The following is a 144,179-nucleotide window of genomic DNA, read 5'->3' on the forward strand; positions in this document are numbered from 1 at the left end:
ATTGAAAAAAAGGGGGCTATCCCTATAAAATGTATTAATTGCTTTTATTAACACATACATTGTTTTCCATGAAAACATAATTAGAAAACGTGGTCTTCGGTTGTGAGGCCGGTTGGACGTACTGCCAAATTCTCTAAAACGACGTTGGAGGCAGCTTATGGTAAATAACATTAAATTCTCTGGCAACAGCTCTGGTCGACATTCTTGCAGTCAGCATGCCAATTTCATGCTCCCTCAAAACTTGAGACATCTGTGGCATTGTATTGTGTGACAAAACTGCACATGTTAGAGTGGCCTTTTATTGTCCCCAGCACAAGGTGCACCTGTGTAATGATCATGCTGTTTAATCAGCTTCTTGATATGCCACACCTGTCTGTTGGATGGATTATCTTGGCGAAGGAGAAATGCTCAGTAACAGGGATGTAAACGAATTTGTGCACAAAGTTGGAGAGAAATAAGCTTTTTGTGCATATGGATTCTGGGTTCTGGGATTTCTGTGATCCTAAATTTCAGCTCATGAAAAATGGGACCAACACTTTACATGTTGCGTTTATATTTTTCTTCAGTGTAGAAGTGTAAGTTACACAGTGTGCGGCTGCTGTAGAATGAATGAGCTCCATCACAGGATGTGTTTAACTTTATTACCCAAAACTGACAACTGTTCAACTGTTCCCCTGCTCCCCTCTCTCTCTCTCTCTCTCTCTCTCTCTCTCTCTCCCTCTCCCTCTCTCTCTCTGTCTGTCTGTCTCTCTCTTTCTTTCTCTGTCTGTCTGTCTGTCTCTCTCTCTCTCTCGCTCTCTCTCTCAATTCAACTCAATTCAAAGAGCTTTATTGGTATGGGAAACATATGGTCTCTGTCTCTCTCTCTCTCTTTCGCTCTCTCTCTCTTTCGCTCTCTCTCTCTCTCTCTTCTGCCACTGGTCCAGGGTGTTGTTTGTATGTGTGTATGTGGCTGTGTGTGTCTGTGTGAGGGAGTTCAAGTGTGTTTAGGTGTGGGGGTGTGATTGTTTGTATTTGTTTGTGTTGGTTCTTGTTTCCAACACTTAACATACCTAGTGGTTAGTAGAAGTTTGTGTGTGTGGCGTGTGTGCACCAGACCATGTATACTGGAGCGTTTGCCTATCTGTAGACGTGTTGGTCTTTCTGAGTGTTGGTATTCGTGTGTGTATGTGTGTGTGTGTGTGTGTGTGTGTGTGTGTGTGTGTGTGTGTGTGTGTGTGTGTGTGTGTGTGTGTGTGTGTGTGTGTGCGCGCGTGTGCGTGTGCATGCCTGTCGTTCTCGGCGTGCCTCTCAGAGCTTCACATGACATCAATCTGAGAGAAAGCGGGATAGTGATCTCATTACCAACGGCCTGCTGCTGATTAAAACCTGCCGTCTACACCCCTCCCCTCCCTCTCCTCCCTCTCCTCCCTCACCCCTTCTTTCTTCTCTCTCCACTCCCCCCTCCCTACCTCGCTCCGTCTTTCCAGCCTAGGGCTCACACCATTCTGCGGTTTCTCCGCTGCTTGCGTCCAAATGGGGCCCCATTTTAAGTTCTCCAAAATGTCACTCTCTTTCGACTGCCTCTTTTCCAGTTCACTCTCAGCTTCTTCTTCTTGTTTCTCTGCTGTTTTCCTTTTCCTGGAGCAAGCAACAGCTGTAATGCCTTTCACCTTCCTTTTACATTATCCGGGCCCTCCCACTATTCTTCTCTCATTCCATCCTCACCCGATCCCAGCTTTGTTTTACATTTGAGTCATTTAGCAGACACTCTTATCCAGAGGGCATATCGACAGATTCTTTACCTAGTCGGCTAGGGGATTTAAGCCAGCAACCTTTCATTTCACTCTTAACCGCTAGGCTAACTACCTGCCATTCCTCTCTTTCTCCCACAGCCTTTAGCACAGCGTTTCCCAAACTATGGGTTGCCACCCCATTTGTAAATGGGGTAGCTAGAGAAACTCTGAAATAAAATCAATTCAATCGCGCTTGGTTCATAGAACCGGGATTATGTCAGTAACCTCCAGTAGCCGCTAGATTAGGTTTTAATGAACAGTGGTTTATGTTTCTTCCTACAAATGTGGCTCTATCTTTTGAACCGTTTAAACTACAAAATATTATGACCCCATCACTGAAAGATAAGAATGTTTCCCTCTACAATCCCCACAAGCCGCGTAGGACTCATTAGAACAAAGTGGACCAGACCAGGCACTAAATCACACTGGGGGAAATAGATCATCAATGATGATGTTCTTTTCTGCACAGAAGATCATACAAAATGATTGCCTGGTGATCTTCTGTACTTCCCAATACCTTTCTTATGCATTTCAGTCACTTCAAACCGTACTTCTTTCAGATTGAAATACTATCAAAAGTACTATCAGGCTGATTTGTAATAGACTCAAATGGCCGTTGATTACATCACTTTTTTTACATGGTGGGGGTCACACATTTTTTTAAACATCGAAATGGAGTCGAGGGCCAAAAAAGTTGGGAACCCCTGCTGTAGCAGATGTACATAATGCACTTAGGTTCATAATTATTAGATTTTTTATTTTGAACTCTATTTGGCTGTTACTTTGGCAACAGCTGCTCTTGCTGTGGCTCACACAAAGTACAAAATACAGTACAACACAACCATACACATAGACAGAAACTATCCTGACCAAGAAAACTGTAACCACTACCCAGAGTGTGGGTGCAAGCCAACGGGGAAAGGGGATAGGAAATAGAGAGTAGGCACTCTTATCTGCCTTCAATACCTCATTCTGACTGCACACACCCACACACTCACACACTCACACACACTCAAACCATAAATCTACTCCCCCTCGTCTTCACACACTTCACTGACACTGAAACACAAACGCTACTAACCTTTAACCTCCCTGATGCTACTGCCCCACAGACAGTAATATGCTCACAATATTAGGCAGGTGTTCTTAATGTTTTGTACACTCAGTGGTATGTGCGCACACAGACTCTATCTATTGCATGGTGAGACCCTTTCTTACATCTCTACTGAGGGTAACGTCCATCGGATACAGTCTTCATTTGATTTGCTTGTCTGTTACCAGCCATCTTACAGTCGGCTAGAGTTAGTTTCAGTCTGTTCAACCTGTTTCAGCCTGGTTGACTGTATGTAAGACTGGTAGTCTGGTAAACTGTTTCCCTCAGACATTACGAGACAGACGAGAGTTCATTCATCTCCTGCGTGTACAGGCAGGGAAGCAAGCAGACAGACAGACAGACAGACAGACAGACAGACAGACAGACAGACAGACAGACAGACAGACAGACAGACAGACAGACAGACAGACAGACAGACAGACAGACAGACAGACAGACAGACAGACATGAGGCGGGAAGACAGGCAGAAAGACAAACAGATAGGCAGTCAGAGAGACAGACAGAAAGACAGACAGTCAGACAGGCAAGCAGGCAGATGGGCATTTAGACAGGCACGCAGGCTTGGATCCTGTGGGGTAGGGCTTTATATAATAACTGATTAATTGTACCTCCATCAAATGCTTCCTTACCAGAAAACCACACAGCTGATTTGCCTAGGAAAATCCTAGAGGAGGAACAGAACAGGCGTCTTCTGAAACAGAGCAGAGAATGAACCCATTGTACTTTACATGTCAAGGTGTGTTAAGTATGTGTGTGTGTGTGTTTCTGGAGTTGCGTGTGCTAACACATGTGTGCCTGTGTGTTTGCGTGTGTGTGTGTGATTCAGGCTGAAAGGGGATAGCAGGGTAATTGGCTAAGGTAGGAGTGAGGCTGAGGGGAGGTTAGGGGGTAAGTGGTTCTGTGACTCGTCCCTGCTCATTAATTAACCCGGGGTATAAGCTCCTGTGAGACTGAAAACGTTTGACGAAAGCACAGTTAGAACAACTATTTACTGTACAAACAGGCTGGACGTAAACACTGAACGTTAGTGCAAAGGACACATTGCATATGATATATTTTTGTTCTTGTAAAAACCTGGATAATTCTCACATCATTTAGCAGATGCTCTTATCCAGATCAACCTACAGTAGGTAGTGCATACATTTTCATACTGGTCAACAGCAAGTTCTATGCTCAACCAAGTGAGCCACAGTCAACGAAAGTGACTGAAGAAGATCAAAAAGGGAAGAAAGTATTCTCATTCACCGCACCTGGCAGAAGGACAATGACTGCGGTATGAAATACCCCCCCCCCCCAACCGGCAAACCGACGTTCATTCCGTGTTCCGTCTAAGCTATTGATTGACAGTGCTCAAACAGTGGTTCATTCCAAAAGACAGTTTGACTACTGACTGGGGCAATTCCATAGTAACAGAATGATGCTGAGACTCAGATCTTTCTCACATTTACATTTTAGTCATTTAGCAGACACTCTTATCCAAAGCATCTTACAGTAGTGAATGCATACATTTCAATTCAAACATTTTTTTTTCTTCTTTTCTTTTTTTCTTCCCATACTGGCCCCCCGTGGGAATCAAACCCACAACCCTGGCATTGCAAACACCATGCTCTACCAACTGAGCCACAGGGAGTTCTCTTTAAAATGTGAGCCAAACAAACATTTAGGATTGCAAAGTTAACAAACCATACGACTTAATGCGCAAGGATGACTTTCAACAATTTCCACAGAAAATGTTACAAACATACTTTTACTTGAAGAACAGTGCAGATCCAACGTTTGGTAACAGAATGACGTTTTGTGCTGTGTGTACCGTCCTTCTGTTACCAAACTTTGCATCTGCACTGTTCTTCAAGTAAATGTAAATCAGAGTCTCAGCATCGTTCTGTTATCGTGGAATTGCCCATTAGTGTTTATTATCACATAATGTGTTAGTTAAGAGTTTCCCAGACTGATGCATTTTAAGAGTTATTACTGAAAAGGTTGTTGGTTATTCCTTAGCAAATAGATTTGTAGGACTTTTATGAGAAATACTTTTCACTCTTCAATTTGTAGATTCACGTGCCAGACTTATCAATCAATCAAATGTATTCATAAAGCCCTTCTTACATCAGCTGATGTCACAAAGTGCTGTACAGAAACCCAGCCTAAAACCCCAAACAGCAAGCAATGCAGGTGTAGAGGCGCGTTGGCTAGGAAAAACTCCCTGGAAAGGTTGGAACCTAGGAAGAAACCTAGAGAGGAACCAGGCTATGAGGGGTGACCAGTCCTCTTCTGGCTGTGCCGGGTGGAGATTATAACAGAACATGGCCAAGATGTTATATCTTTGTTATTCTTGTTAAATTATTATTATTCATTGTTTAATATATATTGAACTGGTATTATTGTTGTTGTCACTAGGTAAATGACCTGTGCTATTGAGTCAGATTGAGTGTATTCAGTGTGACTGTGGAGATTTAGTCACAATAGTGTGTTCAGTGTGACTGTGGAGATTTAGTCACAATAGTGTGTTCAGTGGTCCGTGGCTCAGGCCCCTCTTGGGCTCCCAGATCCTTGGCCCCAGTCCCACAGTTCAGGCATTGTAAACATTAAGGATTCATACTGATATCCCCAAAGGTGCACAGCCTTCTGCTGCATGTGTGTTTGTGTATGTCTGCTAGGTAATGACTATTTCAGAGCCTGTGTGTGTGTGTATGTGTGTGTGTGTGACTTTAAATGAAAAGAGAATCTAGGACCATAGAACATGAGCGCATGTTAGGACTGAGAAGAAAAACAAACGAATTGGCATTTATGCCCCCCCTCCCCCTTCCCCCTCTGACACACATGCGCACACACACATGCGAAGTTGGGTGGGCAGTTGTTTGTTTTTAAAGGAAGAGGAATATGCATAAAGGGAGATATGGGAATAGTCAAGGAAATGAAACATCCAAGAACAGTAAAGTGACAGACCAAAGGTTTGGGACGAAGAGTGAAGGGAGAGAGTGAGAGACAAAGAAAGAGAGAGAGAGAGAGAGAGAGAGAGAGAGAGAGAGAGAGAGAGAGAGCGAGAGAGAGAGAGGGAGAAGGAAAGAGAGAGGAGGGGGGCTGAGAAGCTGAAACCTAAGCTTTCTGGACTCTATTTTCCATTCCTTCAGGCATTCTGTGGCTTGTAAAAAATGCACTGTATATTTGAAGTGTTGGATCACGTGACAGGGAGGGTTTGTAAATCAAAGCGCATAATGATTTCAGTAGGGTAGAGAGAGGGAGCAAGAAGAGAGTGAGTGAGCAATCAAGGGAGAGAGAGAGAGAGAGAGAGAGAGAGAGAGAGAGAGCGAGAGCGAGAGCGAGAGCGAGAGAGAGAGAGAGAGAGAGAGAGAGAGAGAGAGAGAGAGCGAGAGAGAGAGAGAGAGAGAGAGAGAGAGAGAGAGAGAGAGAGAAAAGGGAGAGGAAGGCAGAATGCAACAGGCTGTGCTTTATCTTCGCTCTGAGAGGGACTTCTGACTGATGAACTGAACTCTACTACACATATCTCAATCTACTCTCTTCCTTCATTCGTCCATCTGTGTTCCAGACCCACTGCAGAGCTGGTGAGTTTGTGTTTCGGATTGAACTTTACAGACCGTCTCTCTTTTTCCTGTTTTTTCTTTCTTTCTGAGTCTTTCTGTGGAGTGAGAGAGAAAGAAAGAGAAAGAGAACATGTCAGAGCAGGACTGAGACAAGAGTGTGTGTGTGTGGTGTGTGTGTGTGTGGTGTGTGTGTGTGTGTGTGTGGTGTGTGTGTGTGTGGTGTGGTGTGGTGTGTGTGTGTGTGTGTGTGTGTGTGTGGTGTGTGTGTGTGTGGTGTGTGTGTGTGTGTGTGTGTGGTGTGTGTGTGTGTGGTGTGGTGTGGTGTGTGTGGTGTGTGTGTGTGCATGTGTGAGTGTGTGTGTGTGGATGGGGAGATGATTGAAACAGAGAGTGCTTGTGTGTGTTTGGGGAGGAATGGGACTCTACAAGGGGAGAGTTTGAGTTTCCTGAGGACAGCTTTAATTGAGAACAGATTTAAAGAGAGAGGGAGGAAAACTAGTGAGAAATACAGAGATGGCCTCTTTCTTGTGCTTGACCGTTGTTACAAGTGTGAGTAGATGTGTAGTATTGTATGCATGAGGGTGTGATATGTTTTTTATAGTGTTCTTGTGTGTGTTTGCTGATTGTATGACAGCTTTATAGTTTCCTAATCAAACGCTTAAATTCCCAATGTGACATACTGGCATGACATGAGCACTGTGTTTCCTACGCGTTGCATGACATGACATGTGAAAAACCATTCATGTATGCACAAACTGTTGTCTCAGTAGTGATCAAAGTGATTCCTCATTCCGTTTTGATATTCTCACATATTATTATATTCTCGCACTAATGTCATGTTATAGGGACGTGCACTGCATGTCAGTGTAATGCACCTTCATAATGCACTTTCTTCCTCATGTCATGATATATGTGTACATATACACTGAGTATACAAAACATTAAGGACACCTGCTCTTTCCATGAGACTGACCAGGTGAATCCAGGTGAAAGCTATCATAGCTTATTGTTGTCACTTGTTAAATCCACTTCAATCAGTGTAGATGAAGGGGAGGAGACAGGTTAAAGAAGGATTTTTAAGCCGTGAGACAAGGACTGTGTATGTGTGCCATTCAGAGCATGAATGGGCAATAACAAAATACTGAAGTGCTTTTAAACAGGTATGGTTGTAGGGGACAGGTTCGTGTCAAGAAATGCAACGCTGCTGGGTTTTTCACGCTCATTAGTTTCCCGTGTGTATCAAGAATGGTCCACCACCCAAAGGACATCCAGCCAACTTGACACAACTTTGGGAAGCATTGGAGTCAACATGGACCAGCATCCCTGTGGAACGCTTTCGACACCTTGTGGAGTCCATGCCCCAACAAACTGAGGGCAAAAGGGGGATCTGCATCTCAATATTAGGAAGGTGTTCTTAATGTTTGGCATACTCAGTGTATGTCAGTGTAATTCCATCTCAATGTCTTTTATAGTATGTGTCCTTATATGTCAGTATATTTCCTCACATGTTATGGTCACACCCAGCATGAAGTAGCACAGACCTATTAAGCAGTGACTATGCTAGGATTAGACAGGGCCTCTACTTTGCCCACAGGCTGCTCAATCATATTGTGAATTGTCACTCTTGACGGATGCTTCATCAGTCATGCAAATGGCTGGAGCTGAGCTGGTCTGGTGTGTGTGTGTGTGCGTGTGTGTGTGTGTGTGTGTGTGTGTGCGTTTATGTGTGTGTGTGTTTGTGTGTGTGTGTGTGTGTGTGTGTGTGTGTGTGTGCATGTGTGTGTGTGTGTGTGTGTGTGTGTGTGTGTGTGTGTGTGTGTGTGTGTGTGTGTGTGTGTGTGTGTGTGTGTGTGTGTGTGCGTTTATGTGTGTGTGTGTGTGTGTGTGTGTGTGTGTGTGTGTGTGTGTGTGTGTGTGTGTGTGTGTGTGTGTGTGCGTTTATGTGTGTGTGTGTGTGTGTGTGTGTGTGTGTGTGTGTGTGTGTGTGTGTGCGTGTGTGTGTGTGTGTGTGTGTGTGCACCGTGCAGTAGTACAGTCACATAACACATAAGGTTATGTAAACAGGTTACGGAGGTGCAATTATACAAGCGACGTGGAAACATTGAAACGACGTGATTTGAATATCGGGAGATGACTCTGAGAGCCGTGTGCGTCTGATCGCTGTTTCCTTGTGGCGTGCAGTGTGTGTGTGCAGTGTGTGTGTGAAAGAAAAAACAAACTCTTTGACCCCATGTAGTAAACCTTCAGTACATGGTGTTACATGTACTTCCATCCTCTCTCAGCAACAACCTGCAGCCGTTTGAGGATCCTCAGTTTGGGTTTATTTTACAGGAAAAGTGAAACAAAGTGTTTTACACACATTTGTGAGTCACTTATATAGTGGGGATACGCACAATTCTTGTCAAAAACAACATGTACCCATCAATTTTGTTCTAAATAGACTAAGTTATAATATTGAATCTAATTTGTTTAGATTACATTTTTACTATCTCTTACTTTGTTTACAAAGCTGTGGTTTAACTGTTGTGTTCCATCTTGCTGTGATATAATGCTGATTAGTAACACTCAGCAGCTCAGTGTGCTGACCTCAGTGTGCTGATCTATGGAGTACAGCTCTATACAATGCTTATCCTGCCCTTTGCCAATGTAGCGGATGCCCGACAAATCTATTCCAGATTCATTTTCCTAATGTCTGGTGGAATGTTAGTCAGCACATCTAGTAACTAACTTGGCATGGAGAGACGAGGAGGAGGAGGAGGAGGAAGAAGAGGCAGCAAACAGAGCACAGACAGGGCACAAAGGTTTAATGTTTTATTTATTTATTTTAATTCACCTTTATTTAACCAGGTAGGCTAGTTGACACACTAATAAAAACACACATTCACTCTAGTAACACACTCTCTCTCCCTTATCTACATGAACACCAACAAGCTCTCACAGTCTCACTGCAGAATTAGACGTTTATCCCACTTTTCTCCAAATGTCGCATTTTGAACTTGCTCTAAACGTCAAATTTAGAAGGTTAAGGTTTTGGATAGAGTTAAAACATTAAGTTTAGGCACTCATTCTGAATGGTTAAGGTAAGGGTTAAGGTTTGGGGTAGGGTTAAAGCAACAACAACAAAAACAACGTCGACTTCAAATTTCGAAGTCAAGCTTAAGCGACCTGCCTAATGAACAAACACACACACACACAGACACACACACACACACACACACACACACACACACACACACACACACACACACACACACACACACACACACACACACACACACACACACACATTTCCCTAAGAGATCAACACAACACACTAGTGTGTCCCACCAGAGCGAGACTAGCCAGTTCCAGTAAAAGCATTGTGTGTACAGATGTAGGATCTTAATTTGATCACTCTTTGTTGCTGAGAATGCAAACTTGTAGTGTATTTTTATGGGGAAAAAAATACAAAAAATACACTTTCAAATTTCAGACTTGATTTTCCGTAACAAAAAATGTATAAACCCCTACAAAAATGACAATTTATTATAATCCACATAATAATGAATATTTCCTGTTGCTGCAGCATAATTTTTCTGCTGTAGCAAACTGGCTCAAATTAAGATCCCGTCTGTGAAGTGTTTGGCAGACAGCATGGTCGGAGTGTGTCTAAATATACTCCACGGAGAGTCCCTTTCTTTTATTCTCTATCACCACAACTCTCTGTATCAGACTGGATGTCTCTCTCTCTGTGTGAGTGAAGTCAGTGGACTTTTACCAGAGCCATTCCTCACTGTATGTGATGTGTCTGAGTGAGTACTCATGTCTTTGTGTGCTAGTGATCCTGGTATTTATGAGAATGTGTCTATGAACTGGCAATCTTGTGTATAGTCACTGTGAATTGCACCATTCAGTGTAAAAGTGGTTAGCTCTGTTATGTGTGTTTTTGCGTGTGTATTGTGTGTGCGTGTCTGGGGGTATAGATGTAGGATCTTAATTTGAGCCAGTTTGCTACAGTAGGAAAATAATCCAGGAAATGCATCCTGCAACAGGGTGATTAAATTAAGGTCCTACATCTCTATAAATTTGAAGTCAGAGATCCAAACACTTGGAGTGGTTTTCATCACCCTGTAATTTTCTCAGACCAAAGATATCTGGAAAGAGTGTCAACTAATCGCCCTGAGCAACAATACTCTCAATCCCACCAAACCTTCAGGTCACCCACTAGCAACCAACAGGAAGGCACAGGTCTAGGATCAGTTTACACTCTCTAAACCCTAACCTTAACCATCAGGGTGGGCTAAACTGACTAACTATGCCAATGACTGACATCTCTATAATGGCCACTTTGTTAGCCACATTCCCTGATTCATATACTGTATGGGGGTTAGTTTGGTTGGTTAGAATATACAATACATAATGTATACTGTACATATGTGTATGGACCTCTGAAGTCTGGAAATGTAATAAGTCGTGTAGCCCAATTTATTTCAAATAATGTATGCTGTTGTAAAACTTGTTTTGATAGCATTCGTTTATGACTAAATGTGTTTATTTTGTGTGTGTTTTATGATCAAACTCACCTTACCTGACAGACTGACGTTTCTTGTCCTGTCTGCCCATACACTTTAGATACATTCCCAGCAAACACACATTTATAGAAATGTATGCACGTGTGTCTACGTAATATTCTCTCGCACATCTTTCACACGCACACAAACAAAGAGAGATTCATGACGCATCTGCAGTGTTTGTGCACAGGTTATTACTGCCTGACTCCTTTAACTGCTTTGCAATCTCTGTGTCTTTGTTCCCTTCGCTTTTCAAGACAGGGCCCACAGTAGGAGAATGTTGTCTGTCTCCTCTCTTTCTTCTTTCTCTCTCTCTGTTTCATGGTCTCCACTCGTCTGTCAACACAAAGCATTTCTCATTACCTCTCTCTCTATATTTCCCTCTCGCCCCCCACCCGCCTGTCTGTCCATACAAACCCACTTTCAAACTCTCCTCTTTTGAGGTGCTGAATAGAACAAATAGTAGACTTTATTTTATTTTTTTATTTCACCTTTATTTAACCAGGTAGGCAAGTTGAGAACAAGTTCTCATTTACAATTGCGACCTGGCCAAGATAAAGCAAAGCAGTTCGACACATACAACAACACAGAGTTACACATGGAGTAAGAACAAATATACAGTCAATAATACAGTAGAAAAATAAGTCTATATACAATGTGAGCAAATGAGGTGAGATAAGGGAGGTAAAGGCAAAAAAGGCCATGGTGGCAAAGTAAATACAGTACAGCAAGTAAAACACTGGAATGGTAGATTTATAGTGGAAGAAAGTGCTAAGTAGAAATAGAAATAATGGGGTGCAAAGGAGCAAAATAAATAAATAAATACAGTAGGGGAAGAGGTAGTTGTTTGGGCTAAATTATAGATGGCCTATGTACAGGTGCAGTGATCTGTGAGCTGCTCTGACAGTTGGTGCTTAAAGCTAGTGAGGGAGATAAGTGTTTCCAGTTTCAGAGATTTTTGTAGTTCGTTCCAGTCATTGGCAGCAGAGAACTGGAAGGAGAGACGGCAAAAGGAGGAATTGGCTTTGGGGGTGACCAGAGAGATATACCTGCTGGAGCGCGTGCTACAGGTGGGTGCTGCTATGGTGACCAGTGAGCGGAGATAAGGGGGGACTTTACCTAGCAGGGTCTTGTAGATGACCTGGAGCCAGTGGGTCTGGCGACGAGTATAAAGCGAGGGCCAGCCAACGAGAGCGTACAGGTCGCAGTGGTGGGTAGTATATGGGGCTTTGGTGACAAAACGGATGGCACTGTGATAGACTGCATCCAGTTTATTGAGTAGGGTATTGGAGGCTATTTTGTAAATGACATCGCCGAAGTCGAGGATCGGTAGGATGGTCAGTTTTACGAGGGTATGTTTGGCAGCATGAGTGAAGGATGCTTTGTTGCAATTCTAGATTTAACTTTGGATTGGAGATGTTTGGTGTGAGTCTGGAAGGAGAGCTTACAGTCTAACCAGACACCTAGGTATTTGTAGTTGTCCACATATTCTAAGTAAAAACCGTCCATGGTGGCAAATATAATTTTCCATACAGTATCTGACAATAAACATGTTTAAATAATTAGTGTCCAACAGCAGGTTGTGAGAATGTTGAGAAATACAGTATGTCATCACCAGAAATAGGGGAATTGTAAATCAGTTGGATATTGTAAAAAAAAATGATACAACGGGTGGATCTAATCCTGAATGCTGATTGGTTAAAAGCACATTCCAGCCAGTGTCTATTCCACAAGTTACCACTGGCTAAATCTATCATGTTAAAATGCCTATTTACTCTGTTCCATCTGACTGTGCAATCCACTGTCTCATCAGGCCACTTAGGCAAGTTATAAACTTGATCTCCACTTTTAAAAGGAGTCGGGATGAGACAGATAGACAGGTAGGCAGTGTTTCTCAGCCAGTTAAAATCTTGAATTAGGTGGTATCATTTTTATGGATATAGTTCTCAGTCTTTCCAGCTTCAGTTTGAAGTGATTGTGTTAACTGTGTTGTTGGCTAGCTCCTCTGAACAACAGTGTCCTGATGAGAGAGCACATTTTCTATGTCAGGTGAAATCGTGCCTCATTAGCTCATTGTTATGGATGTATCCAAATAAATGTCACTAGAAAACAGCTTAAACAAATGCAAATGCAGCTACTGTTGTTATTCTGTCTGCACTGTTTGACGTGACCGTAAGTTAGCCGTAGTTAGCTAGTGAGCAAACAAGGGATAAGAATGTTGCCAGCCAATATGGCAATGGAACATTTAGAATGAACGCCTGTGTCCATAGACACAGAACAAAAAGACTGAACGACTGGGTCGTGTTCATAGATACAGAACGACTGGGTCGCGTCTCAGGCAACCGAACCGATAGAACGAACAACCAACCGGCTTGGGTAGCAACCCTAGATCTGTGTCTTGTGGAAGGATGAAATAGTATGAATAAATTCATAAAAATTATGTTTTTAATGAAAATATGTCAATCATTATTTGAATATGTTGGTAACCTGTTGTATAAAAGTGATAATGCCCCTGAAGCCGGTGTTTGGAGGATATATTGGCACAGGTGTTGTTAGGCCCGAGACAAAGTCAGCTTCTCTGGCATTATCACTTAAACGTAGCAGTGTTATACACCTTTCATTGTGCATTTATTTAGTTTTTAGACATCTTTTACCACATCACCATTAATCAAAATATACATTTACTGTGAAATATAATGAGTACATTGGTTTAATCACCAAAACACAGCATAACCATGTCACGATCGTCGTAGGAATTGGACCAAAACGCAGCGGGAATGTGTATGCTCATCTTCTTTAATACGAAGAAAACCAAAACAAACACTTAATACAAAACAACGACGAAAAACAGTCCTGTGAGGCACACAGCTACACACGGAACAACTACCTACAAATCCCATGGACAAAACACCCCTATTAAATAGGACCTTCAATTAGAGGCAACGAGAAACAGCTGCCTCCAATTGAAGGTCAAACCAATAAACTAAGCATAGAAATATACTAACTAGACACAGACATAGAAATAGACTAACATAGAACATTGCCCAACAAACCCCGAAACACACTAAACAAACACCCCCTGCCACGCCCTGACCAAACTACAATAACAAACAACCCCTTTTACTGGTCAGGATGTGACACATCATATCTTCTCAATTTAGTTATTTTAACAACCAGTTAATCCAATAGCAAAGAATGTAAGATACATGTTTCAAAATTGCCCTTTGAATTAAGAGCTGTGAAATGAAGTAATAGTAGTAATAGTGTCTGGGAAAGGCAATGATACACTTTTAATGAACATGTGTCGCAATGTGAAACATGTATTTGTAGATGAAACACTGATTACATTTGTTGAAAAAGTGATGGTATGATTTTGTGTGTTGTACTTAGTCAATTGAAAATGTGCGTAGACTTTTGAAACATCTGCCTGTTTGATGATCTATTTAGAGTATTGTACTAATAAGAGTTGTGAAAAAGTACCACATACTTGTGAAAATAGCACAAAAGCAATTTAAAACAAAGTAGGCACTACATCATTTTAGTTCAGTAGTTATCAGTTTTCATCAGTTTGATTAAGTGATAGTTAATTGTATTGTTAACAAATTACAAGAAAATCATATCAAAAGTACTGTTAATATTGCATTTTGAATATGTATTCAAATTGAAATTGATTTGGTGCAGTGAACAATTCACTTTGTGAATTTGTTTGTTGTACACAGTCAATTAAAAATGTGCTTAGAGTTTTGAAACATGAGCCATTTTTTGTGTTTAGAGTTGTGAAAATATACCACATACTTGTGAAAATTGCACCAAAGTGATTGATTTTATTTTCATTTGAGGGAACAATAGGTACCAGCAATAGTTGAGCTTTACTTGCTCAAAATGTCTGTTCTTCTCGTTTCCTCTTGTGTGCCAGTATAGGTACAATGGTGTACGGAGTAAATTGTGCCTATTTGAGAGTTGTTGCTCTTTTGTTGACCTTTCAGTTTTTTTCTATGAATTTCAATGGAAATTTCATTAAATTATATATTCCCAGAATTGTATTTTCTTGTTTTCCAGCCTGGACGAAACAAACATATTTTTGTTCTGTAACGATGACGTATTTTCTTTGGTGTTACATAAAGGACTCTTAATGGAAAACATGCAGGAGTGTGGTTCTGCTTTAAGTGTTGAGTTGGAGTACTTGTTCACTTCTGATACAGGCTATTTAACAGCTCGTCTGTTCTGCATTGTTTAAGAACAACTCTCTTGTGTGTGGCTACTCATGACATTTCACTCTTTCCAAATCAACATTTTCCTCCAAGTAGGACTGTTCTTCTTCATGTTTTAAAAAAATGCTTTGTTTATGCTTCACTTTTATTGGTGCACTGCTATTTAGTTGAAAATATATGTCTCATAAGGTACCGTGTTTGGCACTTTAACACGGTGTTTAAGTCTGGTGAATAGTGGTCATTGTCATCGGGTCAGGTTGTATCATCTGGCCACCTGGTGTACCAGTGAAGCTGTCCTCTGTCTGTGTGTTACTTTAATCACAGCCTCAGGCCTGTCTTCAGATCAACATCCACTAGTCCTTTAAACACAGCAGGTCACCTCTAGTCCTCCCTCTGTGGCGGAACGCAACCCTCGACCCCCGAGAGAGAGAGAGAGAGAGAGAGAGAGAGAGAGAGGGAGAGAGAGAGGGAGAGAGAGAGCAAAAGAGAAGAGATAGAGAGAGGGTAACTCCAGCACTAGGGTAGACTGACACAGACCCATGAGCACAGAGCTAAAAGGTGCCTACCAAATGCCACGATTAAGAATGACCCCTGACCCCTATCTGTAGCCTGGAGCGACATGAGGTGACCTCAGTCGCGACCTGGCAACCCCAGAGTCAGCCGGAGGGGTTGGGCTCCGCATAACGGCACCATTGTGCGTTTGATTTAAACATTATTATCATCATTACCTTCATTAGTGCTGTAATTGCAGCCACTATTGTGATTAGGCCTACCATTAAGAGAGTAACAGTATTATAGTCACTGGCAAATCTGTAATTACCATTATTTATGGTTAGTAAGTTATTGTAAAGGTTAAGACAGTGATTGTAACAGTAACAGTGGTATTATTACAAAGAATGCAAGTCACTTTTATGTTATTTTTATGTTACATTGATATTAGGGGCGACAGGGTAGCCTAGTGGTTCGGGCGTTGCACTAGTAACCGAAAGGTTGCAAGTTCGCAACCCCGAGCTGACAAGGTACAAATCTGTCGTTCCACCCTGAACAAAGCAGTTAACCCACTGTTCCTAGGCCGTCATTGAAAATAAGAATTTGTTCTTAACTGACTTGCCTAGTTAAATAAAGGTAAAATAAATGACATTAAATTATCAAATCCCATGTTTCTTGACCATCTGTCTGCCTGACAGTGAGAGATACAATGAGATGGCTGTGGCTAGAGAAGACAGGAACTGTGGTGAGAATTTAGATTCAATGCTTACATAGAAACAAAACAACCATAATGAATGAGAGTTTCCACAATCGGAAATAAAATGTTCACATGAAGTTAAACATTTCATTCACACGACAGTGTTTGTGTTAGTACAAGAGTCTAGTTTGCGTCAAAGAAGTTAACAGTTGTAAAAAGGGCATTGTCCTTTTTTAACTTACCATCTTGGTCATAAATAGTATCTTAATATCTGGCTAATAAAGGATATGTATATGCATAGTTATGCAAAAAAAAATAGCTAAGCCAACAATATAATAGCTTTCATAAATTATGGTTATTGTTCGCAAGCCTGGACCACAATCGTAAAAATATTTAGGTTTTACGAGACCGATGGTAGCATGTGTTTTAGAGAGCCAGCTGTATTTCAGCTATACGTCAACATAGCTCATATACTATGGCCTTTTATTTAGTCTGGGAAGACAGAACATTTCATTGAATTTTGTATTTTTTGTGGGCAAATATATTTTGTGTGTGTGTGCGTGCGGGTGTGTGCGGGCGTGTGTGTGTGAGTTTATCTGCATGTCTGTCTGTGCGATTGGCCGTGTGTGTGTGTGTGTGTGTGTGTGTGTGTGTGTGTGTGTGTGTGTGTGTGTGTGTGTGTGTGTGTGTGTGTGTGTGTGTGTGTGTGTGTGTGTGTGTACCATGTGAAACTTGCCATGCGGACCGTTTGACCCTGTGCTAACTCAGACACAGCAGACAACACTTCTGCAGAGAGAGAGAAACACACACACACACACACACAAATACACAGTTTAATACTTTTTTTGTATTTTGACTACATACATTAACTCCACTTAACAAATAAGCCCATGTTTTAAAGTAAAGACTGCATGATTTTACACATTTCTCATTTATCCTGCTTGGGTCGATTTGAGAGGATTGGAGTTTGGGACTTTTTCAGTTTGTTTCCTGCTGCGATTTGAAATTGTCCATCCCTCAGTCTTACTGCGACGACTGTATGTAGTAGCTGAATAACCTGGCAGTTTTGACAACTGGTAACATATTCTAGCCAGTTCTAATACCAGCTCTAATCCCATGTCGGGAAAATATATTAGATCAGAACGTGTTGTTCTATAGAACATTTATGGATTAAATGCTGGATAGTTGAGCTGCATGAGGTTTTACACAAACTGCTTTAGATAGCTGTGAATGCTCCTCAAATCTACATCACTTACACACAGTGGTGGTCCGTCTCTGAATTAAGTCAATTAACTTGTATTGTTTCAGTAAAAATATCCAACTGTACACATGGAGGTTAAAACCTTAAGCCAGTCGGTGAAACATGTCTGGCAGGCAGAGGCGATTTAATAAGTCATTAAAGAAAGCCTTGGGGTCACACAATGCACTTTTTATGAGTTTGATTAAAGCTCTCTCTGCATGCCCACCTCAGTAATGACCTGGTGTGTGTCTGTGTGTTTAAGTCAGTAGTTAGAGGCATATTAAACCGCGCCTCCATATTACTCAGTGGGTTGCATTCGCCACATGAAAGCCGGATACTTAAAATCACCCAGAGAAGTGTACGCTTCGCCTCACAAACAAGCTGTTGTGTGGGTTTAACTCAGTTGGAAAAACACAATTTACACTGAACATGGTCCCTGAAGAACAAGAGGCAGGTGCAGTTGGTAACACTGGAGGACAGCTTTTACTTGTAATTAACTTCAGACAGGCTTTTATTGTTTGTTTTATTTGTAAAGGAAATTAGAAGTAGGTTTATAAAAATACCCAATGGTCATAGTTATATATCCAGTGGCTGGTGTAGGTTATATGTAACCTTTATTTAACTACGCAAGTCAGTTAAGAACAAATTCTTATTTACAATGACGGCCTACACCGGCAAAACCCGGATAACACTGGGCCAATCATGCACCACCCTATGGGACTTCCAATCACGGCTGGTTGTGATACAGCCTGGATTTGAACCAGGGTCTCTGTAGTGATGTGTCTAAGCTCTGAGATGAAGTGCCTTAGACCACTGTGCCACTCGGGAGCCCAATATCAAGCCTATGCTATACAGTATAAATATATGTATACATTTTATATGTCTAGCCGTTCGACCAATGTCAAGTAATACTGTAAAATCAAAAATGTCCTGAGAACCAGTGTGAAGAGAGGCAAGAATGTTTTTTGTTTGGTGTGTGTTGAGGTCTGCTCTTCAGTTAAAGGCCTTTTTGGAAAAGAGATGGTGGAATGGAAAACCACCGACAGACACACACACACACACCAAAACTGCTTTTAATTCCTCTGCATTCGGAAAGGGGGGCGTCAGTTACCTGTGCACCCCTCGGGTGTGTGTGTGTGTGTGTGTGTGTGTGTGTGTGTGTGTGTGTGTGTGTGTGTGTGTGTGAAGAGTGGCAGGTTGAGTCAGGTCGGGACTTGGGGTGATGGACTTGGGGGTGATGGTGGGCGATGAGATCACTGAGACAACACCCCTTCGCCTCCTCCACACACCGCGTGTGTACATGTGTGTGCCTCAGTGTCTCAGCAGGGCCAGACGGCCCAGCGCGGCCTCATAAAGGCAGCATTGAGGCCTGGAAGCCCAGAAACACACAGCACCGCTTTTGTTGCCCTGCCCAAGGTGTGTTACTTCTGGAGGGAGAGAGAGAGAGGCTCCCCTGGCTGGTGTGACTCATTAGAGAAAACGCAACAGTTCTCTGGATTGGAGGCTCATTATTTTGTGTGTTTATTGGGGGAAATAAAACCATTTCTTTATTTTTATGTACGTTTTTCATCAGCCAGTTCGCTCCCCCCATATTTGCTCCCTCCCTCTTTCTTCACTAAAGTTTCTTTCTCTTCTTAATCCAGCTCCCAATGTGGGAGTAATTAATGAAACGCTACGCACCTCTTACGAATGGAGAAACGGTTCAGTGCCTTCCAGATGCCTGAAACAAACTCTTTCTTTCTTTCTTTCTTTCTTTCTCTCTCTCTCTCTCTCTCTCTTTCTCTCTTTCTCTCTTTCCTTCTGTTTTCTATCATCTTTCGCTTTCACCACTTTCTTTTTTCCTTCCCTGCTTTTCTTTCTTTCCTTCTTTTTCTCTCTCTTTCACAGTACTAGAGAGACTCTCTTTCACAGTACTAGAGACACTTGGGTCTCATATTGGGATCAGTAAGGGAGCCCATTGGAAGTGAAGCAACGCCAGGGCTGTCTGCGGTGTGGTTCCTCTCAACAGATCCCGTATTAACTTCATCTCTCCTCCATACTTCCCCTCTTCAGGGTCAATTTGAGATAGCAATGGAGCTTCCGACTGACCCTGGTTCCCACCAAACACTTCCCCATAAGGATGCTTAAAGTCAATGACTGTGTGTCCGTGCGGGAGTGAGTTTGTGTGTCTGAAGGGATGTCTTTGCACCACTTACTTTCATTTGTATATTGGACACCCGTCTATATCACTCATACAATCCCACCTACTCAATTGTTTTTTTTTTGTTGCCCATACTTCTTACTATAAGTGATTCTTTGTCTCTGGAGCACAAAAGCCTTTTTCTCTCTCAGTGAAAATATTTGGAGGAGAAAGCCCACATTGGCCCTCACAGAGAAGTGCTGAAACCCCTGAATATCCAAACGTTTAAAGAAAATATGTCAATAAGAGAATTTATGGCTTGAAAAACAATATTGAGATAGTTCATGCTTTTGTTTGCGTGTACATGCATGTGTGGGATTGCGGAATAATGAGTAATGAGTTACAAGGCATGGTTATTCAGAACAGAACACAACAAGACAAAAGCAAGCAAAACAAGAACACCATAACATCCCGCAAACCTCCAGGTCAGAGCTAGGCCTGACAGCAGGCCTGATGGAACAAAGAGAACAATGAGAACCAGATTAAAACCCTGGCAGAGGGAGGGACGTATTTCGTGGACTGATTGGAAATGGTTGAGAGGGAGGTTTAGGGATGGAGGAAGAGGTGGTTAGAGCGGGGGAGGGATAGAAACAGGAAGAAGAGATGGAGAGGAGAAAGAGAGAGGGTATCTATGGCAGTTGTGAGGATAGATGGGTCGGGGTATTGATAGGGGGCGTAGAGTATCCACTGGGTTGATTTAGTGGATTGAATGTCTTGGGTAGAAGGGTTCATGCTATGTGTATAGTGTAGGGGGTACAGTGTGACCTGAACAGGAAAAACTCAGGGCCCTATGTATTGTATATGGTATAGGGAAGCACACGTGCGTGAGTGTTGTGGGCGTGTGTGTGTGTCCTTCCTGTAACGTGGCTGGGTTGGCCAGCCGGCCTGGCCCCACATGTGGAACAGTTTACTGGAATGGAACTCTAAATTAGTGGTGCCCCGCTGCAGTAGGCTGTAATTAGCTAGCTCTGTGAACATGGGAGAGAGACAGACAGACAGACAGACAGACAGACAGACAGACAGACAGACAGACAGACAGACAGACAGGGGGAAGGAGGAAGAAAAGAATACAAGTATGTGTTTGCGCTGATGGGTCCGTTTTCGGGGGTTGTGTGTGTTATGACCTCTTTGTGTACATTTGTGTATGTGTGTGTGTGTGCGCTCTTGCTCAGTATGCCACCCTACTGCCCCTGCAGTGCCCCCCAGTGCGTGGAACAGGTCACTGCAGAGTGAGTGTGTGTGTGAGTGTGTTTTTCCACTGTACACGTTAATCCATGGACATGTTCTTCCCTGTTTTGAGAGGGTACTGTGAGTTCCTCACCCTTCCCTCCCTCTGCTCCTCTCTCCTCTCTCATTCTCCCTCTCCCCCTCTTTCTCTCTCTTTCTATCCCTCTCCTTCTCACCCACCTTCTCCCTCTCCCTCTCCCTCTCCCCTCCTCCCTCTCCCTCTCCCTCTTTCCCCTCCTCTCCCTCTCTCTCCCTCTCTCCCTCTCTCTCCCTCCTCCTCTCTCTCTCTCTCTCTCTCTCCCTCTCCCCCCTCTCTCTCTCTCTCTCTCTCTCTCTCTCCCTCTCCATCTCCCACTATGATTCATAAGCTGCAGCATGCCCAAAACAACACTGCATTCTTTGGCTCCTGTGTGTTTACCACAGCTCCACCAGCGAGAATGTGACCCCACCCACTCATCACATCACTCTGTGGGGGGTGGGACGGCACACCAGAAGGAGATACGGAGGGAGGGAGAAAGGGAGAGTTACAATGATAGATAGAGGAAATAATTTGATCTGACTAAGTACGTCTTCTGCTGCTTTCTGTGTGTCTGACCCAGAAGATGGATGTTGTAATGGATTAAGTGTGCCCGTGTGTGGGGCACAGTACCCTGGGCAAAGCGGCCACAGTTTCAGGCTGGCAGAGAAAACACAGAGACTCTTTATAGTGGAGTTGGGCTGATTTAAATCAGATGGCATTGCACTGTTTGGAAGCCTTTCAAAAAACGACAGAAATGAGACCTTTCTCTGCTCTGTCTCATCCTCTAAGTCCTACTTTGTACTTATTTTCCCTAGAGCTGTCGCTGTCTCTCATTCTCTGCCCACTGCTGACTTCATCATATCCCATATTCCCTTTATTCCTCATCGTTCACTTGTCTTCTTACCATCTTTTGATTCAGCTACAGTTTCTCCATGAATGATGCCATCCCTCTATGTTTGTAACAGACTTCTCATTTGATCATATATTGATGGATTTGGATTGGGGCTGTGTAGCCTACTTTAAACTGACAGGCATTGTAACTAACCTCCTATTCTCTCTTCTTTCCCTCTAGAGAGCGTGGATCTGAGGCAGTGTTGCCCAGGCTTGGTGTCTCGTCTCTGGGTCCCACCTCAGCTCATCACCCTTCCTCAGCCCTGTACTCTCCAGGCCCGCGGGACCAACCCCAATAAGACCACTGCCTGAGCGGGACAGTGGACAGGAGCTATCCTGGACCGGAATTATCCTCTCAACGCCATGGCAACCAATAGGGAACGGCAGGTGGGTCACATGACTGGCTTTTCACCTGCTGTCTACCCCTTTGCCTTCAACTCCATGAGGAGTCACTCCCCCTTCGACCTGCTGGCCAATAGCAGCCTGTTTGGACGATTTGGGGCGGACCTACCGAAAGAGATGGCTGCATTGTGTAAGTACTGTTAATCATATACTCCATATTCAATACATAATGTACACACACAATAACATACTCAAAAACACACCCTTTTGCAATATCTTACTCAGTCACAACTCTTGGGATGGATTGGGGTGGAGAGAGAGAGAGCAAGAGAGAGAGAGAGAGAGAGAGAAAGAGAGAGTGCGTGAGAGAGAGAGAAAGTGAGAGAGAAAGAGAGATTGAGAGAGAGAGAGCAAAATACAGTCCAAAAGAGAGAGGGGTAAGTGTAAAACAGAGTGTCATGGCCCTTCCAGGAAAGCAGGGTTTTTCCATGTGGTAAAGCAGGCAGGCAGGCCTGCAGGCAGTGGGTTGGCAGGGTACAAGGCCGGGGCCAGCCTGGCCTCTCTCTAGTCTGAAGGCAGCAGGAAGAACAAGTGTCCCTTTATGAGCTGGCTTTACAGAGGTGAATCAAATTATAACATATAAAAAACAACATGAAAAGAGAGGGATTAAAGAGAGAGGGGGGGAGAGGTTTGAAACAGTTCCTTGTTTTTGAATGGGTGAGCCAGTGAGGCTGTCAGAGTTTCCACACAAGTTCAAAGGGGGTGCTGTTGTCCAGAGAGAGAGAGTACTCCCATATCTATGTGCAGCACGATTTGTGACCTGTTGCCACAAGAAAAAGGGCAACCAGAGAAGAACAAACATCATTGTAAATGCAACCCATATTTATGTTTATTTATTTTCCCTTTTGTACTTCAACTATTTGCACATCATTACAACACTATATATACATAATATGACATTTGTAATGTCTTTATTCTTTGGAACTTTTGTGAGTGTAATGTTTACTGTTAATTTGTATTGTTTATTTCACTTTTGTTTAATATCTAGTTCACTTGCTTTTGCAATGTTAACATATGTTTCCCATGCCAATAAAAGCTCTAAAATTGAATTGAATTGAGAGGAGAGAGAGATATGAGATAGTTGGATAAATGTAGATAAACTTGACATTTTTCACAAGGACTTATACAGGAAACTAACCTCAACATTAAAACCTTCAATCCGAATCAAAATTCCATACCTAAAACCTTAATTTTGGACAAAATTACATGAATGGACTATTACTACCAAGGACTGTCTTCCCTGTGGCTCAGTTGGTAGAGCATGGTGTGTGCAATGCCAGGGTTGTGGGTTCGATTCCCACGGGGGGCCAGTGCAAAAAAAATTTAAAGTAATTTTTTTTTTAAATGCGTGAAATGTATGCACTCACTACTGTAAGTCGCTCTGGATAAGAGCGTCTGCTAAATGACTAAAATGTAAATGACTAGCAAGAAAAAACTTGAACAAACCAAAACCTGCAGAAGAAACACAGTGGAACCTGGAAATGCCATCCAACACAAAACTGAGTGATTAATATTCAGTCTGAAGCCAAAAAGTAAAAGACAATAATAATTTTGTTATATAAAACTAAGTAAATAAGTATACTGAGCTACCAAGCTGCTAGGACAGAACAGACCTGGCGGCACCTTCAATTAGCACTGAAGTGTGAAATCAGATGTGTGAAAACTCTTAAGCCCAACAATGGCAGGAGAGATTCACAGCCCCCCCCCCCCTCCCCCCCACACCCAAACGCAGAGGCCTTTGAAGCCCCAATGGCTTATCCCTGTCCAGAGGTCATTACAATACAGTACCCCATGGATATTAAAAATAGACCTGCAAGGAATAAGTACAAAAAAAGCTCCTCAAGAACAATCCAGAGACACTATTTGCTGACTGCTACAAAGAGGGGAATGTAAGCTACTTAAATGTCCCCACAGACCCTCCCATGGCACAGTGCTATAAGAGCACACTACCCCTATGTCAAGAGAGAGGGTATTGGCCCAGGGTGGAAACAAAGAATACTAGACATTGAGGAAATTGAAACAACCTCTGTCAACGTGTACAAGTCTGGGACAGTAATGGTGCAGGGCATCCTCATGCAGTTCCAGCAGGACTTTTACGGGATCAAAGAGAGAGCACCGCAGGAAAAGCTCTCTCTCTCTCTGTGACGACTCCCCCATCCTGAGTGAGTCTGATTACACCTCTTCAAACTGTCCTGCAGACGAAGATAGGTACCCCCCCCAGCACTGAACACACCCAGGTCCCACAACAGCACTGCTCCTCCATCATTGAGAGGGATAAATTCACAGAGCTGGAGAGAGACATGGTGGAGCTCAGAGAGCTAGTCCACACAATCCAGACAGAACAAGCCCACAAAACAGACCAGCACAACACCCCCCCCCCCCCCACCCCCCCACCCCCCAACAAGACCCGGAGGGCAGAAGGTGGAGATGGACGGCTGTCTGAGAGAGCTGGCTGCTCTACGGACTGAGGTGAGAGAACTTAAAGAGGCATACATGGCACTGAAGGATGAGGTCAGAAAGCTGAGGTGTGACAGAGATCAGGACACCCCCAGACAAGCCAGCAGAACAGGCCCCCTCAGACCCAGACCACAACTTCAACACCACAATGGGACAGACAACACAGGACCCACCAACCCAACAGACCCTCCTAACAGCCCTCCTGTCAGCTCCCCCGATAGCCCTCCTGACAACCCCCACACATCCACTGAGGACACACAAAAACCAGAGATTGTGCTCCTCATTGACTCAAATGGCAAATACATTTGAGAGGATTAAGTTTTTCTCAAACACAAAGTGGCTAAACTCTGGTGCCCAAGCACAAGGCATGCCCTGGAGCTGTTGTCAGAGAACAGACTAGGGTCCCCCAGCCACATCATAATTCACACGTGCACAAATGACATGAGGGCCCATCAGGAAACAGTGGCAACAGCACTCACGGGTGTGATTGAAAAAGCTTCTTCCTCTTTCCCCAACGCACAAGTGGTTGTCTCCACCCTGCTACCATGAAAATACTTTCACCCAGCCACCATACAGCGGGTGAATGCAAGCATTTGGCGAGACTGTGCCTCAAAACATAATGTATACCTGGCCCACAACTCCACCCTGGACTTGAACAGCCTTTACAACCAGGTCCACCTCTACAAGGCAGCAATCCCAACTTTTGCCAGGACCCTGAAGGACATCACCTTCAACCATAGCCCCAGCACCTCACACAGGAACAACAGAGCAACAGACACCCCGCCCAGACCAGCGAGACACCCTCCCAAACCTGAAAAAAAAACTCCCGAAGGACCTGCACCAAGAGAACCCATGCCAAGAGGACCTGTACCCAGACCACAGCATCACCAGCCACACCCCAACCAGCTAAGAACACCCCAAGCAAACCCTGGCCACACCGTATATAGGCCCCCCATATCAGACCTACGCTCCGTCTGCCCACCCCATGCAGACCTAGCCCACTCTATTCAATTTGTAAAAAGAGGAACATTTTACATCTGGCTAGAAATGAATAAGGAAATGATCTAAACAGAGAAAAATGGCCTCATGTGTGCTACCTATATCCCTCCAATAAAATCCCCATACTTTAACGATGACAGCTTCTCCATCCTAGAGGGGGAGATCAACAAATTGAGGCGACCTAAATGCCAGAACTGGACAAGAACCCGACACCCTCAGCACACAGAGGGACAAACACCTACCTGGAGTTGACAGCATTCCCTCCACCATATGCCTCCCTAGACACAACTACAACAGCAAAACAAACAAAAACGGGTTACAACTCCTGCAACTCTGTTGGACGCTGGGTATGTACATAGTCAATGGTAGGCTTTGAGGGGACTCCTATGGTAGGTACACCTATAGCTCATTTCTTGGCAGTAGTACTGTAGACTACTTTATCAAACCAGAGTCTCTTAAAGCATTCACAGTCAGTCTACTGACACCCCTTTCAGATCACAGCAAAATCACACTACTTAAACAGAGCTATGCTCAATCATGAGGCATCAAAGCCAAAGAAACTGAATAATATTAAGAAATGCTATAGATGGAAAGAAAATATCAAAAATCAATTAGGCAACAACAAATTCAATCCCTTCTAGACAATTTCCTGGACAAAATGTTTCACTGTAATAGCGAAGGTGTAAACTTGGCAGTAGAAAACCTAAACAGTATATTTGACATCTCAGCTTCCTTGTCACATCTAAAAATTTCAAGCAGACAACCTAAGAAAATTAACAACAATGACAAATGGTTTGATGAAGAATGCAAGAACCTAACAAAGAAGTTGAGAAACCTATCCAACCAAAAACATAGAGACCCAGAAAACCTGAGCCTACGCATTCATTATGGTGAATCACTAAAACAATACAGAAATACACTACGGAAAAAGAAGGAACAGCACATCAGAAATCAACTCAATGTAATTGAAGAATCCATTTTCCCACCACTTCTGGGAAAATTGGAAAACTCTAAACAAACAATTGGAAAACTCTAAACAAACGACAACATGAAGAGTTACCTATCCAAAACACAGATGCATGGATAAACCACTTCTCCAATTTTTTGAGTTCTATAACAAAGAACAAACAGCAAAAACATATGCACGATCAAATACAAATCTTATAATCAACTATTAAAGACTACCAGAACCCACTGGATTCTCCAATTATATTGAATGAACTACAGGACAAAATACAAACCCTCCAACCCAAAAAGGCCTGTGGTATCTGAAATTAAATGATAAAATATACAGACCACAAATTCCAATTGGCTATACTTAAACTCTTTAACATCATCCTCAGCTCTGGCATCTTCCCCAATATTTGGAACCAAGGACTGATCACCCCAATCCACAAAAGTGGAGACAAATTTGACCCCAATAACTATATATGTGTCAACAGCAACCTTGGGAAAACCCGATGCATTACCATTAACAGCAGACTCGTACATTTCCTCAGCGAAGAAAATGTACTGAGCAAATGTCAAATTGGCTTTTTACCAAATGACCGTATGACAGACCACGTATTCACCCTGCACACACTAATTGACAAACAAACAAACCAAAACAAAGGCAAAATCTTCTCATCCTTTAAAAAAAAGTTTTGACTCAATTTGAGGGTCTGCTGTACAAATTGATGGAAAGTGGTGTTGGGGGAAAAACATACAACATTATAAAATCCATGTACACAAACTACAAGTGTGTGGTTAAAATTGGCAAAAAACACACATTTCTTTCCACAGGGCCGGGGGGTGAGACAGTGATGGAGCTTAAGCCCCACCCTCTTCAACATATATAACAAATTGGCAAGGGCACTAGAACCGTCTGTGGCACCGATACCCGCTAATGATCAAAATCCAGAAAAGAGCTGTTAAATTCAACAACTACCTAAAAGGAAACAATTCCCAAACCATCCATAGCAAAGCCATCACATACAGAGAAATTAACCTGGAGAAGATCCCCTTAAGCAAGCTGGTCCTGGGGCTCTGCTCACAAACACAAACAAACCCCACAGAGCCCCAGGACAGCAACACAATTAGACCCAAACAAATCATGAGAAAACAAAAAGATAATTACTTGACACATTGGAAAGAATTTGCACAAAAAATGAGCAAACTAGAATGCTATATGACCCTAAACAGAGAGTATACAGTGGCAGAATACCTGACCACTGTGACTGACCCACAAATAAGGAAATATTTGACTTTGTACAGACTCAGTGAGCATAGCCTTGCTATTGAGAGAGGCCGCCGAAGGCAGATCTGGCTCTCAAGAGAAGACAGGTTATTTGCACACTGCTCACAAAATGAAGTGGAAACTGAGCTGCACTTCCTAACGTCCTGCCAAATGTATGGCCATATTAGAGACACATATTTCCCTCAGATTACACAGATCCACAAAGAATTTTAAAACAAATCCAACTTTGATAAACTCCCATATCGATTGGGTGAAATATCACATTGTGCAATCACAGCAGCAACATGTGTGACCTGTTGCCGCAAAAAAAGGGCAACCAGTGAAGAACAAAGACCGTTGTAAATACTGTACAACCGATATTTATGTTTATTTATTTTCATTTTGTACTTGAACTATTTGCACATCATTACAACACTGCTGTAACGGCTGTCGTCTGAAGAAGTGGACCAAGGTGCAGCGGAGTTAGTGTTCATTATTAGAATTTAATGTAAACAACATGAACACTATACAAAACAAGAAAAGAGTAAACCGACAGCAAACAGTCCTGTCTGGTACAAAAACACTGACAGAAACAATTACCCACAAACCCAAAGGAAAAACATGCTCCTTATGTGTGACTCCCAATCAGCAGCAACGAGCTTCAGCTGTGCCTGATTGGGAGCCACACACACGGCCCAAAACAAAGAAATACAAAAACATAGAAAAAGGAACATAGAACGCCCACCCAATGTAACACCCTGGCCTAACCAAAATAAAGAACAAAAACCCCTCTCTATGGCCAGGGCGTTACAGTACCCCCCCCCAAAGGTGCGGACTCCGGCCGCAAAACCTGACTCTGAAGGGGAGGGTCCGGGTGGGCCTTCTTACGGCGGCGGCTCAGGTGCGGGACGTGGCCTCTGCTCCACCCTTGACGTCGCCCTCTTCGGTGGCGCACCTGGCCGCGCCGAAGGTCTGGTGGGCGACACTGACTGCGCCCGGCTGGCGGCCGGCGATTGTTGCGCCCGGCTGGCGGGCGACCCTTGTTGCGCCCGGCTGGCGGGCGACCCTGGCTGCGCCCGGCTGGCGGGCGACCCTGGCTGCGCCCGGCTGGCGGGCGACCCTGGCTGCGCCCGGCTGGCGGGCGGCCCTGGCTGCGCCCGGCTGGCGGGCGGCGATGGTTGCGCCTGGCTGGCGGGCGACCCTGGCTGCTCTGACGGCACTGACCCAGGATTCACCAGGCTGGGGAGACATGACAGAGGCCTGGCCCTAGGCGTAGGCACAGGACTCACCGGGCTGGCGGGCGTCCCTGGCCACTCCGGCAGGTCGGGGCAGTCTGGCCACTCCGGCAGGTCGGCGCAGTCTGGCCACTCCGGCAGGTCGGCGCAGTCTGGCCACTCCGGCAGGTCGGCGCAGTCTGGCCACTCCGGCAGGTCGGCGCAGTCTGGCCACTCCGGCAGGTCGGCGCAGTCTGGCCACTCCGGCAGGTCGGCGCAGTCTGGCCACTCCGGCAGTTCGGCGCAGTCTGGCCACTCCGGCAGTTCGGCGCAGTCTGGCCACTCCGGCAGTTCGGCGCAGTCTGGCCACTCCGGCAGTTCGGCGCAGTCTGGCCACTCCGGCAGTTCGGCGCAGTCTGGCCACTCCGGCAGTTCGGCGCAGTCTGGCCACTCCGGCAGTTCGGCGCAGTCTGGCCACTCCGGCAGTTCGGCGCAGTCTGGCCACTCCGGCAGTTCAGCGCAGTCTGGCCACTCCGGCAGTTCAGCGCAGTCTGGCCACTCCGGCAGTTCAGCGCAGTCTGACCTCTCTGGCGACTGTTGACTGGCGGGCAGCTCTGACGACTGTTGACTGGCGGGCAGCTCTGACGACTGTTGACTGGCGGGCAGCTCTGACGACTGTTGACTGGCGGGCAGCTCTGACGACTGTTGACTGGCGGGCAGCTCTGACGATGGTTGACTGGCGGGCAGCTCTGGCGATGGTTGACTGGCGGGCAGCTCCGACGACTGTTGACTGGCGGGCAGCTCCGACGACTGTTGACTGGCGGGCAGCTCCGACGACTGTTGACTGGCGGGCAGCTCCGACGACTGTTGACTGGCGGGCAGCTCCGACGACTGTTGACTGGCGGGCAGCTCCGACGACTGTTGACTGGCGGGCAGCTCCGACGACTGTTGACTGGCGGGCAGCTCCGACGACTGCTGACTGGCAGGGCTGGGGACACGCACCTTGGGCTTGGTGCGGGGAGCAGGGACGGGCCGGACAGGACTGGGGACATGCACTGTGGACTTGGTGCGGGGAGCAGGGACGGGCCAGACAGGACTGTGAACACGCACTGGTGAACTGAAGCGTGGAGCCGGTTTTGCCACTCGTCCTGGCTGGATGCCCTTCCTAGCACGGCATGTGCTGGGCATGTCCACCGGACGCACCGGGCTGTGCGGACGCACTGGCGACACAGCGCGCAACTCCGCCTCCCATGGCTCCTCCTCCAGATCTTCCTTCAGCAGGTCCTCAATAAACCACCTCATCTGCGTCTCCTCCTCTGCCGTCATCCCCCACGAGAGCAGTGGTCTGGGCTCCTCCTCTGCCCTTCCGGACCACCCCATTAGCCCCCCCAAAAAAATTTCTTGGGGGTGTCTTCCGGGTTTCCTCGACCGACGCCAGCGACCCCGTCTGCTGGCCGGCGTCTCCTCCATCGCCCGGATCTCCCTCTTCCGCTGCTTGGTCCCTTGGTGGTGGGTAATTCTGTAACGGCTGTCGTCTGAAGAAGTGGACCAAGGTGCAGCGGAGTTAGTGTTCATTATTAGAATTTAATGTAAACAACATGAACACTATACAAAACAAGAAACGAGTAAACCGACAGCAAACAGTCCTGTCTGGTACAAAAACACTGACAGAAACAATTACCCACAAACCCAAAGGAAAAACATGCTCCTTATGTGTGACTCCCAATCAGCAGCAACGAGCTTCAGCTGTGCCTGATTGGGAGCCACACACACGGCCCAAAACAAAGAAATACAAAAACATAGAAAAAGGAACATAGAACGCCCACCCAATGTAACACCCTGGCCTAACCAAAATAAAGAACAAAAACCCCTCTCTATGGCCAGGGCGTTACAACTGCATATAGACATAATATGACATTTGAAATGTCTTTATTCATTTGGAACTTTTGAGTGTAATGTTTACTGTACAGTTTTTATTGTTTATTTCACTTTTGTTTATTATCTATTTCACTTGCTTTGGCAATGTAAACATATGTCTCTAATTCCAAAGAACCCCCTTAAATTGAAATTGAGAGAGAGAGAGAGAGAGAGAAAGGTAGAAAGTCAACCCAGTATCACAGATTATCGGGAAATAGACACTAAATGTACATGAATGCGTTACGAAGAAAGAAAATCATGTAATACAAACAAAATGCGTTGTGATGAACTTTTTTTGTGCCTCTCACGAATTTCTAATTATGTCATTTGTCTCTATTTCACAATAAGCTGTGATTGTGTGTTGAACAAGTAGAGGGATGAGTGAGGGAGAAAGCATGTGGGAAATCATTTGAAATACTACTATCTCTTTTAAGCATGTTGAAAGGAGACTGAAGTCTGACACACACACACACACACACATCCAGCAGTCCCAATAGACAGTACAGTAATTTCCTTGCACCTGTTCTTCTCCAGCAGACATGTAGAGACTGAGAGCAATGTGAGTATGAGCAGTATGAGCAGTATGAGCAGTATGAGCAGTATGAGCAGTATGAGCAGTATGAGCAGTATGAGCAGTATGAGCAGTATGAGCAGTATGAGCAGTATGAGCAGTATGAGCAGTATGAGCAGTATGAGCAGTATGAGCAGTATGAGCAGTTTGCTCTGTTATTAGTGCCCTGGCTCTGACTATAACCACATGAAGCACATAGGCGTCAATACTGCAGGAATGAAGCCTGGAGAGCAACAGATCAATGACAGACGGATGCTGAGGTACTGAGGTACTGAGGTACTGAGGTACTGAGGTACTGCCGGAGAGAACAAAGAGAAAATGACACTAGTACATCCTGACTAGTAGTATCCTCACTAGTACATACTGCCGGAGAGAACAAAGAGAAATTGACACTAGTACATTTCATTGGAAAAAGTTAGTTTGATCGTAAGTTGCAATGGACCGTTAACCCAAATGGTTTGAGGAAACAAATGGCCTTGAACGGTTTGAGTTTGAAAGCTTAGACATTTGAGTATTTTGAGTTTGTTCGACAATCATCATTGTTGACACTACTTAAATACTAACTAGTAGAACTTGAAACCATTGAGATAAGTTAATAAAACAATGTAATAGTGCCTAGGGTTTTTCTTGGTCAGGTCGGATGGTCAGGAAAAACTCCCAATACAGTTTAACAATTGAATAGTACTACATTAATGCTAACAATGATCTCAACAATGAGCATACACTTTGATCCAAAATGACTTACAGTAAGTAGCCAGCCCTCCAATTCAGTGTATTGGTCAGAAATACTGTAAAAGACTTGTAAAAAAAAAAACTCATGACTCCCCCTCTGCTCTCCCTGTCCTCCATGTCCAAACTTGTCTGTTCTCCTTGCCAGGCTTTCACATGTCAGTCCCTCCCTCCTTCCGTCCCTCTCTCCCTCTGCTCAATTAATCCTATAGGGATTTGAGGAAGAGGAAGAGAGCAGTAGAGAGGACTCCCCACTTAACCCCCTGGCTGAGCCAAGGTTGGAGAGGAATCTGACAACACATCCTGCCTGGAGAACACACACTCACACACACACTGGCAGACGAGCACACACACGGACACACTCTGACAGACACACACACAGACACTAAACGACAGGAGTATGCACACGGGCGCACACACGGGCGCAAGTGCGAGCGCACGCGCACACACACACACACACACACACACACACACACACACACACACACACAGACAAATCGACGCAGTATCTGCTATGCTGGCATCAAGATTAGAAAATACCTGTTGAGCACAGTGTCACTCAGAGAGATACAGTGAGTTCCAAAAGTATTGGGACAGTGACAAATACTTTGTTGTTCTTTTGGCTTTGTCCCAATACGTTTGGTCCTGTAAAATGTGGGGACTATGTACAAAAGGTGCTGTAATTTCTAAACGGTTCACCCAATATGGATGGGAATAGCCTCAGATTAAAGGCGACAGTCGGTAATTTAATCTCATAGTCATTGTATCATTTCAAATCCAAAATCCTGGAGCACAGTGCCAAAACAACCAACAGTGTGTCACTGTCCTAATACTTCTGTAGCTCACTGTAGCTGTCGGATTGAGTTAGTAGGGAAACTTTGTGGTATTGCTGTGTGTGTGTGCCTCTGCGTGTGTGTCCTGATCTACCAGGGAGATTATCAGCTCATCTGGTCACAGTGGCTGTTATCTGTTGATCTCTGCCATTATCTGGAGTCTTCAGACCAAACGGCAGGGAGTCCATTATCACCACTTAATACCTGATAACATCTCAGCCCTGCCCCTCAGAGAGAGGGAGGGAGGGAGAGATAGAGGGAGAGAACAACAGAGAGAGAGAAAGGAGGGGGAGATAGAGGGAGAAAGAGATATATAGAGATAGAGAGAGATAGAGATATCTACTTCACTTGCTTTGGCAATGTTAACATATGTTTGCCATGCCAATAAAGCCTTTGAATTGAATTGAATTGATAAAGGGAGAGAGAAACTCCAAAAGGTTCTGGGGCACTGTAAAGTCCATGGAGAATACGAGCACCTCCTCCCAGCTGCCCACTGCACTGAGACTGGGAAACACTGTCACCACCGATAAATCTACGATACTCGAGAATTTCAATTAGCATTTTGCTACGGCTGGCCATGCTTTCCACCTGGCTACCCCTACCCCGGCCAATAGCTCTGCACCCCCCACAGCAACTTGCCCAAGCCTCCCCAATTTCTCCTTCACCCAATTCCAGATAGCTGACCCCTACAAATCAGCTGGGATAGACAATCTGGATCCTCTCTTTCTAAAATTATCCGCTGCAATTGTTGCAACCCCTATTAATAGCCTGTTCAACCTAAAACTGACTATCCTACCGATCCTTGACTTCGGCGATGTCAATTTACAAAATAGCTTCCAACACTCTACTCAGGATATTGGATGTAGTCTATCACAGTGCCATCCGTTTTGTCACCAAAGCCCCATATACTACCCACCACTGTGACCTGTATGCTCTCGTTGGCTGGCCCTCGCTTCATATTCGTCGCCAAACCCACTGGCTCCAGGTCATTTATAAGTCTTTGCTAGGTAAAGCCCCCCCTAATCTCAGCTCACTGGTCAACATAGCAGCATCCACCCGTAGAATGCGCTCCAGCAGGTATATTTAACTTGTCACCCCCAAAGCCAACTTCTCCTTTGGCCGTCTTTCCTTCCAGTTCTCTGCTGCCAATGACTGGAACGAATTACAAAAATCACTGAAGCTGGAGACTTATATATCCCTCACTAACTTTAAGCATCACCTGTCAGAGCAGGTTACAGATCATTGCACCTGTACACAGCCCATCTGTAAATTGCCCACCCAACTACCTCATGCCCATATTGTTATTTATTTTTTTGCTCCTTTGCACCCCAGTGTCTCTACTTGTACGTTCATCTTCTGCACATCTATCACTCCTGTGTTTAATTGCTAAATTGTAATTATTTTGCCACTATGGCCTATTTATTGCCTTACTGTCACGCCCTGACCTTAGAGAGCCTTTTTTATTCTCTGTTGTGTTAGGTCAGGGTGTGACTTGGGTGGGCATATCTATGTTCCTATTTCTTTGTTGGCCTAGAATGGTTCCCAATCAGAGGCAGCTGTTTATCGTTGTCTCTGATTGGGGATCATACTTAGGCAGCCCTTTTTCCCACCTGTGATTGTGGGATCTTGTTTTTGTATAGCTGCTATGAAGCCTGCAGAACTTTACGTTCATTTTGTATTTTCTTTGTTTTGTCGGTGTTCATCAAATAAAAGTAAGATGTACGCTTACCACGCTGCACCTTGGTCTCATTCAAACGACGAGCGTAACACTTACCTCCATAATCTTACTTCATTTGCACACACTGTATATATACTTTTCTATTGTGTTATTGACTGTACGTTTTGTTTATTCCATGTGTAACTCCGTGTTGTTTGTGTCCCAATGCTTTGCTTTATCTTGGCCAGGTCGCAGTTGTAAATGAGAACTTGTTCTCAACTGGCCTACCTGGTTAAATAAAGGTGAAATAAAATAAAAAAAATAGAAAAACCTTGTGTAATTTACTATTCTAACTCTCAACCGTAAGTTGAGATCCTGATGGAGTTCTTATAAAAAAAAAAGAATATTGGAAACAATTCGGTGTCCTCATTATGTATCTCTGGCCCTGCAGACACACAAACACGTTCTGCTGTCATATAAGCCTGCGGATCTTGGAGGTCTGCCTATTATAGGCAGCCTGGTCAGAAGCAGTCAGAGATGAGATGGAAAACATAGCGATTCAAATGAATGCCACATTTTGATGAAAAAAAATAACGAGAATGGCCTAAAAGTAAAGGTTACTGTGGTACTGAAGGGGCCCAGAACAAACAGCACATTGTGTCTAATTATTTATTTATATAAAATCGGTTGGAATTTTGGTTCTGGTCCCAGCTCTCAACCAGCAGAGAGGCCTGTGTGTGTGTGTGTGTGTGTGTGTGTGTGTGTGTGTGTGTGTGTGTGTGTGTGTGTGTGTGTGTGTGTGTGTGTGTGTGTGTGTGTGTGTGTGTGTGTGTGTGTGTGTGTGTGTGTGTGTGTGTGACAGTGATCAAGAGAGGGAGAAAGAATGTGTTTATGGTGAAAGATAATGAAGTATAATGTGGGGAAGTTAATTCAATTCTGGTTGAAAAATGTTTCAACCCTTTTTATTCTGCCCTAAACTTCATCAGAACAGCAACAAGACGAAATACACGTAAATCAGAGGATGATTCCATTCCTTCAGAAAAAAAACACATTGATATTTGTATTCTTTTTTAAAATGTAGTTGTTTAGAAGAGAAACTTGAGTCAGGACAAAATCAAAACAAATGCACAGATGGGTCTGTGGGTAGTGTGGCTGACTCCACATGATGACAGATGAAGATTAAGTAGCCTTTGACAAGAGTTGGACACAAACCTAAACCAATGAAAATCTTCCGCATAAATAAAGGCGTGGTCGTGAGAGCAAGGGGGCCCAATGGAGCTCACTGGGTGGTTGCAGTCCAAGGAGGAGGGCGGCGCATAAGCTCTCCAATTTGCCTTGTCAGGCCGACGCGCCAAAGCCTTTCACGAGCGCTCATACAAACAGAGAATCCCGACAATCAAGATTCCTAATTATCATAATAGTAAAAAAAAACAAAGTGGCATTTTGTGTTCGTCATGTATAGGCACTAAACTTATGTAGGACTTCATGGATCTCTTCCTGATCCAAAGCTCTTCCTGGCTTTGTTCATCATCCTCAGACTGTGTTATTTATTACTCCAATGTGAAGATTACTTTAAGCTTTCTCATTTAGAATGATCCACAGTCTGATACACAGGTTTGGACTTATGAGCAAATGCTGTACATTCCAACACAGGCAAATACCACACAAACTGCAGCCAAAAGTTCCCTAGCCCCTTAAATGCGACCATAATTGTGACTGCAGCTTTATTGATGAACACATTGTGATTTGTGCCCATAGTGTTAGTGCTGGTGTTATGAAAGACAGAGAGAGACCATTGTTCTGGCCTGTGTGTGTTTCTCTCAGAGATGATGACAGGATGAATAGCTGAGGAACCAGATTCTGAAGTGCCCTGTGAGGAGCTGGAATGTGACTGTGTGTGTACTATGTGTGTGTACTATGTGTGTGTACTATGTGTGTGTACTATGTGTGTGTATGTGCGTGTATGTGCGTGCGTGTGCGTGCATGTGAGTGTATGTGTTAGAAAAAGAGTTGGAGAGAAAGAAAGAAACAGTGAGAAAGGGAATGGACCGCCCTTTTCCTGTCTGCATTCCCTCTTTCGTTTCTGTCTCTCTTTCCTCGGTCCTGGGGCTGGAAGCTGTAGGAAGGGGGGGTTTAAGGGGGTAAGGGGGGGGGCTGTAATTGTCTCAAGGTGTGGAGAGAATAGAGCAGGCTGAGGTTGTGCAGCTACGCTCCCTGCTGTGTGTCACAGAGAAGTGTGTGTGTGTGTGTGTGTGTGTGTGTGTGTGTGTGTGTGTGTGTGTGTGTGTGTGTGTGTGTGCGCACGCGCATGTGCGTGTGCGTGTGCGTGTGCGTGTATGTACATGTGACGTGTTGAAAGACAGGTAAAAATGTTGAGATTAAGAAAGGGAAACGTTTGGTGGGGGACTTGCTTACATGAACAAAGCAAAGTTTAAAAGACAAAAAGAGGCCATAGCATTATGAAAAGAGTGACTTTTTTCTTGGAAGTTTCACGATTGTTCAGTTGACCCTAAAACTTCCATAGTGAGAGAAAAGAGAGAGAAAAAGAGGAAGAGAGGCAGAGAGAAAGAGTAAAAGAGAGAAAAAATGCAACAGTACATTAACATGGTGGGGAAGGTATTGACATAACAGCAAATTTGCAATTATACAATAAGGGAAAATCATTATGGATAATGAGGAAACCAAAAAACAGAGTGATCAGAAGAAAAGTGAGCCAGGGAAGGAACAGAAACCAGGGAAGGAGGGGAGGAGAAGGGCAGGAGAAGTTTGAAGGGGGAGTTAGAGCCCCAATGGGGGTTTCTTCCAGAGTTCATCCCTCGTGAACGAGGGAAGGAAGGGGAGGGAGGAGGGGGTGGTGGAGTTGACCGTATAGAGAGCGTATGAAGTATCCAAAGTCACGGCAATTGAGTTGGCTTGCGGGGGAAAGCGTGGTTTTAATGTGGCTGAGGTAGCCAATAACCCCAGGGCTGGGCAAATCAACTGAATGTAATGAATTGAATTAGAAAGGCAACACAAGCCAGATGAAGAGGGAAGAGAGAGAATCTGAAAGAGTTGAAAACACAAACCAGGGAGGGAGAAAGAGAGAGAGAGAGAGAGAGAGAGAGAGACATAATGTCTCTCTCTATTCCTTTGAAACTTTTGTGAGTGTCATGTTTACTTACTGTTTGGCAATGTAAACATATGTTTCCCATGCCAATAAAGCCATTTGAATTGAATTTAGAGAGAGATGGGAAAGAGAGAGATGAGGTAGAGAGAGAGACATGAGGTAGAGAGATGGGAAAACACCAAACAGAAAAACACCAGATAATGCAGCAGAGCAGAATTAGGCCGATACCCGCTAATTATCAAAATCCAGTAAAGAGCCATTAAATTCGACAACCACCTAAAAGGAAGTGATTCCCAAAACTTCCATAACAAAGTCATCACCCACAGAGAGATGAATCTGGAGAAGAGTCCCCTAAGCAAGCTGGTCCTGGGGCTCTGTTCACAAACACAAACAGACCCCACAGAGCCCCAGGACAGCAACACAATTAGACCCAACCAAATCATGAGAAAACAAAAAGATAATTACTTGACACATTGGAAAGAATTAACAAAAAATCTGAGCAAACTAGAATGCTATTTGGCCCTAAATAGAGAGTACATAGTGACAAAATACCTGACCACTGTGACTGACCCAAAAGTAAGGAAAGCTTTGAATATGTACAGAATCACTGAGCATAGCCTTGCTATTGAGAGAGGCCGTCGTAAGCAGACCTGGCTCTCAAGAGAAGACAGGCTATGTGCTCTCTGTCCACAAAATTAAGTGGAAACTGAGCTGCACTTCCTAACCTTCTGCCAAATGTATGACCATATTAGAGACACATATTTCCCTCAGATTACACAGACACACAAAGAATTTGAAAACAAATCCAATTTTGATAAACTCCCATATCTATTGGGTGAAATATCACAGTGTGCAATCAGAGCAGCAAGATGTGTGACCTGTTGCCACAAGAAAAGGGCAACCAGTAAAGAACAAACACCATTGTAAATACAACCGATATTTATGTTTGTTTATTTTCCATTTTGTACTCCCACTATTTTCATATCATTACAACACTGTATATAGCCATAATATGACATTTTAAATGTCTCTATTCCTTTGGAACTTTTGTGAGTGTAATGTTTACTGTTCATTTTTTATTGCTAATTTCACCTTTGTTTATTATCTATTTCACCTGCTTTGGCAATGTAAACATACAGTACCGGTCAAAAGTTTGGACACACCTACTCATTCAAGGGAAAATGCCAAGAGTGTGCAAAGCTGTCATCAAGGCAAAGAGTGGCTACTTTGAAGAATCTCAAACATAAAATAAATATATTTGGATTTGTTTTACACCTTTTTGGTTACTACATGATTCCATATGTGTTATTTCATAGTTTTGATGTCACACTAGAATGTGATGGGGCATTCTAGTAGCAATGCTGGGGACTGCCAGTGACAGAGTTTTAAATGTGTTAATATCTGGGCTGGGATATATAAGAATTTTCATGACTGCATAGGAGAAACATGTTAATTCAGTATATATCACATTATCCCACCGGTCACAATTGTGACCGACCATAAAACACACTTTTTCACCTACTTTTCCATGAAAAAAAAAGATATGATTGATTATTTCAAAAGCTTACTAATGACACAAGATTTGGATATTTTCATGTCTGGGAAAAATGTGGGATTAAACGGGTTAAGTAAAGAAGTGGCCCAATACAGCTGCCCTGTGGTATTCCACAGTTTGGAGCATGAGGGGAAGAAAACGACTCATTGATATAGGTGGACTGTTTCCTGTCAGTTAGATACAACTGTACCCAATTCAATGCTGCCTCCTTCAACCCATAATGCAATAATTTATTCAAAGTTATTTCATGATCCACTAAATCAAATGCTGCATTAAAATCTAAAAATAGTACGCCCACAAACCTGCCATTATCCATAGCATTGAGCCTCTGGTCAGTTATATCAACCAAGACAGTGGTAGTGGAATGGTTTTTGCGATAAGCATGCTGATTGGCTGTAATCAGATCATTTTTCCATGTACTCCCATATTTGTCTACTCACAATACCCTCCAATATCTTACTGAGTGAAGAGAGTAGACTAATTGGTCGACTATTGGAAGGAGTAATGTTTTTTTTGCTGTCTTTCGGGATTGGCCACAGTTTAGCATTTTTCCATACATTTGCAAATGTCCCCTTTTCCGGTGACCAATTAAATATGTATTTCAGTGGAGCTGCAATCTCGGGAGCAGAATAGCGAAGTACATTTTTTTCCATAAGATCATAACCTGTAGATTTACCATTGGGTAATGACTTCAATAGGTTTAATACCTCCTCTACTGACACCATTTGTAGACTAAAAGAGCAGGTTTTTTTGCTCATAATATGATCATCAATCCACTGGACGATTGCTTGTTTGGAAGAATGGGTGTTTACATTGTTGCTCAATAAATACATTTTATTTGGAAAATAATCTGCAAAATGATTGGCAATATCAGCTGGTTTTGTTATTGTTCTCCCGTCAACCTCCACACTAGATGGGCATGTTGAAATAGATGTACCAAATAAGCCCTTAACTGTATTCCATACCTTTTTAGAATCGTTTTTACAATCAATAAAAGCATTTTTGTAAAATAGCGTACTTTTCTTCCGATTTAATTTAACTGCTTATTTAGTGTTCTAGTAGTGTTCTATAATTCTGTTCTTCAATTTCTAGTTTAGATTTGGCTGCTAAGACTTTTGCCATATTTCTTTGACAAAATGCCTCACCCAGTTCATCATCAATCCATGGAGATGGACAAGCCCCAACTGTACTCTTTCTTACTGGGGCATGATGATCCATTACCTCAGTGAGCAAATCAATAAAACATTATGTAGGGTGATTTAAATCATCATAAATCATCTCCCAGGTAGAGAGAACATGATAGACTGGAGAACACACTGTACACACAGCTGACATGTGTTGATTTATGGAACATGCTCCTCTCTTCACATGTTATGAAATAACGTCTCTATCAGTAAAATTGACTTCCCCTCTCTCTTTAATGCACCACAGCTCCATAAGCATCTCCATTAGGGTCAGTGGCTGAGACTTTGTCAGTAGAAGTTTTGTCTACGTTGCTGCTGTTTTTTTATGTGTATAGTCAAACTTTTTTCTTGTGTTTGAACCCAGTGACTGTGGTGTGCATGAAACTAGCACTGCGGTGCTGGACGCGGTTCAGTATACGGTCATTGAAATTACTGACCGTGAGAGAGAGAGAGAGAGAGAGAGAGAGAGAGAGAGAGAGAGAGAGAAAAGTGAACAGTACAGAGTGTACTAGTATGGGCAGCAATAATGTGATCTGAGACTCATTCCAATAAAAGCAGGATAGAATTAAGGAGGGGAGGGGTAGAATGAGAGAATGAGGACAAAAGAGAGAGAGCTAAGGGAGAACGAGACTGTGTGTGTGCGTGCGTGCATGCGTGCACGCATGCGCTCACATGTGTGTGTTTGCATATTTGTTTCCCTCCTGTTCCTCCCCACGGAGGCCTCTGGGTGGCGCCTCTGACTTTAACCATCACCCTACAGTCCCACACACAGTATATAACCATCAGAAATTACCATTTGCCACTTAATGCAAACTAACAGTGTGGTATACTCAGTCTCAGCATTCATTTACAATAGGATGGCAGTCTTCTCTTAACATTGTCTGTTGACTCATTACATTTGCCCTCCCATGGGGACACTATGAAGTGGCATTGGGGACACATAAATGACTTTGGTGTTTGAACCCTAAGGAGGGACGGGGGAGGCTCAAGTCTGTGTAGGAGGGAGGGAGAAGGGTTTTTCAATTGAGAAAAGAGTAGAGGAGGGGGCTGAGAGAAAGAGCAAGAATAGACAGTGGCAGAATACCTGAGCACTGTGACTGACCCAAAATTAAGGAAATACTTGACTATGTCCAGTCTCAGTGAGCATAGCCTTGCTATTGAGAGAGGCTGCCAAAGGCAGACCTGGCTCTCAAGAGAAGACAGGCTATGTGCACAATGCCCACAAAATGAGGTGGAAACTAAGCTGCACTTCCTAACCTCCTGCCATATGTATGACCATATTAGAGACACATATTTCCCTCAGATTACACAGATCCACAAAGAATTCGAAAACAAATCCAATTTTGATTAACTCCAATATCTATTGGGTGAAATACCATAGTGTGCACAGCAGCAATATAACCGATATTTATCTTTATTTATTTTCTCTTTTGTACTTTAACTATTTGCACATCATTACAACACTGTATATAGACATAATATGACATTTGAAATGTTTTTATTCCTTTGGAGTGTAATGTTTACTGTTAATTTGTATTGCTTATTATCTATTTTACTTGCTTTGGCAATGTAAACAAATGTTTCCAATGCCAATAAAGCCCTTGAATTGGAATTGAAATAGAAAGAAAGACAGGGAGGATGGTGTTTGTTTTCATTTGTAAAATATGAAATATGAAGAGGAGGAAGGGAAAGCAGAGGGAGAACATAGGATAGAAAGTTTGTTATGTGACCAACCAGAATAATGGGCCCGCCCCCGGCTCTCTGGTCCCCCCCCCCCTCCCCCTTTGCTGAGAGAACAGGCTGTTGGTTCACTCCACAGTATCACTGGCTGTGTGTGAGAGGCCCAGAGAGCTAAGGAGAGGGGGGTGTTTAGATCAGTTACAACTCCCAATGAGAAAACACCCAGAGAGTGGAGAGGGTGACTGAGGACTGTGTGTGAGAGTGGGAAGTAGTCTGGAGCTCAAGAGAAGAGAGAAAGAGAAGACAAAAGGGGAAAAAGCTGTTCAACTCCAAGACCAATAAACAGAGAGAAGCCAGTCAAGGACTTTATCAGAGTGGAACCAAGCAGAGGCTGAGACAGACACACAGCACCCGGAGAAGGTTCACCCCAACTGAAAGTGACAGAGGTCCACTATTACAACAACCACAAGCCTGGAAAGCCAGTCCTGCTCTGAGCTGCTCTTGTTTTTCTCTGGGTGGAAATTCCTCTGAGACGTCACTGCTAGCTAAGCTCAGCTGAACAACCACAGCAGAAGAGGACTCTGGTGTTGTTGTGGTTGTTGGACAAAATAGTGTGTGTGGAGCTAGAGAGAGGAACATGTTTGACTGTATGGAGGCTCTAGGAATGGCCCCTCGGCCGCTCTTCGACGTGTCCACTCAGGGGGCTTGTATGCTGGGCAAGGCCACCCCCTTCTTCCCTGGTCTGGACCCCTTTGCCTGGGGTGGGACAGCCAGTGTTCAGTGTAAGTGAAGTATTTGCTCTGTCTCCTCACTCGACTCATCAGACTGTAAAGGCTTGTGTGTGTGTGCTGTTTGTGTTTGTGCAGAGACAGGGTTTTCACTCTCCTCATCAGGCCGGTGGTGTTATTGTGATCATGCGGAAAGAGTGACAATCTCAGTGTGCATGTGTGTCCTTATCAGAGTGCTGATGTTATCATAGAGCTCTCTCCACAGGAAGAGACAGATTCCATTTGATTCTCGGTGCCCTTTCTCATCCTCCAGTTTGTTTGTTTATGTGCTCAGTGTGTGGGACTGCATACTTATTCATCATCACGTTTGTTTTCTTTTTGAATGACTTCAGATGAATGATTTAGCTTTCTCTCACAATATGGACCCCTGACCTTGTGAGGTGTTTAGAAGGCAACTACCAAAGTCAAAATGAAAGGGGATCCTTAAGAGGAATCACAAGAGGCCCAATGATGAAAGCCTATGACCCATTTCAGTAGAGATATGGGTAACTGATACAATGTGAATAACTCGGCCTACTTAAAAGAGAAATTGCATCTAACTTAAAAGTTCATTTGAGGGCAGAACTGTTAATGAAGAATAACTAGAGCATGAATAAGTAGGACAAAACAGCTTTACAGTAACAACTGAGGCCGTGGGGTATAACAGGGCCATGTCTCTCTCTCTTTTCCTTTGAGGCTTTGCCACTTTGCTAACTCACATCATCATGCCTGTATGAGTGAAAAGGAGTGAAAGACAATGGGTGTGAGAAAATAAGTTGTTATTGTTATGCAGCCCATCTCCCCTCACCACTGTATTTCATATGATAATAGCATACTCTGGCACTGGCAACATGGTGTTTCTGGCATGCTCATTTCAATATGAAAGATGAGGGGGGGCTTGCCATTGCGCTATAAGAACGTGTTCAGGCAGGGAAGACAGGAAACAATTACAGATGTTATATTTATCTATTTCATCCAGTTGGCCTACACGCTTTTACGCAAGGCTGTGCCCCTTGGCGCCTTTTGTGTTGGTTTAATAATTGCGACCCAGGCGAATTCTACTTCATGACAGTAGGCCTACACCGTGTGCTGGTTCGTTTAAGTTCTTCAAGGTGAAAGGCCTATATATCTTCATTAATCGTGAAGACACCAGGGTTTCAGGCGCTGTCATTAAGGTGTTTCCCGTAATGAAGACGAATGAGCTGCCAGGACGAGCGAGACCACAGCCGGTCTCAACTCGCTAAATACAATCGCCAACTTCTGAGGGGACAGGAGGACAACAAAATACTGCTATAGTTGTATTGAACATCGAAACTATGGGCCATTCTTTATTCGGTAACAGTCTAGGGCCTGTAATGTCTTGTCCAAAGTCTCCTTATTATTACGTTTCTGTTGCGCAAATGTACATAGTGGCCACCACAACACTTTTTGATTGAAGAGAATGAGATTTATTTTTCCACGAACACTTTAAGTGAATTAAGTTCCGTTTATAAACTACTTTTCTCTGGTCGTACAACGATTGGTTGCCTTCACAAAATAGTATCTGTTGTTAGGCAGTTTGAGAAAGAGACAAAGATAAGGAGAAAACAGAATAGGTCTAAAGACCACAGAAATGTCCTTTGATAGGCGTGGATGGCCCCGGGCGGGGGAGAGAGAAAAGAGGGATCTAGAGTGTTGAGTGTTCATCTTTAGACCGGTGTTCTGTTTCCATCCTCTGTTCCCAATAACCTCAGTAAACATCGAGAGACAATAACTCGCGAAGAGGCGTAATTCACCCACTCTATTCACACTGGTTTGCCCTCATTGTTGCCAACAGACGGATGAGCTAGCAATGGCTCACCCTTACATTGCCAAACATGGAAAGGTCGGACTAAAATCTAATTTAGGTAGTAGGATAGCATAATAACCAGTAAGAGCTCATTCACATTCTCAAAGAAGTGGGTCTTTGTGAGTGTGTTCAACCTGGACACAGGGGTAGACGTAACATAGTAAAAGAAAATCACTGGACACTCCAATTAGTATGATATGTTATGTTCTGTACGGTAGCCTATATATTAACTTGTGGATGTCCATCATCCATTTTGTATGATCTTTTTTTATTCCAATTTGTTTTGACTAATGTTAACTAGGTGGCTAACGTTAACTACGCCAGTGGTTAAGGTTAGGAGTTAGGCTAAAGGGTTAGCTAACATGCTAAGTAGTTGTAAAGTAGCAGGTTAAAAGAAGTAGTACGTCGGTGCAAAGTTGTCCGTGATGAGATTGGAACACGCAACTTTTGGGTTGTTAGACGTTTGCATTATACCATGCACCCTACTTTCCTTTTTTGCCTTAAAGATGCTCCGACATTTCCTGGTTGCTAAAATTCGAATTGTTTGCCAAATTTCAGTTTATGTGACAAAACAAACAAGTATAGTGTAGAGAATTATTGTACCATCTAAACCGCTGTGAAATATATTTTCCATCAACAAAAATATTGTATTTTCAGCTGTTTGAAGCTGGTGTACAAAACCAAAAGTTAAAGATGCAAAAAGGAAACTTAAGAATGGGAAGTATAGAAATAGCACACATAGAACATATTTACTCCTTCTTAGACTTGCTTTCAATGTGATCTATAACACACATTTCTATGAATTTGGTCACGTCGACCAAAAATGTACGTATTACAGCTTTAAGTAACCTTCTGTCTTATATAGCCATACCAAACGTAGCATGTCATACTAATTTTTACATTACTATGTTAAGTCTAGTCTATGAGACCAGGCTGGTGTGTTTGATGTTTGAGTTTTTTTTGCCCTTGGAAGGTGAACTACAGTGTGTCATTGTTTAGCATTGACAGAAGGGAGGTCAATGATAGATTGACAGGCTTGTCAACAACAAATGAGGCCATCACTTTTTCACAAAAAGACAACCCAAGCTCATATTCAGCTCTATTACTTTGACACACTGCATTGTGTTTTATCGAATTTGATAAGGTAAATATTCTGAAGGCTGTAGGTCTTTCTCATATATCATCAGCAGAATAGAACATTTGGCCTAGAACACAACGCATCAGCACTAGTATCAACAACACAGCCAACCTGTGAAGGATCCGCCAGGGGGTAGATTGGAATATAGGCTCTGTCACAGTGTGGAGCTTGGTCATGTTACTTCTCTAAATTCTCATAATCCGGGATAGGCATTCAGGTGGCCAGTTTTCCTGTTTTCTGTTGTTTTTAGTTCAGGACCTCTCTGCCTCCCTTGGTTTCAATGTCAGGCGTTATGGAGAGAGCACAGACAGGCCAAAGTCAGGATCAGTGTGCGGGTGTCCCTCTTTGCACACTGGTGGGCTTCCTAATAAAGAAAGAGAAAGGCATCATTTTAAACACTATTGAAAAAAGTAGAAATGGTATTGTACAGTAATGAAAGCAACACCAAACAAGGACTATACATGCCATTATTTTGAATTCTTATGAGTGTGCTGCTGTATATATGTGTCCGTCTCACTGAATCATGCATACAGTGTCCCTCAGATCTTGTGTCTTGTCAGAATACGTCAACATCATTTGTTTGCCTTTAATGAAGGCCTTTAATTATTCAATTATAATTACAAAAGGCTCAATTAAGAGATTAGACTGCCTGCAGGGACGGGGCAGCAAGAAGAGAGGGATGAATGGGGGTTTGATTAGGGATTAAGATTTACCCCTTACAATTCCATCCCTTCTTCTGTATTCAGGGGGTTTCGTCCTTTCATCAGAGAATACGCCAGCGTGTCTTCTCTGGGAGCGATAACACGAATCCCCTGTCTCTCTCTGCTTCTCTCCTCTCTGCCCTTGATGTCTTATTCACTACCACCTTGAAGGTCATATGACCACATTATACGTGTCATGACTATGTTAGGGAGCTCAGGTGAAATAGGATTAAATGTTAGTTTGTCTTAAATGCTGTGCCTTCAGGATTAAACAATATGGTTACAGATTAACTGTAAAGTGAGAATATTTCTCTAAGAGAAATTGGAGATGTAGGATGAAATCTACATTGCAGTATGTAGAGTAAAACATTAGCATAAATGTACCTTTTTCATGGTCAAATAAAAATGGCAAATACCTTGACACTCACAGGTTTATGTTTTTAGTTTCCATAATAAGACATGTATGCACAAAGGCAGCAGGTTGTAAAGTAAGAATTTACACAAACATACTTGGGCCAGTTTGATTAAATCTGTCTAAAACAAGGCTAGGGAGACAGAGTGAAATACTATATGTCAGGTAGATGGTAGCTGAGAGGGTTTAGAGGGAGAGTGAGAGAGAATACATCCCATAGACGGCGTGCGTATTTGCGTCTGTGGTGTGTGTGCTTTTGTGTGTCTGTCTCGGTGCTCAGACGGCTTTCCCTGTTTGTGCCTACACAGATTTCACAGGCCCCTGATGGAATTCAGTAATAGCATTTTATAGCTTGTCTTCAGTGGGCAAGGGAACACAGTAAATAATATTGGTTGTCCATGGTGCGTCCGCTCCTATACGTCCTACACAGTGTCCTGGGACTTCTCTGGGCTGGCTTTGTCATAGTGCCATTGGGCCAGGTCCAGTGGGAGAAGGTTCCAGTCAACCCTTTGTATTAGTCTGTAATTGTTTTCCAAAGTCAGAGAACCACTCATTTACATGATATAAAGATTTTCTACATTATACAGTACCAGTCAAAAGCTTGGACACACCTACTCATTCAAGGGCTTGTCTTTATTTTTACTATTTTCTACATTGTAGAATAATAGTGACGACATCAAACCTGTGAAACAACACATATGGAATCATGTAGTAAGCAAAAAAAAGTGTTCAACAAATCAAAATATATTTTATATTTGAGATTCTTCACAGCAGCCTCCCTTCGCCTTGATGACAGCCTTGCACACTCTTGACTGGCACACTATATTTTGTACACTGTTGGACTGTTGTCAGGCACCTCTCTATGGTTTCTCCCAGACAGACACAGAATGGTTGTAAATGGCGTGACGTGACACCTCAGGACTACCTGTGTGTGTTAGTGTATGGTCTGTCTGTCTGTCTGTCTGTCTGTCTGTCTGTCTGTCTGTCTGTCTGTCTCTGGGAGTGTGTGTGTATCGACGTCTGGGATCCAACCCCAGAGGAAGTGGGGATCCTGTCTTCCTGTGGGAGGGCAATGCTGAGCAGAACACCAGTAAGTAGCTAGTCAACTGATTGTTACTCTTCAGACAAAAATAACCTGTGCCAAGCTTTAGCTACTGTGTATGTTTGAGTTGCTGTTTGAGTAATTAACTGAGGCCTGCTCAGATGTGCTAAGCTGGCCGACCACACAAAAGGGATTGATTTCGAGTGACTGATTAGTTGATTGATATATTGATGATTGATATGTTGATTTACTGGTTGACAATCCTGGTCTTAAATTGCTAACGCAAAAGTAGTTGAAATGCCTTGTGGGATTTGTAGCTAGGTGGTTTAGACACTCAAACCTCACTCAGTCAGATGAGTGCTTTAGTAATTGTGGTGACTGAACCACTTGTATTGCACTAGGATTAGTGGTTCTTGACAGCAATGACAAATTGTTTCCCAATTTCAGTGTGACTCAAACAATCTTAAAAGTAATGGGATTAGCTTGGTCGAGTTATTGAAAAGCAGTTACTGTAGCATGAGGAAGCAGCCAGGCAGCACTGTAGTGCCTCACCTGTTGTAATGAATAGTCTTTACCGTCTAGTCTTGTTCTAGCTTGTCTCTGACTCTGTAATTCCCCTCTTCATTGTGTCATAACAGTCTTTCCCATCCATGGCCACAACACATTGACTTCAATGGTTGGATGTTCGGAAACAATTGAAACATTTGGGTGTGTGTGTGTGCAGGTCTATGTGTGTTTTTGTCTCAGTGTTGTTGTTCATCAAGGATTAGGATGGCATGGCTGTTTGAAGCATAGTGTTGGTCATCTGACAGGAAAGTGTTGTTCGGAAAGTAGGGGTAGTTGGTGAGTAGGGGAGATGAGGGGTGGCCAAATGTTGACTCCGTTTCATCCAAAAAAAGGGGTGAAATAAAAAGGTAGCTTTATGAGGTGTTGTAAAGAAGAAAGGCTGCTTTGTATGCAATGTGAGGTGAATGTGAGGGGCAATCCTGATTTAACAACCGTCCCTAAAAAGAACCCCCCCCCCTCACAGAGAAACCCTGCCTTCCTGTCCATCTCTGTTAGGAGAAAAACATATGGGAGTAAATACTGCATAAAACACTGCAGTTGTATTAAATAGAGTGAACATATACAAAAGTCAGTACAGATGTAGGATCTTCATTTGAGCCAAGCTGCTACAGTAGGGAAATAACCCTGCAGCAACAGGAAATATTAAGTATTATGTGGATTTTAATTAATGTATATTTTTGTAGGGGTCAAGTCTGAAATTTCAAGTCTGACATTTCAAAGTGGAAATTACAAACTTCAGAAGCCTTTTTAAACCTCAAATACACTACAAGTTGTACATTTCCTGAAAGTTCCCTACAACAGGGTGATCAAATTAAGATCCTACATCTGTAGGTGAACTTGCAGCATTACTCTCATAATTATCTGTGTGTATGTGTGTGTTTGTTTGCCGTATAGTCCACGGCTGTGTGTCCTTCTAGTAAGGGTGTGATAATTCTTCTCGGATTGTGTGTGCATGCATGAGCTGGTGTGTGCTCATGTGTTTGTGCGTGTGACCTCCTCTTGCCTGTGCGTTTGGTGTTGCTGTTTTTATGGAGCCATCTCCTGGACGGTAGACTGGTTTTATCACAGGCTTTCCTTTCAAAGAAGCTGCCAATGACAGGAAGGACTCCTCCTCCCAACAGAGCAGGAAGGCAGAAGGGGGAGAGAGGGAGGGAGGGATATGGGACAGGCCGGGGAGGGGGAAGGGAGGTGAGGGAGGATGGGGGGTGTAGGTATTGAACTTAAGACAGCTGACTAAAGGATGTGCCATTGCTCCACATTTTAGACTGAAATCTCTTCGACCCCCCCCCCCCCCCACCACCGTGCTAACACATACACGCACTCAGCATATCCTCTCCTGGCCTATTTGGGGCTCCTAAGTGGAGCAGCGGTCTAAGGCACTGCATCTCAGTGCAAGAGGCATCACTACAGTCCCTGGTTCAAATCCAAGCTGTATGACATCTGGCCGTGATTGGGAGTCCCATAGGATGGTGCACAATTGGCCCAGCGTTGTCGGGGTTAGGCCTGGGTAGGCCGTCATGGTGAATAAGAATTTGTTCTTAAACGACTTGCCTGGTTAAATAAATAAAAAAATCCTTATTGGTTATCTGTTATAGAGAACTAGTATGTTCAACACCAGTGTACAGATACAACTCTAGAATGAACCATTAAATCAGTTCACACATTTGCCCACAGCATGCTCATTTCAAAGAGTGAGTGGTCATGGTGGAGCATGTGGGTTTGAAGACACGCAAGGGAATTGTTTTCCTGTTTGTTGGTATATACAGGATGGGTTAACGTAGTCTCCATTTTCTCCCTCAGATCAGGCTTAAGGTGGTGTACTTGTGTGTTGTTCCCACATACTGCATGTGTTGATCCCCTATTTCACACTGAAAGTCACACTGAAAGTCACACTGAAAGTCACACTGAAAACCGCCACACACATTCCAACATGTTCATACGCTGAAACCAGCCTACACTCACACACATTCACACGCACACACATTCCACAGCAGGCTCCAGAACATTTTGTGAGGCGAGAAGTTATGTAAAAGGAAATTTACAAACCAAATGAGTCTTTGGAGACCTGATAGCGCCGTCCTGTAGATTGGAGCACGTCCAATTTAAAACGGAGCGCCTACAGTCATCTATCGAGATTCCATTATGTTGGCACAACTGAAGTTTGTGCAGAAACTCATCTCTATAAAACGCCATCTCATATCGATCATTAGAACTAGAAAAGGAAAAAATTACTATTACGTTATTGCCAGGTATCACTAGGGCATGGAGTTTTTCCTTGTCAGATACCTGGGTCAGGAACACTACTCATGGGTCCTAAGTGGCGCAGCGGTCTAAGGCGTTACTACAAACACTGGTTCGATCCCGGGCTGTATCGGGAGTCCCATAGGGCGCCGCACAATTGGCCCAGCGTCGTCCGGGTTAGGGGGTGGTTTGGCCGGGGTAAGCCGTCATTGTAAAACAAGAATTTGTTCTTAACTGTCTTGCCTAGTAAATAAAATGAAAATACAAGGGAAGATAAACATAGACAAAATCCCAGGGTACTCCCATAGTAACATCCCATGGAAAGGGTCTGTCAAACCCACCAGGCTGGCTGAAGCCCACCAGGACTGGCTGAAGCCCACCAGGCTGGCTGAAGCCCACCAGGACTGGCTGAAGCCCACCCCTGAGACGTCTGAACTGCCCCTCAGGCAATGCGCCCTACTCTGTCGCCCACAGCGAATGAAAGGAGCCCTTCATCACAGCATACATTCAACACGCTACACCGTGTGGGTGGGCGCGCGCTGGATATGAAAATGCATTTCTCACCGCTAGGATCCATGTGACATATATGACATATGGGTGAAAGGTTTGCATAAGGTCTTGACTTAAGCTTCTTCACGGTCCGGCTGTTGTAGCAAGCAAACTGTACTAACGTAGGCTATTGCCTACACTGACAAAAAAAAAATCATTATGTAACTGACAAGCTTGTATCTACATTGAGGTTCATTCAGACATCTAATAAGTCTCAAAAGTCAAGAAAGCTCTGTAATTAGGTGAAAAATGTACATGGCCTCAGTGTATGTCAGACTCAAGCCCCAGCTGTAATAGCTAGCATAGGTAGAGCGAGTTAAGACAGGCCTATGCTGCATGGTTGAAAGACAGACAGAGAGAAAGAGGGGGATAGATGGGGGAGTGTGTGAAGGCCAACCGATGGTAGAAAGTGGTGCATGTATAAGTGACAAGGGGGGATTATGAAGACTCGCTCCCTCCCGTGCATAAAGAAGCCATGCAGAGACAGAGGGGATTAGGAGTAAAATGATACGGAATTGTGATGGCTCTGCTGTACCTGCCCCTCCACCCACACCCACCGTCACCCCTCCTCAGAGACTAGGCTGACACACGGCACTCAGGATGGGGATTGTCATGCTAATTGAGTCCCAGGCTTCTGGGGGCTGATAAGGAAGGCCTCAGGTTTCACAGGAGCTTTTGTTTTCTAAACAGTGATGTGTCGAGCTGAGACACACTGAAGGAGAAGCAGAGAGAGAGAAAGAGGGAGCGAGAGAGTGAGAAAGCAAGAAGGAGAGAAAGACAATTAGACCCAACCAAATCATGAGAAAACAAAAAGATAATTACTTGACACATTGGAAAGAACTAACAAAAAATAGAGAAAACTCAAATGCTATTTGGTCCTAAACAGAGAGTACACAGTGGCAGAATACCTGACCACTGTGACTGACCCGAACTTAAGGAATACTTTGACTATGTACAGACTCAGTGAGCATAGCCTTGCTATTGAGAAAGGCCGCCGTAGGCAGACCTGGCTCTCAAGAGAAGACAGGTTATGTGCACACAAAATGAAGTGGAAACTGAGCTGCACTTCCTAACCTCCTGCCAAATGTATGACCATATTAGAGATACATATTTCCCTCAGATTACACAGATCCACAAATAATTTGAAAACAAACCCAATTTTGATAAACTCCCATATCTATTGGGTGAAATACCACAGTGTGCCATCACATCAGCAAGATTTGTGACCTGTTGCCACAAGAAAAGGGCAACCAGTGAAGAACAAACACCATTGTAAATACAACCCATATTTATGTTTATTTATTTCCCCTTTTGTACTTTAATTATTTGTACATCGTTAAAACACTGTATATAGACGTAATATGACATTTGAAATGTCTTTATTATTTTGGAACTTCTGTGACTGTAATGTTCACTGTTCATTTTTTTATTGTTTATTGTTTATTTCACTTTTGTTTATTATCTACTTCACTTGCTTTGGCGATGTTAACATGTGTTTCCCATGCCAATAAAGCCCTTGAATTGAATTGAAAGAGAGGGGGAGTGCGAGAGAGAGCAAGAGAGAGATGTGTAGAGCTGAGGAGACGCACTGAAGGAGAAGCAGAGAGAAAGAAAGAGGGAGCGATAGAGAATGAAAGGAAGAGGGAGAGAAAGAAGGTGAAAGCGCGAGAGAGAGAGAGAGAGAGAGAGAGAGAGCAAACTGCAGCTAACTAAAGCACCAGGGTAGACACAGACCCACTTTTGCACAAAGTGAAAAGGTGGAAGAAGGAAGGTAGAGGGATAAACAAGGATGGAGAGAGGGAGGTGGGAGAGAGAGAGGGATAAAGTGAGATGGAGGGAGTTGTGAGGGGTGGAGCTGGTCTAATTGCTTGTTTAGGGGTAGTCCTATGGATGCTGATTGATGTAGTGACACGCTGTGAGGTAAGCCGTGGGTGAAGAAAGAGACAGAAGGAGAGAGAGAGGGGCGTTTTTTCTGGCTGAGGCACCGAGGCTGGGCTCAGTTCAGGGTGATGACAGATCCTGACAGATCCAGGCCCCCTCTCTCTCGGTCTCTTCCAGCCAGGTGGAGCTGGGATTGTCCCAATCTATTTCTCTGTGTTCTCCCATTTTCCCTCACTCATGTCCTTCTATGCCCCTTCATTTTTCTCTGTCTCCCTCTCTCCCTTTATCTTGTGTCCTTTTGTCGTCTCCCCCTTTTCTGTCTCTCCCTCTCTCCACCTCTCCCCCCTCGCGTCAGACATTGTCAGTCATTACCTCTCCCCTGGCGCCACATGCAGCTCCTCCTTTTCAATAGGAGCCTTTTTTCTGGGCCTTTCTTTCATTGTAGTGTTACTACATAAACAGAAAATAGCACTCCGGTTACAGTGTCCCTCACTCAGCACCAACCCACTCCTACCTCCACTACCTGTCTCTACTGACAGCATGGGTGTCCCAAAAGGTACCCTATTCCTTATATAGTACTCTAATTCCCTATATAGTGCTCTAATTCCCTATGGGCCCTGGTAAAAGGTAGTCATTTTGGACGTATCCTGGGACTGGGTCTCTGTCTGTCTCAGGCCATGGTAGAAGGATTTGGGGCCCAGGATTATATTTGGGAATGCTCAGACATATTCACTTGAATGTCTACATGCGATCACAATTAAGCGACCTCAGTCTTCTGTAACACTGATCAGAGCAGTTATAGTGAACGAGGGCCGTGAGGGAAAAAAGTATTTGATCCCCTGCTGATTTTGTACATTTACCCACTGACAAAGTAATGATCAGTCTATAATTATAATGGTAGGTTTATTTGAACAGTGAGAGACAGAATAACAACAAAAAAATCCAGAAAAACGCATGTCAAAAAATGTTATAAATTGATTTGCATTTTAATGAGGGAAATAAGTATTTAACCACTCTGCAAAACATGACTTTGTACTTGGTGGCAAAACCCTTGTTGGCAATCACAGAGGTCAGACGTTTCTTGTAGTTGGCCACCAGGTTTGCACACATCTCAGGAGGGATTTTGTCCCACTCCTCTTTGCAGATCTTCTCCAAGTAATTAAGGTTTTGAGGCTGACGTTTGGCAACTCAAACCTTCAGCTCCCTCCACAGATTTTCTATGGGATTAAGGTCTGGAGACTGGCTAGGCCACTCCAGGACCTTAATGTGCTTCTTCTTGAGCCACTCCTTTGTTGCTTTGGCCGTGTGTTTTGGGTCATTGTCATGCTGGAATACCCATCCACGACCCATTTTCAATGCCCTGGCTGAGGGAAGGAGGTTCTCACCCAAGATTTGACGATACATGGCCCCTTTCATCGTCCCTTTGATGCAGTGAAGTTGTCCTGTCCCCTTAGCAGAAAAACACCCCCAAAGCATAATGTTTCCACCTCCATGTTTGACGGTGTTCTTGGGGTCATAGGCAGCATTCCTCCTCCTCCAAACACGGCGAGTTGAGTTGATGCGAAAGAGCTCCATTTTGATCTCATCTGACCACAACACTTTCACCCAGTTGTCCTCTGAATCATTCAGATGTTCATTGGCAAAATTCAGACGGGCATGTATATGTGCTTTCTTGAGCAGGGGGACCTTGCGGGCACTGCAGGATTTCAGTCCTTCACGGCGTAGTGTGTTACCAATTGTTTTCTTGGTGACTATGGTCCCAGCTGCCTTGAGATCATTCACAAGATCCTCCCGTGTAGTTCTGGGCTGATTCCTCACCGTTCTCATGATCATTGCAACTCCACGAGGTGAGATCTTGCATGGAGCCCCAGGCTGAGGGAGATTGACAGTTCTTTTGTTTCTTCCATTTGCGAATAATCGCACCAACTGTTGTCACCTTCTCACCAAGCTGCTTGGCGATGGTCTTGTAGCCCATTCCAGCCTTGTGTAGGTCTACAATCTTGTCCCTGACATCCTTGGAGAGCTCTTTGGTCTTGGCCATGGTGGAGAGTTTGGAATCTGATTGATTGATTGCTTCTGTGGACAGGTGTCCACTTTAAGAGTGTGCTCCTAATCTCAGCTCGTTACCTGTATAAAAGACACCTGGGAGCCAGAAATCTTTCTGATTGAGAGGGAGTCAAATACTTATTTCCCTCATTAAAATGCAAATCAATTTATAACATTTTTGATATTCGTTTTTCTGGATTTTGTTGTTATTTTTCTGTCTCTCACTGTTCAAATAAACCTACCATTAAAATGATAGACTCATCATTTCTTTGTCGGTGGGCAAACGTACAAAATCAGCAGGGGATCAAATACTTTTTTCCCTCACTGTATTCCTGGTCGGGATTGCTGGTCACGAGAAAGTTCTGACTCTAATCACCAGCCGTAAAAGCAACAGTGGCTGTGGATCCTGTGACCATAGGAGCAACAGTTGAAGTAGTGGTAGCATCCCAATGTAGGCTATTGGTTGTAGTAAGATGTTGAGCTACCGATGGTGGTAGTGGTATTGGCAGTGGTTTTAGGCTATTGGTCTAGTAGTAGTACTAATGTTAGTGGTAGACTCGTAGCTTATTGGTAGCTAGTACTAATGGTATTGGTAGTGGTGGTAGTAGACTGTTAGGCTATTGGTAGCTTTTACTAATGGTAGTGGTGGTAGTAGACTGTTAGGCTATTGGTAGCTTTTACTAATGGTAGTGGTGGTAATAGACTGTTAGGCTATTGGTAGCTAGTACTAATGGTAGTGGTGGTAGTAGACTGTTACACTATTGGTAGCTGGTACTAATGGTAGTGGTGGTAGTAGACTGTTAGGCTATTGGTGGCTGGTACTAATGGTAGTGGTGGTAGTAGACTGTTACACTATTGGTAGCTAGTACTAATGGTATTTGTATTTGTATTTATTATGGATCCCCATTAGCTACTGCCAAGACAGCAGCTACTCTTCCTGGGGTCCAGCAAAATTAAGGCAGTTCTAAAATTTTAAACACATTGTCACGACTTCCGCCGAAGTTGGTCCCTCTCCTTGTTCGGGCGGCGTTCGAAGTGGCCGACCTTCTAGCCATCGCTGATCCTCTTTTCATTTTCCTTTGGTTTTGTCTTGTCTTGTATCACACCTGGTTCCAATCCCATCAATTACATGTTGTGTATTTAACCCTCTGTTCCCCCTCATTGTTCTTGTCGGTGATTGTTTGTTTGTAAACATTGTGCAAGATATGTTCTAGTGTGCGACAGGTTTTGTACCCACTTGTATTATTTTTGTATATGTTGGTTTTCGGAGTTTTGAGCACTTATTAAACTGCTCCGTTTTATACCAAGTTCGATCTCCTGCGCCTGACTTCCCTGCCACCCTTACACACATTACAATACATGCACAACAGATTTCACAACACATCAAGTGTGTGCCCTCAGGCCCCTCCTCTACTACCACATAACTACAACACAAAATCCATGCGTACGTGTGTGTATAGTGTGCATGTTATCGCGTGTGTGTATGCATGTGTCTGTGCCTATGTTTGTGTTGCTTCACAGTCCCCGCTGTTCCGTAAGGTCTATTTCTATCAGTTTTTTAATCAAATTCTACTGCTGGTATGACTTACTTGATGTGGAATAGAGTTCCATGTAGTCATGGCTCTATGTAGTACTGTGCGCCTCCCATAGTCTGTTCTGGACTTAGGGAATGTGAAGAGACCTCTTGTGGCATGCCTTTTTGGGTATGCATGGGTGTCCGAGCAGTGTGCCAGTAGTTTAAACAGAGCTGCCGTTTAAACAGAGCTGCCGCTTTCAAGGAGCGGGACTCTAACCCAGAAGCTTATAAGAAATCCCGCTATGCCCTCCGACGAACCATCAAACAGGCAAAGCGTCAATACAGGACTAAGATCGAGTCATACTACACCGGCTCTGACGCTCGTCGGATGTGGCAGGGCCTGCAAACCATTACACACTACAAAGGGAAGCACAGCTGAGAGCTGCCCAGTGACACGAGCATACCCGACGAGCTAAACTACTTCTATGCTCGCTTCAAGGCAAATAACACTGAAACATGCACGAGAGCACCAGCTATACCGGAAGACTGTGTGATCACGCTCACCGCAGCCAATGTGAGTAAGACCTTTAAACAGGACAACATTCACAAGGCCGTAGGTCCAGACGGATTACCAGGACGTGTACTCCGAGCATGCGCTGACCAACTGGCAAGTGTCTTCACTGACATTTTCAACCTCTCCCTTTCTGAGTCTGTAATACCAACATGTTTCAAGCAGACCACCGTAGTCCCTGTGCCCAAGAACACTAAGGGAACCTGCCTAAATGACTACCGACCCGTAGCACTCACGTCTGTAGCCATGAAGTGCTTTGAAAGGCTGGTCATGGCTCACATCAACACCATCATCCCAGAAACCCTAGACCCACTCCAATTTGCATACCGCCCCAACAGATCCACAGATGATGCAGTCTCTATTGCACTCCACACTGCCCTTTCCCACCTGGACAGAAGGAACACCTATGTGAGAATGCTATTTATTGACTACAGCTGAGCGTTCAACACCATAGTGCCCTCAAAGCTCATTACTAAGCTAAGGACCCTGGGACTAAACACCTCCCTCTGCAACTGGATCCTGGACATCCTGACGGGCCGCCACCAGGTGGTAAAGGTTGGTAACAACACATCCGACACGCTGATCCTCAACAAGGGGGCCCCTCGGGGGTGTGAGCTCAGCCCCCTCCTGTACTCCCTGTTCACTCATGACTGCACGGCCAGGCACGACTCCAACACCATCATTACATTTGCCGATGACACAACAGTGGTAGGCCTGATCACCTACAACAACGAGGTAGCCTTTAGGGAGGAGGTCAGAGACCTGGCCGTGTGGTGCCAGGACAACAACCTCTCCCTCAATGTGATCAAGACAAAGGAGATGATTGTGGACTACAGGAAAAAGAGGACCGAGCACGCCCCCATTCTCATCGACGGGGCTGCAGTGGAGCAGGTTGAGAGTTTCAAGTTCCTTGGTGTCCACATCACCAACAAACTAACATGGTCCAAGCACACCAAGACAGTCGTGAAGAGGGCATGACAAAACCTATTCCCCCTCAGGAGACTGAAAAGATTTGGCATGGGTCCTCAGATCCTCAAAAGGTTCTACAGTTGCACCATCGAGAGCATCCTGACTGGTTGCATCACTGCCTGGTATGGCAACTGCTCGGCCTCCGACCGCAAGGCACTACAGAGGGTAGTGTGAACAGCCCAGTACATCACTGGGGCCAAGCTTCCTTCCATCTAGGACCTCTATACCAGGTGGTGTCAGAAGAAGGCCCTGAAAATTGTCAAAGACTCCAGCCACCCTAGTCATAGACTGTTCTCTCTGCTACCACATGGCAAGCGGTACAGGAGCACCAAGTCTAGGTCCAAGAGGCTTCTAAACAGCTTCTACCCCCAAGCCATAAGACTCCTGAACATCAAGTAAAATGTCCCCCCCCCTTCCCTTCCCCTCTCCACACCACTGCCACTCTCTGTTGTCATCTATGCATAGTCACTTTAATAACTCTACCTACATGTACATACTACCTCAGCTAACCGGTGCCCCCGCACATTGACTCTGTACCGACACCCCCTGTATATATTGTTATTTTTACTGCTCCTCTTTAATTACTTGTTACTTTTATCTCTTATTCTTATCCGTATTTTTTGAAACTGCACTGTTGGTTAGGGGCTCGTAGTAAGCATTTCACTGTAAGGTCTGTTGTATTTGGCGCATGTGACTAATACAATTTGATTTGATTTGATTTACTAATGTTAGTGGTGGTAATAGACTGTTAGGCTATTGGTAGCTAGTACTAATGGTAGTGGTGGTAGTATACTGTTAGGCTATTGGTAGCTGGTACTAATGGTAGTGGTGGTAGTAGACTGTTAGGCTATTGGTAGCTAGTACTAATGATAGTGGTGGTAGTAGACTTAGGCTATTGGTAGCTAGTACTAATGGTAGTGGTGGTAGTATACTGTTAGGCTATTGGTAGCTAGTACTAATGGTAGTGGGGGTAATAGACTGTTAGGCTATTGGTAGCTAGTACTAATGGTAGTGGTGGTAGTAGACTGTTAGGCTATTGGTAGCTAGTACTAATGGTAGTGGTGGTAGTAGACTGTTAGGCTATTGGTAGCTGGTACTAATGGTAGTGGTGGTAGTAGACTGTTAGGCTATTGGTAGCTGGTACTAATGGTAGTGGTGGTAGTATACTGTTAGGCTATTGGTAGCTAGTACTAATGGTAGTGGTGGTAGTAGACTGTTAGGCTATTGGTAGCTGGTACTAATGGTAGTGGTGGTAGTAGACTGTTAGGCTATTGGTAGCTGGTACTAATGGTAGTGGTGGTAGTAGACTGTTAGGCTATTGGTAGCTGGTACTAATGGTAGTGGTGGTAGTAGACTGTTAGGCTATTGGTAGCTGGTACTAATGGTAGTGGTGGTCTTACAAAACATCTCATCAGTCAAGGTCAAAGCTAAAGGGTCAGAGTTTTATTCCACCTCTCTAGCCACTGGGAGCACTCTGTCCTCTAACTCTCATGTCTTTCTCTTTCTCCCCCTCTATTTCTCTCTTCATTTGTCCCACTCTTCTTTTAATAGATTATTCCTTTATGCCCTTTTCTACTATTTTTGAAGTCTGGCCTCTCTTGTTAAACGCAGGCCCTAGTGTGAGAGAGAGGGGGCTGGAGGGGGGTAGAGGAGGAGGAAGGGTGGGGGGAGGTGGGGGTATGTAGACGTCCACATTTGGGCCAGAACTGTTCTATCCATTGAAGATGGCAGCTAGGAGGGGGGCTGTGCGTGGCTTTTGGATTTTCAACCCCTCCATTTTTGTTTTTTTTTGTCTTTTTTTACGGGGAAGGGATGCGAGGGTCCAGCTGGTGGTGTGAATGGCTGTCCAAGGTGACTGGATCCCAATAAAGAGGCGGTTGGCCTGGCCGGGGGCCTCCTTCCCAGCCCCGACACAGCCTTTATAGGCCAGCTTACGAGCCTGGTCCTCTATTAAACCCTGGCCAGCCTGCGCTGAGGAATTTAGGGCCAGGAAACAAGAGAAAAACAGGGGGGTTTGGGAATGGGCATGGGGAGGTGAAGTTGGGGTGACTGAAGGTGAAAGTTGAAAGGCATGTTAGAGGGGATTGCTTTGGGGGCTTGGTCGGTGAATGTGGCTAAATATATGGGTATATGTGCTTGTTTGACCATTTATTAAATGAATGTGTGTGTGTCTATGCAAATGTCTGCTGTTTGTTGTGTGTGTGAAGTCAGGATAAACACAGTGCATTTGTAGTTATGTTTAGTAGCTAGATGGTGCATAGACCTGAAATGGTCAGTGATGAAAAAGAGAAGGACTGCACTCTTAGAATGAAGGTGAATACAGAATGAAGACGTTTTCCCTTTTAGACATGGACCAAGGTTTCACTCATCTGGGCTTCATCCATGTCGTGTTGTCTCTGTGTATAAATGTTTCTCTCTCTCTCTCTCTGTGTGTGTGTGTGTGTGTGTGTGTGTGTGTGTGTGTGTGTGTGTGTGTGTGTGTGTGTGTGTGTGTATTTGACGTTGTTTATTTTGAGGGTTTTCATTGGTAGCAGTTAAATGACTGCTTGTGGGACAGCAAATGGTGTTATATTGTGTGCCATTTTCCCCCTGCGAGACAGAAGGGAGGGACAGAGGGAGACAGCAGTCTCATAAACACCTTCAGTCTGTTTGTTCAAATGTGGCTAGAGGTATACAAGCATGTCGGGTTGGACAGGCATTCAATTTAAAAAAGACACACTCACACACACACACACACACACACACACACACACACACACACACACACACACACACACACACACACACACACACACACACACACACACACACACACACACACACACCATTCAGCTGTCAGTGAGTCAGACAGTCAGAGGTATGCTCCTCCCCCCACTCCCCAGAAGTGGAGACGGCAATCAAATCTCATCTGCCAATCAGCATTTTATCAGCATAGCCATCTGGTCATCAGCTAATTGTGTCTCTTTTCCCTCTTTCGATCTCTCTCTTTCTCTCTCTCTCCAATGTCAATCAGCGCTGAACAAACCCCCCCCCATCTCTTAAAATGTTTGCCTTTGAGCTGCCCTCCTGGGTAGAGCTGAAAGGCTGGGCTAGAGGGGGGTTGGGCTTGTTTGTTGACAAGTCTGCCTTTATCAGTTACACCATATTTATATATCAGCTTAACTTATTTAGGGAACAACACCGTGGGTCCCATTGAACCCCAGTCGTGTATTGTACTTGAAACGTACCTTCAAAGATGTTTGGGGGCTTCAGAAAGAATTGCGTTAATCCTCTGACATGCAGTATACCTATTAGCTGCAATACTGAAATGTGCAGTAAGTTACAGTCTGTCTTTATTGCCCCCTACTCTCTCTCGCTCTCTCTCGCTCTTTCTCTCTCTCTCTCTCTTTCTCTCTTTCTTTCTCTCTTTCTCTCTCTCTCTCTCTCTCTCTCTCTCTCTCTCCTCTCTCTCTCTCTCTCTCTCTCGCTCTCTCTCTTTCTCTCTCTCTCTCTCTCTCTCACTCTCTCTCGCTCTCAATTCAACTACATTCAAAGTGCATTATTGGCATGGAAAACATATGTCTACATTGCCAAAGCAAGTGAAATAGATAATAAACAAAAGTGAAATAAACAATCTCTTTCTTACTCTCTCTCTCTAACTTTCCCTCTATCTGAGCAGCAGTAGAGACCCAGAGCACCAGCTCTGAGGAGATGGTGCCCAGTTCACCCTCTCCACCCCCTCCTCCCCGAATCTACAAGCCCTGCTTCGTGTGCCAGGACAAGTCCTCTGGATACCACTATGGGGTCAGCTCATGTGAGGGCTGCAAGGTGAGACACACAAAGAGACTCAGTCAATATGTACAGACAGGATGTGTAACCCAAGCAAATACATGATATATACAGAACATGCATACACAAACAAACAAGCCATGAACAGTCAGACAGGGGCACACAGAGAGTCTACCATAATTGTTTCCATGCAGTTCATCACTATTCTGATGTTAGAGGATGAAAAGATGCCTGTGCTGCCCTCTGGTGGAATCTTTATCTAAGGACAAAGGCATGGGCTCAAATACCACAAAGGCATGTGGCTATGGAGTGAGAGATCTATGCTCCCGGAAACAATGTTTTAATGGCTGATTTCTCTCTCTTTTACTCTCTCTTGGTCTCTCGGTTTCTCATACTTTCTCTGTATCTCTCGGTGTCTCTCTCTCTCTCTTTCTTTCAGGGATTCTTCCGGCGCAGTATTCAGAAGAACATGGTGTATACCTGCCACCGAGACAAGAACTGTCAGATCAACAAGGTGACACGTAACCGCTGTCAGTACTGCCGGCTGCAGAAGTGCTTTGAGGTCGGCATGTCCAAAGAAGGTGAGTGTCAGGGCCTCAGAAAGATGACATTTACAACCAGTTTTGCCTATACCTTCTGGGTATGCTGTTCTCAAGTGTAAAGGTGTGAGGGGATCAGAGATGGTTTGAATACAGAGAGCGTGTGACAGTGATTGTGTGGCAAAGAGTGTTTTGGAAAGGGATCTCAGTTCAGTTCATGTCTGTACTGGGGAAGCACTGAAATCACAATATGGCCGCCCTGAGAGGAAGGAACGAGGGAAGCGTTGCTCTATTAGACGACAGCAAGTACCACCAATCTATCACTTTCCCTTTCACTCATCTTCTCTCCCTCCTTCGTTTTAATAACAATTTACTGGGTGCTTTTATTTGTCACATATGTTCAAGAGTGTATTAATAGGCATGCGTGAGTTGGAAAAGTGTTGTCTCAAAGAGTAGGGTCACGGCCAGCCATTATCAACGGCAACCCTGAAGCAATTAGAGTTAAGTGCCATGCTCAAGGGCACATCGGAAGTTTTTTCACCTTGCCGGCTCGTGGATTCAAACTAGCAACCTTTCGGTTACTGGCCCAACTCTCTAACCACCAGGCTACCTGCTGCCTTGTCCCCCATGCAGCGGTGCGTAATGACAGGAACAAGAAGAAGAAGGATGTGAAGGAGGAGGTGGTGTTGCCGGAGAGCTATGAGCTCAGTGGAGAATTGGAGGAGCTAGTCAACAAAGTCAGCAAGGCCCACAAAGACACCTTCCCCTCACTCGTCCAGCTGGGCAAATACACTACAGTGAGTCAAGTACACACACACACGCACACGCACACACACGCACACACGAATCTCAGCCCTCTCTCTCTGTGTCTCTCCTGTGTTCCAGAACTCCAGTGCAGACCATCGTGTACAGTTGGATCTGGGGCTGTGGGATAAGTTCAGTGAACTTTCCACCAAGTGCATCATCAAGATAGTGGAGTTTGCCAAGCGCCTGCCAGGCTTCACCACCCTCACCATCGCTGACCAGATCACACTCCTCAAATCAGCCTGTCTGGACATACTGGTACCTAAACACCTCTTTCTCCCCACCTCCACTCTGTCTGTACTCCTCTCTCCCTCACTGCTCTTTACAGTGCACACTCATGTCTCCCTCCACCTTCACTCATCTCTCCCTCCACCTTCACCCTCCTCTCCCTCACTACAATCTATCCACTCCTCTCTCTCCCTTACAATGCTCTATCCATATTTCGCTTTCCCTCAACACACTATACACACACATTTCACAATCCATATGTCACTGTCCTCCATCTTCTGTCACTCCCTACACTTTACACTACCTCCTCTTCTTCGTCCTCCCTTTTCATCATCCTTGTTGTCGTTATTCCCCTAACCTCTCTATCTTCTCCTCTCCTCACTCTCAGATGCTGAGGATCTGCACTCGCTACACTCCGGAGCAGGACACAATGACCTTCTCAGATGGGCTGACCCTGAACCGGACCCAGATGCACAACGCAGGCTTCGGCCCGCTCACAGAACTGGTGTTTGCCTTTGCTGGCCAGCTGCTGCCTCTGGAGATGGACGACACAGAGACCGGCCTCCTCAGCGCCATCTGCCTCATCTGTGGAGGTACTGCAGCATTGGCTGTTATTGTTTGTGTTCATGTGTGTGTTTGTGTGACTGTGTGTGTGTGCGTGACTGTGTGTGTGTGTGTGACTGTGTATGTGTGTGTGTGTGTGTGTGTGTGTGTGTACACGCGCATGTGTGTTTGTCTCAATATACTAAGCACTCTCTCCTCTTCTCTTTTTGTTCCCGTCTTTTTTTCCCCCCTGACCCTATGTCATTGGCTGCTTACTCTTCCTCACCCTTTATCATTGCCCACCCCCCTTCCTGACCCTGTGTGTTGGCTCTCTCCCTCAGACCGTATGGACTTGGAGGAGCCCCAGAAGGTGGACAAGCTGCAGGAGCCCCTCCTGGAGGCCCTAAAGATCTACGCCCGCCGCAGACGCCCCAACAAGCCCCATTTGTTCCCCCGTATGTTGATGAAGGTCACTGACCTCAGGGGCATCAGCACCAAGGGTCAGTACAGATAGGGATGTAGTACACAGTACAGAACAGAGACACGGCACAGCCTAGATCTCTATTCATAGCATAGGCTATAGCCTTAACACATCCTGACACATAGATCAACATGCATGTAAGGTAGAGCCTCAGACTCCAGCTTTCAATCAGTATTGATAGAGACATAGAGCCCCAAATAATTAACAATTAATAACTAACTGATTGTAAGTTGCTCTGGGGGAGTCTGCTAAATGGCTCAAATGTAAATGTGAATGTAAACTCATGTTTACGCATGTCTCTGTCTCTCTCTCTCTGTGTGTACTGTAGGTGCGGAGAGGGCCATCACTTTGAAGATGGAGATCCCAGGCCCCATGCCTCCTCTGATCAGGGAGATGCTGGAGAACCCTGAAGCCTTTGAGGACAGCAGCGACTCTGGGGACAGCGCCTCTGCCGCCGCCCCCCCCCGCCACCCAGGCCATCAAGAGAGAGAGAGAGGAGGAGAAGAGCCTGGAGGAGGAAGATGAGGAGGATGAATGGGGGGATGAGGATAGGGAGAGAGGGGCGGACAGCGATGGGGAGCCTTGGGGGGAGGCTGCAGTGGCAGCAGGGGGGTCCCAGAAAGGGGCGACTGGGAGAGCCCAGTGAGAGACATAGTGATGCACTCTGACCCATACACAACACCTCCTGCTCCACCACCCTCAGACAGACCAACACTCCATGTCCTAGCACACCAAGTCATCTCCCTACATGAGCAGCCCATCCTGTAACAAGGGTCTTTGCCAAGACGTAACATTCACCTTTGCTGTTACACTACCGCCCCCCCATACATTTACAAATATACACACATACACATACATATACACATACACATACATACTGTATACCCATAATAATTCCCTCTTTGCTCTAGATAGACAGATAAGTAAAGGCTGCATATGTATCGAACCTACTCTGACACTCCACGGTGAAACGGGCCCTTTCTATAGGAACAGGCGGGACATGTAGTCCGGGAAATAAGAGAAGAGAGAGAAAAACAAGCACTAAATGTCACTGAGTTGGGACAAGGGTCACGAGAGATCACTGTGCCAACCATAAGACTGACCGTTATGTGACTTTACAACGCTGTCTCCAAACAAACAGAAACACAAGGAAATGCTAAACGGAGTGGCAGCAGCTTCGAGCGGTGGTCTATAGGAAATGCACTCCCCCACTTTCCTTAAGGGCTAGGATACGTGCAAGGGCAATGACGAAACGACATCTGCAACAACCAAACTCTTATTGTGGAATCCATTTGCCACACATGCCTTTGAAAATAATTTCCAGTGACATTTGACCTTTTTTCTTCTATTGTATGATTTTCCAAAAGAAAACATGTATGCATTCATATTTCATCAGATTGTATATTCTTGTGTATTACTATGCATTTTTCTATTTTATTGTTGTTTTGTATGTTTGGGCTTCAGTCATGCTCATGTTTGATGAGCCATCTCAAACTAGCGATAGATTCTCAATCTGGCAACCCATCTCGCAAACTGACAACTCTCTTCTGATCTTTACGTTGTCTGTGCTTGTGACTTCACTCATTGGGACAGAGCTTACAATAGATCTCTGTAGGGTGAGACAAACAAAAACAACAAGGATTTTACAAGCTATAGTTCGGAGCTACACATACAGTTCATGAACACACAAACACACTCATTTAACATCCATGTGCGCAGGGTCAATTTTATGCAATTTAATGCCAATGCTTTGACTCAAGGTGACTCTAGACTCTAGAGAAGGACCACATCTCACCAGTGGGAATGTTGAAGAAAATCACAACAAGGAAGTGTGGGGTAGCACCGACGGTCCGCCACACTCCCTGTTCTCTTCATCCACAAGCCATTCAAGCGGAATCTGAATGTGAAAGAGGACTCTCTTCTCGTTGTCATTTCCTTTTGTTCTCAGTGGAATGCCTGGTGGTCTACCGGGGGGGGGGGGGGGGGGGGGGGGGGTGGGGGGATCAGATATCCGGGTGGGCAGAATCCAGCACATAGCTGAGTATCTGTGATAATGAAAGTAGGTGTCTACTCCCAGTCCCAAGCCAAGGCTCAGGTGGTGTGTTGATAATAGTACAGCACATTGAAAGTAAGCCATAATGAGCAGCGATACGATAAAGGATACATGGACTTGATTACTGGATCACTAACTAACACTCACCGGACCAGTTCAGTCTTAGGTCCGTTCTATTCATTCAATAGAGTAACTCAAATGTGTAGGTCATAGTTACACATATCATCGATGTCCATGAAATTTCACCCTCCTAGAGCGATGAATAAGCAATATTGGAATTATATGCAAACCCATGAGAGAGAGATAGCCTTGTATGAGCTGCCTGAATCAGGAAATGACTGTGTGTGGGGTATGTAGATGTGTGTGTGAATGAGTGTGAGAGTGTGAGGTTGAGCGTGAGAATGTCTCACATGACTTGTATCATGTACATTTTGTGTTTTGTGCTTGCTTTACCATAGAGCAGATGAGATAGTATTTTGGAAGCTGTCTACATACATAAACTGGGTTATAGGGCTTCTGGTCCATAAGTTTTGCCCAAGAACATGCACAGAACCATATGGTTGATTTTCTTACTACAGTCATATAGAGAAGTCTTCATTTGTAAAGTGAATCTATGCCAGGGCTCTCCAGCCCTGTTTCTGGAGCGCTACCCTCCTGTAGGTTTTCACCCCAACCCCAGTTGCAACAAACCTGATTCAGCAAATCAACTAGCTAATTATTAGAATCAGGTGTGCTAGATTAGGTTTGGAGCAAAAACCTACAGGATGGTAGCTCTCCAGGAAGAGTGTTGGAGAGCCCTGATTTATGCAAAGCTGGGATTTTGGCATTCTTTTGATGTCATTTCACTTTTGATATACTGTACTTTACACGTGTAATAAGACATGTTTCTGCTGAATTTGAGATTTAGATAAGTTTAGATAAGATCTAGATAAATTTAGATAAATTTAGAATGACTACATTTCATTCTCTTAAAGTCCACAATTGAGATATTCTACCCAGTTCCTCTATACATGTATCTTCCTGTTCCAAGCATTACTGTACAAGACATTACTTTGATAAAGGAGCAGCATATTAATGCTCATAATAACTCAAACCCCACATCTACAGTATATTCAGATTGCATACCGTTGGCACCTTGCCGTTGGCCTCTTACTATGACAAACAGACACAGCAGTGTGTGGATTTATTAAAATCTGGTTGTAAAGCATTAACATGGACCTCAGGCTGAGTAAGACTTCCAGTGTATGGAATGGATTTGGAGTTAATCCCCAGTGTGCATTGAGGCCATTAGTTATTCTGAAAGAGTGATTTACACCTTCACGCCAGCAGCCACTGCACAAGCCTACCTTTTACTCAGTACTCAGCCCTCATGGAGTAGAGGGAGGATTTTCCTATACAGTCAGTCAAACCCTGATGCATAAACCTCAACCCTTACTGCAGCGCAGTTCACAAACTGTAGCTACTGTAGTGGGATAGCTGACAGCACTCATTCAAAACAAAAGCCATATTAACTGTGTTCTGTGTGTGTGTGTGTGTGTGTGTGTGTGTGTGTGTGTGTGTGTGTGTGTGTGTGTGTGTGTGTGTGTGTGTGTGTGTGTGTGTGTGTGTGTGTGTGTGTGGTCTCATAATGCTGCAGAGGACTCTCAGCCTCTGTCTCACAATATTACTCACATTAGCAATATATTTGATACCATGGTCATACCTCTAAATGAGATTTCCAATCAGGTTCATTGGACTCCTGAGGAGCTTCTTGGAATAGCAGTAATGAATAAAGGACATTTATTTAAGTGTTTGTTCATTGTTTCCTTTTTATATACAGTAGTCAATGTTTTGTTTGAAGCTAAGCAGATGTAGCAAAAAGCCATGGTTCTTGTGCATTTAGCAAGCACTTAGCAAGCAACCAATGTAGAAAGAGATCTAGATGTGGGAACCTGTATTTTCCTAGGCCTATTTGAAGAAAATGGGGCATATATTTTGGGCAAAAGCTTTTCAAAGACAGCTGACATTTAGTAGTGATTGTTTGATGGTAACTGAAAATAAATTGGCCAAAGAAAAAACAATTACACCAGTGTTATCATTCATGAAGAATCTCAATTAGGTCATTCATTTGAAATATGTGTGCTATTTTTGGAGTTTGAATATTTGTGGCTCTTCACAGCTTTTATTATTGATAATAAGTGCTTCCTTTTTAATGCTTAAGGATTGTTGGGTATTTTATGAGATAAAGAATTGCTTTTCAGAATGTACTATACTTATTTTAATTTGTATTTTGTTCTTATTTGTTGGTGTTACTTTTTATAACCATAACTTTAAATTTCAATTGAATTTGTAAAAAACAAAGGATACAAAATTTTAATTAAATTCAGGGATTTCAAAATCAGCCTAAGATTTGTATTTCTGTTTGTGTCAAAACATGAAATCCCCATTTTTGTTTGTATGCTCTTTTGAGATAAAATGTACTGGTAGTTTGTTTTTCTGTTGTTTTTTTACCTGCTGTCCCTTTCTCAAAACAACGCTTTGTGTAGCCTGTCGTTGTTGTTACTATTTTATTTTATTTTATTGTCATTGAGGCAGTTGTCTCTTCTGTACGTCTGGATGTTGTTGTTTTTTCAAATAATTTGATTTTATAAAGAAACTTCTCTTTTACATGTGTGTGTTCACTTGTATTACAATGTAATTTGCTTCAATACAGATGGCATACCTGGTAAAAACACATGGACACAAGGGGGCGATGTAGTCGTGCCATAGCAAGGTGAATCTACTGCTACTCTATTGGGACTGAATGGGGCAACATTGGCATGTTACACATTTGTGGCTAAATCACCATCCTTATATTACTAGGCTACTGAGCCGAGCCAATCTGAGTGGAGCTGTACTGCGCTGGCCTGGTTGCACATCCACAACAGTTGCTGGAACCTTGTTGAAAGAAAATATCTGAGCCAGCACTGTACTGTAGGCTACAGGTCAGCAAGATACTGTAGTGGGAAAAGGCTGTTAGGGTATTATCAAACCAAGACATTTAGTTGAATTGGCCATGCCCAATTGGTAATGCAATTATTTTTTTTATTAGCTGAATTTATCAGTGGCTATTTAAACACATCTGAACCACGGATCAAGGTTACTCCTAGCCCATAGACTACTTTAAAGGTCAAATAAAAAATACAATACCAAATATGTCCTATAAGGCAAAAGAGACCAGAGTTGTAGGAGCAAAATAAATTGTTTATGACATGGGTTTGAACCAGGTGCCTATCACCTTGACTGCACCGGCCACATTGCATGTGCTAGCGTTGCAAAATAAATGTACACATACGTTATCCAATCATTTCATCCGCACTGCTCATTTCTGTGATGCAATATGCTAAAATAGAACTTGGTTTTATTTGAGACACTCAAGGCGCTGCGAGTCCCACCTCTCCCATCGACTTATTCGTTTTCAGAAGATACAACCACACATGGCTCCTTAAAAGACGAAGGAGGAGATATGGGGTACTTTTGAGTGGTAAGGTTAAAGCAACCAACTATAGATGAAAGTTGAGGAGTGAAGTCAGGAGAGGTGCATCTGCTACAGCCGAAAGTCAGACACTAATGTGGTTTTCAACAGCAAGGCTCAGATCAACTTGGCAGTGCTGTCATTGTTTATAAAAAGTTTTCTTTATAGTGTTGAGAAACACCCAAATCCCACACTCACAAACTGAAATCATACATGTGAACATTATACAATCAATTAGTGAGAGAGCCTCAATCACATTTATTTATTCACTGTAGGCTACACATGAATTGAAGTAATTGATCACATCTTTGGTCACGCTTGCGTCGGTCAAACAAAAACACCCTAATGATTGGTTGACAACAGAGCCTCCCACAACGCAGATGATGGCTGCAGGATGAAGTTGCTGAAGAGCAGCTGCAGAAACTCGCAGTTGACGCAAGTTGGTACATTTTTATCCCAAGAATGCAACACACTTTGAAAGGCGGTGACTATCGTGGACTTCTCACTCAACGTCAACAAAACAAAGGAGATGAACGTGGACTTCAGGACACAGCAGAGGGAGCACCCCCCTATGGAGTAGTGGAGAAGGTGGAAAGTTTTAAGTTCCTCGGTGTACACATCACGGATTAACTGAAATGGTCCACCCACACAGACAGTGTGGTAAAGAAGGCGCAACAGCGCCTCTTCAACCTCAGGAGGCTGAAGAAATTTGGCTTGTCACCTAAAACCCTCACAAACTTCACAATTGAGAGAATCCTGTCAGGCTGTATCACCGCCTGGTACGGCAACTGCACCACCCACAACCGCAGGGCTCTCCAGAGGGTGGTGCAGTCTGCACAACGCATCACCGGGGGGAAAACTACCTGCCCTCCAGGACACCTACAGCACCCGATTTCACAGGAAGGCCAAAAAGATCATCAATGACAACAATCACCCGAGCCACTGCCTGTTCACCCCAATACCATCCAGAAGGCGAGGTCAGTACAGGTGCATCAAAGCTGGGAACGAGAGACTGAAAAACAGCTTCTATCTCAAAGACATCAGACTGTTAAACAGCCATCACTAGCACAGAGAGGCTGCTGCCTACATACAGACTTGAAATCATTGGCCACTTTAATAAATGGATCACTAGTCACTTTAATGATGACACTTTAGGAATGTTTACATATCTTGCGTTACTCATCTCCTATACTGTATTTTATACCATCTATTGCATCTTGCCTATGATGCTCTGCCATTGCTCATCCATACACAGTTGAAGTCGGAAGTTTACATACACCTTAGCCAAATACATTTAAACACAATTTTTCACAATTACTGACATTTAATCCTTGTAAAAAGTCCCTGTCTTAGGTCAGTTAGGATCACCACTTTATTTTAAGAATGTAAAATGTCACAATAATAGTAGAGAGAATGATTTATTTCAGCTTTATTTCTTTCATCACATTCCCAGTGGGTCAGAAGTTTACATACACTCAATTAGTATTTGGTAGCATTAGCTTTAAATTGTTTAACTTGGGTCAAACATTTTGGGTAGCCTTCCACAAGCTTCCCACAATAAATTGGGTGAATTTTGGCCCATTCCTCCTGAAAGAGCTGGTGTAACTGAGTCGGGTTTGTAGGCCCCCTTGCTTGCACACGCTTTTTCAGTTCTGCCCACAAATTTTCTCTGGGATTGAGGTCAGGGCTTTGTGATGGCCACTACAATACCGTGACTGTGTTGTCCTTAAGCCATTTTGGCACAACTTTGAAAGTATGCTTGGGGTCATTGTCCATTTGGAAGACCCATTTGCGTCCAAGCTTTAACTTCCTGACTGATGTCTTGAGATGTTGCTTCAATATATCCACATAATTTTCCTGCCTCATGATGCCATCTATTTTGTGAAGTGCAGCAGTCCCTCCTGCAGCAAAGCACCCCCACAACATGATGCTCCCACCCCCGTGCTTCACGGTTGGGATTGTGTTCTTTGGCTTGCAAGCCTCCCCCTTTTTCCTCCAAACATAACGATGGTCATTATGGCCAAACAGTTCTATTTTTGTTTCATCAGACCAGAGGACATTTCTCAGAAAAATATGATCTTTGTCCCCATGTGCAGTTGCAAACCGTAGTCTGGCTGTTTTATGACGGTTTTGGAGCAGTGGCTTCTTCCTTGCTGAGCGGCCTTTCAGGTTATGTCGATATAGGACTCGTTTTACTGTGGATATAGATACTTCTGTACCTGTTTCCTCAAGCATCTTCACAAGGTCCTTTGCTGTTGTTCTGAGATTGATTTGCACTTTTCGCACCAAAGTACGTCCATCTCTAGGAGACAGAACGCGTCTCCTTCCTGAGCGGTATGACGGCTGCGTGGCCCCATGGTGTTTATACTTGCATACTATTGTTTGTACACGTGAACGTGGTACCTTCAGGCGTTTGGAAATTGCTCCCAAGGATGAATCAGACTTGTGGAGGTGTACAATTTATTTCTGAGGTCTTGGCTGATTTCTTTTGATTTTCCCATGATGTCAAGCAAAGAGGCACTGAGTTTGAAGGTAGGCCTTGAAATACGTCCACAGGTACACCTCCAATTGACTCAAATTATGTCAATTAGCCTATCAGAAGCTTCTAAAGCCATGACACCATTTTCTGGACTTTTCCAAACTGTTTAAAGGCACAGTCAACTTAATGTATGTAAACTTCTGACCCACTGGAATTGTGATACAGTGAATTATAAGTAAAATAATCTGTCTATAAACAACTGTTGGAAAAATGACTTGTGTCATGCACAAAGTAGATGGCCTAACCGACTTGCCAAAATAATAGTTTGTTAGCAAGAAATTTGTGGAGTGGTTGAAAAACAAGTTTTAATGACTCCAACCTAAGTGTATGTAAACTTCGACTTCAACTGTATTTATATTTAGATATTCTTATTCCATTCCTTTACTTAGATTTGTGTGTGTCAGTTAGTTGTGGAATTGTTAGATTACTTGTTAGATATTGTAGCACTGTCGGGACTAGAAGCACAAGCATTACCATCTGCTAACCATGTGTATGTGACCAATTCAATTTGATTTGAAAAGTGATCCGCTCGAATGCGCCCATACACTATGCAAGTGGTACCTCGTTTAACAGGAAGGATAGAATTGTCATTTTTGAACTTTTGTAAGCTTTTGAATGGTATTTAACGGATTAAAATGTAGTGCAATGGTCTTCAGCGCAAAAACTTTACTGGTAGACTTAAATTCATCCATAAACACAAATATAATTGTATATCTTAAATGACCGCGTTTTCACGAATTTGATGATACGGTATAATGGTGAAGCCCATTCAAAAGGTTAGTGGACATGATATGTAAGTAAAACGGAAGGGACAGTTACTTTCACAGGGTATTAATCACACGAACTAAAAACTAACTAGGTTTCCCTTTGTATCTGTAGATGAATTATTGGAGTAGAAAAACAAGATTTTTGTTTGATCCAGGTCAAAATTCTACAAAGAACCAGATTAAATGAGGACCATATGCATGATCAGGTAAATGTTCATCTCCCAGGACAAACTGCTAGCAACAGCTATCTAACTAAATGTCCATGAATGTATCGTGTGTTTCATCCTGTGCCGAAATGAATATAGTTGGTTCACAGTTAGTTTTGGTATTTGAACCTGCGTGTCATGATCGCGTCTGGTAGGGATAGACAGTATGTCACGGTTGTGTGGAGATACGGACCAAGGCGCAGCGTGCTCTGAGTTCCACATCTTTATTTTTGTGAAACTTACAAAACAAAAAGGAAATAAACAACGAACCGTAACATAAGAGGTGCAGCATGCACTAACTCAAAATAAGATTCCACAAAACACAGTGGGGAAATGGCTGCCTAAATATGATCCCCAATCAGAGACAACGATAAACAGCTGCCTCTGATTGGGAACCATGCCAGGCCAACATAGAAACCCCCCCCCCCCCCCCCCCCCAGTCACACCCCGACCTAACCAAAATAGAGAATAAAAAGGCTCTCTATGGTCAGGGCGTGACACAGTAGGCATGTTCCTCTGCTCAGACGTTGCTGACGCAGGCTATATCTTTCAATGCCTGTATAGATAGGTATTTTACGTAACAGCTAACCATATCATTATGTTAAAGAAATCTGGTGCCGACTGCACAGTCGATGACATGGCACGCAACTATTGGTTGATGCATGCAACATCTGAGCAGGGGAGCGCGACCAAAATCAACATTTGCACAATGTTTCCTTATACCTGTAGGTGTAAGCCTAAGAGTTAGAGAGCAAACTCAAGTCAATAGGTCTCAGACAAGACTACTCGTCAAACGTGTGCCCCTCTATAAAACGTCATTCCTCTTTGATGCAGAAGGCTTATGCAACATTATGTCAGATGTAGCTTTTATGCATGTCTGATCTCACACTATCTGAAACACCAACTTAAATATGACCTCCAATTAGAGACAACGATGACCAGCTGCCTCTAATTGGAGATCATCTCAAACAAATCCCAACATAGAAATACAAAAACTAGAACAACCCAAAATAGAAATACAAAACTAGAACATAACAACATAGAAAAACTAAACTAGAAAACCCCCCTGTCACGCCCTGACCTACTCTACCATAGTAAATAACAGCTTAGCATGGTCAGGACGTGACAGTACCCCCCCAAAGGTGCAGACTCCGAATACAACTAAAAAACAAAAAAAACAAAAGGGTGGGTAGGGAGGGTAACAAGTGTCTATGGCGGCTCTGGTGCAGTACCCAGAACCTTATCATCCAGCGAATCCTCCAGTAGAAGAGGCAGCTCTGGTTCGGGGTGTAAACCCCGCTCCGCCCGCTGATCCCTCTGCTTCTGTGCCACCGGACCGTGGATCATCGCCGGAGGTTCCGGGCTGCAGGCCGCCGCTGAAGACTCCGGGACTGCAGGCCGCCTCTGGAGGTTCCGGGACTGCAGGCCGCCTTTGGAGGTTCCGGGACTGCAGGCCGCCTCTGGAGGTTATGAGACTGCAGGCCGCCTCTGGAGGTTCCGGACTGCAGGCCACCTCAGGAGGTTCCGGACTGTAGTACGTTGCCGGAAGCTCTGGACTGGGAACTGTCGCCGGAAGCTCTGGACTGGGAACTGTCGCCGGAAGCTCTGGACTGGGAACTGTCGCTGAAGCTCTGGACTGGGAACTGTCGCCAGAAGCTCTGGACTGGGAACTGTCGCCAGAAGCTCTGGACTGGGAACTGTCGCCAGAAGCTCTGGACTGGGAATGCGCACTGGAGGCCTGATGCATGGGGCTGGCATAGGTGGCGCCAGACTAGTAACACGCACCTCAGGGCGAGTGAGGGGAGCAGGAACAGGACACCCCGGACTGGGCAGGCGCATTGGAGGCCTGATGCGTGGGGCAGGCACAGGATATACTGGACCGTGGAGGCGCACTGAAGAACTCGAGCATAGAGCTGGCACAACCCGTCCTGGCTGGATGCTTACTTTCGCCCGACAAACGCGGGGCGCGGGCACAGGACAAACTGGGCTGTGCAGGCGCAATGGCGACACAGTGCGTAGCGCCGGTGCAGGATATCCTGGACCGAGAAGGCGAACTGGAGATCAGGAGAGCTGAGCCGGCACCACCCTTCCTGGATGAATGCTCAACCTAGCACGGCGAATGCGGGGCGCGGGCACAGATCGCACCGGGCTGTGAATGCGCACTGGCGACACAGTGAGCGTCACCGCATAACACGGTGCTTGCATCTTCACTCGCTCCCCATTGTAAGCACGGGGAGTTGGCTCAGGTCTCCACCCTGACTCTGCCAAACTCCCCGTGTGCCCCCCCGCCCCAATTTTTTGGGGGGGGTGCCTCTCGTGCTTCCGTCGTTGCCGTGCTAGCTCCTCATAACATTGCCGTTCTGCTCTCGCTGCCTCCTCCTGTTCCCATGGGAGGTGATCCCATCCAGCCTGGATCTCCTCCCACATCCAGGATCCCTTTCCATTCAAAATGTCCTCCCAGGTCCACTCCTGATCACGCTGCTTGGTCCTTTGGTGGTGGGAGATTCTGTCCACGGCTGTCGTAGGAATGAGAGGACCAAAGTGCAGCGTGTGTGTCGTTCCACATTTTATTTAATCTGTGAAACTATGCAATACATCAGTAAACTGAATAAACAAAACAACAAACCTTGACGCAGAGGTGAAACAAACACTACTCAAAAATAATCTCCCACAAACCCAGGTGGGACAAACACCAACTTAAATATGACCTCCAATTAGAGATGATGACCAGCTGCCTCTAAATTGGAGTTCATCTCAAACAAAGCCCAACATAGAAATACAAAAACTAGAACAACCCAACATAGAAATACAAAACTAGAACATAACAACATAGAAAAACTAAACTAGAAAACCCCCGTCACGCCCTGACCTACTCTACCATAGAAAATAACAGCTTACCATGGTCAGGACGTGAGAACAACCATAAACTATCAACCCCATATGCCAGATACAATATGCATTTTGGTTCAAATATGTTACATTTAATTAGGTTTTAGGGTCAAAGAAACTGAGGAAAAATAAATTGCTATTCTGTACTGTATATCACTTAAATGAAGAAGAAAAATTTAATTTTTGTCAACTCAGTTAGATTTGTATCTAATGTCTGCTCCGTCAAAGTGCTGAAAGATCTAATAGAATGGTTGGTTTTATTGCAGATTTTCAAATAAACAATTTTCCATATTTTACAAACGTTTGTATTGATCTTTTATTTTATTTTTAGGAAAAACATGTCTGTTTTAAGTATCTGTTGTCAACTCCGTCAGTTGCTTGTCTGCTCCATCACTGATGGAGTCAATATTTTTTTGCCAATATTCTGAAAAAAATATTTTAATCATTGTTCTGCAACATATGCTTAAACAATTGAAGTATTTGTTGTGCTAGACCTAAGAGATAATGCTTGATTTATACATTCCGTTTTATGTTTTAAATCTAGAAATCATGCCAAATAGCTAACAAAATTTGCCCTGGAGCCTTTAATGGTGATTTAATACAAAATCAAGGCCTTTAAACACTTCTTGGACAATAATTATAAAACTAAAATCCCTTTTACGGTGTCTGACGGAGTTGACATAAATCCAGTTAGTTGCATTTTATGTTCCTTTACATGGTGTGATAGCTCATACTTTGGTCTATCAAAATATATATTTCAAATTTGTTAATATTAAGACACATTTTTGTGGGAAAAGAAGTTGAGATGGGGGGGGGCTTGACAAGGGACAAAATACTAATATACACCATTGATTGATCTTCCAAGGTGAGTGCAGCAATCCAATCTCAGCCAGGTGTGTGTTCCTGCACTTTCTGTCATGTGAGGAAGCTTGAAGCAGGCTTGAAGTTGTGTTCTCGTAGAAATTTGTTCTGTTGAGACGATTCGGCTCATGGACTCTAAGGGAAGATGGCGGAAGTGGTCGAGGAAAATGTTTGAAGAAGAATGTTCTGAATGGTCAAGATTAATGTAGAAAACTGGAACAAAAAGGAAATAGTCTACAATTGGAGTGGAGGATACGTGTGTAAATGATAGTGAATCGCTTCTTGTCGGGATGCGTTTGTTGAGTAAGGATGCATATGTAGGAAACCCGTTTGAGTTGTCGAAAAGTATGCGCTTGGAAAAGTGGAGTCTGTCAGAGTGACCTTATGTGGTCTTATTTTGATTAATTGTATTTCTGACAAGCAGATGAAATTTGTAGTGGGCCTCAAAAAAATCCGGACAACAGAAGTTTTGTGTTTAGAACTTTGGAGTAGAGCACCCATGAAAGGAGTCATCTCAGGGGTGACTCCGGATGTTCAGGTTGAATACCTGGTGTGGTTGGTGTCCGCTGAGTGAATGGAAAAAAATAAGAAAACCTGTCTGTCCTGTTGTTTTTTGATAAGAGCAATTACCTACACATATAACGACACAGGGTGACAGCCAGATGCAGACACAGGGGGCATATGGTTCGAGCCTCTGATATTTATTGAATTACAAGGGGCAAGCAATGGGCAGGTCAGGGACAGGCAGAAGTTCATAAACCAGGTCAGAGACAGGCAGAAGTTCATAAACCAGGTCAGAGTCCGAAAGGTACAGTGGGGGCAAGCAGGCTCGAGGTCAGGGCAGGCTGAATGGTCAGGCAGGCGGCCTCAGTGTTAGGTCAGGCAGAACGGGTCGGAACCGGAAGGGCTAGAAAAACAGACTAGGAAAACAGGAGCACGGAAATACACGCTGGTAAACTTGACAAGATGAACTGGCCACAGACAAACCGAGAACACAGGTATTAATACACTGGGGATAATGAGGAAGATGGATGACAGCTGGAGGGGGTGGAGATAAGCACAAAGACAGGTGAAACAGATCAAGGTGTGAAAGTACCCCCCTCTAGAGGCCCCACCTGGCGTCCTACCTGGGCGAATACCTGGTTGACCGGGGTGCCGGCGGTGAAAGTCGGCAATGAGGGCCGGGTCCAGGATGTCCTTAGCAGGGACCAGCACATCTCCTCCGGGCCATGACCCTCCCAGTCAACCAGGTACTGGAAACCCCTGCCCCGATGTCAAAGACTCAGGAGGCGTCTCACTGTGTACGCCGGATGGCCAAGGTTGATGAGACGGGGAGGAGGGGTTCTGCCTGGAAACAGGAGACAAAGGACAGTGAGACAAGGGCTTAATCCTGGACACATGAAAAGTGGGATGTATATGGAGGGTACGGGGCAACAGAAGAAACAAGTGAGGAAACAGAAGAAACAAGTGATGACAGTGAAGAGGTAGTGGATACATCACATCCTGTAGTCAATATTTGCAGCCAGACAAAAGATACCCCGTGTGTTAAAAAGGTGGACTTTGTTGCGTTCATTGCCACAGTTATAAACTGTACAGCACAACCCTCAAAGAAGTCGAAGAAACTAGACATTATTGTGGCTGCAGTAGAAAGGTTTTTGGGATTCAAGGATTTTATGGTCGGAAGACTTGCAAGGGGTACTGGCGCCAGAAAACCCACCCTCCCAGGTTCACCTTGAGCCTGTGTAGGGATCAGATCTTGTCATAAGCGTCGTAATGATCGGACCAAACTGAGGCGGGGATGTGAATCATCTTCTTGATTTATTAAAGAAATGAACACTGAACAAAAGCCCGACAAAAAACAGTCCTGTAAGGTACATAGACTATACATGGAACAACCACCCAAACACAAGAGAAAATAAACCCACTTAAATATGGCCTCCAATTAGACGCAACGACAACCAGCTGCTTCTAATTGGAGGTCGTTCCCAAAACTAACATAGAAATAGAAAAACAAGAAAACCCATATAGAAATAGAAAACATAGAACATAAACCAAAAACCCCGAAACACACTAAACATACACACCCCTGCCACGTCCTGACCAACTACAATTACAAAATGACCCCTTTACTGGTCAGGATGTGACATATCTTTTTTTTATTTTTTGAAAGAAAAGTTGTTGGATTTATATATATTTTTTAAATATATATTTTTGGTAGAATCCTGTTTCCATCCCGCATAGTAGGTGTCGGGATGAACAAAAAATTGTGTGATCTCCAAAATACCATAGAAGAAGAATTTGATCCGTTTGACTTTTCCAGATAATTTTGACTTTTGAACAGTTGAGGCCTACCAGTTGGGCTGTGTATGACTTTAGTTAAACGATACAACTTCCAGCGCGTCCTGTGTACACTTGCAACTTTCATGAGAGGGAAAGGCATTCAGTCTTCATCAAGCATGTAAGTAACTTGTACCCTATTTCTACATTGTGAAATAGCCTACCTAGGCCTAGATAAACCCAGCAAAAAAAAGTCCCTTTTTCAAGACCCTGTCTTTCAAAGATAATTCGTAAAAATCTAAATAACTTTGCAGATCTTCATTGTAAACGGTTTAAACACTGTTTCCCATGTTTGTTCAATGAACCATAAACAATTAATGAACATGCACCTGTGGAACGGTCTTTAAGACACTAAGCTTACAGACGGTAGGTGATTAAGGTCACAGTTATGAAAACTTAGGACACTAAAGAAGCCTTTCTACTGACTCTGAAAAACACCAAAAGAAAGATGCCCAGGGTCTCTGCTAATCTGCGTGCTCATGCCTTAGGCAGGCTGCAAGGAGGCATGAGGACTGCAGATGTGGCCAGGGCAATAAATTGCAATGTCCGTACTGTGAGACACCTAAGACAGCGCTACAGAGGGACAGCACGTACAGCTGATCGTCCTCGCAGTGGCAGACCATGTGTAACAGCACCTGCATAGGATCGGTACATTCGAACATCACACCTGCTAGACAGGTACAGGATGGCAACAACAACTGCCCGAGTTACACCAGGAGAGAGGCTGGACTGAGGGCTTGTAGGCCTGGTCTAAGGCAGGTCCTTAGACATCACTGGCAACAACATCGCCTATGGGCACAAACCCACCGTCGCTGGACCAGGCAGGACTGGCAAAAAGTGTTCTTCACTGACGATTTGCGGTTTTGTCTCACCAGGGGTGATGGTCGGATTGGCGTTTATTGTCGAAGGAATGAGCGTTACCCCGAGGCCTGTATTCTGGAGCAGGATTGATTTGGAGGTGGAGGGTCCGTCATGGTCTGGGGCGGTGTGTCACAGCATCATCGGACTGAGCTTGTTGTCATTGCAGGCAATCTCAACGCTGTGCGTTACAGGGAAGGCATCCTCCTCCCTCATGTGGTACCCTTCCTGCAGGCTCATCCTGACATGACCCTCCAGCATGACAATGCCACCAGCCATACTGCTCGTTCTGTGCGTGATTTCCTGCAAGACAAGAATGTCAGTGTTCTACCATGGCCAGCGAAGAGCCCGGATCTCAATCCCATTGAGCATGTCTGGGACCTGTTGGATCAGAGGGTGAGGGCTAGGCTCAAAGCCCCAGAAATGTCTGTGAACTTGCAGGTGCATTGGTGGAAGAGTGGGGTAACATCTCACAGCAAGAACTGGCAAATTGCGTGCAGTCCATGAGGAGGAGATGCACTGCAGTACTTAACTTCTTATGGGCAGGTGGGACGTCCCACCTGGCCAACATCCGGTGAAATTGCAGATCGCGAATTTGAAATTACAGAAATAATTATTTAACATTCATGAAAATACAAGTATTATACATCAAAATAAAGCTTAACTTCTTGTTAATCCAGCCGCTGTGTCACATTTCAAAAAGGCTTTACGGCGAAAGCACACCATGCGATTATCTGAGGACAGTGCCCCGCATACAAAAACATGAAAAACATATTTCAACCAGGCAGGTGAGATATGAAAGTCAGAAATAGCGATATAATAAATGCCTTACCTTTGAAGATCTTCTTCTGTTGGCACTCCAAAAGGTCCCAGTTACATCACAAATGGTCCTTTTGTTCAATAAAGTCCTTCTTTATATCCATAAAAACTCAGTTTAGCTGGCGCGCTTCATTCAATAATCCACCAGTTTCCCTCCTTCAAAATGCATACAAAATTAATCCCAAACCTTACCAATAAACGTATCCAAACAAGTCAAACAACGTTTATAATCAAACCTCAGGTACCCTAATACATAAATAAATGATCGAATTTAAGACGGAGAATAGTATGTTCATTACCGGAGATAAATAACAAAGAACGCGCTTTCACCGACGCGCATGGAAACACTACAGCCAAAATGGGAGCCACTTAGAAAAAACTCATTTTTCCAAAGACCAGCCTGAAACTCTTTCTAAAGACTGTTGACATCTAATGGAAGCCCTAGGAACTGCAATCTGGGAGGACTTCGCCTCATAATAAACCTGAAAGCCATTGGAAACAGTGGAAGGCTGAATTATTTTATTTTTTTGATGGTTTGTCCTCGGGGTTTCGCCTGCCATATCAGTTCTGTTATACTCACAGACATCATTTTAACAGTTTTAGAAACTTTAGAGTGTTTTCTATCCAACTCTACCAATTATATGCACATCCTGAGTAACAGGCAGTTTACTTTGGGCACGCTTTTCATCCGGATGTGAAAATACTGCCCCATACCCAAGAGAGGTTAATGCAGCTGGTGGCTACACCAGATACTGACTGTTACTTTTGATTTTGACCCTCCCTTTGTTTAGGGACACATTATTCCATTTCTGTTAGTCACATGTCTGTGGAACTTGTTCAGTTTATGTCTCAGTTGTTGAATCTTGTTATGTTCATGCAAATATTTACACATGTTAAGTTTGCTGAAAATAAACACAGTTGACGGTGAGAGGACGTTTCTTTTTTTTCTGAGTTTACGTTTTAGACATTTGGAGTTAACTGTATATCTAAAAGGCTAGGCAACTTTTAAATTGTCCTACTAAAACCTTCTACAGCTTTCACGTTAAGGTAGATGGGGCACCCGAGTGGCACAGCGGTCTAAGGCACTCCATCTCAGTGCTAGATGTGTCACTACAGACCTTGGTTCAATTCCAGGCTGTATCACAACTGTCTGTGATTGGGAGTCCCATAGGGCGGTGCATAATTGCTGCCATTGTAAATAAGCATTTGTTCTTTGCTGACTTGCTTAGTTAAATAAAAAAATAGTAGTTGCCAGACAGGAAGAGGTGAAGTGAGAGACCCAAAATCTATTTTCTCAAGCAGGTAGCATACCCCCCCCCCCCTCAAATTTGGTCAACATACATCTGAATGGCTTATTTTCTATGTGAGGACTTTTTGATTGAATATACGTTTTGTAATGCTTAGGTTGCTTAGGTGTACTGATATAAGTAGGACACGTGACGTCCTGGCAACTTTGACAAAAAACACTATCGGATTTGTGCCTCTTAGTGCTATTTGGAATTCTTGGGATGTTTCTACCCACAACAGTTGTCAAGTTGGCTGGTAGTGGATCTCTTCTCCAAATAGCTCATTCCATCTCATCCCACAGATGTACAATTGTATTGAGATGTGGTGACTGGGCAGGCCGCTGCAGTAAGCTGAATTCACTGTCATGTTTGTGGAACCATTCATGGACAATTCTAGCCATGGGGCGGCAGGTAGCCTAGTGGATAGAGCTTTGGCTCAGTAACCGAAAGGTTGCTGGATTGTATCCCTGAGCTGACAAGGTAAAAATCTGTCATTCTGCCCCTGAACAAGGCACTGTTCCCCAGTAGGCTGTCATTGTAAATAAGAATTTGGTCTTAACTGACTTGCCTAGTTAAATAAAGGTAAAATAAACAATTATATCTCAGATAGTTACACTGCTGCCATGAAGGGATGCACCTGATTGGCAATCATCTTGTGGCATTCAAACGTTGCCCCAACGTGTGCCATGAAAACATGCCCCACCAGCCTGCAATGTTGACACGCAGCATATACTCATGTGGTGTTCTCCATTCCCTAGTCCTCTCATCAGCATGAAACAGCAGGAACCATGATTCATCAGACCAGGAAATGTTTTTCCAATTCTCCAGTGTCTAGTGTTTTTGTTCCTCAGCCCACTGCAACTGCAGTTTCTAGTTTTTTTCTGAAAGAAGTAGAACTCTGTAAGGTCGTCGGCTGCCATACCCCATTCCTGTCAAGGTACGACGATCTGTGCATTCTTCTATTGGTCTTTAGGAACCAATGGACTGTCAGTTGACTAACTGTAGCCTGTCTGTTGCTCTGCACAGTTCGTATCAGCCTCCTTTCTTCTCTTTCATCAATTACCCGTTTTCAATCAGTGGCCTGCCGTTGGCTGGATGTCCATTCTTAATACACACAGCAAACTGTTGAGCGTGAAACCTACTACCCATTCAAAGGCACTTACATCTTTTATCTTGCCCATTCATCCTCTGAATGGCACAGATACACAATCCATGTATCAATTGTCTCAAGGCTTAAAAATTATTGTCTCCTCCCCTTATCTACTCTAATTTGTATAAATGTTTTATTAATTTAACAGGTGACATCAATAAGGGATCATAGCTTTCACCTGGATTCACTTGGTCAGTCTGTCATGGAAAGAGCAGGTGTTCCTAATGTTTTGTACACTCAGTGTTTATTCCTGCTCCTTCAGTCATTCGAAACCTCAAATCCCCTGTTCAGGCTCTGGGGCCTGAGAAGGTGGGACACACTAGTCAGTGGTTTTTTGCAATGGAAACCATTTACTCCAAACAGAAAACGTTTTGCAATGAAAAAGAGAATTTATATTGGAGAAATTCAGGTATGCCCCCCACCTGCGTTTCGTTCCCTTTGCTTCAATTTGGTTCCTAGAGTAAACCGTTTCCGTTGCTAAACGTTTTGCAACGGAATCCGACGAATGAATACACCCCATACGCTTCTGCCCGTGCGCAATTAGCCAAACATGGTCAATGACGAATTACATGCCTTTTTAATGAATATTTTAAGTAACTATGAACTAATGTGTATTTGCATATTGAAGCTGCAATGAAGAAAGCTGCAGGACGTTGGGGAAGGCCCATTTTTCATCCGTCGACTCAAGTTGACAGTAAGTGCAGTGGTTGCTCTCTTGTCCTCTAGATTTAGACCATTAACTGTTACCTCTTAGTTTGTAATGTCATGTTCTCCATAACCACATCTACAGGGACACTAACCACGTTTCCATCAAGAGTTTTATGCGAGTAAAGTCATACCGTATATTTTTTTTTATCACGATAGCTATGATGGAAACAGGTAGTTTTGGTACAATTTTATAAATGCGGACAGATCATTTATTCGTTCATCATGGTTGAATATTTTTGTGTCTGTAAAATGTAGGCCTATTATGAGAGAAATTGTGGTGGAAACGCCTTATGAGCAAATATTAAAATTATGACCATTATATCTAAGCAAACTTGGGAGTCACGCGATGATATGGTGTGTGGTCCTCCCATTACGACTCAGGAAACCATACAGTTTATTAGGCAACAGATTAAATAAATGATGAACTTCACAGGGTGGCGAAAGTGCACGGTGATCTGGCAGCTCCTTTCGAATAAATATCGAGGGTTTTATTCTGGTGCCAAAATGATTGATACTTGTCTGCCGTTTGACAAATAAAAATTATTCTCGCTCTTATCCATAATCTCATGTAGGCCTACACTAGCCTACCCGCACATCGGACCCGCACTGCGAGCTGTTGACTAGAGCACACGTGCCAAAACCAGACTAGGCACATTTCCTATTTAACGCAACAGTTTTTGTGACAAAACTAGTTAAAAATGCGATTGAAACACATTGAAAACGTAAGCGAAAAAAGTACATTTTCTTTACACTACGTCATCACGCAATGACTTTTATCCCCAATAAGTCAAATCAATTTGGTGGAAACACCACTGGTGGGAAAATATATATTTTTTAATGCGGATTTTAAAATATTCGCATGAAGATCTGTCGCCAATTGGATGGAAACCTAGCTACTGACAGTAATGTATAACATAACCGGCCCACCTGTTTTGGTTAGATTGGGGGATAGGCCCTACTGTTTTTTTGCGAAAATGCTCACTCTGATCTTGAAAGTTGGCATAATGAATCTTTGTATGCATTACACACATACACAAGCCTCCCTTCAGTGATGGATGTGTTTTCAGCATGGTCATTTTTAGTAATAGGGAGAGAGAAAATGTCATAAATTGGGATAGGACTGCTAATTAAATGATTGCTATAATTAACTTTCATTAAACAGAGATCGATAAAGCAGTGCAAGGATTAAAACAGGGTCCATACATTATACACTGTTTTACAAGGAAGCTTTTAACGACCTTGTATATTTGACTGCTCTGAGGCACGTTGCCATGGGAACGCGGATGGGGGATTTAAGGAGGCTGGGCAGTATATTTTATTCCCCCGTTTTTATGTGTTTCTGCCTTCATTTATATTTGATCTGCCTTTGGCTGCCTGGAGTGAGACTGCTCTAAAACGAAAGAAGGAGGAGGGGGGAGCCTCTCTTACCCTTGGGTGAAGATGAATATGACGAGAGTTTTATCAGATACATCAGAGGTTAAAGGCATTTTGGACCATACATCATCAAGGGTCACTCAGGGAAGCCTTGTAGATTAGTTGTAGATGGCAGATAGGGATTTTCTTGAGCCCAAGAAGGATACAGAGTTAAGAGGCCTTAAGATAGACAATCGTAATATTAACCCGAGAGTGAGGGCGAATGAAAAGGAGCAGATTAGGGAAGGAAGGAGGGACTTGTTGTAGAGTGGTGGTGTGATATGTGATGCCATAGTAGAGTGGTAGTGGGATTGTCAAAGAGGGTAGCTCTAATGTTTGCGTTTTAGCACAGAGCGACTCCGATTCCCACCGACCAGGTTTCAGACTCAGAGCAGGCTGTAAAAGCAACTGCATGAGACCGTTGATTTTATAACGAGCGCTTTTCCTCCATCTCAGATTCAGGTGTGGGAGGGATGGGGCCAGCGGATGGGTTAGTTTCAGAATGTAGATGTTTTAGTGCTAAAGAAGGTTGAGAAGAATGCAAGAATTTGTTAGACTGGACTGATGGGGTGGGGGGCACAGGGAGGAAAGTGGGTGGAGCGGACTACTGCAAAAAGTAAGTTGCTGGGTAGAGAGGTAGTATTGGAGAATAGTAAGAGAGTTTAGACATTGGAAAGAGGACCAGAGGCAGAGTAGCCAACAGTTGACTGCCTTCTTCATCTTCAGCTCCATCCAGCCAGTCTGTGATAGAGTATGGACCGTTTGTTTTAACGGTGCCTCAAAAATCACAGGATAGAGATGAGCATAAATCGGTAAACAGACAGTGTTTTATTGCAAAAACTCATCCACACAGTGTGAAGCACTCTGAAAGTAAACCAAAGAGGGAACTTGTTCATTCTATCACTCTTGTGCACACTTTTACAACTCTACACACATCTTTACAGCCTACTCCCAAATGTATCGGGCTAGTTTATAGCACCTAGATGAAATGTATACCAAGATAAAAATAGTGCAATGGACAGATTGCTTTCAACGAGCCGGCTATCTAAACTTGTAGTAATGATCTAATTACCGACGGGGGGGGCGTTGATTTTGTTAGTCACTTTCACTCAAATATCATATTCAAAACTGCAAACATTTCTCTCCGCCCAATGGCAAAATGTGTAGAATTGCCCCTGGCAATATTTTTCTTAGTGTCCCCAAAAGGCTAGGGCTGGCTCTGACTGCATATGTGGGCATGCAGACCCACGAGCCACTGCTGCCCCTCATGATGAGTTCAGATTTTTTGTGGGCCCACCCCCATCGAAGTTGCCCATCACTGATTGTAGGATATTCAATCAACTTGTCCTCTTTTTTTTACCACAAGGGGGAGCAGTCACCAAGATCACAATGAAAGAGGGAGATGGGGAGACATTAGGTGAGGCTCTGTGGATGGCTGTATGCATGAAAGCCAGAGAGAATGGGCATAGTAGTTAATAATGGTTGGAGGGAGAGAGCAGGAGAATGAGTAATGCTGTGGTGAATACTGAACACTGTGTGACTAGTGATGGATCATCCCCACACTGCTTCCAGCACTGGTCTTTATTTCCCCCTACTCCCATCCCTCCCTATGTGGCTCTGCTCTACTCCCGCTGGCCTACTCCAGCTGATGCATTACCTCTATAACACTCAAATAATGTTTTGGGGGAGGAAAATCATTATCATTTTATAGATGCTCTTATTCCCGCTGTTCTTTAATTCAGGGGCGCTGCTGCAGTGCTTTACATATTCTCACGCATGAAGAGGACAGGAACAGGGCCGTTTTAACAGCAGTCAGCGCTGTGTATGTACAGTCGGAAAATAAACTGGTTAGTTACGGGGGTTGGAGATAGTGGAGGGTTTGGCAGAAGGCCAGAATGGTCACCTTATGATTGGGTTGGTGTGGTCTGGCAGAATCAGTGGTTGGTCTTCACCCTTACTGGTCTTGTGCTCCTCCTCATCCTTAGTCCAAATTGATAGGACACATACACACACACACACACGCACACACACACACACACACACACACACACACACACACACACACACACACACACACACACACACACACACACACACACACACACACACACACAAAAACACAGAAAACAACTCAAGTGAGGATTTCAGGGATATTGATATGCATGTACTGATGTCATTTGGTATCTTTTGTTAATAACATGCTTTTGTGTTATTTGGATGAGCCATAGTCTTATATACTGAACAAAAAAATATAAACACTACATGTAAAGTGTTGGTCCCATGTTTCATGAGCTGAAATAAAAGATCCCAGAAATGTTCCATATGCACAAAAAGCTTATTTATCTCAAATTTTGTGCACAAATGATTATCCATCCACCTGACAGGTGTGGCATATCAAGAAGCTGAATGAACAGCAAGATCATTACACAGGTGCACCTTGTGCCGGGGAAAATAAAAGGCCACTCTAAAATGTGTAAGAAAAAACTAATTCTTATTGGCTTGGCCTGGCTCCCAAGTGGGTGGGTTTATGCCCTCACAGGCCCACCCATGGCTGCGCTCCTGCCCAGTCATGTGAAATTCATAGATTAGGGCCTAATTCATTTATTTCAATTGACTGATTTCCTTCTATGAACTGTAACTCAGTAAAATATTTTAAATTGTTGCATTTTATATTTTTGTGAAGTATATTTTGCTGTGTCCATTACGTATTCTGTGTTTTGGTGGTATGTATATAGTTTGACTTTGGCTGTAATATGGTGGCCTACTGTCTGTCTGGGGACACTCGACATTCCGGTGAGAGGAGCGTTCCAGGGCGTCATTCCAGTAGGGTAGTCTGGGTGTCTGGTAGAGGGTTTCTCATCCTCAGATGATTTGTCATATTAGGAGTCATCGCCACGAGCTGCAAAGGAAGACAGGGTGTCTCTTTAAATATGAGTTTGTGTGCATCCAAGAATGTGATGACGTATGTGCTATACTGTATATGACTAGAATGTATACTGTGAGTGCCTGGCTTTGGGTCTGTACATAAGCCTTTGTGGTATTGATATCATTCACTTGTTGAGTAGTAGAGAGCCACTTCCTTCCTCTTATTGTCTGTAGCCACTTCCAGCCTCTGCTCCAGTTGATGCATGTAGTCCAGCAGGTCCTGTATGTATTTGAATGTGTACACAGCAACCATTACATGGAAGACTAACAGAGATCAAAACATCCACATCATGGTTTACTCAAACCTAATCTTACACTAAAATGTCATTTTTAGTCTTATTTGATAAATAGTCATGCCACACATAACAGCTGTTAAATATACACTGAGTTGCACCCCCCTTTTGCCCTCAGAACAGCCTCAATTCGTCGGGCATGGACTCTACAAGGTGTAGAAAGCGTTCCACAGGTATGCTGGCCCATGTTGACTCCAGTGCTTCCCACAGTTGTGTCAAGTTGGCTCTATGTCTTGATACAGGGGGAACTGTTGAGCGTGAAAAACCTAGCACCGTTGCAGTTCTTGACACACACAGGTGTGTCTGGCACCTACTACCATACCCCGTCCAAAGGCAGTTGAATCTTTTGTTTTGCCCATTCACCCTCTGAATGGCACACACGCAATTCATGTCTCAATTGTCTCAAGGCTTAAAAATCCTTCTTTAACCTGTCTCCTCCCCTTCATCTACACTGATGTTAAATGGATTTAAGAAGTGACATCAATAAGGGATCATAGCTTTCACCTGGTTAGTCTGTCATGGAAAGAGCAGGTGTTCTTAGTGTTTTGTAAACTCGGTGTATAGACATAAATCCACCTGATTATAAATGGCACATAGCCTGATCCTTGCCTGTCTCTCTAGCTGCTGCTGCTCCTTTCTCCTTCTGGTTCATTCTCAGGCTGGCCTTCATCTCGCGCTCCTCCCTGCGGGCATCGCTCAGCAGCACCTGCAGGGGGCACTGGTGTGTTTAGAGTCGGTAGGCTAAGTGTGACTTCCAGCCTCTTGTGAATCACTGTGGGGAGCAGTGTGATGGATGGGTGTTGATGCCAGGCTGCAAGCTTCTGTGTTTACTGTGAACATGGCTGAGGATGTTTAAAAGAAAAATTGGAAACAGTTTCCGATATGATCTGAATGTCCGATGAGGACAGATTAGAGAAACTAGGGGAATGGGAGTTATATTTAGGATGTGTGTTTTTTTTGTGCCAATAATGGTCTATGGTTTATGTGTTTTGTGTGTAGCCTACCTATTGCAATACACTTGACTATATTACCTTCTTAATCCTATTCTCTTGGAGCCACTTCTCCTTCCACTGCACATCGCAGATCAATTTCTGCACCCTCCCTTTATCAAGCTACAGCAAGGAAAGATGAATAGGTAGATGAGAAATAGGATACACATACAGTGCTTCGTAAATACATATAGAAATTAGTAATGGGGGAAAAAGTTGATACAACTGCATATCGAAATATTATTTTTGACAATATGTTGTATTGTTTTGAAGATATCGCAGTATAATTGTTGGGCCAGTTGGTTGTACGTGCACCAAAACTCCAGTATTGTCACGTTTGTCTAAAGGAGTAGACCAAGGCGCAGCGTACTTAGAGTTCCACATGTTTAATAAATATGAAACTCACCAAAACAATACAGAAGAAAACGAAGCGTGACGTTCTGGGCTGCTCACAGGCAGCTACACAAACACAAGATCCCACAAAGCACAGGTGGGAAAAGGCTGCCTAAGTATGATTCCTAATCAGAGACAACGATAGACAGTGTCTCTGATTAGGAACCATACTCGGCCCAAAACAAAGAAATACAAAAACATAGAAAAAGGAACATAGAACGCCCACCCTAGTCACACCCTGGCCTAACCAAAATAGAGAACAAAACCCTCTCTATGGCCAGGGCGTGACAAGTATTTTTCCTTCATATCGTGTTCTCCATCTTTTTAAATAGGGAGCACACTTTGTTTTCAGCACTTTTATTTCCATGACTGATCAAAACTTGTTTTCTCATGGCTCTCTTTTGTTCCTGTAACGGCTGTCGTAGAGAGGGGACCAAAGCGCAGCGTGTTGATTGCTCATGATGAATATTTATTTTTAACTCAGAACACTAAAGAAAAAATAACAAAGAGAAAACAAAAGCGCACAGTTCTGTCAGGTACAGAAAACAACTACCCACAAACACAGGTGGAAAAAAAACCCTACTTAAGTATGATCTCCAATTAGAGACAACGAGGACCAGCTGCCTCTAATTGGAGATCATCCCAAACAACAACATAGAAATAGAAAACTAGAACCTAAACATAGATATACAAAACATAGAAAAACACCCCTGTCACGCCCTGACCTACTCTACCATAGAAAATAACATCAGGATGTGACAGTATCTCCCACCCCAAAGGTGCAGACTTCGAATGCCACTAAAATGCAAAAACAAAAGGGAGGGTAGGGTGGCTCTAGTGTGTTGTATTGTCTATGGCGGATCTAGTGCAGTCCACATAACCTTATCCTCCAGCGGATCCTCCAGCAGAGGAGGCGGCTCCGGTTCGGGGCGTAACCCCCGCTCCACCCGCTGATCGCTCTGCTTTAGTACCACCGGACCGTGGATCATCGTCGGAGGAACCGGACTGTAGGTCGTCTCTGGAGGTTCTGGGCTGCAGGCCGCCGCTGGAGGTTCCGGGCTGCAGGCCGCCGCTGGAGGTTCCGGGCTGCAGGCCGTCTCAGGAGGTTCCGGGCTGCGGAGCGTCGCTGGAGGCTCCGGGCTGGGGAGCGTCACTGGAGGCTGAGCGTCGCTGGAGGCTCCGGACTGGGGAGCGTCGCTGGAGGCTCCGGACTGGGGAGCGTCGCTGGAGGCTCCGGACTGGGGAGCGTCGCTGGAGGCTCCGTGCCATGGATCATCACTACAGGTTCCGCGCCATGGATCATCACTGGAGGCTTTGTGCCATGGATCATCACTACAGGTTCCGCGCCATGGATCATCACTGGAGGCTTTGTGCCATGGATTATCACTGGAGGCTTCGTGTCATGGATCATCACTGGAGGCTTCTTTCGTGGAGCTGGAACAGGTCTCACCGGACTGACGAGACGTACTGACAGCCTGGTATGTGGAGCAGGCACAGGACATACTGTGCTGTGGAGGCGCACTGGAGGGAGAGTGCGAGAAGCAGGCACATGCTCACCATGATAAGCACGGGGAGTTGGCTCAGGTCTCACCCCTGACTCCGCCAATTTACCCGTGTACCCAATTTTTTTTGGGGGGGGGGGCTGCCTCTTGTGCTTCCCCGGCAGGCTTCTGTATCTGTCCAATACTTGCCCCCAAGTCCAGTCTATCCTCTCTCGCCACTCCTCCAGAGACCAGGAATCCATCTCCTCCCAGGCACGCTGCTTGATCCAGTTGTGGTGGGTAGTTCTGTAACGGCTGTCGTAGAGAGGGGACCGATGCACAGCGTGTTGATTGCGCATGATTAATATTTATTTTTAACTCAGAACACTAAAGAAAAAATAACAAAGAGAAAACGAAAGCGCATAGTTCTGTCAGGTACAGAAAACTAAACAGAAGACAACTACCCACAAACACAGGTGGAAAAAAACCCTACTTAAGTATGATCTCCAAATAGAGACAACGAGGACCAGCTGCCTCTAATTGGAGATCATCCCAAAAAATAACAACATAGAAATAGAAAACTAGAACCTAAACATAGATATACAAAACATAGAAAAACACAAAACACCCCCTGTCACGCCCTGACCTACTCTACCATAGAAAATAACATCTTACTATGGTCAGGACGTGACAGTCCCTCTGTAGCAGACATATGGTGAGCCAGGGTCGGTCCTTGCCATTCTGCCGCCATAGGCAAGACCAAACAATGCCTCCCCCCACAAAACTAGAATAATCCCGGTAAGCAAAAAGACATTGAAAAGACTTCTAAAATAAGTATTCTGTGTTTAGACAGCGGGAAATGCAGAAGTATTTTCTTTTTTGCTATGACCACCTTGTCAAAAATGTATGGGTACAAACTTGAAACCACTGATCATGACAATGGGGTGAAACTCCTGGACCACAATTGTGATTTTTCATTCCATATTGTCCATTTTACTTTGACCTGTCCTGTTTTTAGGATATGTTTATTATTTTTTTAACACGACAGCAAATGTTTTATTTGATTGAGCTCCATTTAAGTCAGGCTATTTAATTACAGAAACCTGCATTGTGTAAAAAGTGTCAAATCAAATTGTATCTGTCACGTGCCGAATACAACAGGTGGAGACCTTACAGTGAAATGCTTACTTACAAGCCCTTAACCAACAATGCAGTTTTAAGAAAATACACACAAAAAAGAGATAAGAATAACAAATTATTAAAGAGCAGCAGTAAATAACAATAGCGGGGTTATAAACAGAGGGTACTGGTACAGAGTCAATGTGCGGGGGCACCGGTGTCGAGGTAATTGAGGTAATATGTACATGTAGGTAGAGATATTAAAGTGACTATGCATAGATAATAACAGAGTAGCAGCAGCATAGAATAGGGTAGCCATTTGATTAGCTATTCAGGAGTCTTACGGCTTTGGAGTAGAAGCTGTTTAAAAGCCTCTTGGACCTAGACTTGGCGCTCCGGTACCGCTTGCCGTGCGGTAGCAGAGAGAACAGTCTATGACTAGGGTGGCTGGAGTCTTTGACAATTTTTAGGGCCTTCCTCTGACACCGCCTGGTATAGAGGTCCTGGATGGCAGGAAGCTTGGCCACGGTGATGTATTGGGCCATACGCACTACCCTCTGTAGTGCCTTGTGGTCGGAGGCTGAGCAGTTGCCATACCAGGCAGTGATGCAACCCATCAGGATGCTCTCGATGGTGCAGCTGTAAAACCTTTTGAGGATCTGAGGACCCATGCCAAATCTTTTCAGTCTCCTGAGGGGGAATAGGTTTTGTCGTGCCCTCTTCACGACTGTCTTGGTGTGCTTGGACCATGTTAGTTTGTTGGTGATGTGGACGTCAAGGAACTTGAAGCTCTAGACCTGCTCCACTACAGCCCCGTCGATGAGAATGGGGGCGTGCTTGGTCCTCCTTTTCCTGTAGTCCACAATCATCTCCTTTGTCTTGATCACTTTGAGGGAGAGGTTGTTGTCCTAGCACCACACGGTCCTCCCTATAGGCTGTCTCATCGTTGTCATTGAGCAAACTTAATGATGGTGTTGGAGTCGTGCCTGGCCGTGCAGTCATGAGTGAACAGTGAGTACAGGAGGGGACTGAGCTCACACCCCTGAGGGGCCCCCGTGTTGAGGAAGAGCGTGTCGGATGTGTTGTTACCTACCCTTACCACCCGGGGGAAGCCCGTCAGGAAGTCCAGGATCCAGTTGCAGAGGGGGGTGTTTAGTCCCATGGTCCTTAGCTTAGTGATGAGCTTTGATGGCACTATGGTGTTGAACGCTGAACTGTAGTCAATGAATAGCATTCTCACATAGGTGTTCCTTTTATCCAGGTGGGAAAGGGCAGTGTGGAGTGCATAATCTGTCGATCTGTTGGGGTGGTATGCAAATTGGAGTGGGTCTAGGGTTTCTGGAATAATGGTGCTAATGTGAGCCATGACCAGCCTTTCAAAGCATTTCATGGCTACAGACGTGAGTGCTACGGGTCTGTAGTCATTTAGACAGGTTACCTTGGTGTTCTTGGGCACAGGGACTATGGTGGTCTGCTTGAAACATGTTGGTATTACAGACTCAGACAGGGAGAGGTTGAAAATGTCAGTTGGTCAGCGTATGCTCAGGGTACACGTCCTGGTAATCCGTATGGCCCAGCGGCCTTGGGAATGTTGACCTGTTTAAAGGTCTTACTCACATTGGCTGCGGAGAGCGTGATCGCACAGTCATCCGGAACAGCTGATGCTCTCATGCATGTTTCAGTGTTACTTGCCTCGAAGCGAGCATAGAAGTTATTTAGCTCGTCTAGTAGGCTCATGTCACTGTTCAGCTCTGGGCTGTGCTTCCCTTTGTATTCTGTAATAGTTTACAAGCCCTGCCACATCCGACGAGCATTGGAGCCGGTGTGGTACGATTCAATCTTAGTCCCATATTGACGCTTTGCCTGTTTGATGGTTCATCGGAGGGCATAGCGGGATTTCTTATAAGCTTCCATGTTAGAGTCCTGCTCCTTGAAAGTGGCAGCTCTACCCTTTAGCTCAGTGCAGATGTTGCCTGTAATCCATGGCTTCTGGTTGGGGTATGTACGTACAGTCACTGTGGGGACGACGTCCTCGATGCACTTATTGATAAAGCCAGTGACTGATGTGGTGTACTCCTCAATGCCATCAGAAGAATCCCGGGAACATATTCCAGTCTGTGCTAGCAAAACAGTCCTATAGTTTAGCATCTGCTACATCTGACCACTTTTTTATAGACCGAGTCACTGGTGCTCCCTGCTTTAATTTTAGCTTGTAATCAGGAGGATAGAGTTATGGTCAGATTTGCCGAATGGAGGGCGAGGGAGAGCTTTGTATGCGTCTCTGTGTGTGGAGTAAAGGTGTTCTAGAATTATTTTTCATCTAGTTGCACATTTAACATGCTGATAGAAATTTGATAAAACTGATTTAAGTTTCCCTGCATTAAAGTCCCCGGCCACTAGGAGCGCCGCCTCTGGATGTCCGTCTCATTACATTGTCATACATTTTATCTCCAGCCTGTTGGCTACAGAAAAGGCCACATACTCTTTCTACCGTATCCTATATCTGCTACATGATTTATGTTAGATTCTTTTTTGTACAGAACGTTGGTAGAGCGCTGAAGAGATGCATCTCTCCAACAGCACCCTTAAGAGGCGCGCTGGGAAGGGACAAGCAAAATATTTTGCTCCCCTGCTTTGACAAAGTGGGCACTACTTATCAAAGGGCAGCATCAACGCTCACCTAAAAAGCCCATATGCCACTGTTGAGAAAAATTGTCATTGTTTTTGGGCAGAATTAAGTGAGGTTTTATGTGTTGTTGTTGTAGGTGCGTCTTGGTCAGTTTTAGCTCAGAAAAGTGCGTCCTTCGTCAATCTGCCGCCATAGGCGGTCACCTAATCCTGTCTAATGAGCGGTCCAGCCATGTGGTGGGAAATATGTTTAGAACATCTAATCGCAAATACAATTACAGTATCTAATCGTAATACATATAGAATTGTGAAAAGCTGTACACATACAGTAGGTAGGGCTAAAGTGACTAGGCAACAGGATAGATAATAAACAGTAACAGCAGTGAATGTGATGAGTCAAAAGAGTTAGTGAAAAAAGGGTATTTGTGCTGGCTTGCATGTTGAAGGTTGTCCCAGAACTCAGGATCTGTGAAACCGAGATGAGTTGGAGCCTTATTTCGCCATCACCTCTCAATGGAGTAGGAAACTTGAGATGTAGGAGTCAGTGGGTTTACAGTATTTAGAGGGGAGAACATGTGGATTGTTCCACATCATAAAGCACAAAGAGGATTTCGACACCCACCATCTCAGATTGTTGTGAAATAGTTTGTTGTTAGAAACCGTTAAGATTAGCATTTCTGCAACATTATTTGGTTGAAATATAATTTGATCTCTGACAAATTAAGCTAATTGATTGCATCCAATTCGTCCATTTTAATTTATAGGAATCATCATATACTATTCAATAAATATAGTACCTAACATCCAATTTGGACGACAAATTTTTATCTAACAATGAGTTAGACATGAGGAATCCAAAGAAATGGTTGAAAGCCACCCACGGACACCCCACACACCACGCCAATCCCACCATAACAATGAGTATATACAGTTGAAGTCAGAAGTATACATACACTTAGGTTGGAGTCATTAAAACTTGTTTTTCAATAACTCCACAAATTTCTTGTTAACAAACTATAGTTTTGGCAAGTCGGTTAGGACATCTACTTTGTGCATGACAAAAGTAATTCATCCAACAATTGTTTACAGACAAATTATTTCAATTATAATTCACTGTATCACAATTCCAGTGGGTCAGACGTTTACATACACTAAGTTGTTACATACCTGTGGATGTATTTCAAGGCCTACCTTCAAACTCAGTGACCTTCTTTGCTTGACATCATGGGAAAATCAAAAGAACTCAGTCAAGACCTCAGAAATAAAATTGTAGACCTCCACAAATCTGGTTCATCCTTGGGAGCAATTTCCAAACGCCTGAAGGTACCACGTTCATCTGTACAAACAATAGTACACAAGTATAAACACCATGGGACCACGCAACCGTCATACCGCTCAGGAAGGAGATGCGTTCTGTCTTCGAGAGATGAACGTACTTTGGTGCAAAAAGTGCAAATCAATTCCAGAACAACAGCAAAGGACCTTGTGAAGATGCTGGAGGAAACAGGTACAAAAGTATCTATATCCACAGTAAAACGAGTCCTATATCGACATAACCTGAAAGACCGCTCAGCAAGGAAGGAGCCACTGCTCCAAAACCGCCATAAAAAAAGCTAGACTACAGTTTGCAACTGCACATGGGGACAAAGATCGCACTTTTGGAGAAATGTCCTCTGGTCTGATGAAACAAAAATAGAACTGTTTGGCCATAATTACCATCGTTATGTTTGGAGGAAAAAGGGGGAGGCTTACAAGCTGAAGAACACCATCCCAACTGTGAAGCACATGGGTGGCAGCATCATGTTGTGGGGGTGCTTTGCTGCAGGAGGGACTGGTGCACTTCACAAAATAGATGGCATCATGAGGAAGGAACATTATGTGGATATATTGAAGCAACATCTCAATACATCAGTCAGGACGTTAAAGCTTGGTCGCAAATGGGCAATGACCCCAAGCATACTTCCAAAGTTGTGGCAAAATGGCTTAAGAACAGCAAAGTCAAGGTATTGGAGTGGCCATCACAAAGCCCTGACCTCAATCCCATAGAAAATTTGTGGGCATAACTGAAAAATTGTGTGCGAGCAAGGAGGCCTACAAACCTGACTCAGTTACACCAGCTCTGTCAGGAGGAATGGGCCAAAATTCACCCAACTTATTGTGGGAAGCTTGTGGAAGGCTACCCAAAATGTTTGACCCAAGTTAAACAATTTAAAGGCAATGCTACCAAATACTAATTGAGTGTATGTAAACTTCTGACCCACTGGGAATGTGATGAAAGAAATTAAAGCTGAAATAAATCATTCTCTCTACTATTATTCTGACATTTCACAATCTTAAAATATTGTGGTGATCCTGACTGACCTAAAACAGGGAATTTTTACAAGGATTAAATGTCAGGAATTGTGAAATACTGATTTTAATTGTACTTGGCTAAGGTGTATGTAAACTTCCGACTTCAACTGTAGTACCGTCCTCTATGTTTTACAAGTACTATGGAGCTGTGGTTCGGAGTATTGTTTCTTCATCCTGTGTAATGTATGCTCAGTAAATTTGGTGATGTTTTTCTCTCCTGTTTAGAGAAATAAGTCATTGAAGTTGTTGGGTTTATGTCCCATTCTTGATATTAACATGTTCTGACCACTAGATGGTGCTGTTCCTGCTATTAGGTGATCATAATTCCCCCCCCCCCCCCCATTGTTAAAGGGATGGTTCACACAAATTACTAAATTACGTATTGGTTTTCTTACCGTGTAAGCAGTCTATGCACCAGGTATGACACTAACCCTTGCTTTGGTTTTGTTACCTGGCCTCTGTTTGAAATGCATTTCTGTCAAAAATCCAATCTAGTATCTAAAAATGTATTGTGTAACTCAATGAGGTTACTTATAGATGATTTGGATATGAAGCACATTTAAAATAATATATAGGTATCATTGACTTGCATTGGAGTTGTGCCACAAATGCAAAAAAGTTAGCATTTGAAACAGTGGCCAGGTAAACAAAACATATGTCAGGTGGATGGATTATCTTGGGAAAGGAGAAATGCTCACTAACAGGAATGTAAACAAATGTGTGCAAAAATTGAGAGAAATAAGCTTTTAGTGATTATGGAACATTTCTGGGGTCGTTTTATTTCAGAACATGAAACATGGTACCAACACTTTACATGTTGCATTTATATTTCTGTTCAGTGTACATAAGAGATGTTGGGTGTCATGGCTTACTGAAATGACATGGAATGACCAAGGTGAAAAGTAGTGGTTGAGGTGGGATTCGACCCCATGCCAGACATCGGCTATGTGCTTGGAAGATTGCATCGCCACACTCCCGAACGCAACTATTATTTAAAAAAGGAGATGATCAAAACAGGGAATGGTAAACCACTTAACTTGTATGGAGTAACCTCAAGCAACAAAACTATTATGAGACTTCCCTGGTGTGCATTAATTTTACCCGCAAACTGTACTCATGTTGGACTCATTACACCATGAGTATGAAACATTTATAGAGAAGTTGAATGAAACTGAGTTGTCCATCCATCCACCCCCACCTGCAGGAGCTGAGCTCGGGGCACCAGCAGGAGCAGGTCGTCCCTGTCTCCCTCTCCGCCCTCCTCATCCTTGTCCTGCTCCTCCCTCAATGTCTCCAGCTCATCCAGAGGCTTGGAAATGCCAGTGGGAGCACTTCTCCGGTTTGTTTAATAATATTTTCTTTCCCAAAAACTGATCAAACGTGTATTACCCTTTGCCTTGATGACAGCTTTGCACAGTCTTGGCATTCTCTCAACCAGCTTCACCTTGAATGCTTTACCAACGAGAGTTCCCACACACGCTGAGGAGTTGTTGGCTGCTTTTCCTTCACTCTGCGATCCAACTCATCCCAAACCATCTCCATTGGGTTGAGGTCGGGTGATTCCGGAGGCCAGGTCATCTGATGCAGCACTCCATCACTCTCCTTCTTGGTTAAGTAGCCCTTATACAGCCTGGAGGTATGTTGAGTCATTCTCCTGTTGAAAAACAAATGATATTCCCACTAAGCGCAAAGCAGATGGGATGGCGTATCGCTGCAGAATGCTGTGGTAGCCATGCTGGTTAAGTGTTCCTTGAATTCTAAATAAATCACAGACTGTGTCACCAACAAAGCACCATCACACCTCCTCCTCCATGCTTCACAGTGGGAACCATACATGCGGAGATCATCTGTTCACCTACTTTGCGTCTCACAAAGACACGGCGGTTGGAACCAAAAATCTCAAATTTGGACTCATCAGACCAAAGGACAGATTTCCACCGGTCTAATGTCCATTGCTTGTGTTTCTTGGCCCAAGCAAGTCTCTTCTTATTATTGGTGTCCTTTAGTAGTGGTTTCTTCGCAACAATTTGACCATGATGTGTCTGCTACTTGAACTCTGTGAAGCATTTATTTGGGCTGCAATCTGAGGTGCAGTTATCTCTAATGAACCTATCCTCTGCAGCAGAGGTAACTCTGGGTCTTCCTTTCCTGTGGCGGTCCTCATGAGTGCCAGTATCATCATAGCGCTTGATGGTTTTTGCGACTACACTTGAAGAAACGTTCAAAAGTTCTTGAAATTTTCCGTATTGACTGACCTCCATGTCTTAAAGTAATGAAAGACTGTCTTTTCTCTTTGCTTATTTGAGCTGTTCTTGCCATAATATGGACTTGGTCTTTTACCAAATAGGGCTATCTTCTGTGCAATACAGTGCAATGCATAGACTTTTATAGCTGTAACGGTCGTCGTCGTGGTGGATGGACCAAGGCGCAGCGGGTTGAGTGCTCATATTCACTTTATTAGAACACTAACGAACGAACGAACGAACGAACGAACGAACGAACGAACGAACGAACGAACGAACGAACGAACGAACGAACGGCCTTGCATGCAACACACAGCTATGCAACGAACAACCTCCCACAAAACCCCATGAAAACAAACTCCTAATTATAGGACCTTCAATCAGAAGCAACGATAACCAGCTGCTTCCAATTGAAGGTCCAACCCCAATAAACTAAACATAGAACTTCAATAGACTAGACAGAACATAGAAATATACTAACATAGAACAATTACAAAAAACCCCGGAATACATAAACCAAACACCCCTCTACATACACACACAACCCGAACCATATAAAACAAATAGCCCCTGCCACGTCCTGACCAAACTACAATAACAAATAACCTCTATACTGGTCAGGACGTGACAATAGCGATCTAAAAGGGAAAAACGCTCACTCACTGAAGTATTCTTTAAGTTCTAATGTCTTATTTTTTTAGCAGCAGAGGTCAAAACAATTGGACTAGTTTCGGCGGCAGCCTTTGTCAGCGTTTGGAGAACAATGGAGATACACCCATATTTATAGATGACTTTACATTGTAGTACTGCATCTTTTTTTCACAATAATTATTTACATTCCTTATTTACACTGAACAAAAATATAAACGCAACATGCAACAAGTTCAAAGATTTTATTGAGTTACAGTTCATATAATGAAATCAGTTAATTGAAATTGTCACAGTATCCACAGAAGGTGGCGCCCCTCCTCGGTCGGGCGGCACTCGGCGGTCGTCGTCGCCGGCCTATTAGCTGTCACCGATCTATGTTTCTGTGTCTTTTGGTTTTGTCTGTCTATCCCGCACCTGTTTCGTGTCTGTCATTAGTGGGGGGTTATTTAGTGTGTATTTTCAGTTTGGGTTCTCGTGTGGAATTGTTTATTGTCCACTCAGGACAGTTGTGTGTGTGTGTGGCCTGTTTCGCTGGCCTGTGTAAGCGTTATTGCCGGGCTGCGCCCCGTGCGCTTTTTCCCTCGTGTTTATTTTGTGAATGTGTTTTCCCTGGCGGACGTTATTGAGCGCCCTGTGCCTTTCGGCTATTGTGTTTTGCCCGTTGCATTAAAACTCTGTTGCTCCGGCCCTCTGTCTCCTGCGCCTGATTCCGCATCTCCACTGGTCCTAGAATTCCGTGACAGAAATAAATTCATTAGGCCCTAATCTATGGATTTCACATGACTCCTAATACAGATATGCATTTGTTGGTCACCGATACCTTTAAAAAAAAATAGGGGCGTGGATCAGAAAAACAGTCAGTGTCTGGTGTGACCAAAATTTGCCTCATGCAGCGCGACACATCTCCTTCACATTGAGTTGATCAGGCTGTTGATTGTGGCCTGTGGAATGTTGTCCCACTCCTCTTCAATGGCTGTACGAAGTTTCTGGATATTGGCAGGAACTGGAACTGTTGTACATATCGATCCAGAGCATCCCAAACATGCTAAATGGGTGACATGTCTAGTGAGTATGCAGGCCATGGAAGAACTGAGACATTTTCAGCTTCCAGGAATTGTGTCCAGATCCTTGCGACATGGGGCTGTGCATTAACATGCTGAAACATGAGGTGATGGCAGCGGATGAATGGCACGACAGTGGGCCTCAGGATCTCGTCATGGTATCTCTGTGCATTCAAATTGCCATAAATAAAGAGCCTCCCGAGTGGTGCAGAGGTCTAAGGCACTGCATTGCAGTGCTTAGGCATTACTACAGCCTGGGGTTCATTCCTAGGCTGTGTCACAGCCGGCTGTGACGGAGTCCCATAGGGCGGCGCACAATTGGCCCAGCATCGTCCGGGTTAGGGGAGGGTTTGGCCAGGGGGCTTTCCTTGGCTCATCGCGCTCTAGTGACTGCTTGTGGCAGGCCGGGCGCCTGCAAGCTGATGTTAGTCGTCAGTTGAACAGTGTTTCCTCTGACACATTGGTGCAGCTGGCTTCCGGATTAAGCAAGCAGGTGTTAAGAGACAGCACGGCTTGGCGGGTCATGTTTCGGAGAAAGCATGTCTCGACCTTCGCCTCTCCCGAGCCCATTGGGGAGTTGCAGCGATGAGACAAGATCATAACTACCAATTTGGATATCACAAAATTGGGGAGAAAAAGGAGGTTAAAATAAATACAAAATGCTATCGATAAAATGCAATTGTGTTCGTTGTCCGTAGCTTATGCCTGCCCATACCATAACCCTACTGCCACCATGGGGCACTCTGTTCACAACGTTGACATCAACAAAAAGCTTGCTCACCCGACGCTATACAGTTGGTCTGCGGTTGTGAGGCCGATTGGACATACTGCCAAATTCTCTAACGATGTTGGAAGCGGCTTATGGTAGAGAAATTAACATTCAGTTTGCTGGCAACAGTTTTTGTGGACATTCCTGCAGTCAGCATGCCAATTGCACGCTCACTCAAAAGCTGAGACATCTGTGGCATAGTGTTGTGTGACAAAACAGTACATTTTAGAGTGGCCTTTTCTTGTCTCAGCACAAGGTGCACCTGTGTAATGATTATGCTGTTTAATCAGCTTCTTGATATGCCACACCTGTCAGGTGGTTGGATTATCTTGGCAAAGGAGAAATGCTCACTAAGAGGGATTTAAACACATTTTTGCATAAGATCTGAGAGAAATATGCTTTGTATGTGTGGAACATTTCTGGGATCTTTTATTTCAGCCCATGAAACATGGGACCAACACTTTACATGTTCCGTTTATATTTTTGTTCAGTGTATAACATCTGGTGTGTTTTCTCTACTTGGAAACCTACAGGCAACAGCATAATATTCTGCAATGTCATAGATTGAGATCAAGGGCTCAAGGCTATTCTTGGTGACATTCTGATGAATGGCAAAATCTCTGAGTGTACTTGATAGACTGGAACAAATATTAGATTTCAAAGTGTTGTGAAAACGAGTGTCCACTGTCCATGTCAGAATCGTTTCTGAGAATGTTTGAACACGCAGGACTCCAAAGAGTGAGAGAGAACTGAGCCAGCAGCCAGGCAAAGATGATAGTGAAGTATGGAATCTAGGACTACAGGATTTCTTTGTCATGTTGTTGCTGTGACATTGTTATCATACCTTATTGTTTTGTCTATGCATCTTCACCTGCCAGTAGAATTACTAGGTAACTGATATGTTTGATTTATTTTTTTTAAACTACTCAAACAGCCTCTGATTAATAAATTATTTTTGTAAAATGTTGTTTTTTTTGGTCTAAAAGTTAATGTTAAGTATTATGACATGGCAAATTATGCTATAATAGCCTAGATTCATTGACAAAGGCTTCATCTTGTGCTGAACTGTACTCCACAAAAGAACACGACCCCACACATTTTAAAATATTCTTATTTAGTTCATATTACCCTTGTGTTACCAATAGGCCTAACTAGATTGAATACATTTTCCCTACTGGTAGCTTGAATTTAAAGAATTGTAGTAGGCTAAGCAAATTTTAATTGGCAGTCTAGTTGATTCAAGTTTTGTCAAGAGTCATCAAATATAATTTTGTTATCATGGAAGAACTTAACAACATTGATAAATGAACACACATACATTCTTATGGAATTGTTTTAAAAAGCTTACCTAATGTTGGTATGCAATTTGCCACCAATGGCTTCAGTGCTGCCTATCCTCAGAGATGTGAGTGAAATAAAGTGACGCACACAACCGCCTGTCAACTAATACGTTGCTGCCTGCTACTGTAACAACAATAAACAGTTGGCTTGGTAAATACAGTTCTTGAGAGAACAACATATCCTGAAAGGAATAGAACCAAATATATAGTTTAGAAACTCTGTGATTATAACTATTGCTCCTGAACTACAGCTCCCTTGTGCAGAGTGGGGAAGTAAAACGCGCAGTCACTCACTGCGGCTGTTGAGATTGGTTGACGTGTTGTAAACGAAAGCGCTTTTGGGATGGAGGCATTTCGGAGTACAGTTTGTCTATTTTCTTTAGGCTACTGTGTAATCAGGCTGTATTTCATATGAAACCTACCGAACTAACAGATGGATATTTGGAACGTTTGCGTAATTTGCGCAACTGTGTCGGGAAGAGCCGACGTGTCCATGAGTGGGCGCTTTGACCTATCATACCCTATAACTGATGTATCAGTAGATAATGTTTTTGGGAGTTCTGTTACTTGTATACATCTTTAAACAACCACAGTAATGTAATAAAATAATCAGTTGTAAACAGTGATAGGTCTCTGCTGACTCGTAGTAGGAGGTTGAGGACACTTGTGTTGTAGATGTTTGGAGGCGTCAACTTACAAATGTTATTCCCTTAGAAATGTGTATTTGAGTTCAGAAAAAGTAGACAATGTTCAGCCAATGTAGTTATTTATATGATGGACACTTTGTAGCATATTCCTTGTCTAGTTGTCATGTTTTATTTTAATCATATTTTTATTTGAAATCTAGTCTCAAGGGATATGATTTGTTTGAGGTGTGTAGGCCGTCTTTGCAAATAAATGTGTTCTTAACTGACTTGCCTAGTTAAATAAAGGTTAAATTAAAACTGAAAGCCTTGTTGCACTGCCATCTAGTGTTTTAGGTGAATCTCAAACCAACCTCACTTTATCACTCAGTCATCAGGACCCTACCTGAGTGGGTGCAGTCAACACCCCGAAGACCAGTGATGGAATAAGTACCCAATTGTCATACTTGAGTAAAAGTAAAGATACCTTAATAGAAAGACTCAAGTGAAAGTCATCCAGTAAAATACTACTTCAGTAAAAGTCTAAAAGTATTTGGTTTAAAATATTATTTAAAACCAAATAATTTTAGACTTTTACTGAAGTAGTATTTTAAATATTATTTAAAACCAAATACTTTTAGACTTTTACTGAAGTAGTATTCTAAATATTATTTAAAACCAAATACTTTTAGACTTTTACTGAAGTAGTATTCTAAATATTATTTAAAACCAAATACTTTTAGACTTTTACTGAAGTATCAAGAAGGGTGGACCATTCTTGATACTTTACTATTTATATATTTGGAAACTTTTACTTTACTATACTCCTAAAGAAAATTATGTACTTTTTACTCCATGCATTTTCCCTGACATACAAAAGTACTCATTACATTTTGAATGCTTAGCAGGACAGGAAAATGGTCTAATTCACACAATTATCAAGAGAACATTCCTCGTCATCCCTATCTGTCGGACTCACCAAACACATGCTTTATTTGTAAATTATGTCAGCGTTGGAGTGTGCCCCTGGCTATCCGTAAATTAAATTAATAAAAAAATATATATAATAAAAGGTGCTGTCTGCTTTGCTTAATAAGAAATTTGAAATGATTTATACTTTTGATACTTGCGTATATTTTAGCAATTAAATTTACTTTTGATACTTAATTATCAAAAGTAAATGTAATTGCTAAAATATACTTAAGTATAAAAAGTAAAAGGATAAATCATTTCAAATGTCTTTTTAAGCAAATTAATTTCAAATCAAATTTTATTGGTCACATACACATGGTCTCTGTGGCTCAGTTGGTAGAGCATGGTGTTTGCAATGCCAGGGTTGTGGGTTTGATTCCCACGGGGGACCAGTATGGAAAAAATACATGTATGAAATGTATGCATTCACTACTGTAAATTGCTCTGGATAAGAGTGTCTGCTAAATGACTAAAATGTAAATGTAAAAAAATGTTAGCAGATGTTAATGCGAGTGTAGCGAAATGCTTGTGCTTCTAGTTCCGACAGTGCAGTAATATCTAACAAGTAATCTAACAATTCTGCAACAACTACCTAATACACAGAAATTTAAAGGTGCTGTAGGGCAGGTAGTTTGCCCCCGTTTTATGCGTTGTGCAGACTGCACCACCCTCGGTAGAGCCTTGCGGTTGAGGATGGTGCAGTGATACAGCCCGACAGGATGCTCTCTGATGTGCATCTGTCAAGGTTTTAGGTGACAAGCCAAATCTCTTCAGCATCCTGAGGTTGCGCCTTCATCACCACACTGTCTGTGTGGGTGGACCATTTCAGTTTGTCTGTGATATGTACATCGAGGAACTTTTAAAACTTTCCACCTTCTCCACTACTGTCCCGTTGATGTTGATAGGGGGGTGCTCCCTCTGATGTTTCCTGAAGTCCACGATCATCTCCTTTGTTTTGTTGATTTACGGAGAGCCAGGGGCACGCTCCAACACTGACATAATTTACAAACTGAACATATGTTTGGTGAGTCTGCCAGATCAGAGGCAGCAGGGATGACCAGGAATGTTCTCTTGGTAATTGTGTGAATTAGACCATTTTCCTGTCCTGCTGAGCATTCAAGATGTAACAAGTACTTTTGTATGTCAGGGAAAATGTATGGAGTAAAAAGTGCATTATTGTCTTTAGGAGTAAAGTAAAAGTTGTAAAAAAAAATAGTAAAGTACAGATACCCCAAAAAACTACTTTAGTAGTACTTTACACCACTGCTGAAGACTCTCCTTGTCATGGCACAGAATGAAGGTATAGTCCCCAAAACCCAAGCTTAACTTTGGAGAGATTGTTTGTGTTCAACTGCAGTTACTATCAATCATAGCGTATTACACAGCATAGCACTGTTAGACAACCATTATATTCTCGGCTTGATCTAGCATGTATACAAGTAAAATACATTACTTCACAAATTCACTGTGTCAGGATCCACTCAATGTTAAAGATAGTGTATAATACAATGTACAAAACATTAGGAACACCTGCTCTTTCCATGAGACTGACCAGGTGAATCCAGGTGAAAGCTATCATAGCTTATTGTTGTCACTTGTTAAATCCACATCAATTAGTGTCGATGAAGGGGAGGAGACAGGTTAAAGAAGTATTTGTAATCCTTGCAACAATTGAGACATGGATTGTATGTGTGCCATTGGTGAATGGGCAAGACAAAAGATTAAGTGCCTTTAAATGGGGTATTGTAGTAGGTGTCAAGCGCACCAGTTTGAATGTGTCAACAACTGCAATGCTGCTGGGTTTTACACGCTAAACAGTTTCCCGTGTATATCAAGAATAGTCCACGAGTCAAAAGGACATCCAGGCAACTTGACACAACTGTGGGAAGCATTGAAGTCAACATTGACCACCATCCCTGTGGAACGCTTTCGACACCTTGTAGAGTCAATGCCCAATGAATTGAGGTGGTTCTTATGGCAAAAGGGGTGCAATCCAATATTAGGAAGGTGTTCCTAATGTTTTGTACCTTCAGTGTATGCTATAATATAGGGTAATGTAATAGTGGCTATTGATTTATACTGAACAAGAATATTAATGCAACAATTTTAATTTCACTGAGTTACAGTTCATATAAGGAAATCAGTCAATTGAAATAAATAAATTAGGCCCTAATCTATGGATTTCACATGTCTGGGCAGGGGTCTAGCCATGGGTGGGCCTGCGAGGGCATAGGCCCATCCACTGGGGAGCCAGGCCCAGCCAATCAGAATTAGTTTTTCTCTACAAAATGGCTTTATTACAGACAGAAATACTCCTCAGTTTCATCAGCTGTCCGGGTGACCGGTCTCAGACGATCCCGCAAGTGAAGAAGCCAGATGTGGAGGTCCTGGGTTGGTGTGGGTTACACGTGGTCTGCGAATGTGAGGCCAGTTGGACATACTGACAGATTCTCTAAAATGACATTGGAGGCAGTTTATGGTAGAGAACTGAACATTCAATTCTCTGACAACAGCTCTGGTGGACATTCCTGCAGTCAGCATGCCAATTGCATGCTCCCTCACCTTGAGACATCTGTGGCATTGTGTTGTGACAACTGCACATTTTAGAGTGGCCTTTTATTGTCCCCAATGCAAGGTGCACCTGTGTAATGATCATGCTGTTTAATCAGCTTCTTGATATGCCACACCTGTTGGGTGGATGGATTATCTTGGCACAGGAGAAATGCTTACTAAATGAATTTGTGCACAAAATATGAGCGAAATAAGCTTTTTCTGCATATGAAACATTTCTGGGATCTTTTATTTCAGGTCATGAAACATGGGACCAACACTTTACATGTTGCGTATATCATTTTTGTCAGTATTGTAAATTATTAATATGAGTTGCCTGTCTTTCTGTAAATCCATGTTTTTTGGGAGGGATGTGTCTGTCCAGGCGATGCCACATTAGTCCTCTCATACCTGGCTAGAGTATGTAGTGGTCTATGGGCCGACCACAGACTAGTAATTGTATGCAGCCAGGCAGTGAATGAGACTGCTCTAATAAAGGGCCTGTGAGGTGTCCATAACCGAGTGGTGGTGGGGGGGTTGTTAACAATATCTCCACACGCTGGTATCTTTGGCGGCACACCTGGCACTCATTATACACTAAAAGGTGCTATCTAAAACCTCAAAGGGTTCTTCGGCTGTCCCCATAGGAGAACCCTTTGAAGAACCCTTTACGGTTCCAGGTAGAACCCTTGACACAGAGGGTTTTACATGGAACCCAAAAGAAGTCTTTGGACTATGCTTGCAGACTTTAATAAATGCATCACTTGTCTCTTTAAACAATGCCACTTTAATAATGTTTACATATCTTACATTACTCATCTCATATGTATATGCTGTATCTTAAACCATCTATTGCATCTTCCCTATGCCGCTCGGTCATCGCTCATCAATATATTTATATGTACATATTCTTATTCCATCCCTTTAGATTTGTGTGTATTAGGTAGTTGTTGGGTAATTGTTAGATTACTTGTTAGATTTGTGTTTAGTAGGTAGTTGTTGGGAGTTGTTAGATATTACTTGTTAGATATTACTGCACTGTCGGAACTAGAAGCACAAGCATTTCGCTACACTCGCATTAACATCTGCTAACCATGTGTATGTGACCAATAAGATTTGATTTGAAAGTCTACCTGGAACCAAAATGGGTTCTACTTGGAACCAAAAAGGGTTCTGCCAATGGGGACAGCCGAAAACCCCTTTTGAAACCTTTATTTCCTAAGTGTGTACCTTTAACATTAACCCCGACCACCACCCTTCTGATTGCATTCTCAGTAACAGAAAAACAATACCATGCTATTCTAATCATCTTCAGGAGCAAAACTTGTACACAGAATTTGTAACTGAAGAGTTCTGTATTTAGTCCCTCTTTTTTATTTACACTTCTCTGCCTTCTTGTCTATGTTCTCCCATAGTCTTCTGACCTGAATGTTGACATGGATTATTTGCTGTAGTCTGCACATAAAACTCTAGAATGGACAGTAGATTTCCCCACTTCTCTTTCTACGAGTTGTCGTTTTAAGACTGTAATACCGTAATTTCCGGACTATTAAGCGCACCTGAATATAAGCCCACTGAATTAAAAAAAATATATATTATTTTGAACATAAATAAGCCGCACATGTCTATAAGCCGCAGGTGCCTACCGGTACATTGAAACAAATGAACTTTACACAGGCTTTAACGAAACACGGCTTGTAACAAAAATAAATAGGCTTTAACGAAACACGGCTTATAACAAAAATAAATAGGCTTTAACGAAACACGGCTTGTAACAAAAAATAAAAAATTTGCAGTAAACAGTAGCCTACTAAGAAAGTCATTGCTCCAGACCAAGCTCCCGTGCAGCAGCTCTCTTTCCTTTTCCAACAGCCAGATCAATCGCCTTCAACTTGAAAGCTGCATCATATGCATTTCTCCATGTCTTTGCCATCATGAGGGTGACAAAATGACTACCGTAATCAGAATGATGGGAAGTTTGAGAGCGCTCAATTTAATCTAAACAGTAAACAAAAAAGTTGTTTGACCTTTACCTGTTCGGCAATTTCATTGGTCTAATGAAAGCTTCATGCCGCCAAAAAACTGAGCACGTCACAGAATGTATTTTAAAAAAAAAGAAATATTTGAAAGCGGGAAAAATCCATATATTAGCCACGTCATTGTTTAAGCCGCGAGGTTCAAAGCCTGGGAAAAAAGTAGCGGCTTATAGTCCGGAAATTACGGTAACAAGTTGGGTCAGCTACGTTACCTCCATCTTAGCAGTGCCGCATGATTAGATAATGATGACTTTCCAGTAGCTACTACTATTTAGTTTCATGTGCACAGGGTTCGGTGTGTGTGATGTTGTCGGCTTGCAGTGGGAACACTGGGTTGAGCCTCACATGGTGCACAGGTGAAACTTGCAACGAATGAAGCACAATAGATTTTTCATGCAAAGCACTTTTAGCTGTGTAACCACACACACACACACACACACACACACACACACACACACACACACACACACACACACACACTTGGTAGAGTGGAACTCCACCCTTTGTCTCCAGGGGAGGAGATGCCATTCAGATCTGGTCTACCAATCAGCGTAGTCCAAGCCCCTGCCTCTTCCTCCACGCCCACCACTCGTCCTGCTATGTATCACAGTAAGGAGAAAGTCCACCAGCCACCCCCAAATCAGCACAGTGCACAATTACTGCCATACGGTATACAGGCAGATGGAAAAACCCTCCTATTATCATCCTCAACATGGAACGTTATGGAGGAAAACATGTAGAACCAGTGGTCCTGTTAACATGCCTCTGGGAAGACACAGTAACCATCAATTCCCTGTCTGTGACACAAAGAACCTACCATACTGAGAAATGTCTGGAAACCTAAAACCTGCGTGGAAACTATTGGCGTGTGGTGTTAATTGCGGTGATAATCTTGAGGCACAAATCACAGTTGTGTGTGTGTGTTGATTTGGGAAGAATGATACAGTGAAGTATTTCAAGAATGAGCATTGATAAATTCTATTAGGTGAATGTTGAGTGATTGGTTGAGTTATAGGTCTCTGGATTGATGTATCCATCGGTCAGTAGGTCGGAATGTCAGTGTTGGTAGAGGTCATGATTAGAATCCATAGGGTCAAGGTTATTAACAAAGTATCAGATGAAGGTGGGGGAGCGGGCGGGTACGGCCAGGGGATATAAAAGAGGGAAGGTGGTGGGGATATAGGAGAGAGGAGGATGAGGGGGACATAAGAGAATAAATAAATCAACCCGGGATGACAAGGAGAGGAGGGGAGTGAGAAGATAGGGTGGAGGAAAAATGGTGATTGACAGCAAACGGCTAGCCCAGGGGGGAGGGTGGGGATAGGGGCAGTAGAACCATAGTGATGGAGTGGATTAATGCTAAAGAGAAAATAAGTGTCTGTGTGAGAGAGATGGGAGGGGGGGAGCAAGAGCAAGGCACTGAATGACGACAAAGAAAAGGGGGAAGGAGGCGAGGAAAACCAAGGACAGAGAAAGCTAGTGAGCGATTTAAATGGGTTAGAGGGAGAGGTATAGGCAGCATTGGTAGGTACTGAGATTGATAAAGGGAGGGAGAGCGAGAGATGACGGTAGTTAGTATGCAGGGCTGAGCTGCCCCATCTGCTTAGCCCAGCAGTCCTTGTCGTATAACTGTCGCTGGGCCGCAGGCCGCATAAAGAATGTCCCGGATTTGATGTAATTCCACAAAATTAATGACAGCTTTACGCTCGATGGACCGAGAGGGAATGATTAGTGTTTGATCGTCCATCTGATCCGATCCCGGGATGAGGCAGTGGAGGGCAGGCAGGAGGGAGGTGGAGAACCCCCCTCTTCTTGGGCTGGGCAGTCACAAGGGCAACCCCCCCCCCCCCCCCCCCACACACACACACCTTTTAAATACATTCCATATTTATTGAAAAAACAGCCAGGAGAGGACTGAGACTGGTGCTCTGTGTGGCTCTTTCTGTAGTATGCTTTTTACATGCCTTTTAGCAATTAGATATGGAACAGGATACTGTTCAGGTTCTAAATGAAGTTAGATGAGGGTTGTCATTAAAGACTTTGGTGATAATGCCCGAGAATCCGGGGTTTGGAGGATATATTGACATGGGTGTTGTTAGGCCTGAGACGAAGTCTAGGGCTTTCAAACTGTATCAACATGTCCTCAAAACACCAGCTGCGAGGGCATTATCACTTTTATGCAAGGGGTTACCAACATATTCAAATAATGATTGACATATTTTCATGAAAAACTTTATTTTTATGAATTTATTCATACTATTTCATCCTTCCACAAGATATAGGCCCAACACAGATCTAGGGTTGCTACCCAAGCCAGCTGGTCGTTCGTTCTATCGGTTCGGTTGCCAGAGACGCGACCCAGTCGTTCTGTATCTTTAAACACGACCCAGTCATTCATTCCAAATGTTCCATTGCCATATTGGCTGGCAACGTTCTTATCCCTTGCTTGCTAACTAGCCAACTACAGCTAATTTACAGTCATGTCGAACTGTGCAGCCAGAATAACAACGAAGCAGCTGCATTTGCCTTTGTTTATGCTGTTTTCTAGTGACATTTATTTGGAAACATCCATAACAATGAGCTAATGATGCATGGTTTCACCTGTCAGAAAATGTGCTCTTTTGTCAGCACACTTTTGTTCAGAGAAGCTAGACAACAACACAGCTAAAACAATCACAAGGTTTATACAAGTCTCCGCTGTTGAAAATGAAATGTGAGACAATGTCTAGGGCTCCCGAGTGGCGCAGTGGTCTACGGCACTGCATCTCAGTGCTAGAGCTGTCACATCAGACACCCTGGTTTGAATCCAGGCTGTATCACAACCGGCCGTGAGTCCCATAGGGTGGCGCACAATTGGTCCAGGTTTGGCCGGTGTAGGCCGACATTGTAAATAAGAATTTGTTCTTAACTGACTTGCCTAGTTAAATAAATAAATAAATATTCTAGATGCTTTTTATAGTAGAGATGAAGTTTATAAATTGCCTGGCTGGGCTGATGAGACAGTGGATTATGCAGTCAGATGGAACAGAGTAAATAGGTATTTTAACGTCATAGATTTAGCCGGTGGTAACTTGTGGAAGAAAAAATATATATGTATGTATATATATATACACACACACACACACACACACACACACACACACACACACACACACACACACACACACACACACACACACACACACAGTGAGCACAAGGCAACAGGAGCAAACAACTGCAGCATAGATGCTGTTTTATTTCCAAAATCATCACTATGCAGATAGCTGTTTGAAGTGTGCATGCTCATAATATGCACAGCGTGAATTGATCCTAACTTTGGCGGTAGGTGTTAATCCCCTGAAGGACTCAAATTCCTCTCTGGCCCTTAAAACCAAACCCCCATCCACCCCCTCCCACCCAGACAGCAGAGTTTACAAGCAGGCAGGCAGTGGCATTCCTCTTTACTGCTCAACCCCAGGCTCTCAGTGAGCCGGTTGCATTAAAATCGAACCCCTGTCTCATCCGTGTGAAGACAGTGGACGTAAAGGGTGCCCGGGCTCAGAGCTGCCCCCTGGTCCTGATGGGCACGATGCTACTCCATTAGAGAGTAACATGCTGCAAAGTTGACAAAAGATAGCCAAGTAATTGAGATACTGACGTAACTGATGGGCTTAGGGAGACACACACTAGTGTCAAAGCTCTTCCGACAGGCAATCGATTGTTGCTTGTCTTCACTTGCGAAGTGCAAGATGGAGAGAGCAGCTGATTGGATGGTACAAGGATATACTGGTACCCGTAGCTACCAGTGTTTGTTGTTTTTCTGTTGAATTTCCTCCCTCAGTACCTCCAATTGTAGCATAATCATGTTTGTATTGACGTTTTTTAGCTGTGAGCTGAAGCAAGGTTGCCCAGGGGAAGGGCTAAGATTTATGGCCTACAGGGAGGTGGGAGGGGCGTCGGATGGAGCCATTTTCCCATCTGTCTGGAGCTGTGAACCAGTACCAGCCAGCCAAACGGTACCAGGTGTGTGTGTGTGTGTGTGTGTGTGTGTGTGTGTGTGTGTGTGTGTGTGTGTGTGTGTGTGTGTGTGTGTGTGTGTGTGTGTGTGTGTGTGTATGTGTGTGTGTGTGTGTGTGTTTGCATGGCCTGTTTGTACGCATGTGCGTGTGTGTGAGCTGTCTGTTTTCTATTCCATTCTCTACCCTCCTCCCTTGAATATCTGACTCTTCGTTGTTGGGCAGGTTTTCGTCTAAGCCAATGACCTCTCATTGACGTGACCTTTAAGAATGTAAGCACTGTGGCCAGTCTCTTTTCAGTAGCTAAGTTACGAGTCTTCAGAGGAAATGTGTAAAAATGAAAGGCTCTAGTGAAATGGCCTCTTAAAAAAAGCCGCTTAGATACATGCAACATTGGCTGGCGATTGGTTTGGATGTCATGCGTAAAGCTCAAAGTAGACTGGAGAGGAGCTGAGGAGAAGGCTGAAGGGAAACCACAGAGACATTGCAAATGTCTCCTGCATTATGGGTACAGGAAACTATTTTATGAAGGGGGAGCAGGTAATACAGAATAGCATTTTGATTACTCATTTTCCCAAGATAGCGATTTTTTTGCTTCTCTGATTTTGAAAATCCAGGGTCTCTCGCTCTCTCTCCTCCTCTTCCTACCATTTCTCGTCTGCTAGAGATCAGATCCAATCTCAGTTTTGATCATTGATGCTCTCTCTCTATAACAGGGTGATCGAGGGGTACACGTAATAAATAGCCACAGTTCATATTTGTGCATGTAATGGATGAAAAGTGCACACACACACACACACACATACATATATATATATATATATATATATATATATATATATATATATATATATATATATATATATATATATATACACACACACACACAGCCATTCATATCCCCCATCATCCAAGTTTCATGGCACTTGGCCTTATGTGTTCTTGTTACATGTTGTGTGAATTTCGGAGTGGTAAGGTTCATCAGAGACAGAGAGCAGAGGTTATAAGACCACATGCTTTATCTATCTGTCAATAGTAAAGTCCTCCTCTTCTCTTTTCTGGAAGACATTAACACCCAGTTTACTGCAGGGGAAGATTGTAAGGTTTACAATGAACACCGACTACACACTCTCCTCTGTTTCTCCTTTTTACGGATTCTTCCTGGTAGAATCTCTCTAGTCATACCAAGCATTGGTAGTGGAAAGAATAAAAAGTGGACATTGATAAAGAGAAGGATGAAGCAAGAGAATATGTTATGAGGACAAGCCCCTTAATTTATTTTGTTCTGTCCGGGTTAATGTGTCTCTGTTTCTGTGTCTATTATAGCACACACACACACACACACACACACACACACACACACACACACACACACAAAGCTATACTCCGTCCCCCGATCTTCCCTTTAGCCCTTATCTGTGAAAGAAGCATTTTTACAGAGTATGAGCCGTAAAGAGCAGAGCTGAGCGGCAGATAGGCCGTAAATCTGGCCGTAAAAACGCTGGGCTGTCAAAGGGGCCGTCAGCCATCAATCGCATGCGCTCTGCAGCCTGATCAAGGGGAAATAGGTGATAAAAAAAACAGCATTTTAGGGAAATTATGTCCAGCCTTCCATTTGCAAAGTGCTGCAGTCGCATGGCACCAGAATCTTAATGACGGACTGGTGCAGGGAGCGAGAGAGAGAGGGGGGGGGAGCGAGAGGGAGAGAGGGGGAGCGAGAGAGAGCGAGATATACAGCAAGAGTATCACAGGAGGTTGGTGGAACCTTAATTGGGGAGGACAGGCTCGTGGTAATGGCTGGAGCGGAATAAGTGGAATGGTATCAAATATGACTGTACAGTCTCATATTATTCCTCTTTGGTTCTGTGAGGTCCTCAGCTCATCTGTTCCCCTAATCTGTTTTAATTTCTCTTCTTCTTGTTTTGTTATACAATCTTTTGTTTGTGTCAATGTACATCTATAGAGGAGGTATGAAGAATTCAGATATGGAGGATGGGCAGGAAGCATATTGACAAACATTTGTTACTACTATCCCCTGGCACTCTGAACTTAACGTACAAAATAGCTTTTTTCATGAAGGGCCCTGTTAATATCTTTTGATTCTGTAATTCTTATGTAGTGCAACACAAAGTACTCTTTGGCATGGACCACTGAGACACCGAGCGAGAGGGGGAGCGTATAAGATGTAGTCTGGCCATAAAATAAGAGTACGTGGCCTCGTCTCACCGACTGAGCATCGAGGTGATGAATGCAGCCATTGTCTGACCTGTGACTCCCCTCTTAATTGGGCGTTGTTCCTTAATTAATTTTAATCGCCTTTCTGCCTCTGGCCCGACGCCAGAGATGGTCTTCTGAGTGATGTAATGCTCCTATCAGAGCTGTTTAATAGCTGGAATGTGATTCAGACAGAGGGAGATGGAGCGGCAATGGGCGAAGTGGGATAGTTAGATGGGGTGGGGGGCTATACTGTATGGCAAGGGCTAATATAGTATGATGTATAACTTAATGACACAAATGTAAACATACACGTGATCATAGGCTGCGATGAAATAGAGTATACCCTGGAGTGTTGTTACTTTCTCTCCAATGAAGTAGCCTACATAAGCAAGTGTACACAATTTATATGTGAGCTTATACGCCAATGCAGGAGATGTCTATGCTACTGTGTCCACTATCAGAGTAAGATTCAGGCTATTTTCATCTCAGCCACCCATCCTGATCAATGAGACCGGAGTCTCACTGACAACCACAAGCCTTCTGCCTCCCAGGCAGCACTTGGTCCTGGGTGCTATGCTGCCACCTACAGCCTGACCAGGGAGCTGCAGCCAGCCCGAGTCCCGCTACCTCTGTCTATCTACATCTGCCTCCAAAATGGCAGCCTATTCCTTACGTAGCATTTACACTATACAAGCGGCACTCGCTTAGCCACGCTAGCTTAAGCCCTCATGTGGGTGCTAACAAGCTAGCAAGCACGGTAGGTAGTGCTAGGTGTCAACAGTCATTGTCAGCAAATCCAGTAGGGGTTGGGAGCTATTGTGAGCTTTGATTGGACACTCGCGATATCCAGAGGATTTGAATAAAGTTCAGCTTTCCCCAACTTTAATTCTGCCTGTTTAGGTCCCCGCCCACTCCTCTTGTCTTGCTTTCCTTCAATTGAAGGTGAATGGCTTCCCATGTGTCAATGCGTAATGCCTCTTCCTAGTGTAAACGGACACATAGAGTGCAAAGGCGCCGTGTCCAATAGGCTAGGAGCAGCTTAGCCTAAAAGTACATTTGTAATTATATAATTACTCCTGTCTATACAGAAATACAGAAATCATTGAAAATACTACACCAGACAACATGATTTGGCTACAGAGGATCATTAGCTTCTTTAAAAAAAAAAAATAGCTGTGTATTGTTTTAAATCACAAGCGCATAGTCTATAGCCGGGAAACACAACACAATTTCAGCAGCACACGCTGCAGATATCAAATCGCCGGGGTCCATCAGAGTCCAAAACATGTACGCAAGCTAGAATATTGGAACGTTGGCTTTCCTACTTTTTCAAATTCTCATCACAGCTCAAGGCATTTCTCTGTCAACACATTCAAATGAATAGAGGAGACGTACCGGAGCCGCTTTGGTTGGGAATGGTGGGGAGGGTCCCGTTCAGGCTGTGCCTCCCCCGAAGATGGTGGTCTTTAGAAGGGATATCCACCTGTATATACAGTACCTGCACTCTCCTGTTTCTTTAACTCCCATCGTAGTTCTTGTGTTTTTTATTTTTATTATATTTTCTATTATCTATATTATTATTATTATTATTATTATTATTATTATTACTCTTTCTTTGCATTGTTGTGAAAGAGGTCTCAAGGTAAGAATTTCACTGTACTGTTTTACACCTGTTGTATCCTGTGCACTTGGCGAATAAACTTTGAAACACAGCACGTTAATTCGGATAGCCGTTCAAGCTTCTCCCTCATGTGGGTGGTAGCAAGCATACTAGGTAGTCCTAGGTATCAACAGCCAATCCAGTAGGGGCTGGAAGCTATAGTGAACTTCGATTGGTCAATAGAGTATTTTCATAAAGTTCAGCTTTCCCCAACATTGGTCCCACGCTGTTCACTCTCCCTCGCCCGTGCCACTAGCATCGCCCAACGGTCCCCCACCCACTTCACTTCTCTCCATTGAAAGTGAACGAGGCTCCATTGTGTCATCGCCCCCAGCGTGTTAATGTGGAAATGCACTGTCAGAGACGCGTATCTATGTCACAATGGGACGCCAGACTATCACGTCTGTGGCCTGTGATTTTAACATCAGCGAAATGCATCTAAAATAGTCCTAAACCTATCGCAATATTCCAAAATACAATTGTGGGAAAAAAAAGAGATAAGACCGAGAAAAAGAAATCTGTCTTTAGTTCTCAACTCCTAAATTGAGCAAACAGTAGGCTAGGCATATCCCCGGTGAGTGTGCATATTCACTGTCATTATCATTGGGTGAGTCAGTGCCACTGGAAAGTTATTTTAAGACAATATAAATTCCTGCTCCAGGCAAGATGGATGTCATATTGTAGGCTACAGTATGTGTATCCTCTTTTTGTAGGCCTAGATTAGATGATTGTTTTTATTGATCTCAGTTTGTTAGTGTCAGCAGAGTCGGCTACCCATGTACATTTTGTGGTATTAGGCCATTTTAAATATTCTGCTAATATGTCTCCAGTCAAGTGTTGAAGAATAGCATGAAATGTCTTCATAAAGGGCAACATTTTTCCCAAATCCTACTTTTAAATGTTCCTCTAGCTAGGCCTGAGCTCCAATGTGTGCAAAGAAAGTGACATGTTAAGAACGTTTATTTTTAGGTAACAGTGAGCAAATCATAATCCTAATTTATGACTATCCAATCTACTCATCACATTAGGAATAGTAGACCATCTTAAATGTGTCTGCAAACGTGATGCTGAATGCATGCAACGCTTTATCAAAAATACGATTTTTCTATGGGATGAAATAGCTTCTCCAAACTTGAAACTCACACGCCGCCTATTTAGTGCACTACCATTGACCAGAGCCCTATGGGTCTTGGTCAACAATAGTCCACTATATGGGGAATAGGGTGCCATTTGGGATGTAGCCTGTGTGTGCCCAGCGTTGTGGAATGCAGCAGGCAGCACTGACTCAGCTGCAGAGCCGGCTCTAGCCTTTTGGGGGCCCTAAGCGAGCTTTGTTTGCCCCCCACCTCGCGGGCAAAACATTTTATAGGGCAGGGAACTTCTTTGCTCACTTTGAGGACAATACAGTTCCACTGACACGGCCCGCTACCAAAGCCTGTGGGCTCTCCTTCTCCGTGGCCGTGAGTAAAACATTACCAACAATGACAATACAGCCTACAGGGAGGAGGCGAGGGCCCTCGGAGTGTGGTGTCAGGAAAATGACCTCTCACTCAATGTAAAAAAAAAACTAAGGAGATGATCATGGACTTCAGGAAACAGCAGAGGGAGCACCCCCCTATCCACATCGACGGCACAGTAGTGGAGAAGGTGGAAAGTTTTAACTTCCTCTGCATACACATCATGGACAAACTGAAATGGTCCACCCACACAGACAGCGTGGTGAAGAAGGCGCAACAGCGCCTCTTCAACCTCAAGAGGCTAAAGAAATTTGGCTTGTCATTTAAAACACTCTCAAACTTTTACAGATGCACAATCGAGAGCATCCTGTCGGGCAGTATCACCGCATGGTATGGCAATTGCAAACAGAGCTCGCTTAGGGCCCCCAAAAGGCTAGGGGCGGCTCTGCAACTGAGTCAGTGCTGCCTGCTGCAGACCCACAATGCTGGGCACACACAGACTACATCCCAAATGGCACCCGCAAGGCTCTCCAGAGGGTAGTGCCATATGCACAACGCATCACCGGGGGCAAACTACCTGCCCTCCAGGACACCTACAGCACCCAGGTTAGCCAAAAAGATCATCAAGGACAACAACCAACCAAGCCACTGCCTGTTCACCCCGTTATCATCCAGAAGGCGAGGTCAGTACAGGTGCATCAAAGCTGGGACCGAGAGACTGAAAAACAGCTTCTATCTCAAGGCCATCAGACTGTTAAACAGCCATCATTAACATAGAGAGCCTGCTGCCAACATACAGACTCAAATCTCTGGCCACTTAATTAAATAAATGGACTTAATAAAGGTATCGCTAGTCACTTTAAATAACGGCACTTTAATAATGTTTACATAGAGGTATCACTAGTCACTTTAAATAATGCCACTTTTTAAGAATATTTACGTCTTACATTACTCATCTCATATATTCAGTTGAAGTCGGAAGTTTACATACAGTTAGGTTGGAGTCATTTAAAACTTGTTTTTCAACCACTCCACAATTTCTTGTTAACAAACTATAGTTTTGGCAAGTCGGTTAGGACATCTACTTTGTGCATGACACGGATCATTTTTCAAACAATTGTTTACAGACAGATTATTTCACTTATAATTCACTGTATCACAATTCCAGTGGGTCAGAAGTTTAAATACACTAAGTTGACTGTGCCTTTTAAATGGCTTGGAAAATTCCAGAAAATGATGTCATGGCCTTAGAAGCTTCTGATAGGCTAATTGACGTAATATGAGTCAATTAGAGGTGTACCTATGGATGTATTTCAAGGCCTCCCTTCAAACTCACTGCCTCTTTGCTTGACATCATGGGAATATTAAAAGAAATCAGTCAAGACCTCAGAAAAAAAATGTAGACCTCCACAAGTCTGGTTCATCCTTGGGAGCAATTTCCAAATGCCTGAAGGTACCACGTTCATCTGTACAAACAATAGTACGCAAGTATAAACACCATGGGACCACGCAGCCATCATACCGCTCAGGAAGGAGATGCGTTCGGTCCCCTAGAGATGAATGTACTTTGGTGTGAAAAGTGCAAATCAATCTCAGAACAACAGCAAAGGACCTTGTGAAGATGCTGGAGGAAACAAGTACAAAAGTATCTATATCCACAGTAAAACGAGTCCTATATCGACATAACCTGAAAGACCGCTCACCAAGGAAGAAGCCACTGCTCCAAAACCGCCATTAAAAAAGCCAGACTATGGTTTGCAACTGCATATGGGGACAAAGATCATACTTTTTGGAGAAATGTTCCCTGGTCTGATGAAACAAAAATAGAACTGTTTGGCCATAATGACCATCATTAAGTTTGGAGGAAAAAGGAGAGGCTTAAAGCCGAAGAACACCATCCCAACCGTGAAACACAGGGGTGGCAGCATCATGTTGTGGGGGTGCTTTGCTGCAGGAGGGACTGGTGCACTTCACAAAATAGATGGCATCATGAGGCAGGAAAATTATCTGGATATATTGAAGCTACATCTCAAGACATCAGTCAGGAAGTTAAAACTTGGTCGCAAATGGGTCTTCCAAATGGACAATGACCCCAAGCATACTTCCAAAGTTGTGGCAAAATGGCTTCTTATGGCTCAAATCCCGTTAACGGGATCGATTTGACCACATCCGGTGAAATGGCAGAGCGCCAAATTCAAAAAGAATTATTACAAATATTTAACTTTCGTACATTCACAAGTGCAATGCACCAAATTAAAGCTGAACTTCTTGTTAATCTAGCCACCGTGTCAGATTTCAAAAAGGCTTTACAGCGAAAGCAAACCATGCTACTATCTGATGACAGCACCCCATCAAACAAACACAGACAATCATATTTCATCCCGCCAGGCGCGACACAAAACTCAGAAATAACTATATAATTCATGCATTACCTTTGACGAGTTTCTTCTGTTGGCACTCTAATATGTCCCATAAACATCAGAAATGGTCCTTTTGTTCGATTAATTCCATCGTTATATATCCAAAATGTCCATTTATTTGGTGCGTTTGATCCAGAAAAACACCGGTTCCAACTCGCGCAACATGACTACAAAATATCTCATAAGTTACCTGTAATCTTTGTCCAAACATTTCAAACAACTTTCCTAATACAACTTTAGGTATTTTTTAACGTAAATAATTGATCAAATTTAAGACGGGATAAACTGCGTTCAATACCGGAGGAAAACAAAGTGGAGCGTGCTTTTCAGGTCATGCGACTCTATCAAACAGTACACTTCACTCGACCCTCGTTCTGAACAGGGCTACTTCTTCATTACACAAAGGAAAAACATCAACCAATTTCTAAAGACTGTTGACATCCAGTGGAAGCGATAGGAACTGCAAGAAACTGCCTTAGAATTCTAGATTCCCAATGAAACCCCATTGAAAAGATAGTGACCTCAAAAAAAAAAATCCTGGATGGTTTGTCCTCGGGGTTTCGCCGCCCAAATAAGTTCTGTTATACTCACAGACATCATTCAAACAGTTTTAGAAACTTTAGAGTGTTTTCCATCCAAATCTACCAATTATATGCATATCCTAGCTTCTGGGCCTGAGTAGCAGACAGTTTACTTTGGGCACACTTTTAATCTGGACGTGAAAATAGCGTCCTCAAGCCATAAGAAGTTTTAAGGACAACAAAGTCAAGGTATTGGAGTGGCCATCACAAATCCCATAGAAAATTTGTGGGCAGAACTGAAAAATGGTGTGCAAGCAAGGAGGCGTACAAACCTGACTCAGTTACACCAGCTCTGTCAGGAGGAATGGGCCAAAATTCACCCAACTTATTTTGGGAAGCTTGTGGAAGGCTACCTGAAACATTTGACCCAAGTTAAACAATTTAAAGGCAATGCTACCAAATACTAATTGAGTGTATGTAAAGTTTTGACCCATTGGGAATGTGATGAAAGAAATAAATGCTGAAAGAAATCATTCTCTCTACTATTATTCTGACATTCTTAAAATAAAGTGGTGATCCTGACTGACCTAAGACAGGGAATTTTTACTAGGATTAAATGTCAGGAATTGTGAAACTGAGTTTAAATGCATTTGACTAAGGTGTATGTAAACTTCCGACTTCAACTGTATATATTGTATTCCTTACCACCTACTGCATCTTGCCTATGCCGCACGCCATCGCTCATCCATATATTTATATGTACATATTCTTATTCATCCCTTTACATTTGTGTGTATAAGGTAGTTGTTGTGAATTTGTTAGATTACTTGTTAGATATTACTGCATAGACGGAACTAGAAGCACAAGCATTTCGCTACACTCGCATTAACATCTGCTAACCATGTGTCACGCCCTGACCTGAGAGAGCCGTTTTTCTCTGTTTAGTTAGGTCAGGTTGTGATATGGGGTGGGCATTCTATGTATTTTATTTCTATGTTTTGGCCAGGTATGGTTTCCAATCAGAGGCAGTTGTCTCTGATTGGGAACCATACTTAGGCAGCCTTTTTCCACCTGTGTTTTGTGGGTAGTTATTTTCTGTTTTGTATTCGTTACCTGACGGAACTGTTTGGCTTTTCGTTTTGTTTCTTTGTTCTAGTGTTTCATTGTTTAATAAATATAATGAACACTTACCATGCTGCGCTTTGGTCCCCTCTCTATGACAGCCGTAACAGAACTACCCACCACCAAAGGACCAAGCAGCGTGGTCAGGAGGACTAGACCTGGGAGGAAATCCTGGATGGGGCAGGACCCTGGACAAGGCCTGGGGAGTATCGCCGTCCGCAAGAGGAGATAGAGGCAGCGAGAGCAGAACGGTGATACTATGACGAACAAGCACGGCAACAACAGAAGCCTGAGAGGCATCCCCCCCCAAAATTGCACGGGGAGTTGGCTCAGGTCTCAACCCCGACTTCGCCAATCTCCCCGTGCTTACCGTGGGGAGCGAGTGACCGAGCAAGCACCGTGTTATGCGGGAATGCGCACTGTCGCCAGTGTGCAGCAACAGCCCGGTGCGCCAGCTCTACGCACGGTACCCCTCGTTCACCAGCACAAACCAGTTCGTCCTGTGCCAGCGCTCCGCCCTTGCTGGGCTAAAGTAAACATCCAGCCAGGACGGAGTGTGCCAGCCCTAAGCTCCAGACCTCCAGTGCGCCTCCACGGCCCAGTATACCCTGTGCCTGCTCTGCGCACCCAGTCTCCTGTGCGTCTCCCCAGTCTGGTGAGACCGGTTCCAGCTCTACGTAGGAAGCCTCCAGTGATGATCTATGGTCCGAAGCCTCCAGTGATGATCCATGGCACGAAGCCTGTAGTGATGATCCATGGCACGAAGCTTCCAGTGATAATCCATTGCACGAAGCCTCCAGTGATGATCCATGGCCCGGAGCCTGTAGGGATAATCCATGGCAAGAAGCCTGTAGGGATGATCCATGGCCCGGAGCCTGTAGAGATGATCCATGGCACGAAGCCTCCAATGATGATCCATGGCCCGGAGCCTGTAGTGATGATCCATGGCATGAAGCCTCCAGTGATAATCCATGGCCCGGAGCCTCCAGTGATGATCCATGGCACAAAGCCTCCAGTGATGATCCATGGCACGGAGCCTCCAGTGATGATCCATGGCACGAAGCCTCCAATGATGATCCATGGCCCGGAGCCTGTAGGGATAATCCATGGCAAGAAGCCTGTCGGGATGATCCATGGCCCGGAGCCTGTAGAGATGATCCATGGCACGAAGCCTCCAATGATGATCCATGGCCCGGAGCCTGTAGTGATGATCCATGGCATGAAGCCTTCAGTGATAATCCATGGCTCGGAGCCTCCAGTGATGATCCATGGCACAAAGCCTTCAGTGATGATCCATGGCGCGGAACCTGTAGTGATGATCCATGGCACGGAGCCTGCAGCGACGGTCTCCAGTCCGGAACCTACAGCGGCGCTCTCCAGTCCGGAGCCTCCAGCGAAGCTCCCCAGTCCGGAGTCTCCAGCGAAGCTCCCCAGTCCGGAGCCTCCAGCGACGCTCCCCAGTCCGGAGCCTCCTGAGACGGCCTGCAGCCCAGAGTCTTCAGCGGCGGCCTGCAGCCCAGAGTCTTCAGCGGCGGTCGGCAGTTCGGAGCCTCCGGTGATGATCCACGGTCTGGTTCCTCCGGCGACACAGAAGTGGGGGGATCAGCGGGCGGTGTGGGGGCTACGCCCCAAACCAGAGCCGCTGCCAAGTTTAGATGCCCACCCGGACCCTCCCCTATAGGTTCAGGTTTGCGGCCGGGAGTCCGCACCTTTTGGGGGGGGGTACTGTCACGACTTGACCTGAGAGAGCTGCTTTTCTCTGTTTAGTTAGGCCAGGGTGTGATATGTGGTGGGCATTCTATATTTTATTTCTATGTTTTAGCCAGGTATGGTTTCCAATCAGAGGCAGCTGTCTATTGTTGTCTCTGATTGGGAACCATACTTAGGCAGCCTTTTTCCACCTGTGTTTTGTGGGTAGTTATTTTCTGTTTTGTATTCGTTACCTGACGGAACTGTTTGGCTTTTCGTTTTGTTTCTTTGTTCTAGTGTTTCATTGTTTAATAAATATAATGAACACTTACTATGCTGCGCTTTGGTCCCCTCTCTACGACAGCCGTAACACCATGTGTATGTGACCAATAAAATGTTATTTGATTTGATTTGCCAGGGACCTCACGATATGATATTATCACAAAACTTTGGTGCCAATACCATACAGTGCATTCGGAAAGTATTCAGACCCCTTCACTTTTTCCACATTTCATTACATTAGAGCCTTATTCGAAAATGTATTCAATAGGTTTTTTTGTCATCAATCTACACACAATACCACATAATGACAAAGCAAAAACTGTTGTTTTTTTACAGTTCTGCAAATGTATACATTTTTTTTTACTGAAATAGGACATGCACATAAGTATTCAGACCCTTTACTCAGTACTTTGTTGAAGCACCTTTGGCAGCGATTACAGCCTCGAGACTTCTTGGGTATGACGCTACAAGCTTGGCACACCTGTATTCAGGTTATTGGTCACACCTCTGACCAAGGCCCTTCTCCCCCGATTGATCAGTTTGGCTGAGCGGCCAGCTCTAGGAAGAGTCTTGGTGGTTCCAAACTTCTTCCATTTAAGAATGATGGAGGCCATCGTGTTCTTGGGGACCTTCAATTCTACAGACATTTTTTGGTACCCTTCTCCAGATCTGTGCCTCGACACAATCCTGTCTCAGAGCTCTACGGATAATTCCTTCGATTTCATGGCTTGGTTTTTGCCCTGACATGCACTGTCAACTGTGGGACCTTATATAGACAGTTGTGTGTATTTCCAAATCATGTCCAATCAATTTCATTTACCACAGGTGGACTCCTATCAAGTTGTAGAAACATCTCAAGGATGATCAATGGAAACAGGATGCACCTGAGCTCAATTTCGAGTCTCATAGCAAAGGGTCTGAATATTTATGTAAATAAGGTATTTCTGTCTTTCTGTCATTATGAGGTATTGTGTGTAGACTGATGAAGAAATTGCTTATTTAATTCATTTTGGAATAAGGCTGTAACGTAACAAAATGTGGAAAATGTGAAGGGGTCTGAGTACTTTCCGAATTCCTACCCCTACGCATTTTGCCATGGGGAGTAGAGAAAAATGTGCAGTTTTAAAGCAAGCGTTCAGCAATTCTGGACATTGTTCCATGGGGCGGAGAGAAGTTTAGTAATTTTATAAAATATGTCATGCAATTCTCCTCATTTTGCCATGAGACAGAGAGAAAATAAATAAGTTTTAAAGCTAATTTCCTGCAATTCTACACATTTTGCCAAGACTTATGCCATGTTAATGATATCTGAGGGAGAGTGACTAACAAAATCAATAGGGGCCCCTTGGATGTCAGGGCTCGTAGGCACGTGCCCTGCCTGCCTGGTTGGTATTCGGCCATAATTAGATAGCTTGCTAGACTAACTTAACAATCAAAACATTATTAGCTGAAATGGATAATTCAGGGACTGACATAACAAGAGAAAAACAACCACATTTTGAAATTGCACCTTGTGTATTCTACTATTCTGAATCTCAACAGTAAGTTGAGACCCTGACTGAGTTCCAAAAAAAATAAAAAATAAAAAAAATAGCTGCAGGGGGCCTTAAGCAACCGTTTGTCTGGAGCCGGCCCTGCTCTGCTGAGTTTAGTTCAGGATGGGAACCTGCTGCTGAGTGTTAGCCTGGGCACACAGCCAGCCTGGCATTTCCTGTGCGCAAGAGGAACAGACAGACTGCTGTGTAGACATGCAGAGACTATCACACCAGGAGTTGGTGCACTTTGTCGACGCATGTCCTCATTCATCTAACGGAAGCTCCTCCTAGCTTTATGGCCGCAAGGTTAATGGTGCCCTGCCTCTAGTGTTCCTCCCGTGGTGGCCGACTGCAACATTACAGTAGCTGTGTTGAAGAGAAGAGGAGATGTTGACTTGATTGTGTGAGAAACTCGTGCCTCTCATGCCCTGAGAATATTGGCTGATAATGTTGGATAATTAGGAGGAATATGGATGCACACATTGCACAGATAGTGATATTGCTAGAGTTGCCTTGTCTGTTTATGAAGTGTATCCATAAAAGCCCACAGGCACACAGATGGACAGCTACATTAATAAATAGGTGCTTTGTAGTAAGCTTTTGGAAAAGTGAGGAAGAACAAAGCTGTAGTTCCTGTCTTTACTGCATGGGGGCAGTAGTGCTGCTCGCCACACTATGGAGAGGCTGAATAAACAACACAGGCACTGGTATTCTGCTGAGGCATTGAGATCTAGTCTGATCAGAACTCTGGGCTGAAGCAGAGAGGAAGAGAGGCCCAACTGGGCGGAAAATCTGTCTCCCTACAGCTGGTGGCATTTGTTTCATTGTTTTGCCCACCAAGCAAAGTTTTTTGTATGGAGGTCAATGAGAGAGGGTCAAATTTGGTCAAGAAAATATTTATGGCTTACAGTGCATTCCGAAAGTATTCAGACCCCTTCACTTTTTACACATTTTGTTACTTTACAGCCTTATTTTAAAATGGATTAAATTGATTTTCCCCTCATAAATCTACACAAACTACACCATAATTACAAAGCCAAAAACAGGTTTTTAGAAGTTTTGCAAATGTATAAAAAATACTTAAGTATTCAGACACTTCACTCAGTACTTTGTTGAAGCACTTTTGGCAGCGATTACAGCCGCGAGTCTTCTAGAGTATCACGCTACAAGCTTGGCACACCTGTATTTGGGGAGTGTCCCCCATTCTTCTCTGCAGATCCTCTCAAGCTCTGTCAGGTTGGATAGGGAGCATCACTGCACAGCTATTTTCAAGTCCAGGCTCTGGCTGGGACACTCAAGAACATTCAGAGAATTTCCCCAAGCCACTCCTGCATTGTCTTGGCTGTGTGCTTAGGGTCGTTGTCCTGTTGGAAGGTGACTGTTCTGTTGGAAGGTGAAACTTCGCCCCAGTCTGAGGTCCTGAGCACTCTGGAGTAGGCTTTAATTTTCTCTGTTCATCTTTCCCTTGATCCTTACTGGTCTCCCAGTCCCTGCCTCTGAAAAACATCCCCACAGCATGATGCTGCCACCACCATGCTTCACCATAGGGATGGTGCCAGGTTTCCTCCACTTGACGCTTGGCATTCAGGCCAAAGAGTTCAATCTTGGTTTCATCAGACCAGAGAATCTTGTTTCTCATGGTCTGAGAGTCCTTTAGGTGCCTTTTGGCAAACTCCAAGCCAGCTGTCATGAGTCTTTTTACTGAGGAGTGGCTTCTGTCTGGCCACTCAACCATAAAGGCCTGATTGGTGGAGTGCTGTAGAGATGGATGTCCTTCTGGAAGGTTCTCTCATCTCCACAGAGGAACTCCGGAGCTCTGTCAGAGTGACCATTGGGTTCTTGGTCACCTCCCTGACCAAGGCCCTTCTCCCCCGATTGCTCAGTTTGGCCAGGCGGCCAACTCTAGGAAGAGTCTTAGTAGTTCCAAACTTCTTCCATTTAAGAATGATGGAGGTCATTGTGTTCTTGGGGACCTTCAATGCTTTTTGGTACTCTTCCCCAGATCTGTGCCTCGGCACAATCCTGTCTCGGAGCTCTACGGACAATTCCTTTGACGTCGTATTGGTTTTTGCTCTGCCATGCACTGTCAATTGTGGGACCTTATACAGTGGCTTCTGAAAGTATTCACTCCCCTTGGCATTTTTCCTATTTTGTTGCCTTACAACCTGGAATTAAAATGGATTTTTGGGGGGTTTGTATCTTTTGATTTACACAACCTGTCTACCACTTTGAAGATGCAACATAGTTTTTATTGTGGAACAAACAAGAAATAAGACAAAAAAACTGAACTTGAGCGTGCATAACTATTCACCCCCCCAAAGTCAATACTTTGTAGAGACACCTTTTGCAGCAATTACAGCTACAAGTCTCTTGGAGTATGTCTCTATGAGCTTGGCACATCTAGCCACTGGGATTTTTGCCCATTCTTCAAGGCAAAACTTCTCCAGCTCCTTCAATTTGAATGGGTTCCACTTGTGTACAGCAATATTTAAGTCATACCAGAGATTCTCAATTGGATTGAGGTCTGGGCTTTGACTAGGCCATTCCAAGACATTTAAATGTTTCCCCTTAAACCACTCGAGTGTTGCTTTAGCTGTACGCTTAGAGTCATTGTCCTGCTGGAAGGTGAACCTCCGTCGCAGTCTCAAATCTCTGGAAGACAAACAGGTTTTCCTCAAGAATTTCCCTTTATTTATCACCATCCATCATTCCTTCAATTCTGACCAGTTTCCCAGTCCCTGCCTCTGAAAAGCATCCCCACAGCAGGATGCTGTTCTCAGGGTGATAAGAGGTGTTGGGTTTGTACCTACTTCCGTATGTTTGGGGAGTCTCCCACATGCCTTTTGGCGAACACCAAACGTGTTTGCTTATTTCTTTCTTTAGCAATGGCTTTTTTCTGGCCACTCTTCCGTAAAGCCCAGCTCTGTGGAGTGTACAGCTTAAAGTGGTCGTATGGACAGATACTCCAATCTCCACTGTGGAGCTTTGCAGCTCCTTCAGGGTTATCTTTGGTCACTTTGTTGCCTCTCTGATTACTGCTCTCCTTGCCTGGTCCGTGAGTTTTGGTGGGCAGCCCTCTCTTGGCAGGTTTGTTGTGGTGGCAAATTCTTTCAATTTTTATAATAATGGATTTAATGGTGCTCCGTGGGATGTTCAAAGTTTCAGATATTTTTTTATAACCCAACCCTGATCTGTACTTCTCCACATCTTTGTCCCTGACCTGTTTGGAGAGCTCCTTTGTCTTCATTGTGCCGCTTGCTTGGTGGTGCCCCTTGCTTAGTGGTGTGGAATTATGTGACTTCTGAAGGTAATTGGTTGCACCAGATCCTATTTAGGGGCTTTATAGCAAAGGGGTTGAATACATATGCACACACCACTTTTCAGTTTAAATCTTCTTTTCTTTTTTTAAACAAAGTAATTTTTTTCACTTCACCAATTTGGACTATTTTGTGTATGTCCATTACGTGAAATACAAATACAAATCCATTTAAATTACAGGTTGTAATTTAAAAAAAATAGGAAAAACGCCAAGAGGGGTAAATACTTTTTCAAGGCACTGTATAGACATGTGTGCCTTTCCAAATCATGTCCATTCAATTGAATTTACCACAGGTGGACTCCAATCAATTTGTAGAAACATCTCAAGGATGATCAACGGAGACAGGATGCACCTGAGCTCAATTTCGAGTCTCATAGCAAAGGTTCTGAATACTTATGTGAATAAGGTGGGGTTTTTTTGCGAACTATTCTAAACCTGTTTTTGCTTTGTCATTATGGGGTATTGTATGTAGATTGATGAGAAAAAAAAATAATTCAAGCCATTTTAGAATAAGGCTGTAACGTAACAAAATGTGGAAAGAGGGAAGGGCTCTAAATACTTTACGAACGCACCTTATTATCTATGTGAGGTTTAATTAATCAAATACATGTTCTGAGTGTACTGAAATATAGAATACTGAACTAAAATATAAATGCAACGTGAAGTGTTGGTTCCATGTTTCATGAGATAAGTCATCTGTGGCAATGTGTTCAAGTTTTGAGGGATGTGCATTTGGCTTGCTGACTGCAGGAATGTCCACCAGAACTGTTGTTCATTTCTCTACCATAAGCTGCCTCCAACTGTCTGTAATAAAGCTATTTTGTGGGGGAAAAACTCACTCTGATTGGCTGTGCCTGGCTACCCTGTGGGTGGGCCTGGCTGCCAAGTGGGTTGGCCTATACCCTCCCAGGCCAACCCATGACTGCATTCCTGCCCAGTCATGTGAAATCCATAGACTAGGGCCTAATGAATGTATTTCAATTGACTAATTTCCTTATATGAACTGTAACTCAGTAAAATCTTTGAAATTGTTGCATGTTTACATTTTTGTTCAGTATAAGTAGGACACACGACATCCCAGAAACCTTGAGAAAAACTGTTTATATCGGAATTGTCTCAAGATGGCTATGCATATTCATGGTATGAGGCTAGTAGCATAGCATCTCTCTCCATTGAATACAGGCGGATGACGTCACCCTCATCGAATGTTCAAAAAACTATTACAATAATGAGATATATCCACCAATCCAATGAAAGTATAGGCGGGAGCTAGACAGCCTGTCATGCTGCTTTGTAGACAACGACTCCCACTGTCAGGGCGGAGAAACATGTATTTGTCAGTATATCAATAATCTTTGGCTGAAGTTAACGCTCTCATTGCCTTTTTCCCCTCTCTTTTTCTCACTTTCTCTTTTTCTCTAAGAATAATAGTGGCTTAATTGTAAGATACAGAAATCTTAAAAGCTTTGCGGCTGCCAACTGCGCTCAGAAACTCTCTTAAGCTCATGAATCTGTCATGTCATAGTGGAGAGGTGTCACATGGGAAAGAAATGTTGTTCTGTCCACAATCCTTCCATTCTCCCCAGGAAGTCATTGGCTCTGTCTGAAATTGTACTCTATTCCCAATAATAGTGCACTACTTTTGACCAGAGCCCTATGGGTCCTGGTCAAAAGAAGTGTACTATATAGTGAATAGGTTGCCATTTCAGACGTAACCATTGAGCAGGCAGTTCTGCTGACAGCACATCCTAAACACACCCTTCCTCTCTAAGGAAATAGTGCACCTCCATCCAATATGGCTACTCCAACTATAGATTTGAAGTCAAATTCCCTTTTAATTCGTCAATTTAGGAAGTGCACTAGGGACATTTTTCCAGTCTGTGAATTGAATTTCCATTAATTTCCTTCATTGAATAGAGTCTAATCCTGACACGATTGGTAAAGGAACCAGGGTATATTTTTGCTCATTCATCCCAATCTACTCAAATTTATTCATTGCTATGTTACATCTCTGGTCCTTTAGTTATGTTGCCAAGGTAAATTTGAATTTACCGGTCTGGTGGCTATGTCATTGGCTTTACTCTGGCTTGCTGTTCTGCCATTAGTGTATAATGTACTTGCATTAGAGTTGAATGGCTATGATAGGAGATAACTGAGGATGGATCAACAACATTGTAGTCACTCCACTACTAATACTAATCTAAATGACAGAGTGAAAAGAAGGAAAACTATTCCAAAACATGCATCCTGTTTGCAATAAGGCACTAACGTAATACGGAAAAAATGTGGCAAAGAAATACACTTTTTGTCCTGAAAACAAATCAAATCAAATTGTATTGGTCACATACACATGGTTAGCAGATGTTAATGCGAGTGTAGCGAAATGCTTGTGCTTCTAGTTCCGACAATGCAGTAATATCTAACAAGTAATCTACCAACTTCACAACAACTACCTTATACACACAAAGGTAGGGATGAATAGGAATATGTACATATAAATATATGGATGAGCGATGGCAGTGCGGCATAGGCAAGATGCAGTAGATGGTATAGAATACAGTATATAAATATGAGATGAGTAATGTAGGATATGTAAACATTATTAAAGTGCCGTTATTTAAAGTGCATAATGAATCCTTTATTAAGTCCATTTATTTAAGTGGCCAGAGATTTGAGTCTGTTTGTTGGCAGCAGCCTTTCTATGTTAGTGATGGCTGTTTAACAGTCTGATGGCCTTGAGATAGAAGCTGTTTTTCAGTCTCTAAGGTCCCAGCTTTGATGCACCTGTACTGACCTCGCCTTCTGGATGATAGCGGGGTGAACAGGCAGTGGATCGGGTGGTTGTTGTCCTTGATGATGTTTTTGGTCCTCCTGTGACATCGGGTGCTGTAGGTGTCCTGGAGGGCAGGTAGTTTTCCATCGGTGATGCGTTGCGCAGACCTCACTACCCTCTGGAGAGCCCTGCGGTTGAGGGCGGTGCAGTTGCCGTACCAGGCGGTGATACAGCCCGACAGGATGCTCTCGATTGTAGATCTGTAAAGGTTTGAGTGTTTTAGGTGACAAGCCAAATTTCTTCAGCCTCCTGAGGTTGAAGAGGCGCTGTTGGGCCTTCATCACCACGCTGTCTGTGTGGGTAGACCATTTCAGTTTGTCCATGATGTGTACGCCGAGGAACTTAAAACTTTCCACCTTCTCCACTACTGTCCCGTCGATGTGGATAGGGGGGTGCTCCCTCTGCTGTTTCCTGAAGTCCACGATCATCTCCTTTTGTTTTTTTGACGTTGAGTGAGAGGTTATTTGCCTGACACCACACCCCGAGGGCCCTCACCTCTGCCCTGTAGGCCGTCTCGTCATTGTTGTTAATCAAGCCCACCACTGTAGTGTTTTCTGCAGACTTGATGATTGAGTTGGAAGATTGCATGGCCACGCAGTCATGGGTGAACAGGGAGTACAGGAGAGGGCTGAGAACGCACCCTTGTGGGGCCCCAGTGTTGAGGTTCAGTGGGAGGAGATGTTGTTTCCTACCTTCACCACCTGGGGGCGGCTTGTCAAAGTCCAGGACCCAGTTGCACAGGGCAGGGTCGCACAGGGTGAGGTACTATGGTGTTAAATGCTGAGCTGTAGTCAATGAACAGCATTCTTACATAGGTATTCCTCTTGTCTAGATGGGATAGGGCAGTGTGATGGCGATTGCATCCTCACTCGACCTATTGGGGCGGTAAGCAAATTGGAGTGGGTCTAGGGTATCAGGTAGGGTGGAGGTGATATGATCCTTGACTAGTCTCTCAAAGCACTTCATGATGACAGAAGTGAGTGCAACGGGGCGATTAGTCATTTAATTCAGTCACCTTAGCATTCTTGGGAACAGGAACAATGGTGGTCATCTTGAAGCATGTGGGGACAGCAGACTGGGATAGGGATTGATTGAATATGCCCGTAAACACACCAGACAGCTGGTCTGCGCATGCTCTGAGGACCTGGCTATGGATGCCGTCTGGGCCGGCAGCCTTGCGAGGGTTAACACGTTTAAATGTTTTATTCACGTTGGCCACGGAGAAGGAGAGCCCACAGGCTTTGGTAGCAGGCCGTGTCAGTGGCACTGTATTGTCCTCAAAGCGAGCAAATTAGTTGTTTAATTTGTCTGGGAGCAAGACATCGATGTCTGCAATGGGGCTGGTTTTCTTTTTGTAGTCTGATTGACTGTAGACCCTGCCACATACGTGTCGTGTTTGAGCCTTTGAATTGCGACACCACTTTGTCTCTATACTGACGCTTTGCTTGTTTGATTGCCTTGCGGAGGGAATAGCTGCACTGTTTGTATTCAGTCATGTTTCCAGTCACCTTGTCATGATTAAAAACAGTGGTTTGCGCTTTCAGTTTTGCACGAATGCTGCCATCAATCCACAGTTTCTGGATAGGAAAGGTTTTAATAGTCACAGTGGGTACGACATACTGTTGCTAATAAACTCACTCACCAAGTTAGCGTATGCATCCATGTGATTGTCTGAGGCTATCCGCAACATATCCCAGTCCACGAGATCGAATCAATCTTGAAGCGTGGAATCCGATTGGTCAGACCAGCGTTAGCTGGACCTGAGCACGGGCGTTTCCTGTTTGAGTTTCTGTCTATAGGCTGGGAGCAACAAAATGGAGTCATGGTCAGATTTGCCGAAGGCAGGGTGGGGGAGGGCTTTGTATGCATCGCGGAAGTTAGAGTAGTAATGATCCAGAGAGCTACTCGCTCCTGTCTATCAGATATGCTGATAGAATTTAGGAAGTCTTGTTTTCAGATTAGCTTTGTTAAAATCCCCAGCTACAATAAATGCAGCCTCGGGATGTATGGTTTCCAGTTTACATAGAGTCCAGTGAAGTTCTTTCAGGGCCGACGAGGTATCTGCTTTGAGGGGGATATACACGGCTGTGACTATAATCGAACCGAATTCTCTTGGAAGATAATGTGGTCGGCATTTGATTGTAAGAAATTCTAGGTCAGGTGAACAAAAGGACTGTATTTTGTTGTGATTACACCATGAGTCATTAATCATAAGGCATACACCCCCTCCCTTCTTCTTACCAGAGAGATTGTTTCTGTCGGCGCGATGCATGAAGAAACCGGGTGGCTGTACCGACTCTGACAACATATCCCAAGTGAGCCATGTTTCCGTGGAACAGAGAATGTCACAGTCACTGTCTCTCGAAGGCAACTCGTGCCCTAATTTCATCCACCTTGTTATCTAGAGATTGGACATTGGCGAGTAATATGCTTGAAAATGGTGGATGGTGTGCTCGCCCTCTGAGTCTGACCAGTAGGCCGCTCCGTCTACCTCTCCTGCAGCGACCGCATTGTTTTGGATCGACCTCTGGGATAAGATGCCATGTCCAGGGTGGAGGTCCGATCAAAGGATTCGCTTCGGGAAAGACGTATTCCTGGTCGTAATGTTGGTAAGTTGACATCGCTTTTATATCCAATAGTTCTTCCCGACTGTATAGAATAACACTTGAGATTTTCTGGGTTAACAATGTAAGAAATAATACATTAAAAAAACTAATAACTGCATAGTTTCCTAAGGACCTGAAGCGATGCGACCTTCTCTGTCGGCGCCTATGTTTGTGGCAAATCCAACACATCATTGAATACCACTCCTCATATTCTCAAGCATGGTGGTGGCTGAAAATGTTATCAAATCAAATATATTTATATAGCCCTTCTTACATCAGCTGATGCCTCAAAGGTCTGGACAGAAACCCAGCCTAAAACCCCAAACAGCAAGCAATGCAGGTGTAGAAGCACGGTGGCTAGGAAAAACTCCCCAGAAAGGCCAGAACCTAGGAAGAAACCTAGAGAGGAACCAGGCTATGAGGGGTGGCCAGTCCTCTTCTGGCTGTGCCGGGTGGAGATTATAACAGAACATGGCCAAGATGTTCAAATGTTCATAGATGACCAGCAGGGTCAAATAATAATAATAATAATAATAATAATAATAATAATAATAATAATAATAATAATAATAATCACAGTGGTTGTCGAGGGTGCAACAGGTTAGCACCTCAGGAGTAAATGTCAGTTGGCTTTTCATAGCCGATCATTCAGAGTATCTCTACTGCTCCTGCTGTCTCTAGAGAGTTGAAAACAGCAGGTCTGGGACACGTAGGACATCCGGTGAACAGGTCAGGGTTCCAAAGCCGCAGGCAGAACAGTTGACACTGGAGCAGCAGCACGGCCAGGTGGACTGGGGACAGCAAGGAGTCATCAGGACAGGTAGTCCTGAGGCATGGTCCTAGGGCTCAGGTCCTCCGAGAGAGAGAAAGAAAGAGAGAAAAGAGAGAGAATTTAGAGAGAGCATACTTAAATTCACACAGGACACCGGAGAAGACAGGAGAAATACTCCAGATATAACAGACTGTCCCTATGGGTATGCTTGTCATCGGCAAGAACTAGGGAGTTTTTTAGGATAAAAAGAAACAGAATAGAGCTAAGCACAGGCAAAATCCTGGATGAAAACTTGGTTCAGTCTGCTTTCCAACCCACACTGGGAGACAAATGTACCTTTCAGCAAGACATTGACCTAAAACACAAGGCCAAATATACACTGTGGTTGCTCACCAAGACAATGCTGAATGTTCCTGAGTGACCTAGTTACAGTTGACTTAAATCTGCTTGAATCTATGGCAAGACTTGAAAATGGCTGTCTAGCAATGATCAACAACCAACTTGACAGAGCTTGAAGAATTTGTAAAATAATAATGGTTAAATATTGTTCCATCCAGGTGTGCAAAGTTCTTAAAGATTTACCCACAAAGAAGCACAGTTGTAATCGCTCCCAAAGGTGATTCTAACATGAGTCGGGTTGAAAACATATCAAGATTAGTGTTTTATTTTTTCATTTAAAAAAGTAATGTTTTTTTATTTTTTATTATTCCAATTTGACAGAGTATTTTGTGTATATCGTTCACAAAAAAATGACAATCTCACCTCTTACATCTAGACGTTCCGCTAGCGGAACACCTGCTCCAATATCCAATGATGGGCGTGGCGCAAAATACAAGTCCTCGAAAATCCGAAAACTTCAATTTTTCAAACATATGACTATTTTACACCATTTTAAAGACAAGACTCTCCTTTATCTAACCACACTGTCCGATTTCAAAAAGGCTTTATAGCGAAAGCAAAACATTAGATTATGTCAGCAGAGTACCCGGCCAGAAATAATCAGACACCCATTTTTCAAGCTAGCATATAATGTCACAAAAAACAAAACCACAGCTAAATGCAGCACTAACCTTTGATCTTCATCAGATGACACTCCTAGGACATTATGTTATACAATACATGCATGTTTTGTTCAATCAAATTCATATTTATATCAAAAAACAGCTTTTTACATTAGCATGTGACGCTCAGAACTAGCATTCCCACCGAACACTTCTGGTGAATTTACTAAATTACTCACGATAAACGTTCACAAAAAACATAAATTATTTTAAGAATTATACATACAGAACTCCTTTATGCAATCGCGGTGTCCGATTTTAAAATAGCTTTTCGGTGAAAGCACATTTTGCAATATTCTGAGTAGATAGCCCAGCCATCATGGCTAGCTATTTTGACACCCACCAAGTTTGGTACTCACCAAACTCAGATTTACTATAAGAAAAATTGGATTACCTTTGCTGTTCTTCGTCAGAATGCACTCCCAGGCCTTCTACTTCAATACCCAATGCTGTTTTGGGTCCAAATAATCCATAGTTATATCCAAATAGCGGCGTTTTGTTGTGCGTTCAAGACACTATCCGAAGGGTAACGAAGGGTGACGCGCCCTGCGCGTTTCGTGACAAAAAAAATCAAAATATTCCATTACTGTACTTCGAAGCATGTCAAACGCTGTTTAAAATCCATTTTAATGCGATTTTTCTCGTAAAAAAGCGATAATATTCCTACCGGGAGTCGTTGTTTTCGTTCAAAGACAGAGAAAGTAAAATGGACTCTTCTCGTGCACGCGTGCGCCAGTCTCATTGTTCTCAGATCGACCACTATCCAAATGCGCTACTGTTTTTCAGCCATGGCCTGCAAAGTCATCATTCAACGTTCTGGCGCCTTCTGAGAGCCTATGGGAGCGTTAGAAAATGTCACGTTACAGCAGAGATCCCCTGTTTTGGATAGAGATGATCAAGAAGGCCAAGAAATGGTCAGAGAGGGCGCTTCCTGTTTGGAATCTTCTCAGGTTTTGGCCTGCCAAATGAGTTCTGTTATACTCACAGACACCATTCAAACAGTTTTAGAAACTTTGGAGTGTTTTCTATCCAAAGCTAATAATTATATGCATATTCTCGTTTCTGGGCAGGAGTAATAATCAGATTAAGTACGTTTTTTATCCGGCCGTGAAAATACTGCCCCCTATCCATAACAAGTTAACCTCTCTGGTATAAGTAGGACGCTAGCGTCCCACCTCGACAACAGCCAGTGAAATTGCAGGACGCCAAATTCAAAACAACAGAAATCCCATAATTAAAATTCCTCAAACAAACAAGTATTTTACACCATTTTAAAGATAAACTTCTTGTTAATCCAACCACAGTGTCCGATTTTAAAAAGGCTTTACGGCGAAAGCACACCATGCGATTATGTTAGGTCAGCGCCTAGTCACAGAAAACCATACAGCCATTTTCCAGCCAAGGAGAGGTGTCACAAAGGTCAGAAATAGCGTTAAAATGAATCACTTACCTTTGATGATCTTCATCTGGTGGCACTCCCAGGACTCCATGTTACACAATAAATGTTTGTTTTGTTCGATAATGTCCCTCTTTATGTCCAAAAACCTCCGTTTTGTTGGTGCGTTTAGTTCAGTAATCCAAAGGCACAAAGCGCGCTCTCAACCTCCAGACGAAAAGTCAAAAAAGTACAGTAAAAGTTTGTAGAAACATGTCAAACGATGTTTAAAATCAATCCTCAGGTTGTTTTTGTCATAAATAATCAATCATATTTCAACCGGACAAAAGCTTCGTCAATAGAAAAGGAGAAACAAGAAAGGCGCGTTCCCGATCATGCGCTGGACTCATGTCTGGATATTTCCACTGTCCACTCATTGAAAGTGCTGTATCTCCCTCATTTTTCAGAGTAAAAGCCTGAAACAATGCCTAAAGACTGGCCACATGTAGAAGAAGCCATAGAGATCGTGAACTGGGTCCTAAGTCTTTGTATGGTGGATAGGCTTTCAATGGAAAAACAGCCTTTCAAAATAATAGTACTTCCTGGATGGATTTTCCTCAGGTTATCACCTGCACTATCAGTTCTGTTATACTCACAGACATTATTTTAACAGTTTTGCAAACTTTAGAGTGTTTTCTATCCAAATCTTCCAATTATAGGCATATCCTAGCTTCTGGGCCTGACTAGCAGGCAGTTTAATTTGGGCACGCTTTTCATCCAAAATTCTGAATGCTGCCCCCTACCCTAGTGAAGTTAAACAACAAAATGTGGACAGAGTCAAGAGTTGGGACCACTGGATGATTTTATAGTTATACTAAGTTATACTATACTTAGTACACTAAGTTATACTAAGAATGTACACTATCGGTCAAAAGTTTTAGAACACCTATTCATTCAAGGGGCTTTCTTTATTTTTACTATTTTCTACTTTGTAGAATAATAGTGAAGACATCAAAACTATGAAATAACGCATATGGAATAATTTAGTAACCAAAAAGGTGTTAACTCAAATTTAAAATGTATTTTGATTTGTTTTTCAAATAGCCACCCTTTGCCTTGATGACAGCTTTGCACACACTTGGCATTCTCTCAACCAGCTTCATGAGGTATTCACCTGGAATGCATTTCAATTAACAGGTAGTGTGCCTTCTTAAAAGTTAATTTGTGGAATGTATTTCCTTCATAATGAGTTTGAACCAATCAGTTGTGTTGTGACAAGGTAGGGGGGTATGCAGAAGATTGTACTACTTGTTAAAATACCAAGTCCATATTATGGCAAGAGCAGCTCAAATAAGCAAAGAGAAAGGACAGTCCATTACTTTAAGACATGGAGGTCAGTCAATACGGAAAATGTCAAGAACTTTGAAAGTTTCTTCAAGTGCAGTTGCAAAAACCATCAAGCGCTATGATGACACTGGCTCTCATGAGGACCACCACAAGAATGGAAGACCCAGAGTTGTCTGCTGCAGAGGATAAGTTCATTAGAGTTACCAGCCTCAGAGATTGCAGTCCAAATAAATGCTTCATGGAGTTCAAATAACAGACACATCAACATCAACTGTTCAAAGGAGACTGTGTGAATCAGTCCTTTATGGTCGAATTGCTGCAAAGAAACCACTGCTAAAGGACACCAATAAGAGAAGAGACTTGCTTGGGCCAAGAAACATGAGCAATGGACATTAGACCGGTGGAAATTTGTCCTTTGGAGATTTTTGGTTCCAACCACCGTGTCTTTGTGAGACGCGGTGTGGATGAACGGATGATCTCCGCATGTGTATTTCCCACCATAAAGCATGGAGGAGGAGGTGATATGGTGTGGGGGTGCTTTTCAGGTGACACTGTCTGTGATGTATTTAGAATTCAAGGCACACCTAACCAACATGGCCAACGCAGCATATGTGGGAACTCCTTCAAGACTGTTGGAAAAGCATTCCAGGTGAAGCTGGTTGAGAGAATGCCAAGAGTGTGCAAAGCTGTAATCAAGGCAAAGGGTGGCTACTTTGAAGAATCTAATATAAAATATATTTTGATTTGTTTAACACTTTTGATTACTACAGATGTGTTATTTCATAGATTTGATGTCTTCACTATTATTCTACAATGTAGAAAATAGTATTAAAAAAAAGAAAAACCCTTGAACCCAGGTGTTCTAAAACTTTTACCTGGTAGTGTATGTTGTAGTTCTTATCTTGTAGTTCTTGTCTTAAAGTCAAGAGCTCTCTTTGCCGTGATGGTTGCAGAAGGAGCTTTAATGGCTTTGGGGAGTTTTTTGAAATGCCAGGTTTTAGTCTGTCTGTAGCCCCAGGGCTGGGAGAGAGATTTCAGTCAAAGCTATTTGAGTCCCCCCGAGCACCAGTGATTTATTACCCCCAGGGACATCTGCAAAGAACCTTCACTTCTCCCTCCCTCCCCTTCTACCCCCCCCCTTCTCTCCTCTCTTTTTCCCTTCCTCTTTCTCCCTCCTTTCTCCCTCCACCCACCCTCCCTTGTTGCTCCCTCCCCTTCTACCCCTCCCCACCCTTCTCTCCTCTCTCTTTTTCCCTTCCTCTTTCTCCCTCCTTTCTCCCTCCACCCACCCTCCCTTGTTGCAGAGATTCAGCAGTAAACTTGAATATTGTCAACTTTGATGTGACATGGAGAGGGCAGACAAAAAAACATAGAAAAATCCTTCAAACACAATCATAGAAATCTTGGCTCTCCGGGGCCATTTCCTTATGGGTCCAAACCAACTCTGTCCTCAGTCTTGCTTGTCTCCTTCCCTTTTAACATCCTTTTCCTCTGTCGCTTTTTCTCTGTCCAGCTGGACTCGTCAATCTGTGTGACAGCTGGCCATCATCCATCTATGTAGAATGGGAGATGCCCAAGGGCACTGGGCAGAGACAATTAGGTAATCTTTTCTTTCTCTGACTCTCAGTGGTATATTACAACATATTAAATAAGTGTTGTTTAAAACCATTTCAATTGGACTGTATTGGTATTGGTTACCTATGTCAATAGAAGTCTCTGGTTCATGTTGGTGTGTATATTTTCTGGTACATTTAACCTAACTCTTGAATATTAGAGCTAAACGGGCTTTTGCTACTGGCCACACCCCTGGCATGATGTGATGGGTGAGATTGCTGTGGGTTTGAAGGTTAGGAGGGGGCTTTAGTTGGCGTCCAATCACCCCATGGTCTCATTTGGTGGCATCTCAGACTCCACCACATCCTGTTTCTCAATGTGGCCCATTAGCAGAGAAAAAAATAACTCCCCAAGCTATTCAAGCAGACCTGGCATCCGGCAGAACTGTAATTCTGGAAAATAACTTTTTGGCCAAATACACATTTCCATCTAGTCCCCTTTCCATGCTATTTTAATTGACTGATGAATTAGATTACTTTAAATAGACATTTTTGCGGCTCAGTGTTTTTAAGTTGCACTGTCAAATGTATGCGCGTGAGTTTGTGTGTGAGGGTTTGCTTAACTGTGATGAGGATGACTTCAGTGGGTATGAAATTTGCCATTCCATGTTAATAATGGGAGTTTTTAATCAAGTTTTCCCAGCAGCCTTTTGGAAAGAGCTGTTCTAACCGATGGTAAATTACAGGCATGAAATGAATCAGATGATTGTGAATTCATTTCACTCAATTCAAAGTTCAAATTTTTGTTATTCTATTTAACTTTTTATACATTTGATGGATCATAATTTACATAGGACCAGTCTGTAATGTGCGATGTACATGTTAATGTGAGCTTATGACAAGAGCCTCTGATTCTGAACATGGTTTAATGCCGTTCATTGCATAAGAAAGAGTGCTTTTAGTAATGCTGAGATGTAGCCTACAGTAAATGACATGTGATTCCTCTATAGCGCGCCAGTCAGACTTAATTTCCTTGTGATATAAAACAATGTGTTTACCACAGGTAAAATACAGGTAACATACACCACACTTATCTTCGTAGTCATACAGGGTTTATGTTCTGGCTTTAGGAGTTAACAGAATGTCAAAGCAAAGCATACTGGCAGCTAGGCTTAGTCAAAACTCAAAATAACAATTAGACTATTCCAGGACTCTGCATACCAGTTAAAGCCACACTCATCAAAGTGAGCCATCAACAAAATTGTAAACAATGGAGCAAATGCATCTCATGACATTCACACATGCAAATAGAATTAGATTTTTATGACACATCTAAGTCTCATGACAACAAAAACAAACAATAACGCAGTAAATCGGTCCTCAGCTCGTCGGTTATGATGATACAAATATCAGTAGGTTCTTAGAAGTCATATCCTTCCAAATCAAGGAGTGTGTTTCATTCATTCAAATTACTGAAGTTTAAAATCTATTTTTTTAGACATGATTACCAACGTAACTATCATAAACGTATTAATTGTTACAACTTCAACATCAAACAATATACTTT

The 144,179-nt window shown here is 43.6% G+C and overlaps 1 protein-coding gene across 1 annotated transcript; it reads left to right on the forward strand.

The window, feature by feature from the left end:
• Positions 1–6,275: 6,275 nt before the first annotated feature.
• Positions 6,276–66,676, forward strand: LOC115207925 (retinoic acid receptor gamma-like). Its single transcript, XM_029775521.1, is given in 10 exon segments — positions 6,276–6,452; positions 22,116–22,466; positions 62,340–62,488; positions 62,889–63,030; positions 63,622–63,785; positions 63,874–64,050; positions 64,409–64,613; positions 64,905–65,063; positions 65,373–65,503; positions 65,505–66,676. Coding segments are annotated over 9 exon segments (1,482 nt in total). The 5' UTR covers positions 6,276–6,452; positions 22,116–22,297; the 3' UTR covers positions 65,691–66,676.
• The last annotated feature ends 77,503 nt before the right edge of the window (positions 66,677–144,179 follow it).

Source organism: Salmo trutta, chromosome 14 (genome assembly GCF_901001165.1).
Source record: "Salmo trutta chromosome 14, fSalTru1.1, whole genome shotgun sequence".
Classification (NCBI taxonomy): domain Eukaryota; kingdom Metazoa; phylum Chordata; class Actinopteri; order Salmoniformes; family Salmonidae; genus Salmo; species Salmo trutta.